Source organism: Gymnoscopelus braueri, assembly GCF_963280865.1.
Source record: "Gymnoscopelus braueri genome assembly, chromosome: 8".
In the NCBI taxonomy this organism is placed as follows: Eukaryota; Metazoa; Chordata; class Actinopteri; order Myctophiformes; family Myctophidae; genus Gymnoscopelus; species Gymnoscopelus braueri.
The window spans coordinates 29424000-29568178 of record NC_137609.1 but is presented as its reverse complement, the minus strand read 5'-3'; the positions used below and the strand labels follow the sequence as shown (position 1 = coordinate 29568178).

General features: G+C 41.1%; 3 protein-coding genes across 8 annotated transcripts; 2 read left to right on the top strand and 1 right to left on the bottom strand.

Moving 5' to 3' along the window:
- Window positions 1-1122: 1122 nt before the first annotated feature.
- irf1b (interferon regulatory factor 1b) lies at window positions 1123-7496 on the top strand. 3 transcript variants are annotated; one of them, XM_080435537.1, is made up of 10 exons: window positions 1123-1290; window positions 2717-2809; window positions 2939-3038; window positions 3433-3603; window positions 3782-3825; window positions 4403-4523; window positions 5149-5265; window positions 5679-5707; window positions 5877-6009; window positions 6636-7496. In XM_080435537.1, the coding sequence occupies exons 2-10, from the start codon at window positions 2723-2725 to the stop codon at window positions 6755-6757; spliced, it is 924 nt and encodes a 307-aa protein (XP_080291663.1). In that variant the 5' UTR covers window positions 1123-1290; window positions 2717-2722; the 3' UTR covers window positions 6758-7496. The 3 variants fall into 3 exon arrangements, with proteins under 3 accessions (XP_080291663.1, XP_080291664.1, XP_080291662.1); XM_080435536.1 differs by having other exon boundaries at window positions 1124-1290; window positions 4400-4523; XM_080435538.1 differs by lacking the exon at window positions 5877-6009 and having other exon boundaries at window positions 4400-4523.
- A 48286-nt stretch (window positions 7497-55782) lies between these two features.
- faxdc2 (fatty acid hydroxylase domain containing 2) lies at window positions 55783-73018 on the top strand. Of its 2 annotated transcripts, XM_080435255.1 has the most exons (9): window positions 55783-55899; window positions 58945-58982; window positions 60043-60140; window positions 61993-62096; window positions 65188-65309; window positions 68576-68781; window positions 70522-70627; window positions 71069-71235; window positions 71689-73018. In XM_080435255.1, the coding sequence occupies exons 1-9, from the start codon at window positions 55875-55877 to the stop codon at window positions 71843-71845; spliced, it is 1023 nt and encodes a 340-aa protein (XP_080291381.1). In that variant the 5' UTR covers window positions 55783-55874; the 3' UTR covers window positions 71846-73018. The 2 variants fall into 2 exon arrangements, with proteins under 2 accessions (XP_080291381.1, XP_080291380.1); XM_080435254.1 differs by lacking the exons at window positions 55783-55899; window positions 58945-58982 and adding an exon at window positions 59694-59800.
- A 529-nt stretch (window positions 73019-73547) lies between these two features.
- On the bottom strand, window positions 73548-135843 carry larp1 (La ribonucleoprotein 1, translational regulator). 3 transcript variants are annotated; one of them, XM_080435608.1, is made up of 21 exons: window positions 135091-135843; window positions 111127-111191; window positions 108900-108965; window positions 102888-102959; window positions 99123-99276; window positions 96947-97081; window positions 95294-95446; window positions 91869-92031; window positions 91408-91552; window positions 90284-90464; window positions 85394-85554; window positions 84803-84895; window positions 83746-84072; window positions 81641-81764; window positions 81160-81365; window positions 80297-80403; window positions 80024-80181; window positions 79711-79855; window positions 79187-79296; window positions 78953-79080; window positions 73548-77761 (listed from the first exon to the last, which is right to left on the bottom strand). In XM_080435608.1, exons 1-21 carry the CDS (start codon window positions 135548-135550, stop codon window positions 77549-77551), a joined length of 3366 nt encoding a protein of 1121 aa, XP_080291734.1. In that variant the 5' UTR covers window positions 135551-135843; the 3' UTR covers window positions 73548-77548. The 3 variants fall into 3 exon arrangements, with proteins under 3 accessions (XP_080291734.1, XP_080291735.1, XP_080291733.1); XM_080435607.1 differs by having other exon boundaries at window positions 73549-77761; window positions 84803-84898; XM_080435609.1 differs by lacking the exon at window positions 102888-102959 and having other exon boundaries at window positions 84803-84898.
- Window positions 135844-144179: the final 8336 nt, after the last annotated feature.

The following is a 144179-nucleotide window of genomic DNA, read 5'->3' as shown; positions in this document are numbered from 1 at the left end:
ACAGCAGCCTGCCCTGCAGCAAAGCGCTGTCACCATTGAAGCAGCTGCCTTTCATATCTGTGTGAGCGTGTGTGTGTGTGTGTGTGTGTGTGTGTGTGTGGGGGGGGGGGCACTGGAGCTGTGTCATGGTCCCCGGGCCAAGCACAGCAAGCAGGTTGATTAAAGACAGCTTTGGACTCCCCCTATCGGACGCTGGTAGGCTACTACAGCATTTCTTGTAAACGCCAGGGTTCTCTGTTGGGTTGCAGTTTATTCTAAAAGGCTTGTCTCGTGTGTCTCACGCACACACACATGATGTCATCATCACCACCACCACCACACAGTGCCAGGACGGACTTTGGCTTTTCTGGAAGAGATGTTTGTTCAGATTAGTATCAGGGTCAAATATGCACAATGTTTTATTATTAAAAAAATTAAAATAAAATTATACAGGCTATTACAACAAATTATTTAATTCATGCACTGCTGTCTAATGAACGTCAACGTCAACTTCAAGTTTATTTTTTATTCTCATACGTTTAAAGGTGTATAGGAGTGGAGTGGGTGAAACTATTTTCTGTACAAGCTATACCCATGAATCGCAATTACATGGATAATAGATAGGCCTAATAAGAATATAGAAAATACAAATATCAAATAAATGATCATGTAGGCAACTGCAATGTGGCCGGCTATTTCATTAGTAAAAACACTCTTGTCTGTCGAATTTTGCACAAGTATGGCATTTGCAAGAGTGGCCTACAGAGTACAATAGGCTATGTGGTGGGGAGATAAAAAAAAGTTTGCAAAAGGTTAACTGTACCTATACCTACCATGTGATAAGACTTTACAGTAAATTGCAGCAGACTGAACCCAACCTTTCTACTACGTGCAAGCAGGTTGGACCTGCATGCATGCCATATGGTTTATTATTATTGTTGCAGCCACTTCCTCCTCCAGCCTCTCTTCTACTAGGTCGTGTGATTTCGGGGAAATGAGACGACCGAACGAGTGTGTGAGCGCCAACTGGCCACACGCGCCGCTGTTCTGCGCTTCACATCTGCATTGACTGGTGTCTGGCTGTAGAAGAGCAGGGCTGGGGAAAACCCGCCACCTGAATTTCCTATATAAAGCACTCTGCCTGCTGTCTGACTACAGTCTTCTGGACAGCTCTCACTGGATACAATCAATCAGACATCGCAACAACAGCATCTTCTTGAACATACTAAGAAGAGACGGAATACCTATCATTTCTTTTTTTTTTTAACCCTTGGGCATATTGGAATATAAGCGGACCACCACACTGCAACTGTAAGTTTCTGATCACTATTTCTAAAGTTGCATATGCGATGCAAATGTTTGCAACCCTCAAGCCTTTTTGGCACTGCTATAGACCCGGTGCACACACGCTATCTATACTAATGCACTAGGCTACTATTTATTTACCAGGCGGAGAACATGTGTTTTGCATTTCACGTGTTTAAACAGATACCGTGTTATAAGTGTGACTGACTGAGTGCAGTGGTGTAAACTAACTAAGTCCATTTATTCAAGTACTGTACTTAAGTTAAAAAAATTGGTAATTCTTTACTTTTTTTTTTTTTATTTCCAATGTTCTATACTTCTACTTCTACTCCACTTAGGTGCATCTCAGAGGCAAATGTTGTGTTTTTACTCCACTACAATTATTTGACAGCTTTAGTTACTGGTTACTTTGCAGATTTAGATTATTATCACAAAACATACATTAACAACTTCAGTCCAGTATATTTCGGCCATTTGAAAAAAGCCGATCGATCTACAAGCTCACAATGCCTTGCTGCATTGTGAGCTTGTAGATCTGATATTTTACATTTTGATACCAATACTTTTTTACTTTTACTCAAGTAAATTTTGAATTCCGGACCTTTACTTGTAACAGAGAGTATTTCTATATTGCAGTATTGATACTTTTACTTAAAAAAAGAAAAGAGTACTTTTTCCACCACTGCATAGGATACCATGTTAGTGATACTGAGTGACAGGTGTGGCTGGTGTGCCTCTCTCCATCGCTCGACCGCATCGCGTGCCGACAAGAAGTGATCTGCAAGACGTCTGTCAGCTTGACGATCTGTACTTGTCGGCAAGCGACGCCGTCATGCATGTGACGGGGGAAACAAACAAACAAACAAATAAACAACAAACACAAAAAAAACTTCTTGGGACAGTTGCTCTCCCCAAATGCTCTGGAAAGGTTTTTTGATTGTGGTATTTTCTATTTTATTGAAAAGAAAATGTTTTTAGTCAGTGCTATAAGTTTTGAAAGCCATATTTCTAAAGTTACATGTTACTACAACTGTAGCCTCCTTTTCAAAACATTTTAACCATGCTGTTGTAAAATGAGCCTTGGTTGCAATGGTTGCAATCAGAGACGTTTCCTCCCCACTACAAATTAACCATTTAAACTCCAAGGCTCAATACTAGTGTCTTTTCTGTTTTCTGTTATTGTGGGCAAAGCTTTCGTGTTGTGAGCTTGTCGATCTGCTATTTTCAGCGAAAGCTTTCCCCACAATACCGATGCTGGGGTTTAAGTGGCTCTTCTCAAGGACATGAACTCCTTACTGGGTGGGCGGCTGGCATACAAAATAAATCTAAACACATAAATGATGAAGGCGTCGCCCTTGAAAGTGTTTTACATTCCTCGTGTATATTAGATGCCATTACATATGTCTAATGTGTGTTTAATGTGCCCCTGTAGGAAACCATGCCTGTGTCAAGAATGAGGATGAGGCCCTGGCTGGAGAACATGATCGACGCTAACATTGTCTCTGGTCTGATGTGGGTTGATAAGGTGAGAGATGGTCTTCCTTTGCTGTTCTGATTCAGTCGAGTGGCGCCTTGCCTCAGTCTCTACTGTAACTGTTTGAATGTATATTTTTTGCAACATTGATTTTGACAAAGCATTTGCTTATGGTTTCAGGACAAGCGAATGTTCTCTATTCCCTGGAAGCATGCTGCACGCCACGGTTGGGAGGTGGACAAGGACGCCTGCCTCTTCAAGCTGTGGGCCGTCCATACAGGTGGGTTGGTGACATGCATTTACAAGTGCACTCACACACACACACGCACGTGCACTCACACTCACACACAGACAGACACACACACACACACACACACACACACACACACACACACACACACACACACACACACACACACACACACACACACACACACACACACACACACACACACACACACACACCCCCACCCACCACACACACACACACACACACACACACACACACACACACACACACACACACACACACACACACACACACACACACACACACACACACACACACACACACACACACACACACACACACACACACACACACAAGAGGGAGACACAAGGCCTACACGGCAGCCTGGGCTAAATTAGTCATATTCAACTTTACTATTCCACAGGGAAATACACAGAGGGCCACAGCTCTCCTGACCCCAAGACATGGAAAGCCAACTTCCGCTGTGCAATGAACTCTCTGCCTGACATCGAGGAGGTAAAAGACAAGAGCGTCAATAAAGGCCACCAGGCGGTACGTGTCTACAGGATGCTGGCAGCCACCACAAAATCTAAAGGTGAGATATCTAACAGGAAGTAGACATGCACAACATGCAAAGTCTTAAATGTCAATTGTGTGCCTTCTTTCATTCTATATGAACCAGTACCGTATGGTAGCATGTGACTAACAGTAAACTGAACAAATTAAGTGTAGTGTAATAATGCAACTTTTTTTTCTCCACCCCATCTGCGCAGATCGTTGCAAGGCGCGGGAAGCCACTGCCAGACGAAAGAACAAGGTAAATAGATGTTTTATGACCTCAGCATTGTACCGTGTGCCTTTTCAGAGCACCTGGAACATTTTACAATCTACATACAGTACTGTAATCATATTTAGACACAAAGCCTAGTTTAAGCCTAGTTTATACTGTATAAGACAGGCTATGGCTTATGGCTCATATCTCTGGGAATTTATCCCCAATACATTGGCTCACTGACAACTGTCCTGTGTCCATGGCTTACAGCCTGTGAGATGTTTGAAATTACGTCCATGACCCCAAAAATCTGGCTCACAGGGGTCTTGAATCAAAACCATTTTAGAGTCAAGTTACAGTAAATCTGCAGAAATGTGTCTTGGTGCAGAAACCACCTAAACAATTTATATAGTAACAATATAACTGACAAACATGCTACAGAGACCAGATAATAAAGTGCAAAGGGACAGTGCAAAAGATTAGACACACTTACTCTACAGACATGGTTTCAGCTTTCAATGAGTAGAACGAAGCATCTTTCTTGTAATAACGCTTTTTGTTGTTTTACTTATCAGTGTAAACTAATTGCATGTCCCTTTTTGCTGTTTCCTCTTGATAGAAGATCAAGACAGAGGAAGTGGAGGATTGCAGTCCCGTCCAGTCTCCTTCTCCTCGCTATACACAGATGCATGAGGACTCTTCCTCCACACAGGAGAACACGGTGGACAGCACAGAGCACCAAGGTAAGAAAGATATATACTGCAATAAAGCACGCTATACTGTATAACATTGGTTCTCAAACCTTTTCATGTCAAGGACCCCCAAATGATATGTATTTGGCTGCGGATCCCCATTTGAAAATATATATATATATATTCAAAGGATTTCACAAATTTGAAAGATTTTCAAAAATAGCAGATGTACAATCTCATAGCACGTCACAATATGAGCTTGTATATCTGCTATTTTTGAAAAGCCAAAGTATAAAATATGGTTAAAGTGGTTAAAATGATTGTGATGCAAATTTAGCTGGGGACCCCCTGGTACACCCTCAAGGACCCTTGGGGTCCCCAGCCCCCACTTTGAGAACCAATGGTATATACCACACCAAAATGATTTTTTTTAAGAATCAGTGTCAAGTTATACCAAACAGTTTTAAAGTATTGTTTACTTACTGTACAGCACCTTCAAAAGACAAAGATGATCTTTCTTCAGCATGCGTTTGAGTTGTATTAATGAAAGAGTAGTCTTTTTCTGTTCTTAAAAAAATAAACTAGATTAAAGCAAAAGCAATTTTATTCATTAAAGTGTGCTTCTGTGGAGAAAGTTGGAGCCACCATGCTAATTGAATGTTTATCTGCCTCATAGATCAAGTCAAATACTTGGAGTCTGAGATTGAGTGGGCGACGTCAGTGGAGATCGGTCCAGATAGCACGAATGACATGTACCACCGACGGTTCGAAGTGTCACCAGAACACAGCCCCGGTAAGATTATAGTACAACCTTACTGTGATACCACACATTATAACAGTTGGTTTTGGCAGAGGCTTTACTTCCACCTTAACCTAGCCAGATGTGTGTTTTATTTTACCCATAAAGAGTGCTTTGGATAAACCTCAAATTATATATTTACTGTTTTGTCACTGGAGGTGTTTTCAGAGTCACACAGTATCTTGTGCTTAGCTTGGATGGTTAGCATGCTAGTGTTGTAACCAGTAGGGATACTTAAGTTGTACAACAAAATGGAAATTTAATTTAAGGTCAGCACAAACAAAAAAGTGTGCAGTCATGAAGCTCCAGGTACTTGGAGATCTAACACCATTTGAAAACTGTATCATCATAAACGTGCCATACTCATGTATTTGTTTGTCTCTCCTTCTCCCCCTCCGATCTTCCAGAATACGATGACACCGACGAAATTATTAAGGTAGGTTTGGCTTTTATTCTCCTTCCTGGTTACTAGCATGCTTTTGTCGTTGTCAGGAATGCCCATGTTGGCCTAATATTCTGCTTTTTCACATTGTTTTACTAATCCAAAACATTGGTCAATTCCCAACCAAAATGCAACCATACTGACTCCAGCATTGCTCTTTCAGCTTTGCCAGCAATTGGAACAAGAGCAGTGGCCAAGCAGTTTAGACGACAAGGGGTTCCTGAGCAATGAAGCATGCATAGATCCATATTCCTACTCAAGCCCTGGGAGCCAAGGGAGCAGTGACACTTCCTCAGGTAAATAATGCTGCTAGATGATTGGTCGGAGGTGCAGTGATCTGAGGCAAAAGTCTCTTTCACAATTGGACAATTAGATAGGACAATTATACATACTTACAGTAACCAACGAAACCCTAGTGTCCGTATTGTATTATTCATGTGGGTGAAAATAGCCGATCTACAAGCTCACGATGCGCTGTGAGGTTGTAGATCTACTATTTTCGAGGAAGAGATTTGGTGTCGTACGACAAATAGTTTAAAATACCTGATCTACAAGCTCACAGCGTGTTTTATTTTTTGACATGTGATCTTGCAGACCTGCTATTTTTTTTTTCATTGAAACTTTTGGCCTACATAATGACTTGGCCTAAACAGGGACACCAGGTTGAAAGTGGTTAATTAGCGGTTTGTGATTGGTTACATCACACACATGTTTTGTAGGACTGCTTGACGTCAGAGATTTGCCTACAAAGGCTAATTTGTTAGTCAAAGTAACTAACCCGAGCACAAAGATCAAGCTCCTGTGAGCAAAACGAGTGTGAAGCATCTGCAGGGCTGATAATGAGATCTGTGATCTCCATGATATCAAAAAGTGTCCGTTGATTTTGTGTGCAATCCTGACCGCGTTCTTCTGCTTTGTTTAGTTTCAGACGAACTAGACCTGCCCATGTACACAGACCTGGGGGTCCCGCTATCGGCAACGCCGGACGATTTCTGGAGCATCCACAACAGCTTTTATCAACAGATACAGAGCTGTTCAATCTGACGACCACAGGACAGGACCTTACTTTGTACATAGACACCAAAAAGACCTCAAAGCTCCTCATGCACCTTTCCTGATTTCTACGAGGACTATTCCAAGGACTTCACCCACCACCGTCCACACCACGCCAATGCCGATGCCAATGCCATACTGTCTTGCGTTTGCTGTTGGAGCCTCTCGTCAGCAGGCCGATGGCATCACTTTTTTCCGAAGTCACCAGTGTCTTCATCATTAAGCTCAGGTGTTTTTGCCAGTTCCCAGGTTTTATTTTACTGTGAATTATAACAGGATTACAATTCCGTTTTTGCCATGCTCAATCATGCTATAACATTTTGATTCATAAATGTGTTTTTGCAGTGCACAATAACAACCTTACATGTAATAGTTTCATATGTAATTACTTTGATCAACACACATATTAAGGTGAGAATGGTCAAACATAGTTTCTGGTTTTCATTGCTTTTGGTTCGTTAGCCATCAGTTAATACAGCAGAAGCTCCAATGATTGTGAGAAGAATAAACTGTTCCGTTAATTGTTCATCTCAGTTCGAAAACTCTGAATAATGTATCATAGCAACAACGCCTGACTATCAAGAACTTAACTGCTTTGTTTCAGGTTGAAGTTCCTCTTATGACCTTTTGTCATGGGTTTGTAAAAAGTTCTATTGTATATAATGTTCCAGTTTGTGATTGTTTTCATCTTGTTTTGCTACAAAATAAAAAAGTGAGTTGTAAGAAAAAACTATGAGTTTTGTATAAACCATTATATTATACTATTTTATATACAGTATATTTATTGTAAACTTAAAATTAAACTGAGAAGTGCCCATGGTTACCAACTGAATGCTACAAAATAGAGGTTTTAGAAGGTTCTTCTAAAACCAGAAGTGTTAATAATATTAAGGACTGTAGGGTTATCTTAAGAAATCTTAATACATTGCATTTTATATTTTGAGAAATATAGCCAACAGTTCCGCATATCCACAGTAATTTTACAGTGAGACAGTAGAACAAGCAGTAATGCATTCCCCTGAAGTCCTTTAAGTGTCCAGGCTTGCAGAGAACCACAACAAAGTGTTGGTTTCACGGAGATGCTATCTCCTCTAGACATGAATATGCTATGATGAATGAGACATGCTACTATCATCGCAGAACATTATTTCTGCAGTAGCATTGTAGCGGGAAGGAAATTGGCAGCTGCTGAATGGCACTGAAGACGCCTGTTCCACAGTGGTGGAAAAAGTACTGACATCTTTTACTTAAGTAAAAGTATCAATACCACAATGTAGAAGTAAAAGGCCTGTTCAAAATGTTACTTGAGTAAAAGTACAAAGGTATTGGCATCAAAATATACTTAAAGTACCAAAAGTAAAAGTACTAAAATGTTTGAAAATAGCAGATCTACAAGCTCACAACGCGTCGCGATTTTCAAATAGCCTATGCATAAAATAGGGCTAAAGTGGTTAATGTGTGTTTTATTATATAATAATTTATATATGCAAAGTAACTAGCAAAAAAAGTTTTCAAATAATTGTAGTGGAGTAAAAGTACAATATGTCTCTGAGATGTAGTGGAGTAGAAGTAAAAGTATTGAAAATAGTAAATACTCCAGTAAAGTAAATATTCCTCAAAAGTGTATTTAAGTACAGTACTTGAGTAAATGTACTCAGCTACTCTACTACCACTGCTGTTCCATTGAGCGACGGCTTCGCCAAAAAAGAACTGATCTCAACAGTACAAGGTGAAAACGTGTGATCGTTCTTGTTATCGGCACACTGCCGTACTACGAAGTATAATTAGGCTTTTCTGGTCTGAAAGACGTGCTTAAAAAGGATTGAAGAACCATACGATATGTGGGATGATTACACATCTCCACATAATGATTCATGTAATTAAAGCTCTAAGCACTGACTGGTCATAAATTAGTTTCTGTACTGGAGTGGTTAACTATCCAAAACATCCACAGACACATTCTTCCACTAAATAGTTTATAGTACGTGTATTCTCACTCAAATGTGACTTAGGATTCCAGAAATCCATGGTTACACGTTACATTAAGGGTTTGGTCATGAGGTGACACGGGCCACGGCATAGTAAGTCACCATAAGCTCTCATGATCAGATCATTCTGTAGTTATATTGCAAAATAGGTCAAAATACATTATATTGTATTATGAATGAAGCATGCCATGAGGCTGTTATCTTATATTGATGCAATAACAATGGCTTCTATTTCAGTACGTTAAATTCCCAGGAAGAGAAAGACTGTAGTTTCTATTAGCTTGGAATCCCCATCGATGAGGTCATTGGTAGGCAGGTTTCTGAACTGTCTAGAGCCCAAAAATGAGATGCAGAGTGAGTAGACAGAAATTCTATAAAGAGCATTAGTGAGGACCATAAAGATAATGTTGAAAATGGGTGAAGTGCTCCTTTAAGCATTATGATATAGTAACAAGAAGAGCCAAGAGTTCATGCAGTATATCGCTGTAATACCACTTATGACAAGTTATAAACAAAATAAATACAGTGCTGACTTTTTTTTTATGGTTTAGGTATTGCCCAAATAAAACACAATTGCAAACACCTTTTTTCACCATTTATTTCATAGTTTACATAGTAGGCAACATAAAAATAAATATATTTTTAAAACATCATGCTGCATGCCTGTATGGAAGAGAAACAAAACCAGGAAAGGGGACCACAAACAGTAAATAATACATAATTTCTATATCAAGTATTATTAACTCACTAGGCAGTGTAATGAAACATTCCTGAGTCAGTTTCACTCATAATGAAATAAAGTCTTTCTAACACAGGGCAGCCCCCACAGAATTCAATTCTCTATTTTTTATGCTGACTGTGCAGTATGTGCACTGCACTTGTGCAATTCCCACAATAATTGGTCTCCTTAGCAAGTTTCAGCCAGATAAAGTAGTTCCTCTATACAGACTGATCAAACACATTTTTGATGTATTTAGTTTTTAAGATTAATGTATTTTTTGGCACTTATTTTTTTATTTAGATAGGAGAGTGTCGAGTGAAAGGAAAGAGAGAAGGGAGACATGCAAGACATTAAGGAGCATGTTGGAACTGGTCAAACCACCCCTTCTTTTGTATATACTGTATATAATATGTTCTATGAAACTATACGAAGTTGTTTCTTCCTCTGCAAGGCGTCACACGTGAAGAAGACATCTCCAGGTGGGGTATCATGAACACAAAACAGGTCATCACGGGTTGCGGTCCTCTGCTGAGTGAAACCCTGTCAGACAAAGAGACAAACACAACTTTAACCACGTGAACCCTAGTGTCCATATTCTGGGGGTGTACATTTGGCCCCAAAAAAATGCAGATTTGCTAAATCTGGGCAAATAGAAAACATAGTCTAATGTACTGTATATTATATATACATTAAAATATATAATATTATTGCTGCCTCCGTTATTGCATAGTGACCGATGATATTCTGATCTAAATGCATGAGTCATGACCTCATGACTTCAAACGGGCTGTTTGAGAGGTGTTTTTAATTATCTCGGCTGACTCAAGCCACAAACACGAACACACCAATTCCAAGTTTGAGCTCAAAGACGACATCTCCTGATGCTCTGGGCTTTTATTGTCATGGTCTGGGCTCCATTATGTTAACGATGCGTAGCTGGCGAGCTAGTTCAGGTAGATACGGTACACTCATGTGGGTCACATGCACGCGCACCCGTATGCGGGTTATGTAACTGTGACAATTTGGCAGTTTATTTAAGTTCATCTCATTCCGCTGTTGCTTCTATGGCCGTCACAGACCGTGGGTGGCAGCTTGGTACGTGCTTCTTTGCACCCTCGGTGCCACCCGTAGGCTCTGTTTAGGGGTTGTTCTCCCCTTGGGGGCAATATACTGTATCTCGCTGCTAATTGGTTGTCTTCTAATTGTTCTGAGCAGGGAGTATACTGTACATAGTAGAGCCTGAACCCCAGGATCAAATATAACATATAATACACCTATAAGTTATCTGACTTGAGATGTGCTTAAGTCATGGTGCTCAAGCATTATGAAAAAACATGCTTTGTATTTCCACACAACCTGTTCAAGCGGAGCTTTTACAATATGCGACTTAAATGACTTTGAGAAAAACAACAAAAAAACAGGTTTGCTTTCCAATATGTATATTCAGTTCACTCAGTTCATTAATGTAGCGAGTCAGTGCACAATCCATTATGGTGCTGCAGCCTGTAGAAGCTATGTGATAGAGGGAAGCTAAGGTTTGGACAACGGCCAAATCATGATTCATCACAGCTGTGGAATTCACTCTGGTTCTTGTCACGACATCTTATTTACTAACAGGTCATTCAGCTAAATCCTTGAACTACAGTATCCTCTGGAATATCTCTTCTAGTGTTCTTTTTTTAATTCTTTATGTTCGGTTTTGTTTGGTTCTCTGTTGAAAGTCTGAAAAAAGTCCAAAGAAAGCTGACAGGGGAAAAACATCCCACTGTGTGTGAGACGATGACGTCACTGGTTGCTTTCCTCTGGGTGGCGTGTTAAGTGTGGGGCGAAAAGCAGGAAATACTTTGTGGGACTCCAGAAGGAGAGCAGGTTAGGACATGCGCCTGCGCACACACACACACACACACACACACACACACACACACACACACACACACACACACACACACACACACACACACACACACACACACACACACACACACACACACACACACACACACACACACACACAGTTTAACAATGTATTTATGTCCACACACAGGGAAAGCATACAGGGACACAAATATTTTAGGTGCAGTAAAGGTTACATTCACAAACTCATGGATATGTCCTCATGATACAACACGCATGTCACTCAGCACTCCATGTACCGGCGGCTCCGTCACATATGGCGGCAGAGACAGCACAATACTTTGCCACACACACACACACACACACACACACACACACACACACACACACACACACACACACACACACACACACACACACACACACACACACACACACACACACACACACACACACACACACACACACACACACACACACACACACACACACACACACACACACACACACACCAATCCATCCACAGTAGCCTGAAGCACAAAAACTGAACTGAGATTGCTTTCATAGACGTGAAATATGTAGTTATGAATCACCACCCTAAAACTTGTGTGACACACGCACACACGCACGCACGCACACACGCACTCACACACAAAGAAGTTTATTGGGTCCGCACCCCAGTCCTCAAGTAACCCCTAACTGCCCCTCCCCTCCACCCCCAAGCACTCGTCATTATGCATCATTCTCCATTTAAGCACTAAGAAGCCATCAGCTGGGTGAAGCTGAAACTGAATTTTCCCTGTGGCCTGGGATTAATCAAGGTCTACAAACCCACACACAGACACGCACGCACGCACGCACGCACGCACGCACACACGCACTCCACTTGGATTTAACACCATTGTAGAGAAATGCTAGCCTGACACTCAGCCTGAATTTTCATTTCGTTTCACTCCATTATTCAGTCTGAAAGCCCTCTCAGTGCAGCCGTTTTCTGAGATGGGGGTGTGGCCAAAGTGGGACTCTTTGAAGATTGGTTCATACTGGATTATCTCGATATCAATTGGGCCAGGCCGCCGGTTAGATTTTCAACCGAGAAAACCCCGCCTTCGACAGCGTCACCAGGCGTCACCAGGCTCCTTTCTCTCAAGTTCAGTCCATTCTGTTTCTATGGCTTGATGCATATATTGCATTTTCCACATTTCCTGTTGCATTCCTTGGCCCCTGTTGCAAAAAAAAATCTTGTCTGCCCAATTAGAAACCAAACAGCCGGAGGGAAAAGATAGAAGAAGCCTATACTGGTGCCAAAGACATGAAGATCGAAGTGAAGTCAAACCAGTGTTTCTCAAACCTTTTCATGTCAAGGACAGCCAAATGAATATGCATTTGGCTGCGGACCCCAATCTTAAAAGATTTTACTGACCCTCATAAGATTTGTGTTAAAATGTTTCAAAAATATTCCTTTTTTTTTTCACCTTTTTCCAAGGCTTGTAAAAAAATTGCAGCTCAACAAGCCCACAACACATCGCATCACATTGCGACGCATTATATGGTTAAAGTGGTTAAAGAGACTTGACTTGACTTTAACCACTGTGTTATACTGTGCAGATGCATGTTGGTTATACTTGTTCACATATGTTCACATATGTATGATACATACTGTTTGCTTGACCACAAATGCTAAGAATATAGCATGTTTAGACCAATGGTTCTCAAAGTGGAGAACCATTGGTTCTCCACTTAATACTAGATATGTGCCTGTTGGGCACCAGCCTACTTCGGAACGATGCAAGTTGGGAGAAATGGGACAAAATCCTCCTTAGGTAGTGTGTAGCACCAAACCCGTTTCACGAAAGCCTTCTGAGCCTACGTAGTACTTTTGTGGTTTCTCAAGAGCACGGCGTTACGTGCTACTTAACTGCCTTCAGAAAACGCTACTTCTGGAAGAAGTAACTTAGAAGCAAACGCGTTTCCCGAAAGCCATCTGAGCCTAAGTAGTACTGTCGTAAGTAGCAGTTTGAAGAAGGGCCCTGGAGCGTTCTAGACACCCGTAGCGAATATATACAGTGTACAGTATGATAGATATATAGACATATAGATAGAGAAATACATAAATAGATCGATAAAAAGACACACACACACACACACACACACACACACACACACACACACACACACACACACACACATACACACACACACACACACACACACACACACACACACACACACACACACACACACACACACACACACACACAGCGTCATAGCGTTTCGACAACTTATAGATCTTTTTGGTACATAAACAATGCGCGACGGAGACAACAGCGCAACATGACCCGAAAATGTACTATCACAGATGATCTGATCATCTTATAAAAATAGTAAGCATATGCAAAGTTACCAGTGTCACCAGGTAAGTTGGCAAATAAATTACACCTCTGCACCAAGACTAAGTCCTCTACATTTATTGCTTTTAGTGAAAAAAGTCATTTTGAAAACAGATGAATTGCATGTGGGTATACATGCCAAGCAAGACACAGGTGGCAGGCCCAAGATTCCCGTTTCACAGACACCCTGTCCCTTCCATGTTCTAGATCCATGCATTCAGCAACACACACACGGTACCACACACGCACGCACGGGCACGCACACGCGCACCCTGTCCCTTCCATGTTCTAGAGCCAGCTATGCACACAGTAACTGCCAACTTGGTTAATAGACATACAAACACGTGTGAGTGCGCACGTGTTTGTACACACACACACACACACACACACACACACACACACACACACACACACACACACACACACACACACACACACACACACACACACACACACACACACACACACACACACACACACACACACACACACACACACACACACACACACACCTAGCCACATGATATCTTGGCACAGTGAACTTTACCAGCTTACTTTGAACTGCAATTATCTTCACACAAATATATCACCACTCACTGTGTTTGTACCAGGCTTAGGGTCCCATATCTCTCCAAGAGTTACAGCCATAGTTTATGTAACATTTACCTTTAGAGAATTGTAAGGCTAGATTTGAACAAATTCAATGGAAAATCACCAATCATGTTCATAATATAAGCATAACCACTTTGACCCTGGCATCCCTATTTTGGTCATGTCATCATAAAAATGTTCAACTTTTACATTTTTGTTAAAAATGCCACACATTTCAATCGAAGATTTGAGAAAAAAGGGCTTAAATAGTTAACATCGAAGGCTTGCTGGGGTCAAAGAACTGGTGCACTCACAGTACATCTTTATGAAACATCACGGAGATGGATGACACATCTCTTTGGCCTACATACTATAGTGTGACTAATGGATGGTCATTTCACCTATCATGCTGTTAGGAGGAATTGGTGTACACTTCAAGTTAGGGCTGGGCCATACGGACAAAATCAAATATTGTTGAGCAAATAATGTGCGTCAATACGTATTGTGGGGTTTGACTTTGTGAGCTAGAACAATTAGTCAAGATAACATTTGTGAAATGACATAACTGTACGGCAATGGAGTCTGTAAAAACAGGCAACACTTATGCCATATCACAATATTATGATACCCAAAATCCCAGATGATATCTTGTCTCATATCACAATATGCTTTATCTTGCCCAGCCCCTTTTCAAGTGAGCCTAGATCCACAATAATAATTGATCTACTAAAACAACAACAAAAACATTAAGAATATTTTTTAATTTGTGTACTATATTGATATCCTGGGTTAACCACCCTATTCAGAAATGCATCACAATGTGATGCGTTGTGAGCTTGTAGGTCGGCTATTTTTTTAAAAAAAAGTACATTTTTGATACAATTTTATATTCAACTTTTATATGCAACACACCATCTGGGAGGTCAGAAGACAAAGCAGTGTATCGCCCACAGGTAGACATTCAGTGTGTTGCTCAAAGATACCCATCAGAACAGGCATTCCTGTTACAAGATGGTCTCAATCACTAAAACAGATTAAGTAAAACAGTGCAACTGACTGAAGAAAAGAATAAATGTCAAGAGAATGAGAACAGCGGGGAGGTTGGTTTGAGGAAATAAGCGCAGTGAGAAGGGTGCGAGAACAACCCATGTGGTGAGTAACCACAGCATGACACTTGACAAGAGATCATTTTGGTGCTTTCCACCCACAGACAGACTGCAGCATTTCCCAGATTGCAGTATTTGATCACTTTGGCAGTAGTACTATAGTATTCTATTTACTGACTCTACGGCAACCCCATCAGTCCCACTGGGATTCCCCAACAAAATTAAGAATCGATATGTTTCACTGATTTCACAAGTTATCACAACGTTTCTCAAGTTATAGCAGGATGATTAGAAATGTAAGAGCACTAGTGAAGGGTTTTAGTCATCCCAGTGACAGTTGTGAAAAACCAAACCCAAACTCAAACTCACAACCAATGACAGATGTCTGTATCCTGCCTCTTTTACCGTTTTTTACATGGACGTAGGAAGCACTTAAAATGTGGGTGGGACAATCTAACTGATTCTAACTATTGTACTGCAACTACCTCTATCATCCATGGTTTCATAATCAGTCATGTTTGTAGGACACATCAACAACATTAATCACCATAGGCATGTAACCGGGTTCCCAAGTCAAATAACACAGTTTCAGAGTGCAATGATAATAATACATATACAATTTATATAGCGCTTTTCTAAATACTCAGTCGCTTTACAAAAAACAGAAACAGAACACACACCAAACTAGAAAAAGTGCTCCTCGGAGCACAGGTCTCCGCCAGGTCAGGTAGGTTATTGTGGGCCAGCAATGTTCAGAATTTGCCAATCAGGATGGAATATAAAAAATCGGACGGAACCACCTTGATCACTTGACTACAGAGGTAGTGTGTACTGATTTGCATGATGTTTGGAAAACAATTGTAGGAGTAATATAAAAAAGAAAAATCGGCCTCCTGGTGGCGCTATAATAGGGCAATGTTAAAAGGGTGGCGTTTGTTCTTCAACGTAGTGCAAATGTACGTGCAAAGTTCCACCGCAATCGGACGCTGTGTTCATGATTTGCAGCATTTTCTTCAAAACGGGCCACTCCTGCAAACCTTAGATGTCAATGTTAGCCAATCAGGATGGAATATGAAAAATCTAACGGATCCATCTTGATCACATGACTATAGAGATCATGTGTACCGATTTGCGTGAGATTTGGATAAAATCTGAAGGCTTAATGTCAAAATATGTGTTATACATAAGTCGGCCTCCTGGTGGCGCTATAAAGGCTAATGTGAAAAATGCTGGGCAGGTGTTTTTCCTTGGCCTCTAGGGAGTATGCGTGCAAAGTTTCACGCAGATCGGTGCAGTTACAGTTAAAAACGCAATTTGGCCTTTTATAGCGCCACCATGAGGCTGATTTGAAAATATCCAAGTGGAATTTCTTCCTCAGCCTAGTGGGAATGTGCGTGTGAAATTTCACGGAAATCGCAAGCTGCGCTCATGATTTGAGGCATTTAGTTCAAAATGGACCAATCCTGCAAACTTTGGAAGCCAACCTTAGCCAATCAGGATGGAATATGGATAATCAGACAGATCCGTGTTGATCACATGACTATAGAGATACTGTGTATTGATTTGCGTGATGTTTGGATTCAATCTGTAGGAGTAATATCAAAAAACACATTTTGCACAAATCGGCCTCCTGGTGGCGCTATAACAGGGCCATGTAAAATATTTGGGGCAGAGGTTCTGAATTGGCATCCAGGGAGTGTGTGTGCACAGTTTCGCAGCAACCGGGCCAACGGTTTCGGAGATTAGCCGCTCGCAGACAGATGGACGGACGGACGGACGGACGGACGGACGGACACACGGACGGACGGACGGACGGACGGACGGGGGGTAAAACATACTCTCTCGCCATGCCTTTCGGCCTGGCGGAGACAAAAATAGAAGGTACAAAATGGGGATTTGGATTAGGATTATTTGAGTGTGGTTTTAAACGTGGCAAGGGTGGGGGCAGCTTTGATGTGAGCTGGGAGTGAGTTCCATAGGGTGGGGGCGGAAAATGAGAAAGCCCTGTGACCCAAGGTTCGTTTCTTTGTCCTGGGGATATCAAGGAGATTGGCATCACCAGACTTGAGGGAGCAGGAGGGGGCGTGGCGTTTGAGGAGTTCAGAGAGGTAGAGGGGAGCCTGGTTGTTAAGGGCCTTGTAGGTGGGGGTCCCTGGAACAAAACATTTTGAGATGGGGGTCCGCGGCCATCTAAAAATGTTTTCTAAATCCAAACAGTATGTTGCTATATCAGTAGTGCTCCAACTTTTCCATGTCAAGGACCCCCAAAATCATATGTATTTGGCCGCGGACACCCCCATCTCAAAATATGTTGTTCCAGGACCCCCCCCCCCCCCCACCCAGAAGCACAGATTGGAGTTAAAAATGTTCGCGAAAATTAAGAAAAGCAGCCCATTGAGTAGCACTATACGCAAGATGACGCTCAAGGCTTTGCACAATACAGTATATCACTTCTCAACTACATGAATGATGTTCTGTTATGTTCTGAATCTATTAACAAGATCAAGCGTTTCGAGCTTAAATATCTGCTACTTTTGCTACTTTTGTGTGACGCTGTAGGATTATCAAGTAAGTAGGGCATTCATTTACGGAAAAACACAAAAACTTAAAATATGAAGATACAAGGTTTCTGCCCGACAGCAACAAAATGTGTGTGTGCTCTATAGGCTATACTGCTGTATCCTGTTGCACTGGGTGCAAGAAGATCCTGTTGTCCTTGAACTATCCTATATCCACGGTACTGAGCATGAATGCTCTTTTCCAGCAACGCCCTGCTTCCAACTCTAACAGATCAAGGTTATTATAGAATTGCATTTTTCATTAGCTTTTATTTATGTATTTCTTTTTTCATTTCAAAGTACAATATTGTGTCTGAGATGCATTGGAGTACAAGTTTTTAAGTATCAAAACATTTGCATACTCAAGCAAAATTAAGCACAGTACTTGAGTGAATGTACTTGGTTACTTTCCGCCACTGCCAGACACTCAGGCAGTGCCTATATATCATTTGTCGCTGTCGGGTGGAAATCTCGTATGTACAAAACTGTTAACTCTTCAGGATTCACCTGGGCCAGTCAGTGTCCTTACTCAAGGTCACGTCATCTGTGGGTTGTGAGGGAGGGTGGGTAGTGAGTGTTGCTCAGTCACTTCCTCACGCAGATGGGTTCCTTTCTGACCACAAGCAGACTCCTCTAACCGTTAGTCTATCGCTGCTCCTGAACGATGGCATGTAACAGTGCTGTCCTTATAGTACCTACATCCCCAACTCAAATTTCAGTTCCTTTTTCCGTTTATTGCCAATTAAGTTATTCTGCAAGCATGCAGGCACAATAAAGGTTCATGAATTGGTCATACAGCAGCAACAGTTAGCATAACTGTAGTGTAGTATATACAGACGTATATCGTAAATGGACAAAAGGACCTCATAACAGCATAGTCCAAAACACAATGTTATAGTATATGAATAAATGTATACCTCATGTCAAATACATGTCAGGTAGTTTGCTGTTAACCAAGGCATCCTACAACAATTTTAACTACTTAACCACTATACTCTTTATGCTTTATAAAAAATTGCGGAGATTTGTTAAATAAAAAAAATATATATATTAAAATATTTTTCAATATATATCAAAACTATGTCAATATATCTATCTCAATTTGGGGGTTCTTGACATGACAATGTTTGAGAACCGTCTTATGGATGTGAATCCAGAGAAGGTGGTTTAATTCTTCATGATTTTATATATCAAGGTATTACAATACTTATTCAAATGATTAAATAAACTCCCAAATTCCAACAATCCTCACGATTTCATGCCTAATCTTAACCCTGCCCGAACCTTATTTGGGTGGTGTTATTGTCTGTACAATGTCTGTTTCATTGTCTTGTTCCCACATGAATCCCTTTGTGTAATCTATAATTAATTATAACTTCACTTAGATAAAGCAACACATACCGATCCACAGTAGCCTGAAGCACAACAACTGAACTGGGACTTGTTTTCATAGTTGTGAAATGACATGCGAACACGTTGGGTCACTTCCCTTAAAGTTGCTCACATGCATGCATGTGTGTGCACAAACACACACATGCGCTCGTGCACACACACACACACACACACACACACACACACACACACACACACACACACACACACACACACACACACACACACACACACACACACACACACACACACACACACACACACACACACACACGTAAGGGAAAATCAAGCCAGGTATTTCCCTAGCTTTTGACTCTCATGATACACACAGAGTCAACATAGCAACTGTACAAATTCATGTAGCTTACTGTACCAAGGTGATAGTGTGGGGCGACGCGCGCACACACACACACACACACACACACACACACACACACACACACACACACACACACACACACACACACACACACACACACACACACACACACACACACACACACACACACACACACACACACACACACACACACAATTAGTATGGTGATAACCTTATCTACATTTATCTACATTTACAAGAGGCTCTGCACATAAAATATAAAGTTTTCTTTTAACTCCCTTAGTGTAATTTATTAATTATTGGCACATACACAAGTGACGTTTGGAGCTAATGCTCTTCTTCAGACTTGCAAGTGCAGATCTACAAGCTAAAAGAAAAATATATTTTGAAAAGGTCAACCTATAATGAATGACATGCCCAAAATAGAGATGCAGGTCACAGTGGTTAAGGGAGTTACAGTGTGCTTTCTTTATGCTTTCATTGCTGTCTGTCTTCAGTAGGTCCAGCACCTGCTTTAAACAGTATTCGGAGATGCATGACTAGTGCACTATGCATTGTTTTCAGTTTTAAACAGTATTGTTATACTGTGGTATTGCTACTTTTGCTTAAGTAAAGAAATCAGTAAATTATTAACTGTAATGTTTCTTCTCTGGCAATTGGGTTGGTCAGTTACACAATGCTAGAGCTAAAATTAAAGACTGCATGTAAAGTTTAGAGACGTAGTAGCTAAATTTGTTTTTCAGCAGATATCTCAGTTACAACTAGATTGACCTAACAGTGAAGTTTCTATGAGTGGTATTCACAACAATCTCTATTTGGCTCATTAGCTGTTAAGTTGGCTGGTTGACAACAAGGAGTAGTTAATGTTGTCCCAGTTAGACCCCATGTATTTCCAGGGAAATTGAGATAACACTACTAGTTTTTGTTGTTGTTTTAAAAAAAAAATCATAATATGAATAGATTTTGATAGTTTTATTTTGTAGGTAACTGCTGTATAATCATAAGATTACACTCAAGGATGTGCGTTATCACCCCGGAGAGTAGTACTGCTTAAAGGATTTGCAGATACAGACACAGACATGTTGGACCAGATTTGATACAGTGGCTACAATCTCTGCTCTACCAGTTTTGGAGTTTCATTAAAGGACGACTTCACCCATTTTCAACCTATTCATATACTGTAATTGGTCCTCATTAATGCAATGCTCATGATAAAATGGTAAAAAAATAAATCTACTCGGTCTGTGTCTCATAGGAGGGGTGTTGGACCCGCCTACCAGCATCATCATTATTATAGGCAGTTTCTTTTTTTTTCTCCAAACAAGATTAAAAAAGGGTTAGGGGGGGAGGTGGCGCAGTCGGTAGCGCTGTCGCCTCACAGCTAGAAGGTCCTGGGTTCGATTCCCGCCGGGGACGCTGTGGGCGCTCGGGGCGTGTCTTCTCCTCCGCGTCATAAGCACCCATACCCTAGGTGGGGTTGGCGAAAGGGCCTACTCTGTGTGGAGTTTGCATGTTCTCCCCGTGTCTCCTAGGGTAGTTAATACCCTCACAAAAACATGTAGTAATCCTGGTCACTATACTGCCTCCCCCTGGTCAGCCGGGGCGCCTGATGGAGGGGAAGGGAACTGGTTGGAATAACGTGTTCCTTCCACGCGCTACGTCCATTTCATTTCAGGAGTGAGTCTGGCCTGATCCGCCTGTCTGCAATATTGGCTGTGCTGGAGTTGGGCGGGAGTAATACCGTTGACTGACAACCCCTTCAGCCAATGATAATTTTTCCCCTTCAGCCAATCAGCAGTTCACCAGTCTTAATGTGACGCGACGGGACTTTTGAGACAGCCATACCCAAAATGGGTTGCCTTTTTCGGGTACAATGGTGTCACTGCCCGCCCCTACCGGTTCTCTAATTTTTTTTTTTTAAATAGGCTTTGTCATGATTAATTGACCACATATATGAAGTTAAACAACTACATTCTATCCAAACGATATCTTATAAGTAAATTCCGTGCCTCAAAATAGAAGTTAGAGAGCTTTTTGAAGTAAAAAAATAGCGGAGAATTGGCCGCACAAGAAAAAGATGGCTGCCGTTCGTGTTTTGGGCTCACTCGAACTCGCCACCTGATAAGCCACCTGATCGCCAACGTAAGCTGTCAATCACAGAACAATGAGCGACGACGCTGATAGGCGCGGCCGTTTGGCATACACAGCCAATATTGCAGAGAGGCGGTTCATGCCAGACTCACTCCAGGAATCAAATAGAAATGAGATTTCCGGAGGGAGGGTTTACCAGGCTAGGAGTGTAGTGCCCAGGATCACTTCGCAAATTGGCCCCCGGGTGAAAAAAGGGTTACAAAATCGAGGGATAAAAAAAAAAGGAAAAAAAAGGGTTAGGGTTAGGGAACAATGGCGGGTTTCTGAACTGTCAACAGCCGAGACACAGGCCGAGATGACAAAAATGGTACCATATTATAAAGAGCATTAGTGAGGACCAATTATATGAAGCTAGGTTGAAAATGGGTGAAGTCATCCCAAGTAAAATGCATGTGAAAATGTGTGATTCACATTTTTAAGCAGAGGTATCTCAAGCTTTGCTAATCAAAACACCCTGCGGCTATATTTCAGGTCAGCCTTAATGAGTAAAGTCGGGGACAAAATATTGATGACAGTCAGGAATGTATTCATTAAAAAAAAGAAAATAAATTCTGTTTCTGAATGACTGGGTTGTTTGTTAGGACATGTAAGTCAAGTCAGTTGTATTTGTTTAGAACATTTCATTCAAAATAAACTCAATGTGCTCACACTGGAAGACAAAACACATAACAAAACAAAAATGAGGTAAACTTGCATAGTTGAGCCGCTTCAGCGTCCTCTGGTATATAAATATGCAGACTGGGTCACATGAGTACAGACTAACGGCACAATACAAAGTTTCACAAAGCTTTGTGGCTCAACACCAAAGAAATGCAAACAGATGTGTCAAGTACATTACCCCCCCAAAAAGGCATTTCTACACTCCACCCATCCACATGAAAACATTTATGTCCTCCGGCTCCTACCCATCCCCACAACAACTCACACACACACACAAACACACCCACGTTACAGCAATGCCACTGGGAATGGGAGGACGGAGGGTCTCCAACCTACTCCTCCCGTTCAACAACCCCGCTGACAGGCGCCGCTCCCAGTCTGTGGTCACACATAGCAACATTGCACTTCAAGTTCATGGCATAATCACAGATTTAGCTTAACAAGTCACAATAGCGGACTGGGTACAGCAACACATTACAATACCAAGGCAGCAGCGTCTTCTCCAAATATAGCCTACAGAGACCAAAACCTCTTATTTTTATACAGCCCTGCCAGCTGCAAATGTCTTGCTTCCGGCCTGTGCACATGCACTAGGGCTACCAATAAAGACTGGAAGCCTACAGTACATTGATACCCAAGCTGTGAGACTGCATTCAAGAGAGGTTCATATTTCAGCAGCTTAGTTAACCTCTTTCAACCTGGTGTCCCTATCTTGAACATGCCATATAGGTTAAAACGTTAAAACAAAATAGCGAAAATCATTGGTCTACAAGCTTCACAACGCGTCGCGATGCAAAGCGTTGTGAAGTTTGTAGACGTTGTGAAGTTTGTAGATTGGTTGTTGGTGCATTTTGGAAAAACAAATTAGAGCTTAAGTTGTTAATTAAGCAATATTATAAGAGAGGGAGAGGGGTGTGCGTTATCGTGATTAGAAAATTAAAGTTAAGTATCTGGCGAATTGGCATCATATGTAAATGTTTACATATGATGAATGTACTTTTTTCATAGAAAAGTGATTATAATGCCCTTCATTAACAGATCATGTCATGGTGTGCTACTGTACGTACAGTAAAATAGCAGGTAAAAAGAAAAGCCATGGATGTGTCATGGATTCAGTTATCTGATCTATGGTGAGTTTTCCCTGTACAGTAAACCACTCCAGTGTCATTGTTATCTCCAGCTGCCGAAGGCGGGGCGACATATAATGTTTTCCTGTCTGTCTGCCTGTCTGTCTGTCTGTCTGTCTGTCTGGCTGGCTAATCTGGCAAACCACTGAAACAATCAGTAGCAAAGCTTTTGTGCATGCTGTCATCCCAGGAAGACAATACCTGAATATTCGTCCATTCCGTCAGCAACAAGTATATGTTATTTTTAATAGTTTTGTGAATGCATTAACAGAGATCTACCGTCCCTTCTGACTACAATAGGAAGGAGAGGCCCATGATGTCCCTGTTCAACTGCTTCAATAAGCTACAGTACACTATATACTGTACAGGTCTGTGGTGACGTAATTTACCCTACTTTTAGTTTAGAGTTAGGGATAGGGTTATTTAAGATTACATTCCGGCACCAGTTTTACAATTCTTCAGACAGATATAGACACATACATTCAGTGATAAGCACACACAAAAACCAAGATACACTGAACACAGTTAAAGGGGTAGTTCACTGTAAAACACTTCTGGGGCCAGTGTTTTAAAGTGGAAAAACACCCCTTTAACTATGGCACCCGTGCAAGTGGCCTCGCTAAACAAATAGAGACAGAGAGACTGCAGCACCGCACGGGATGGAACGTTTGTCCTGAGTCCCGCATGAACATAACAATATACTGTATTTCAATGGTCATGAGAGAGAGACAGACTGTAACAGACAGAACTAACCTGGTCTCAACAAAAGCTACATAGGCTCTAAGTGAAGGTGAACTACAACTGCACATGCTAAGAGAATGGCCTAGTCTAGATGCTGCCCATAAATACATGCTCAAGCACTGCATCAAGTAAGGACACAAATTTAATTTACAAGTTTATTTTCAAATCTGCTGGCAGAGATCTAGTTGTGTTCTGTGTACAGTACTGCATGTCCATGAGGGTCCTATGGGCATGTTTGTAGGTATTCACAGCAATAAGTGGCTGTTGCCCTCACTGCGACACATGGGTCAGTTAATGACACTCTCAAGTGGCATACCCTAAACCACGGCTGAACCAGTTTTCCACTGGTTTTCCTCCTGAACTCCACAAAGTAAGGGGGCGATCACACCGAGATGAACCGCTAGAAGCTATTGTTTTCCTATGGTACTATAGCCTGGCGTGCACTCCTCTCTTGCATCACATTTGTCTAGTGGTTTCTTGTGGTTGAACTTTATTTTTTTTATATTTTCAGCTTTTCAGCACGAGGCGCAAAGTCGCACTGCTCCTTCCTGTTTACATGCCGGTAGATGTGGTGGGAACTGAGACAGACAATGGCAAATGCAAACACATTTTTTTTCCCTAATAGATATAAACTCAAGACTCAAAGTGTGCTTGAATCAATTTCTTTCCTGTGATTCATTATTTGATGACACGGTTACGCCCACAGGTCTGCTCCACAGGTAAACCAAGCTATTTTGCCTGATGTGCTTTATTGCCACAAGCAGAACCAACAGTAACATAAAACCATACATATTGGCAGCAATCTTTGTTCATATAGTATTGCAATGACAAAGGCGGAGACCACTGTTTAACAGTGTGCTTACACTCTCGAGTCTGGGTTAAGTTAACACTGAGGATTTTTACTGTGCCGATCGGTACAATGCCTTGCTTTTTTTTTTTATATATTACTTCTACAGATGTTGTCCAAACATCAAGCAAATCGGTACATACCTTTTTACAAAGCTTTTGCTTAGTCTTTACCCCCTTGTCTTTTACTCTATGCCTTAATTAGTTGTTATTCTACCTTTTACCCCAATAAGGGTCTTATGTTGTTCCTGAATGTTTTTTTGTTTTGCCTTTGCTATTTTTATGCTATTGTTTTTAAACCCTGTTGCACTTTGTGATTTGCAAAAATGATTTATTATTATCATTATTATCATTAATTAGCGTACTCTTAAAATGCCTTGAAGCCCTAACATGCTAGTTATTCTATAATAACGCTTCAGAAGACAACCTTTCAAGTATGAGCAGAAGTCAGCTGTCAGGGCTAGTCTCACCCACACCAACCTCTGGCAGTACATCACCCCCACCCTCATCCACTTCCCTTCCAGTTACATTCTGCATCAGTCCTCCTCCTCAGCTACAAATCTCCATGGCCTTGCTTGCCCCCCAGTATGTATCTTATCTCCTCCATCAATTTACTCCATCACGGAACTTGCGGCCCTCAGACAGGGGTTTCCTATCCACCCCCGCATCAGCTTGTGAACTTTTGTCCACAGAGCTTTCAGTGTGCCAGTCTCCACCCTCTGGAACTCTCTCCCGACAGAGATCTGCTAATGCTGCCCAGGCACATTTAAGTCAGCCATGAAAAAGTAAAAAAATGTTTAATTTTTTGGTTTTATTTGAAAATGTGTACTTTTGTTTTTGGTGTCCTTGGGTCTGCTGAAAGGCTCTGTATAAATATAAGGTATAATATTATCATTTTACACATGCTTATTGAGCATATACATTTGTAGCCCTTTGGTTTATTTATTCCTTTACAAGACAGTGCATCTAAGGCAAGGTACGTGAGAACATGTTAATGTCTATCCTGTCGTGTCCCCTCGGCGGTGAGGTTAGGTCACGCTGAAGTATATCAAAGCAAGCGTGATTAAGTAGGAAACTTGTCTTAAGGGCCTGTTTTGACGGTTGTGAGAATTGGGGAGTCAGCCAAGAACTGCTTCAGACAGCTGGAAGTATAAAAACTAGACAATAGGGAGTAGTTTCTGTTAACGGCTTCCCCCTGGTGTCCTTATTTTGGGCATGTCATTTTGGTCATGGTCCCTGTCATGCCCTTGTGTTTGTCTATGTTTTTTCTGCGTATGGGCGTGTATGGCTGTGTGTGTGTGCACAGGCCAGATCGTTGTACATCCTGCTGTGGTAGTAGGCTAACACTTAAACCAGTTTATTGTCTCCGCCAAGCCGAAAGGCATGGCGAGAGAGTATGTTTTACCCCCTGTCCGTCTGTCCGTGTGTCCTGTCCGTCCGTTAGCAGCTAATCTCCGGCACCGTTGGCCCGGCCGCTGCGAAACTGTGCGCACACACTCCCTGGATGCCAATTCAGATTGGCCTGTTATAGCGCCACCAGGAGGCCGATTTGTGCAAAACACATTTATTGATACTACTCCTACAGATTTTGTCCAAACATCACACAAATCGGTACATAGTATCTCTATAGTCATGTGATCAACACAGATTTATCCGATTTCCTATATTCCATCCTGATTGCCTAAGATTGTCTTCCAAAGTTTGCAGGATTGGTCCGTTTTGAGCAAAATGCCTCAAATCATGAACGCAGCTTGCGATTTCCGGGAAATTTCACACGCACATTTAGGCAGAGGAAGAAATGCCACCCTTTTAACATTGTTATAGCGCCACCAGCAGGTTTAATTTTGCAAAACACATTTTTGGAACAAAATGCCTCAAATCATGAATGAAGTGTCCGATTGCAGTGAAAAGCCCTTGAACAAAAGGTACCCTTTGCACATTGGCCTATTATAGCGCCACCAGGAGGCCACAATAACCTACCTGACCTGGCGGTACCCACCTGCTCTGTTGCCTGCCTGCCAGTTACCTTGCCGTGTCTGCTTGCCAGCTATCTCACCACGCCCCCCTCGAGGCCCACAACATTTTGCCCTATTTGCTCCCATGCGTGAATAAAAAAGTCACGTTCTGAGCCTGTAGTAGATATTATATATGTAGGTATTTTTGCTATTCAGGGTACAATTAAGTATGAGCATAAGTAGTTAAACAGCGTTATAGACATGGCCAGAGAGCCAGCAGCATGTCCATCTACAATATTGTGCTAGTAAATACGCTACTTGTGTTTCAAGATTCTAAATGGAAGAAATAATTATTAATAGTATCTTAGTTACTCTACGCTCGGAATTCTCATAATAAAACAGGCATGGTTCAAAATGTTCATTACGTATAATAGATAGAAAAGATTGGCTTAGTCTGTAGATGCATCTCAAATTATTCCTTGTTGTCCAAGCTTTCTGACCCTATTCTGACCACAAATTCCTGTTATTTTCCTCTCTTGAATATTCCCAAAATGTTGCCACACTAATAGCATGTCTAAAAAGTAAACCTAAACTCATAAAATCAATCATCAATCTTGTCCCCAATTAGACATCTCCAATCAACTGGTTTGAACACACACACACACACACACACACACACACACACACACACACACACACACACACACACACACACACACACACACACACACACACACACACACACACACACACACACACACACACACACACACACACACACACACACACACACACACACACACACACACAAGCCACTCAACCAGGACAGGCCTCATGCTGTTCTGCAGTGTCATCATAGAGGTGACAGGGCATGGTCTCGTGCAAGCACACACTAACCCAGTCGTTCTCTAACTTTTTCATGCCAAGGAGTAAGGGTCCCCCAAATTGATATGTATTTGGCCACAGAAACCCTTCAGAATAAATTATTTTGCCAGGGACACTCCATACAAGGTTTGTGTTGTTAAAGTCTTTCAAAAAATATTCCGAAGTTTTCAAGAGTTTTTTTTCTTCGTGGCTTTTTGTGAGCTTGTAGATCGGCTATTTTCAAATAGCCAGTGTATATAGGGTTAAAGTGGTTAAACAGATGTTGAGGCTATATGAACAAATTTGCGGTCGGACCCCGTGGAACCCCCTCAAGGACCCCTGCGGGTCCACAGACCCAACCTTGAGAATCACATGCACTAACCGAAGACCTGAGAAATAAGAATGTCTTAGCACAGTCATAAACATACTAGTCTCACAGCCAGATGATTGGGGCTCTCCGCCAAGAGAAATGTCTTGGAGACATCTAAATTAAATCTAGGACTAGATTAGAACAACGACCATAATGCATAATGCTTTGGAAGCCAATCCTGATATCGTTCCCTCCCAATATGAAGGCCCGTCCTAAAGTATTTGCAATGGTTCTGCTCTGCAGTTATGTTTTTAAATCTCTGAATTGTTTCAGACTGTTCTAGCCCCTACATTAAATTTGAGATGTCACCAAGTTTGGTTAATAACCAGAACATTGTACAACTTATCTCCCCATCCAGCAGACTCACTGAGGCACAATAAAGGCACAAAAACCTTTACATAAAATGTTGCCAAAGATAAGGCAGTGATAAGCACAATGAATAATAAAGGCATAAAACATTGTGTCATCCACAAAAAGGGAATGGGCTTTGAAAATGGCCCAAAACTATGAAAAAACAATAATGAAGCTCCTCGATTCTAATGCAGCAAAACACGTATTAAAGCTATTGAGCTGTGCACAGTTCATCCAGCAGCTTAAAAGTAAGGAACACAAAAAGGTAGAGTTTTTCCTCTGGGAGCTTTTTACACCCTGGCTCCTAGGGGCCGAGCTGTCTGGAAAAGGGTCTGTCTGTGTGTGTGAGTCTGTCTGTGTCACTGGGGCTCCTTTCACAAACCACTGGACAAACCACAAATCCAGCCTGACAGCGTGTCGCGGGTTCGACTCTCGATCCCGACGGCCTTTGCTGTGTGTCACCCCCCTCATCTCTCTCCCCATTTCCTGTCAGCCTACTTTCCTCACAAATAAAGGCAGAAAAAGCTCAAAAAATATATTTAAAAAAAATAAATAATCTTGTGCATGCTGCCAGAGGCCAAGGAAGCAACTCCCCAAATTGTATGTTTACATTCTTCTGTCCTCCACTAGTCCCTGCAGGGTGCTGCTGCTACACCAGAATGTTGTGCAGTACCAAACATCAACCAGAACGAGCATGTTACCGACAACCATCTAAATGGGGGGGATATGAAGGGTGGGTGGGAAGATAGCACCCAGGAGAATGAGGCTGACTGGGTCACTGCCAAAGACACCGGGGGAGCTCCTCCCACCCACCAAACTAGAGCTGTTGGTGGCACTCGAGCCAATTTACACATCTTATACTACTTAGAGAAAAGTCAGCCCTTCCGGTGGTTTTCACTGGTGTCACTGATGTCAGTCCATTGTTTCGGTATCCACACAACAACAACATATCACATGCCACTACAACACTAGCCACAACGTGCGCGCTCCATTTACAACTTGTTTTGTCTACTTTTCATTGCTCACTACACATTTGCCTCTTTGGAGCATAATTATTTTTCGTCCAACACCATTTCGCCACATTAGCAACCACACCGGAAGGGGAAAACCTTTAGCACACCATTTAGCGTTAGCCGAAAGCCTCATAGCACAGTCACGCTAATATGTCCGTCATTTAAGTGCCATGTACAGTACATCCCAAACAAGACATTATCGTCTTGACGTCTATTCTGTGTGACCAAAACTGAGGTTGCCACGCAAGAGAAACGAGCACCCAGGTCTATGAAAAGAATCCCAAAAAAAAGATCCATTCGCCCTTCAAACACATACATTGACTATGAATTGCATACCAAGGACCTCAATGGAAACAACACCGCAAGGACTTTTTGGACAGACCTTTTACACAAAGTATTTCAGATGTAATTGTGATGTTTTAATTTTTTTTGGCTAATAACATAGTCATATTCATATTTGAAAATAGCCGATCTACAAGCTCACAACGCCTCACAATAAGCAACTGCACTACACTGAGATTTCCTACCTCATGGTACTTATTAATTTATTATTGGATGCGCATATGATGCGCAACTCCACTTGCAGGAGTCGCGAGAGACTCCTCATAATAACACATGCACTTCCATGTCCACATTAAGACAAGCGGTCAGTCACATACTCCACTTTCACAGTAACAGCCCTGTTTGGTTTGGATTTAAGCATCAGCTGCAGCAGATTGAATGGGAGTTCCCTACCTGTTGGCTGGGGAAAAAAATCTTATAACAATATTCTTATTGATCATATACATATAATGCAGCATCATATATTTCATTAACATTAAGATCATGATAAAAAATAATAATCCTACAAACCAACATGAAAAAATAATTGTGATACTATCGTGGATCGTCATTCTGCCTCACAAAAAACGTGATTTTGCCATCAGCATGCCCATATATGGGCACATTGGCATATACTCATGACATCAGGGATCTGAAAAATAAGTACTGCCAAATACATAGATCTCCAGAATGGCCTTAAAAGGGACAAGGACTGACAGACACACACATCTCCATATATGCCTATATCTGTCTGGCACGTAGGTGTCGAACTCTAGAGGTTCGGGCCACATTCGGGCCTCGGGTTCAATTACAATTAGCAGATGCATTTAGACGCATTTAGCAGACGCTCTTATCCAGAACGACTTAAGCATAGGCATTCCACACCGATGTGGACGTACTCAAAAAAGATGCAGTGACAGAAGGTACCTCTGAACTTGCCAGATGTATGGAGGATCGAGATGACTGGAAAATGCATTCATGAGAGGATGACCTAGAGATATTCCCTAACCAAAATATGAGTGAACTAACCCTTGACCCTAAGAGAGACAAATTGCAATAGTTTTAACATTTTCAGAACAATCTTGAACGTACCTGACTGTTCTACTGTAGTTGTTCTATGATTTGCCTTTACCCGCTTAGCCAGGATTTATATTGATCAAGGTATTTGGTCAAACATCTTGTCCACATTGCCCAGCTCTAAGTTGTATTTACTGTAACTTGTAGCTTTTAATTTCAGTACTTACTACATGCATTATTTATATACTGTATTTTGACAGTGAGGGACTTGTAGAATAAGCATTTCATCGACAGCAGTAATTAATGCGCTGTTGTACTGTTACTGTGCATTTCAACGTGCAATAAACTTGGATTTGATTTATTTAAATAATTATGCCATAACTTCATAGTTGACTCAAAATACGTGTCTCAGTGTAGACACTTGAGTGTTTCTGCCCAGCAACACATCCTGTGAACCACAATACACCCTTCCTCTTCCCCACCAACAAAACTTTCAGAAGCAATGTTGAGGCTGCGCACTTCATGACAGGAAGTTACATGAGATCACAAGGCTGCATCTTGTTCATACACATGGTCTATGCCCATGGTTTTCAAACTTTTTGCGCCCAAATTCACACCAAAGGGCCAGTCAAAATCTCAAGGCACACCCATGCAGAATACTCTTATCACTCTATAAATGTTAATCTTTCTTTACTAATTCCAAATAAACATTTTAAAATATGTATATTTAAAAATGTAGTACAGCATTTGCCTCTGTATTGGGAAATGAGTGCAGACACTGAAATAGTCAATAAAAAAATATTTCAAAACTTTTTATATAGTTGTGTGGTTGTCACAAAATCCAAGGGCACACCAGGACTTGACACACAGCAAACCATGCAGTGTACCTCTGCACACCGTTTGAGAACAGAGCTGCTCTATGGAACAAAAGTCTCAAATGTCATAGCGCACCAGACTACAACTAGCTACAGTATGTCTTGTTTGAGACGTTGTGGCTGAATGTACTGTATATATTTAGGCTCTGTCGTTTATGACCTTTGCCACAGTAGTTATGCTATACAATTATGGGTTAGAAGAATACAAATGTGTTCATGTGGAGGGTTAAACTATTGTGCCTGAAGGGTAAACAACCAGCACCATATCAACACCTGTACAAACATTAATCATACCCCAAATACCTCCTGTTGTCTGTCACACTCATCTGTGCATAATTACACCCAAGTATTTGATATGACCACAGGGCGTTTCTAGGCAGCCTATAGGCAGTCGCCTGGGGCGCCACCTGCAGAGAGATCTCGCCTAATGAAATGAATAACATGCGGCCAGGAGGGTGACTACAAACGCCACTTGATATGTCAATGCAGAGTGAGAATTAGATATGTCAATGCAGAGTGAGAATTAGATATGTCAATGCAGAGTGAGAATTAAACCCTTCTGGTGAACAATTCAACACCAAACAATGAAGCATAGACTTTCAGGTTTAGAGTAGACCAGGGATATTGTCCATCACTAAATCACCAATTAACCAACGCGCGCGCACGCACACACACACACACACACACACACACACACACACACACACACACACACACACACACACACACACACACACACACACACACACACACACACACACACACACACACACACACACACACACACACACACACACACACACACACACACACACACACACTTCTTCGTCGCGCCTCCTTCCGCGTTCGCAATAACCCTGGCGGACTCCGGGTCAACAAAGTAGATATAGTTATGTTAACCCATTCAATCCGGGAACACATCTGTCATTTTAGATTTGAGCTATAACCATTATTCTATACTTTGGCTATAGCAGATCTACAAGCTCATAGTGCGGAACTCGTGCCGCGCTATGAGCTTGTAGATCTGCCAAAAAAAAGGGTGCAAATCTTTTATATGTATTTTTTAATTTAATTTTTTAAAGCAAACATTTGTAACTCAAATCTTTGCTTCTGGGGGAAGGGGGTGGGGGGGTCCCTGGAAAAACAATATTTTGAGATGGGGGTCCAAAAAGTTTGAGCACCACTGATATAGCAACATAAGTTTCTCAGAAATCTTTTAGGATTTAGAACTTAGAAGACATTTGTAGATGTGTTCCCGGATTGAATAGGTTAATCGTATTCACATTGAACACACCTGACGGTTACAGCCTTGTTCCTGCTCATTTATCAATACACCATCTGTTGTCAACAAGCCATAAACAGTGGGCAGCAGTGGCACTCATGGGAAACTCGAGCTGTGCACAACTGCAGGTCAGAAAACGGGGCGAAGGCAGGTTAAAAATAAAAAGGTAAACCTTTACTAATCCTGCAGGGGAAATTCAGTTTCAGCTTCACTCGGCTGATGGCTGCTCAGATGATGAGCACTCTGGAGGGGGAGCTGCTGGGGGATAAGTGTCTTGCTCAGGGACACTCGGCATGTATACTGGGTGAACGTGTAACCAGAATAAGCTACAGTCGTTCCAAGTATAGTATCATTACGTAGTCAAGCATTTCCCGCCATTTCCCTTTTTTTATTTATTCATTGTTTTACCGTTTTATACATTTAAACACATTACGGCACTACTTCAAGGCTGATGTTTTTTTCTCTCTTTTGCAGGATTGTTAACTGCCTTTATCAGGTTTAATGACTATTTATTTATAAGGTTAGGGTTGTTTTATTCAGAGGTACAGAGCATGTATGATGAGAAGGAAGACATGGACTTGGACTGGTATAACCTGTGTTTGTTTATGTGTGGCTGACGGTTGATAAACAGGTTATACGGATGGGTAGATGTGTGGGCATGTCCGTGTGGGCATGTGTGTGTGTGTGTGTGTGTGTGTGTGTGTGTGTGTGTGTGTGTGTGTGTGTGTGTGTGTGTGTGTGTGTGTGTGTGTGTGTGTGTGTGTGTGTGTGTGTGTGTGTGTGTGTGGGGAGGAGAGAGAGAAAGAGGCACAGAAAGATATAGCCTAGAGAGAAGGGGAGGGAGAGTGTAGCTCAGCTGGTTTACTGGAAATGGTACAGGCATCTCTTGCATGGTGGTGTCACGCAGCAAGAATTGCAGATCTGCAAGCTCACAACGTGTTGCATCGTGACACCTTGTGAGCTTGTAGATCTGCTATTTCCAATGCACGAAATGACGCACAAAGTATAAAGTATGTACTGTCTGGATGTCATTGTTCTTCAGTGAAAAGACAGAAGTAGGTCAACCAAGTTTACAACACATTGTTTAACCCTGTTATACAATACAGTACAGCCAGTGTTTAATCATGTACAGTAATCAATGTTTAATAAACGTGGCATCACTATTTTGGCAATGGCATACTCATTACAGGCAAATATCTTTCCAAACATTTCCAAAACATTCAAACAATTTCTAGATTTTCAGAAAATCCCCCCCCCCCAAAAAAAAAATAACCTCTAAGAATAGTAGATCTACAAGCTCAGAACGCATTGCACCGTGACGCTTTGTGAGCTTCTAGATCAGCTTTTTTCCAAATTTGTTGTACGATAAAGTAAGCTACCCTGGGTAACTGATGCATCTGCCAATGTATTAGCATAAATAAAATGACAGCCAAGGAAATGCTTCAAGCACTGGAGAGCTTCACATGTTGAACAGTTATGCATACTTGCATACTACTATTACTTTTTTTGTCCTAACAAAAAGGTTCCTCGAGCTCTGCAGCTGTCAAGAAATTCCCTGCAGAAGGAAAAAGAGTTATTGTCAGTGTGCTCTACACATGGCCTTGTGCTGTAAGCAACTGTGGTAAATAACCAGCCAAAGAGCACAAAGAACAGAGGGGATAGGCAGGGGATGAGGTCTGTGGGAGGAGGTAAAGTCGATTGATTGAGGGTCTCTGGAAATTAACCGGGGGCTGCTGTACTCCACCAGTCCACTGAAAAAGAACATGCACGATGTTATGTAATGTGGTGTGCGTCAGTGTTGCCAGATTATGCGAGAGAAATAAGCAACCAGATCTATGAAGACAAGCCCAAGAGAAGCGACTAGGCCACTTGAGCACTTTAAACCTATATACTTACAAGATCACAACGCTAGCTCTGCTATTTTCGAAAGAATCGTGGGGGAAAAGTGAAAAAAATACACTTGTCAAAATATTCAAAATCAAAATATTTTCAGATGGGCGTATGCAGAAAAATACATATTAATTTAGGGGTCCTTTCAGAACCACTGGTTTAAACATTTGGAAACAACCCCAAATAACCAGCGTTATCTGAGCAAGCAGATTCCATGTGCACTGAATAGTGTTTTGAGTAGCATTGAAGAGAGCGGCCTCGGCCAAACTGTATGTAACTTTGTTGAGCGGGTGGGATGGAGGGGGATGGTATCTTTGCTGCAGGAAACAACTGACAGGAAATACAATTCGGACGGCAGTTGTCGACAGTGCTGAATACCAGAGGCGCACTTTCATAAAAAAAAACTAGAGGGTGCCAAAAAGACTTAAGCCCTATTTCAAAAATAGCAAAAATAGCTTTTTCTCTTTCTTTTCTTTACGATTTTCGCCTGTAATGACATGCCCAAAATAGGGAGGCCAGTTTGAAAGTGATTCATGAATGTATGGTTGCAGAAAGAAAACTGGTGTCTATAAGTGTCTAAAATCAGATGAATCTGCAAAAAACAAAGGTGGAGGATATAAAATACCTTCATTTTTAGGTTATAAATGCAAAAGCCATTGCCACCCCCTGGAACCCTAAATAAATGACACTCCTGCTGAACACCTCCACTGCTCTGTTACATTGTGGCCATTAGGCTCAATGCTTCAGTACAAAACAAACCCTATCACAAAATCCAAAGGCAATATTGGTGAAAAACATCAATAGCCTTGATAAAATCAAGCCATAGATTTAATTAATCTATAATAAAAGATAGATTTAATCTATCTTTTATTTAGTTTTTTAGGAATTAGCTCATTCCACTAGCTCATTTCACAACCCCTTCTAAACTGTGTGTGAACTTGAGACAAGTCCAATAAAACTGCATAAACACCCCAATAAAAATGCCACAGTGGACTAAAGAGTCATTGTTTATCTCCATGTCACTGGGGTAACTACAGTATGATCTGCATAGCTTCGAATTCTTTGAAACCACGTGACTATAAAGAACATGGCTGCTGTATCTGTCTCTGACCAGCGAGTGGCGCTGCAGAGAGCAGAAGCCAGGGCATTTCCAAGAAACCCTTGTGGATTTAGGAATTCACTCCCTATGGCACTTTCTTATATGAATGTCTTCTCCCAGAGTCCCAGCCAAGCGACCCTGCAAACTGACAGTTTCGTGTGGCTGCAAGCCAGTAACTAACAGCTTGGAAGCTGATGTTGCTAAAATAAACAGCAACTTATGCCAAAGATCATAATCCTTTGTTATCCTTAGACAAACTATTTGTATCCTCACAGGCAACCGAATAATGACCTCCCCAACAGAATGTTTTACTTTTAGGATGACTTATTAAATAAAGGGGAGAGAATCATTCTTTCATAATGCACCGCGTATACATTTATTTTATCATTATTAGACTCGTGTCAGCTACTGTATGACAGGGTTATACATTATGAACATACTGTCATAGCAAGCTACAGCTGGGCTATTCATGTAGCTTGGTCCGAGTAGCTACCTACTGTATGTGTAAGTTGGTATTAAGTACATCTGTACACTGTACATGGCTATAGTCTTAAATGGTTTGAATTGCAGTATATTATGTTTGCTGTTTTGTTTTCAATACCACCGTGCTCTGAACCCGCCTGGTGCGTTATCCTAAACTGTTGAAAATACACTATGAAAACAAATCATTAAAACCAAGGCAAATGATTTATTCTGAGTGCAACCCGCTTTAATTTCATTGCTTTTCTGTTTTACCATTTGAAAAGGAGTTTCAGGCAGATAAATTCTTGCACACCCTCAAGACAGGAAATATACAGTTTAGAGCAAGGTTTCGAAATGAGTCAGTCTTCTCAGTCTGTCTCACACACACACACACACACACACACACACACACACACACACACACACACACACACACACACACACACACACACACACACACACACACACACACACACACACACACACACACACACACACACTCTATAGGCTACCTTGAATACATGTTCAATGCATTCCCTGCCCTGTGAGCAAACATCTCAGGGTATATCACTATGGGAATATAATGATAGCAAGCAAACGTACATCATCTAAAAGTCTACTCATTTGTAAGAAAAAGTAGAAAATTACCAAACCTATGCAAACAGTTCAAACCAAAGGGGTACTTTATTCTGGTCAATATTTGAGTTTTACATTCTCACACAAACGTGTATATATATGTATATAACGTCGTGTATATATATATATATGATATATGATCTTCATTTGTCACTAGGTTAAGTTATTCTTCATCAGTTTTCTTTACAGACAAAAAAGGCACCTTTAATCATGAGAGAACATGGGGGGGGGGAATGGTTGACTGGACTCCGCCTCAGTACAGCTCTATCGTTTAAAGCTCAGACACAGAAAACATAGCCACATAATATTAACAATATTTACGAGTTATACTTATGTATATTCCGTTTCCAAGTGAATGTCCTGTTATTTAATCTGAATTAATCTGTTGTTTAATATGTCTGCCGAATTGTCCTGTTTGTTTTTTATTTGTTTTGTTTTTTCTCCTTGTGTGTTTTGATTTTGATTTTAGTTTATTTGCTGAAAAGAAAATGTATACACTGTGTAATTTCTCTGCAGAATAGCAAATAAACACCTTTGTTCAAACAATATTTACAAAAAAAAGTGGGGGAACATATAATGCAAGGTCGGGGAAACATGAGCACAAGTGTGCAGAACTGCACATGTGTGCATAAGTGTGAATTTCTATGCACATACTTGTGCACCGCAACTGTGATGTCTCTTGTTTTTGCCATCGCTAAACAGCAACACCCTTCATGGGTGTTCATTCAACTCGGTCGGTGTAACCACATGGCCCCTTACAGGTCCGACTCTAGCATTATAGCATTTGTCTCGAGTGTTAAATAAACATCCAGGATGTTACTGTGTAGTTTCATCTAAACAGATGTAGACCTACGTATAGGCTAATTCATGATAGCATCGGTTATTGTCTGATCGGGCAATTGATAATCAATGACATGAAAGCTCATAATCCGACAGAACAGCTTCAGTGACTCAGGACAATGACAATGCTTGCCTTCACACGCCATAAAAGCATGCGCTGGTTGTTACGCAACCCAACAGTGTATGTGGGGCTTAAATGCTCACACGACAACTTGTCACATGGCAAATATTGCAGTTTTATACTTAACCACTTGAACCCTACTGTATATGCTTCGGAGTCCTGCAGGGGTCTATACTGAGCCCCCTTGCTTCCCCCCCCCTCTACACAAAAGCTCTTCACCGATAATAGCTCACGTGTCACAGTGTTATGAGCTTGTAGATCGGCTATTTTCGCCTAACGTTCGCCCCACATTAGGGTTCATGTTCTTAAACTAACCTAGGCTATATCAGTGGTTCTCAAAGTTGGGTCTAGGGACCCCCAGGGGTCCTTGAGGGGGTTCCAGGGGGTCCCAAGCTAAATGATTAATAGTTAGGAACTAAACGGAACCTTTACTTCCATCCACTTGGTTCTATTTGTACACTCTCAGAGTTATGGGCCTGGTCTTTAACCCATTCAATCCGGGAACGCATCTCTGTCATTTTAGATTTCTTTGGCTATTCAAAAATAGCAGATATACAAGCTCATAGCGCGGCACCCAGTGCCGCGCTATGAGCTTGTAGATCTTCTATTTTTGGAAAAAATCGTGTAAATGTGTGCAAATCTTTGAATATATATATACATTTGTAACTCAAATCTTTGCTTCTGGGGGTCCCTGGAACAAAATATTTTTAGATGGGGGGGTCATTTTGGGGGTCCTTGACATGAAAAAGGTTTGAGAACCACTGATATTATAACAACATAGGTTTTTTTAAAAAAAACTGTTAGGATTTAGAAAACATCTAGAAACATGTAGAATCCCCAGAAGCAAAGATTTGAGTTACAAATGCTCGCTTTAAATATCAATATTTAAAGATTTTCAAAAATGTTCACGATTTTCCCAAAAATTGCAGATCTACAAGCTCATAGCACGTGTCAAACTGCTTCACTAGAGTGAGAGATGCCCTCGGGCATAATGCAAGAGGGAGCTCCTCTGACCTTGCCCCCCCCCCTCCCACCAGGGCTTTTTGTGTTATCCTTTTACCATAACTCTTGACTGTACTACATGTACAAATAACAATCTTGTTAATAAAGTATTCAATCAATCAATCAATCAACTGGGGAGATGGGGGTCATTTCCAGGCTCAATAGTGTGCCCTGTAGTGCTGCCTGCCTCGTTATGCAAAGTCAAACTGTAGTAGGCTATGTATCAAAGTAGGTCAAGGACTGCATGCCGCTCTGCTCTAATTAAGAATACCGGTTTCCTGTTTTGATGCAGGCTGATACTCGCACGCTTCTATCACAAGTAAGTCGCGGCTATGCAGTGTCACATAAGGATAGGATAAGGATATAGACATGCATATGACAGAATGTGATCAACATCAAATTATGGTCATCATATTAGGCCTAAATCTTTAAATTGAGAACATGCATGGACCGGGGGGGGGGGGAGAGAGAGAGAGAGAGAGAGAGAGACAAAGAGAGAGAGAGAGAGAGAGAAAGTCAAAATTCCATATATATATATATTCATATGGAATATATAAATAAAGCATGTTTGGCCATTAAGCCTGATTCTGATCACTCATTTGGCTTTTGAAATATTCTATTAGAATCAATGCAAAGGGAACCAGAGTGCAGATCTGCTGCTGTTTCCTTGATTAGGAGTCAGATCAGAGCATAAAGGGATTTAAAGACATGCTCTTGTCGCCATCTAGCGGCTCTATTGTGCCATTATTTCCCCCCCTTTTTTCTTTTTTCAAAACGCCGCTTCTGTACAACACACGCACACGAGAACGAAGATTAAACTATCATTATCAAAGATGCACACTATTCTATCTACAGTTATTGAACCGTATGAGGATGATTTGTTTCATTTGTTTCAAACTTTTTTACAATGAAATGTGTTCAAACCAGGCCTGGAATTTCATAATTCACCAAAGGCCACTTGGCCTAAATAAATGATGGTATCGTATTTACAATATGATCCATGCTCAGCCCTGCACCAATCAAAGTCACTGGATTGGTTTAAAGATGGGGACTCAGGGGAGTTAAGAATTCAGAATCTCAACAGAAGACACTGGTGTCTACATGACAAGAAAGAGACACTGGTGTCTACATGACAAGAAAGAGACACTGGTGTCTACATGACAAGAAAGAGACACTGGTGTCTACATGACAAGAAAGAGACACTGGTGTCTACATATTCACAAGAAAGAGACACTGGTGTCTACATATTCACAAGAAAGAGACACTGGTGTCTACATGACAAGAAAGAGACACTGGTGTACTGTCTACATATTGACAAGAAAGAGACACTGGTGTCTACATATTGACAAGAAAGAGACACTGGTGTCTACATATTGACAAGAAAGAGACACTGGTGTCTACATATTCACAAGAAAGAGCCACTGGTGTCTACATATTGACAAGAAAGAGACAGAGAAGAAAGTGTTAGTCAGCTGGGTCATTAAGGCCACTGTGGCCTCAGGGCAAGCCATTTGTTTGAGGGGCACAAGGCCAAACTGAGGGGCAACGACGGCCATGTTCTTCGTGGCCTCCTTGCAATTCCTGCCCTGGTTCAAACAATAACATCATCAACGTTTTTTTAGGCCCATTTAGCCTACTTTACTGATTCTTCAGTGTAAAAAATGTGGACAAACCACGTGAAGTATGATACTGAACAGTGGTGTAAAGTAACTAAGTACATGTACTCAAGTACTGTACTTAGGTACAGTTTTGAGGTATTTTTTACTTTCTTCAGTATTTACAATTTTGAATACTTTTACTTTTACTCCACTACATCTCAAAGTAAAATATTGTACTTCTACATCACTACAATTATATGAAAACTAAGTTAATAGTTACTTTGTAGATTTTTAATAATGCTCACAATGTAGATCTGCTATTTTCAAAATATTTGTATACATTTTGAGTAGGCTACTTTCTACTTTTGGTACAGTACATTTTGATACCAATACTTTTGTACTTTTACTCAAGTAACTTTGAATTCCGGACCTTTACTTGTAACAGAGTGCAGTATTGATACTTCTAAGTAAAAAGCTTAAAGTACTTTTACCACTACTGTGGGCAATCTAGGTTAGGATAATTCCTTTTAACAGGACATTCATGAAAGTCCTTGCGGGCTTGTTTCCAATGAGGGCCTGTGAGCAATTAGGGGTTAAGAGTCTTGCTCAGGGACAAATTTCATTTCAACGACACATATGCTGGGGTGGCCTGGAATCGTACCTGGGGCAACCAGGGCCTCTGGCTCCCTAGGCGGGCTCACTAACCACTCAGCTATGGCCGCCCCTCAACGCAATAAAACCGTTACGTAAGCTGCCTGCTCGAATGTGTAGGCCTATAGCCGGGCTATGTTTATATGATAATCCAATAAACCAGTCTAGGTCATTCTCATGATAAAAGTAGCCATATAAACGACATAAAGACCATGTAAAAAGTTAAGATACATTTATACCCAGCAAAATGCTAGGTAGGCCTAATATCACTTTGTTGTGCAAATGTACGGCCTATTGGATCCCTTTCACTTTCACTTTGTTATTTTGCAAAATAACAGCATCACTGCAGAAAAGAATATATAAACAATATTCAACATATGCTTATAGACTATTGACTAATACTTTTTCATCAATCAAAGTATTTTACACGGTCAAATAGATTTTCATATTTAATAGGCTATTCTGTTGGATAGAAAATACTATCACTTTCACTTTGACACTGTAATGTATAGCTAGAGAAAATGTCAACAGTCAAATATATGTCCTAATAACTTATGCTATGTAGGAAATCAATGGTTATATTATTATTACATTACTTAAGCTTTGCATTTCACCATGAAATAGGCTACATCCATTATTTACGATCATAAAAAAAAATCCATATTCAGGCATTAATTGACGGTGTAAACTCACCTTAAATGATGTGCAGTCATTATTACATTATGTCACGTACATGTGATGTTCTTCAAATAAAAACATCCACAAATAAAATAAATCCGTTAACGTTGTTCGAATATACTGTTATAAAGAACTAGTTGTCAGCCTCTCTTGTCTCCATGGATGGATGTCTTCTTCTCAGTGTTGCCAGATTGTGCGAGAGAAATAAGCAACCAGGTCTATGAATGCAAGCCCAAAAGAAGCCACATGAGCACTCTAACCCTATATACACTGGCTATTTGAAAATAGCCGATCTGCAAGCTCACAAAGAGACACAAAATATTTTCAGATGGTTGGGTCTACAAATATATATTAATTTTGGGGGTCCTTGACATGGAAATGTTTGAGAACCACTGGTTTAAACAACATTAGGAAACAAGCCCAAACTAGAAAAAGTGCTCCTCGGAGCACAGGTCTCCGCCAGGTCAGGTAGGTTATTCTGGGCCAGCGATGTTCGTAATTCGCCAATCAAGATGGACTATGAATAATCAGAAGGATCTGTCTTGATTACTTGACTATAGAGATAATGTGTACCGATTTGCGTAATGATGGACAACATTTGTAGGAGTAAAAATGTTTAGCAAAAATCTGCCTCATGGTGGCGCTATAATAGGGCAATGTTAAAAGGGTGGCATTTGTTCCTCAACGTAGTGCGAATGTGCGTGCAAAGTTTAACCACAATCGGACGCTGCGTTCATGATTTGCGGCAATTTGGTCAAAACGGGCCACTCGATCCTGCAAACTTTAGATGTCAATCTTAACCAATCAGGATGGAATATGAAAAATCAAACAGATCCGTCTTGATCACATGATTATAGAGATCATGTGTACATATTTGCGTTTTGATTGATTGATTGATTGATTGATTGATTGATTGATTGATGTACTTTCTTTAGTAAGACATGAGAACAACAGTACATGGAAGTACAAATTCACAATACAAGGTCTACTAAACTGGAAGACTCAAGCACTAAGCTTGTTTAAAATGAGATCCCCATGCACACAAATCATGATGACATAAGAGACAGACAGATATACACACTACTATACAGAACGTCATACAATCAGCTTACAGGTTATGGTATGAAGAGTGAAAAATGTGTACAAGAGAAGAAACAATCGGGGAGGGGGGGTTGGGGCGGGGTAGGTTAAGACTTAGACAGGGGCCATTTTCGAATTGCAGCCTCCTGAAGGTGTATCTTTAGGGCAGTTTTGAAAGTGAGTAGGATTTTACACTCCTTTACTCCTTTTGGTAGGGCCTTACACATTTTTGTTGAATAGCATGAGAACGAGTTCACTCCCTTTGTTGAGCCAAATCTGGGTTGAACATGATTCGTGGAGCTGCCTCTGGTGTTATGATCGTGGACTTCATTAACGTTTTGGAAGTATTTTGACAAATACAGGGGGATCCCAATGTTGTGGTGTATCTTGAAGACCAGGCCCATTGCAAGTTGCTGTACTCTGTCCTGTTTTGTGATTTTTGTGATGACTAAATTTGGGGGGGCCTTAAATTTTTGGGGGGCCTTTACAGTTAAGTTACAACAATTTCACATGAAAAATGTATCATCTGATGTTATTGTTATTAGCCTTTGGGGGGCCTTTACAGTTAAGTTACAACAATTTCACGTGAGAAATGTATCATCTGATGTTATTGTTATTAGCCTTTGGGGGGCCTTTACAGTTAAAGGGATATTTCACTTTCAAAAAAGCTTTTGGTCATTTTATCATCTACTCAGGCAGTTTTTAAGTTGCTTGATTAATTATTTAGATATTTGATATTCATTTTATCAGACACGCCCCCTTCCTATACAAACCCATTGTAACTTCAAACTCCATTTTAACCATGTTAGATTCATCAAAAACACCCGTCCTTGGTTCTGGTGACTCACCCTGCCCTCCTAATGCGTGAGGGGGCCGTGTTTTTTCAATTACTTTTTTCATTTATTAAAAAAAAAAAATTAGGAAATGAAAAAAAAAGAATACAATAAAACATTTAAATAAAATAAATGAAATTTATTTTCACATGATAAATGTATCATCTGATGTTATTGTTATTATGAACTTCGTCCCTCCATTAACATAAGACACACAATGTACTACAAAAGAAAACAGTCAGACAATCTCTAGGCCTCTAATGATCATACCATGGGATCCCTATAATCCAAGGTTGGCTTTTAGGTTTGGACTAGAGGGAGACAAACAGTACCACAACAAACTACAGCACTGCAGCAGACAGCAAAATAAATATACAATGGATAAAGCTTTTTTGACAACCAGTAATGCCAAGGTTGTTATTGTTGCAGCTATAAGAAAAGCCATGTCAACTGCTGTTCATGTTATTAAAAGGGTCTAAGTCTGAGGGTACAAAATGGAACAAAGTGTTCTTATAGCCTATCAATAATATCAATCATTTATCTGGCCTCCTCAAGCTCCCCTGGGATGTCCCTGATGACTACCCCAATCCACACGTATGTTGAGAAGAATCAGTGGTGTACAGTAACTAAGTACAGTACTTGTACTCAAGTACTGTACTTAAGTACAATTTTGAGGTATTTTTTTACTTTACTGGAGTATTTACAATTTTCAGTACTTTTACTTCTACTCCACTACATCTCAGAGACAAATATTGTACTTTTACTCCACTACAATTATTAGAAAAGTTTAGTTACGAGTTACTTTGTATATTTTGATTATTATTACAAAACCACTTCAGCCCTGGCCCCATTTCGGTCATTTGAAAATAGCAGATCTGCAAGTTCACATTGTGAGCTTGTAGATCTGCCATTTTCAAAACTTTTTTTTTTTTTTAAACTTGTGAAAATGGGACATTCTGCAAAATTTGTACTTTCTACTTTTGGTTGGTAGTACTTTAAGTACATTTTGATACCAATACATTTGTATTTTTACTCAAGTACATTTTGAATTCTGGACTTTTACTTGTAGAGTACTTTTTTCCACCACTGAGAAGAACCAGTGTTTATAAACTTACTTGTTGTTGCTGGAGCAATGACTGCACGCTGGGGGCTCTGAACATTTCAGTCAGTTTGTAACATTTAGCTCCTTCCTTGGCTCTTTTTGTCTTGTCCCTTTCCACTCCACCTGCCCTCCTTTTCTCTGACTTTGAGGGGATGGGGTTAGGGTTGGGATCCATAATAACGTGACGTTACACTAGTTTATTTATTTATTGTGTCGAATAAATCCATCCAGCTGTTTTTTCTTTCTCCTCCTTAGCTCCGCCTCTCTCCTCTCACAGACCATGCTGCCTTGTGTGTGTCAGCTCAGGGGTGTAGGGGCGGGCCAAAAAGCCAAACAAACCAATCACGTATTGATTCTTTTAAAAAAAACGTTCAGTGCCGTCATTTTTGACCAATCCCTACCCCTCTGGTCACAGAGCAGTGTGAGAGCACGGGGGGGGGGTCCTCTGAGCTGCAGCAACACTGACTGAATTGAATTGAAATTGACTGTGGTTGGCCTGGCCTGAGCTTAGAAGAGATTTTTTTTCTGCTGCAGCACGTAAGCGCTGCGCTGGCTGTGGCCAGGCAGGCCACTAAGGAGGCAGGCCACCGGGAATAGTCCCGGTCCTCCGTCCCGACGGCCAAACCGGGCCTGCAAATAAGCAACTACACTTTAGAAACAAGCCCAAAGTCGCTTATAATAAGCAGACATGGCAACACTTCTTCTCCAGCCAAAAAGTTACAAGTCCCTCCCACCGGTCTGTCCCCTGATGCGGGCACCAGCTATTTTCCTCCGTGGTGGAAAGAAAGTCTGGTGACACGAGGTTGTTAGGCACCAGCTCAAATAGTTTTGGTCTTGAATTGATTTATATATGAGCTGAAAACTGTGGTGGAAGAAGTACTAAGATATGTTACTTAGATCATATGAAACTTTCACCTGACTCTGCCAGATGGGGGCGGTATTGAGTAACTACGTTTCTCAAGAAATAAGCTGAGAAACAAAATGTGTGACGCAAGCTTCTTGGATCTGGAAGCGTCAGGTTAATGAAACTTCCCCTGGTTGAGTACCTGTGAGCATCCCTCACTCTGGGCAGGTAATTAAACAAGTAGCCTATTTGGGAACTGAGGCATCTAGGATCCTGAAGACCAGACACAATGAAAGCTGACCACTCTAGCCATGACAATCAATCTGTCAATTCCAAAAGACTACAGCAACAATACTCCTCAGTTGCTATTCAGCAAATGATTGGATAACTCAAATTGAATGCTTGATGCACTCTGTTCAATCCTCGGAACACATTTGGTTAGAAGTCTTTCGGGAACAAAAGGTATTTTGGTGATTTGGAGGAGAAGTAGAGCATACTTCACTGTACTTCACTGAGAGATACAGTGATTCATACAGGTAAGTAGCAGGTTGGTGCAGGTGTGTCAGTTGTTGTAGTCCAACCCCCAGCCTTTTGACAATTACATTACATTTCTCAGGCAATCACAAAGCTCACAAGGAATGAATGGCTATGATCAATAATGATCATTATGATGCTATTCATTGTGTGGACATTATAAACAGAAATTAAACTTACATTGATCAGGTAGTCTCCACTCTCCAGGGAGTCCAGGTGCTTTTCTGTTTCTGGCTGCCTCCATGTGTGTCAGTGGACAGGTCATGTGTGGTCCTCAGTCAAATAGAGGTCCCTGGTGTCAAACGTTTTGAAGGATGACCTGAATGGACACCACTGCTAGACTGCTGGATCTCCCTCATCAGCTACATGTGGAATGTGGAGACTGAATGACCCCATACATGATAATAATAATGAACTACCAGGTGATCAGATTGTGCATGTTGAGGATGGTGATAAACTGAATTGATCAAAAACAACCATTATTGACCATTATTGATTGATGTGTGTAAAACCTTTCTCCCCAGAATTGATCTAACCCTGTTATGTATTATTCATATTCAATTATTGACTCATTCCTTTTTAGGTTTTATTATTAAATTATTGACTTATTCTGTGCTTCTATGCCCTATATCAAGAAAGACGTTGTCTGGCGCTGGGTGATCACACCAGCCTTGGAAAGCGACTGAGTGATCATTTTATATGATGAATCTGATTATTGTGTAATAACAATATATTAAAAGTACATATCACTTACTGTCTGACTTTTTCTCAATTGGAGAGGAAGACCACGGTGGAGGCTGGTCTGCCCCACTGTAGCTAACAAACCACTATATAATGTAGATCTTCGAGGCCACATTCCATTTTGGCCATGGGGTCTGGTCCCTCCTGATGGGCCTGCTACTGCTCCAGTTGCTCGTCTGAGTTGAGGAAGAGAAGAATGGCAAAAACATGAATGTTAGTATTGTTGTCAATAGCAGTGACTTAAATGGTGCATTTATATAGTGTTTTTATCCAAAGTGCAGTGCATTCACACACATTTTGACACACCAACGGTAGAGGAAACCATGCGAGGCACCAGTACAGTTAGGGGTCAAGTGTCTTGCTCCAGGACTGGGAACCTTTACTCTCTACCTCCGGAGATGAGCAACACTGCTGAAGTTATGTTGCTTTTGTGAGTAAAGAACAGTAAGGAAGATATCTTCCACCATCAGTATAGTATAATTCCTGGACTTCTACTGCTAATCACAGATGGATGCCTGCCCATAGGTAAAAACCATTCCATTGTATCCTCTTTCTGAGCATGTTTGTATACCCAACGCGGTTATACGTACCGTGCTGACATGTGAGAATGTCAACAAACACTACAATCCAGTAGGACACTGGGTGATGATTCATTCCAGAAGTATTTGTTATCCTTCAGGTGTAACTCTGTTGCAGTGACATCATTTCTATTACATGAGGTTCAACCTGAGCTGTGTTTCAAAATGTTAGCAATCATGGCATGGTGGATAATCATTTGCAGTTTGTTTGTTTGATACAAGTAAGTTATTAACATCCTATCATGCTCTGGGGCATGTACAAAAATGCTAAGCAGGCCCAGTTTACCACAATTTTGGATCAAGTTCGCAAAAGAAAAAGATCTAGTGACAATGAAAAAGGGTTAAGTGGCATCCGCATTTCGATCTATGCCATCAGTAAATAAAACTAAATATGGTCATAAATGGTGGTGGAAAGCATACATTTGATGACCATGACTTATTGTATGTGATATGTAAGGATTATGTTTTTAAACTGAAGAGCAACTCTTCCTCGGGTAACTGAGAATGTCAAAGAAGTGATCAGACTATGTCACCAAGAACAGTCTATCAAGAATTGAGGGATGTTAGGTTTATACATACATAATCTCCTCATTACAATAACAAATGCATATTTGAGAGTTCAGTGGTTGAAAAAAAACAAAAAAACATAGGCACATAGCCACAGATGTGGGAAAATGTGTGTTGCTCAGATGAGTCATCCTATTATTCTCCTAAGTGGGTGAATCCATGTTGTAATGCCAGTTGTCAGTTGGTAAATGCAATGCCAAATGGTGCCACATGGTGGTGCTATCTGGCATTGCATTTACCAACTGACTGATGTGTGGCATACACCAGTGGTTCTCAAAGTAGTGTCCTTGAGGAGGTTCCAGGGGGTCTCCAGCACGATTTGTTAGTTTAGCAGCAAAAATAATTATGTTTAACCACTTTGATCTTGTATTTGAAAATAGCCCTACAAGGTGATTATTTTGGTGTTCCATCCCTCCACTCCAGCCTTCCAGAGACTTGTGGAATCTATGCCACGGTGCAGTGAAGCGGTTCTACCTTACTGAGACACTTTATGTTGTTTTTTAATTTAATTTGCCACCCATGAAGCATACTGTATATAGCTAAATACTTGACAGACCACTAGGGGGTTCTGGCAAATAGAAGTTGTTTAATTCTACAACTACTGCTTCATGTTGACTCAGAGTAGTCTACTGCTCTCACCCCTGTTGGAACTGGAACAAAATCTTCTTCCTGTGTGTGTGTGTGTGTGTGTGTGTGTGTGTGTGTGTGTGTGTGTGTGTGTGTGTGTGTGTGTGTGTGTGTGTGTGTGTGTGTGTGCGTGTGCGTGCGCGTGCGTGTGCGTATGTGTCAGTGTGCGTGCATGCGTGCGTGTGTGTGCTATTTTACACAACAGACAGACCTAATAGAACATCTTCGACCCAGCTGTAATGACCCATAGGTTATCTGGGGGTCAAGGACACTCAAGAGAATGCTGAAGGTCTTGAGCATTTTGGTCGTAACAAATCTATATTGCTCACTGGGCCTTATTCTGCCATTAGAACATGGCACACACACACGCTGCCAATGTTGTGGTATCAACTAGCATGGTGGTCACCCAGGCCCAAATATATATTTTTTTGATTGATTGAATACTTTATTAGTCAGAAATGTAAACAGCACGTGGTACAATAAGACATTAAGGCTAAAAGGATAACCCAAAAACTGGACTTGTTTCCATTGTAGTTTCCATTGTGTGCATGCAGTGAACTGCCTATACTGTAGGACTACACAACCCACACTACACAGTACACACCACTTTTATCCTGTGTCTCCATAATGTTTAATTTAAAGCAGAAATATCTAAATCCAACGCAAAAAAACACATACAAATTAAACAAAAACAAAAAGTTTTGTGTGTAGCTTATACAATAACTTTTTAAAGTTTTGAAGGAGGCTATTATTTGTTTAGCTTTATTTAATTGATGCAAACCTTTTCTCTTCCCTGAATATGACAAGAAAACTATAAATAATTATTAGTGCATTCAATTACTGCTTACTTGCAGCATTAACTGAATACAAGCCTAGCTAACAGATATATCAGAAGTAGGCTATTATTGTCTCACCTCAAATGGATTTATAATCAAATATATATGTATTTTCCCCCTTCGAGAACGGGGTAAGATGAGCCAGTGTGTACAAAAGCCCTTGCTGCACACCTGAAGCCAATTCTGATCCAATTAGGATTGGCACACCTGAATGCAATCAAGGCTGTGTCAGACACTAGCAGAGCTTCATTCAGTGTACACTGAGCAGAGCTGCTCTGAGCAACATGCCACAGCACCAGAGCTCTGCCTTGTTCTATGTTTTTGTTTGTGTGCGTGCATGACGCAGATGAGGGACTATATGTTTGAGTTGTAGATTACATTTATTTCTCTAATGTGCCAAAGTGTATGTTCCCTTTACATTTAACACTGCATCATGATGTTTGGTAGCTCCGACGGAACCTCTCCCTCCGCTGTATAGCTCCGAGATGAGGTTCCTCGTTATTTCCTGCCGTTTGCGGTCGACATTGTCGCACATTTTCCACTTTACATGTTTCTTACCCCTTTCTGCACATCGTATCCAAAAAGTAAAGCATTTCCGCCACTCTCTCAGATGTTTTAAGTTCTAGCGCACCATAAAAGCTATCCAACGAGTTGAAGAAAGTATTTAATTTGCCTCGGTTTTCATCCGGTTACATGTTTTTAAGACATTGCGCAAGAGTTGCGCCCGTAGAGATAACATCACTGATTCGCCTACTGGTCAAATGTTGAATTGCATCTTCTAATGCAAAATATTATGGAACGGGATGAAGACCGAGGCAAATTAAATACTTTCTTCAACTCGTTGGATAGCTTTTATGGTCCGTGAAAATTTAAAACATCCGAGAGAGTGGCGGAAATGCTTTACTTTTTGGATACGATGTGCAGAAAGGGGTAAGAAACATGTAAAGTGGAAAATGTGCGACAATGTCGACCGCAAATGGCAGGAAATAACGAGGAACCTCATCTCGGAGCTATACAGCGGAGGGAGAGGTTCCGTAGGGGCTAGATGTTTGGTAAAATGAGTCTGTTATACTAGATGTCAGTGAGTTGAAGTGCTGCTTGAATACATAATGTGACTGTTTACTCATGCTTGTGATGTATGTAATCTACATTAACTTTAGGCTATATATATATATTGTGTAAGATGCAATTTGGTGTTTATTTCATTTGTTTGGTTAATGAGGTAACTGTGCCAGCCAGGTGTTGCCGCTATAGCCGATTAGTGTTCAATTGGCAGGAGGTCATTGTGACCTTGTGTTTTTGACATGATTGTGCCAGGTGTTGAAGATATAGTTAATTAGTGCTCTGTTGGAAGGAGGTCACTGGCTGCGGGTACATGGACAGTTTCATTCGAAATGAATACACTTCTATTCGGAATGAATGAATGGATGAATTCATTCAGAATAGAAATGCTCATGTAAACATGTCAATTGGAATAGAATATTCCATTCCAGTCTGACCGAATGAATTTTCATTCGGGTTTGGAGGGGTGGTATAGACCGTTTGAATCGGGATATATACCAATCGGAATTGACCATATAAACACTTTATTCCGAACGCTCCTCTCTGTTTGGAATACATGCATTCCTTTGCGCATGTCCGTGCTTAGTAGTGCTGTCAGAATTGTCCAAAAATGACCTATCAAATCTCTAATTCGGCCACGGTTGGTGCTGAGAAGCACTCGCTCCTGCGGGATAAAATGAATGATTCTATTCTATAGCGTCATTTAATAAGCCTTTTTCTATACGGGTATTTTAGTCCTCAGTTTTTAAAAAGAATCCCTGGCCACATGACAAAGATTTTTTTTGTTTTATCCATGGTCGCTGGATTTTGACCCAGGGCGATTGTGTTTTAGGGCGACAACCCGCGCATTCAACCCGTGTGCGCTCCGCGCGCTACTCGGCGCAGAAAGAGGGTTTTCGTCACAGTGAATGAGTTACAGCATGTTTCAAAGCTTTTTCATAATAATACAAGAAAAACGTGACACTCGGCATAATGAGTAGCTTATACTTTCTACTTAAGTATATTTTGATGCCAATACTTTTGTACTTTTGCCATAAATGAGCGTGCCTTGTTTCATAGACTGTAGTGTTACCCCAATTTATAAGTCAAAACTGAAGAGAGGAAAGCTGGAGAAGAAAGTAGTTAGAACATGGACAAATGAAAGCAAGGAACAACTAAAAGCATGCCTGGACTGTACAGATTGGGACACTTTTAGAGATGGTTCATTGGACGAAATAACCACAGTTACAAATGATTACATAAATTTTTGTGTACAGCTGGTTGTTCCTACAAAAGAAATTAAAATCTATCCGAACAATAAATCTTATGTGACCAAGGACATAAAGAATGTTATAAATGAAAGGAAAACAGCCTTCATAAACAAAGATTTCGTTGCACTTAAATTGACAGAAAAAAAGCTAAAAACTAAAATGAGGCAGGCAAAATTGGCACATAGACAGCATCTAGAGGATGCGTTTAAAGCCAATAATCACAAAAAGGCGTGGGATACTATGAAATCCATGACAGGAATGTCATCCCCAACCAAACCTATTGTGACAGACAATGAACTTGGCTTTGCCAATGACCTAAATACTTTCTATGCCAGATTCGAATCATTAGGTGCACTGAAATACTGAAGGCTGTAACACCTGCCCCCTCAGACAGAATTATCATCACTGAAGAGGATGTCAGGAGAGTGTTTCGGTGTACTAACACAAGGAAAGCTAATGGGCCGGATGAGTGCAGTGCTTTTCTCCTCAAAAACTTTGCATCTGAGTTGGCTCCTGTGTGGCAACCAATATTTCAAACCTCTGTAGATACACACATAATTCCTCTGTGTTGGAAAACCTCGCACATAAAACCACTACCCAAAATCCGATGTCCAAAAGAACATAAGGATTATAGACCCATAGCTCTGCTTTATAAATTCATTTATTTATTTATGTATTTATATCTAGATACGGCAGCTTTGGCATTCCATACTGTCAGTTTGCTTATAAGAAAGGTTGCGGTACAGAGGACGCGGTTGTCACACTGGTCCACTTCATTACAAAACACCTAGATAAGTCTAACAAGAATCATGCAAGGGTGCTGTTCTTAGACTTCTCTTCAGCCTTCAATACAATACAGTCTGATATTCTGGTGACAAAGATGGTACAGTTGGAACTGGATCCATACTTAATTCACTGGTATGCTTCCTTCCTTACGAACAGAGTACAGAGGGTGAAAGTGAACAAAACCCTCTCCTCAGCATTAACTACTAATGTTGGTGCTCCCCAGGGTTGTGTAAGCTCAGCTGTACTTTTCACCCTTTATACTGACAGCTGTCGTACTGAGGAATGTCTGTCTGAATGTCGCACTGACAAACCAGACCAATACATTCTAAAGTACTCTGATGATACAGTTTTGATTTCTCTTTTGGATAGTTCCAGTGATCCTGGACTGCACCAACACAGAGTAAATAAGGTGGTGGAGTGGAGTGATAACAACGCTCTTATCATTAACACAAAAAAGACAGAGGAGATTGTTTTTGGTGCCCCACTAGAGATACACAGATCCCCCATTACTATTCATAGTGAACAGATCAACCAGGTATGTTCGTATACATACCTAGGAGTAGTAATTGACCACCTTCTGTCATGGAAAGACCAGATTGAATCAGTGGGTAAGAAGACAAAGCAAAGAGTCTATTTCCTTCGCCGCCTGAGATCTTTTGGTGCTAGTAGACAGATTCTTCTTTTGTTTTTCACTTCTGTTATTATGAGTGTTCTGCAGTACTGTAGTACCACCTGGTATGGATGTCTGTCTGTAGCCTTAAAGTCACAACTGCTGCAGCAACTGAACATTTGTTCAAAGATTGTTGGACAACCACTTCAGAGGCTCTATACATCTACGTATAATGACAGTATGATAAGGTTGGCAAGGAATATCACTTCAAACACTAGCCATGCTTTGTATGGAGAATATAGGTTGCTGCCTTCAGGAAGGAGATACAGTGTTCCTACATACAATAAGGTCAAACTGAAGAGGTCCTTTGTCCATCAGACGACATTGAGGCTTAATCAGGAGTTGTAGGCTTGGGGTAGGCTGAGAGGTGGACATTGCTCTTGTCTTTGTATGTCTTTATGTATGTATTTTGTTTTGTTTTGTTTTCTTGTGTCATGTCAAATGTGTGTACTGTTTATTGTTTATTGTTGCATACATGGCTGCTGGGTCGCAAGACAAATTTCAGTGTGAACTGACAATAAAGTATTATCGTATCGTATCGTATTGCCTCCTCCCATGCCCACCAGGGGAAGCTCTGCTCCGGGTAGTGGCCCCTGGTCCATGCCCGGGCGTAGGCGGGAACCACTTTGCGCATGTCAAAAGTTATATTCCGAATGAATGCTTTGGTCATGTAAACGAGGAATACTTTTATTCAGGTCCCATGTAAACAGGTGAGTGGAACGGATTCCTCTACTCGGAATGAGTTCATTCTGAATGAATACATGATGGTCCATGTACCCGCAGCCACTGAGACCTTATATTTGACATGATTGTGAACTGTAATTTGTATTGTTTATTTGCTTTATATTTCTCTGTATTAGAGACCACACACACACATATACGAAACTGCATACCCTGTACACCCTGAGCTTCATCAGTAAAGCCTCCAAAAAGGATTCTCTGACCGGAGTCTATTATTTCATGTGTGATTACTCAAACCACTGTTGCACCGAGGTCCTTTCCTCACACAGTGGATAAGTTGAACCACCCCCTTTATTCATTTTACGATGAATTGAGTACAAAGGACCCCAATGGAAACAAGCCATAGGCTTTCTTGGGTTTCAAATCCTCTTAGAAGACCTTGTACTGTACTTTCCTGTGCCTTTTTCTTGCAAACTTCTAATAAAGTTCAATCAATCAATCAAATTTAGTAAACATCCATCATTTAAACCTGGCTGTGAAGTTGGGAAGCACATGGGGAAAGTAGAAAACATTATTTTACACAAAAAATACACTAAAGTAAGATTTCTACACGTCAGGTAGAATGACTGTTATACAGTATCAAAGCAAATATAACCAGGTCTAAAAATGTATGTGTATATGTATTTTTCCCCCCAATTTTGTCTAAAATGGTGGCTGAGGGGTAAAATGAACCAAATGTCCCAGGGTAAATTGAGCCAATTATCCTATTTTTGAGTTGTGTTCAAGTGAATACATTATTTGTTCAAGTTTAAACTTGAAAAATAAAAATACCATGTGGGTCAATTTACCCTTGACTTGGATCAACTTACCCCTAACCTGGGGCAGTTTGAGCCACATGACCACTTTTTTTTTTTTAATAAATAATATTTTTTTGGTCCTTTGTCATAGATGCTTACTAGATGTTTAGATTGTACTGCCATCTATTTTTGTCTTGCTTCCAGGACAACCTAAGTGAAAAGTGTCTCATTACCCTGTTCTCCCCTATATAACAAAAAGAAAACCGTGGAGAGGTCACTGAGCTGCTTCCACGCTGTTTTTCAACTTTCACCTGAATACATGTGGTGTCTTACAAAACCCACTCTGACACTTAGTACACTCTGACACATAGGGTGCGTTCGGAAATACAGCACTGAGCGCACTGGCCAATACAAACTAATAGGCGAGTGCGCTCCGGTGTGCAATATCCGAACGCACCCTTAGTACCCTTAGAAAAAAACATATAACACGGCACGCTACAGAAGTGGTCAGCTGGTCACTTCTCCACCAATCACAAGTCGCCCTGCGCTGATGTCAACACTGTACATGCTTTTAGATCCATTCACAGTAAAACAATAACAGCAGATCTGAGATCTACCGACTGACACACAATGACGGTCGACACCGGCGATCACAGTGAGTTCATTAATTTATTTACCCTGATCCTATATGTTGACCGTTATTTGCATGTAATGTTGATGGAGGCTGTCTGTCGTGAGGCTTTGCAGCAGCTATTATCACACCGATTGTTACACTGTTACAGACATGAAGTCTGTGTTATTGAAGACAAAGAACATCATATGTAGGACAGATAGATAGTCTAATCTCAATCTGTGCTGTGGCTTTAACCTGGGGTAAACCCGATCTATACTTTGTATTACGGTTTGTCTTTTTTTCGCTCGCCGAAAATAGCCGCGTTACGTAATATTGCTGGTCGTGAGCTTGCTATTTTGAATAAATAAATCAAAATAATAATAATTAAGCATAAGCCTCGGATATATAATTGTCCGTCATCTCTTATTATTGTTTATTATTTTATTTATCTTAAACATGTTAAAATAATCTGAAAAGGTCCATTTCGTCGTCACCGTATAAATGAGCGTAACCTGCCTCTCGAGCATAAATAATTTGGGGAAATACTGCAAAGTGGGAAACAGATTATACCGGGATTATAGCCTGTTATGGTTGATGTGGTATTTAGTCATATTTGTGTCTTGTCGACCTCGCTTGCTCCCAGTGAAATCTATAGTCTACCAGTGGTTCTCAACCAGTGGTTCGGGACCCCCAGAGGGGTGACGGGGGTCACATGATTTTGGGGGGAGTTGGGGGTCCCCAGATGAGTAAAGTGACTTTTAAGACCTTTTTAATACCGAAAAAAACAAAACATAATAATGACCAAATTGTCAACAAATAAAAAAAGGTGCAAAACAAATTAAAATAGCCGATCTGCAAGCTCACGATCTACAAGCTCACAACGCCAATGTGAGCTTGCAGATCAGCTATTTTCACAATATTTATCTGTGGAACCGTGTCAAACTGAACGTAATGCCTCAACTCCTGCAATTCCAAGTGCTTGTCAGGGTGGGGGGTCCCCAGTTCAAATATGATTATTTTGGGGGGTCACGGCCTGAAAAGGTTGAGAACCACTGGATACCCTGTTCCATCACTCATACAACAATAAGCTAGTTCAAGTTCACACTGACAAACTTTATTATTGTTATTGTTTGACAGTGATATGTTGAGAACTAGGAACATTAGTTACTCGAATAGTATTGATTCTACAGTAACAGGATATTAAGCCTACCAGCAGCCTAATTGACTAAAATCCATTATGATTTGCAGGCAAAATTAGTATTTTAATTCTATTGCATCACTTGTTTTTGTTCATATGTATTTGGTCATATTACACAAATATAGGCTATGGATTATTTGCCATTTCTTTCTACATCTATATTTATGGTTTATTAATTTTTTGAGAGAACTGTGTAGGCTACTGATCACTATTCCCATTCAGATAGCTGTACATGTAGGCTGCTGTTGCAGAGTCTGCAATGCTGTATGGCCTAGGCTAGTAATAAACTCATTGAGGTTTGGTGAAGGGGTTACATTATTTAATTTCACTATATTTTCAGATATAAGAAATTCAACGGCCTTGCAGGTAACTGCTGTAAAAATCTACTGCTGTTCACCTGGACAAGCTCAACCAGAAGAGCCACATTTCCCCCCTCGGCCTCCGTCTAATTCAGGGTTTGGTAGCAGGGGAGAGATGACAGCAGGGTTTTGGACAAAAGTTCTCATTTATATTTGGTGTACCAAAGTAACATGACTAGAATACTGTAATACAAATAGTATACTGTCCAGGGACAGTGTTGAGAGCCCCCCCCCCCCCCCCAAATGCAAATATTAAAATAATTGTATCGCCCGATATTTCGAATCTGGGTCTCCCACGTGGGAAGGGACAATAAAGCCAATCTTAACCACTAGCCTAAAGGGGAATTCCCCCTTGGCCGGGGAGATATTAGACTTTTGGTCTTCAAGCAGAGGCTCTGAGCCACTCTGCCACATATATATAAACATAAATACATCAAATATATATATTTAGATATAGGTTAACACTCAAATAATGTGCGGGTCTACAGTATAAGTCCCCTCCTATAGCAGTCTGACTAACAGGACTACCGTCTGACTAACAGAGCTGATCTGACACGTCGTATTTTAAAGATTTGCAAATTAAAAATTGTACATTCTAATAATGGTCATGTAAATACTGTATGTTATACAAGTAAACATGTAAATGGTGTGACACAGAGAACACAGCACCAACCAATTTACAGTTCAGGCAATTAGCAGACACTCTTATCCCGAACAATTTACAAGTGCGAGATCGGAATAAGCAGAGTAAGCATGAACTCTAGTCAATGAACAAGGTAAATAGTCACATACTGTAAGTAGAGTGCAGAGACAACAATGTAGAGGATACCAGGTAATCCGTGAACCTATAGTATCTGTCTAAACAACATGCTAACTAAATAACCTTTTTACCATATGGTAAAGAGAAAACTAATCGAAGATCTGCATACTAGTAAACTAGCATCTATCAAACAAAGTTGACAAGAAAGGATACAAGGAGAGAGAAGTGCTAGCGGGTGAGGTGGAAAATTGGGAGTGATTCTGAAGTTCTGGCTGCAATGGGGAGTTTATTCTACATTTTGGGAGCCTGGAGGGAGAAGAGTCTAGGGCGTGTGGAGCGTTTTCCAGGGTGCTTTAGGGGACAGCATTCCTGTGTTATAGCTGATCTAAGTGAGCGGGACGGGTTGTAGGGTTGGACCATGTCTTGAAGGTATGGTGCCATGCCTTTGGTTGCCTTGTTTGCCAACACCCGTGTTTTGTGGTGCCCTTCGGTTCCCTCAAGCCATTGAAGGGAATGGGACAGGGGGGAGACCTGAACATTTTGGGAGGTAGAAGACCAGGCATAGTACACCACCCTAGGAACATACTAGGACGGTGGGAACATAGGGATGACCCAGTTGTTTTCAATACGAATTTACAGGGAACATTGTGCTCAACTAAAAATATGAAGAAAAACTTCAATCTGATTTTTATCAAAGGTGAAAATGTTTTCTTAAAACGAATAATAGCCTGTTAGAACAAAACTAATAGAAATTGTCTTTTTTTCCCCAGAAATGAATGGTGCAGTTCCCATCAGCAATGACAGACAGGTAAGATCACATACCTGCTCTTCACTCAAAAAAACCTTAATTAATAGGATTCAGTATTACGAAGCCACAAAGAATGTGGTAGTTGCTATGCAAGTAGCACCACCGAAACACAGGCATACAGAAAACAAGATCTCCATTTGACTGCTTTGTTGTGCCTCTGGATGTTGCATGATATATAGAGTATAGTTTATGTAATATAATATTACACAATAGATAGTAAAAAAAATAGGTAGTACTTGTCTGAGCTATCTTGCAAGCTTTGATATTTACAGCTTGTCAGACAAATAGCAATACAATAAAACGTCAACACATTTGCAATAACAGAGTAAGTAGATCTAGATTACAAAAAAGTACACAATAACACAATGAAATAGTATATAGTAGATATATGTTGGCTAACCTTACATTTCAAACAGATACAAAAACAACCATGACCCACTAACAGAAAGACCATTTAATTAGGCCCAATGGCTATTTAAAATGGGTTTGTTTGTATGGACTACTAGACCGAGTCCCTGCTAGCATGTTATTTGTTCCAGCCATATGTGTAAACATGGCAGGTATCTACCTGCCTTGCAGGTAACTGCTGTAAAAATCTACTGCTGTTCACCTGGACAAGCTCAACCAGAAGAGCCACATTTCCCCCCCCCCCAGGCTAGTTCTATGCTCTGTAGACAACTGAGAGAATGGTGAACGATGAATTATTCAAAGGAACGCTTGAAAGGTTTAGAAGAGTTTGGAGTGCATTGATCATGCAGAGTTCTCTGACAGAGAGGCAGATAGTTTGTTTAGTGGTCTCACGGGAGAAACGTGAGAAGGTGAGGGGTACTGCAGGAAGGGGGAGAGAATACAGAGATAGTGAATGTGTGTGCGTGTGCGTGTGCGCGTGCGCGCGTGTGTGTGTGTGTGTGTGTGTGTGTGTGTGTGTGTGTGTGTGTGTGTTGGTAATTTATTCAAATTAACTTTGGGACCATGATCCAGTGTGTTTTTCTATGTTACTGCATTGTGTGTCAAATGATCAGAGTTTCACAGACACATGTTGTGTTTCTCCCACCTCCAGGAGAGTCCAGGAGGACTGTGGGACTCTGTGAAGAGAGCTACCGTCGTCATTGGATCTGGACTCTTATTCCTGGCTGCATTTGGCAACTCACTGACATGGTAGTATTACCATTAACTTGTGATGAAGGGTTAACTATACGTACATCGACAGTGGGTGCTGGGATGAAAACAAACATAGTTTAAGGGTCAGTTGACATGATGAAGATCCACCGAGGATCGACACGTCGTCTGATGTTTTGTTTAAATAAATTAAAAAGTAGCTCTGTGTGCAGGTTATATCCTTAAAGTATTACCATTAATGTATAATTTACTTTGGAGGTCTGTCAGTTAATTTTGTCGAGCAACACAGAGTATTTAGTCCGTACTATGATGCCTTCTACAATATTACAATACAGTACACTATGCGTTAACTATTATATTCACTCAATCCAAGCATTAAAGTTGAACAATGGAACTATGGGACAACTGAATAAAACAGGTCCACCTACAAGTTGTGCGTCACGTGCACAGGCACGAGGATGCAACAACAAGCGCAGGCAGAGGGATGACGTAATATACTATAATAAGATAAGATAAACCTTTATCGATCTCCGGAGGGAAATTCAGCAGCAACTGAAGTAAGAATGAAACACAGAGGCGCAGATAAGAGAAAGTCAAGAATCAAACCAAGATGAATATTGATAAAAAATAAAGCTAAAGTCTAGCTAGAGTCTTTCACTGAGTATACTGTCTGAATGAGTATGGTCAGTCTATCAACAATAAATATATGAATGAATGTATGTAGCCTACAGACTGTCAACAATGAATGCATACAGTAAATGTATTATGTGTACAGTCCATCAACAGTGAATACGAAAATGAATACTGTATCGGTCTGTCAACAGACCTTCAACAGTGAATATCGGGAAGAAAATATGTACAATCTTTCAACAGTCTATCAGTGACAATCTAACAACAGTCTATGACTGAATGAATATAAGTACAGTCTCTCAACAGTTATCCTTAACAGGCATCTCACAAAGTTCTGCAATGTACAGCTTAGTAGTACATGTGCAAGTTTACAGGTCAGTAGGCACTGGCAGATCTTAACCACTTATATAACTTATATATTAACCCTATATGTTGTTGAGCGAGCTCCACCATGTGTCAATAATACTAGGCCCCCTACATGTTTCCCCTAAATCTCCCTAAATCTCTTTGCCGGTTGCAACACTTTGTGAGCTTGTAGATCAGCAATTTTCACATAATATGTGCCATTTTTGTGGAATGTTTGCCCAGAATAGGGACACTAGCGTTCATGTGGTTAAACTAAGTAAAATGGGGATCAATCCTGGTTGTGGAGCCTGGTGGCTACTGGCACATAGGACTGGTCGAGGTGTTTTGTGCTGTGCTGAGGGGGCTGAAGGTGCTGCTCTTCACTACATCATCATAGGGATGGTAGGGGTTCTCCAGGATAGAGTCCAGCTTCCTCCTTAATCCTCGCCTCTGCTAGATTGTTCAATTCAACTCCAGCTACGGAGCTAGCCTTCCTCACCAGCTTGTTCAGTTTGTTGGAACTCCTTGTGTTGATGCGAGGTAGTTTGTAATGCAGGCCACCAAGCCATGGTCCACCTGCAGCAGAACTTCTCAGCTAGCCAAACAGCAAGGCCCCCTCCGCCTTTCTTCTTACCGCCCTGTTCGTGAGCATGAAGCCATCTCTAGACGTACAGTAAGGACACACATTTGGGAACAGGGAGCTCATCTGAAACTTGTCAGTGAAAATGACTGGTTTCATAAAACAATGATTTGCTTGAAAGATATTGCTTAAAATCTGTCAAAGAGTGAAGGCATGTTAGTATTACTGGAACTTCTTAGTGGCCTTGTTACTCTTACAGAAAGTGTTAACATTTGCGCATCTGTGCAGAAACATACAATGCTGTATATTGAACTTGATCTCGGTTACTGATCCTAGGCATCTGCAGAGGTTCTGGGGAGCGTCAGGAGATTTCTGGCAGGACCAGTGGACCAAGATGTATCTGATGTATGAGGGACATGAAGCCTCCTTGTTTTTCTTGGGTAAGAAACAATGCAGTTTTTTTTGTATGTTTATATTAATATAACATGAGAAAATGCAAGCACTACTCTAGGTTCTTGTTAGCCTGGCATGGCCAGACTAACTACTGACTATATCACTGTGTAGATATTAGTCTGGAATCTCTGTCGAATCAGCATTTCCAAGGGGCGAAAAAAAAAAAAGCCTTTGGTGATAAACCCACCCCATATTTGCATACTGGGCCCTGATTGGTCCCATACTACGTCGGAGGGAGTGAAATCCAATCACAACTGAGCGGTGCCAGAGCAAATCTGCCGAGGGCAATCTTTTTTTTGTTGTTGCATTTTGTAATGGCAGATTCGTCTGGTTTCCAGGGTATAGGTTCTTGCAGTAGTTTCTGACCGGGTACATAAAGTCTGTACGTGCAATATCTGTTTTGCCCTAAATGCCCAAAATAGGGAAGCCAGGTTGAAAAAGAGTTGGAAAACAACATGGAAATAATGATGAAAATATGACATTTTGGTATTATATTCAGCCGTTTTTATATCGATGAATGAAAATTATTCTAAGGATTATGCAAAGTAATTGTGATTAGCTTAAATAATTGGTTCAATTGATCAGGCACTTATGTTATAATTGTGACAGGCCTAAGTTGGCCCAGGCAGCACACAGCACGTGTGGATTTTGACACAAAGCCTTCTTCAGCTTTCTTCAGTGTACGCTGAACAAAGCTTTGTGCCAAAAATAGTAGAGTAATCCCTCTGATAGTTTTGACAAACAAGGCTTTGTTTCGAGCCTGACGTTACATGAAAGAAACATGACAAAGCCAACAGAAAGAGGAAGTGGATTGATTACAGTTCATTACATCAGTGGAATAATTTATATTGGGTTAGGGTTGCATGGTGTATTATCTTTCAGTAATACTAAAATACTATCTAGGACATTTTGTAATACATTTTCGAAAATTGCTTCTTCCTTTATGCTGTGTGGCCATGATATTCTATGTCAAGGACTGGCATGTTGTACGGTAAATTTGATTATAGTTAGGAGTCGAGAAAATGTGATCGATTTAGGACATTTTTAAGCACAGGACAAACAGAGAAGGGAGAAACAGAGAAGGGAAATGTAAGATTGAGATAGAATAAAGGGTGCGTCAGGAGATTTCTGGCAGTGGACCTAGCCATGGTTCACATGACGCTTGTATACAAGCGTCATGGTGCCGAGTCCCCCTGGTCTAAAGTTGTGTTCGATTTTTTCACATTGCCATCTCTCACATAAACATAAACGTTCAGATTTCAAATATAAAGTGCTTACCACCGAGCCACGGATGTTACAAGGCGATGCGGACCGCGATGAGTACCCGTATCTCCCGTATTGTTCAATAAAAAGCATTTTAATCCCATCGCCGGCCATTTTCTCCAAATTGTCTCCGATACTTTCAACCATGCGACACTAATGGTTGGGAGGTGTATTGCACTCTGATACATTACAAAAGAAAAAAAAAGAAAAAAAGAAAATGGCCGGCGATGGGATTAAAATGCTTTTTATTGAACAATACGGGAGATACGGGTACTCATCGCGGTCCGCATCGCCTTGTAACATCCGTGGCTCGGTGGTAAGCACTTTATATTTGAAATCTGAACGTTTATGTTTATGTGAGAGATGGCAATGTGAAAAAATCGAACACAACTTTAGACCAGGGGGACTCGGCACCATGACTGTCATGGTATGACAGTCATGTTTCAGGGCTAGCAGTGGACCAAGCTCTACTTGTGGTAGGAGGGACATGGCATATGGCACCTCCTTGTTTTAATTGGGTAAGAAGCAATACCGTTTTCTATTAGTTTTTGTAGAGTAAAAACTTGTTTGCACTCCAAACCTCTCAAAAAAGAGGAATGTGTTTCATTGTCTTGTCCTCCATCAATATATTTGCTGACAATGATTCGGTCTTGTTTCAAGAACAAGAAGCTTCTCTCTGTGTGGAGATGCACATCAAAAAACTGTATGCAACGACAACACAGGTCTCCAGCTGGAATAGAACTACTATTTTAACTACTTAAACTACTTAAATGTTTTTATTTTTTAAAGCTGATCTAAAATACAGCTGGCCCACTGCATTCTTTGTGTTGTCGGTCCTATGGAATAATAATAATAATAATTTAGTCCACACTTCTTTGGAGTATTTTTTGTCACTGTACATTTCGCACATACGTGAAATTTGGAGAAAGTGAGCACTATAAATACAGCAGTATTACTCAGGGACACTTAACTCATATAGTGCCAATGACGTCTTTTGACTCTTTATATACCGGTATATATATTTTTTTATCTCAAAGGAACTAGGAGAAAACAATTTTCAAAAAGTGAATGCTCCATCCACTTCAATGTTAAAATGTAAACGGAGAAAAGAATTTCTCCGTTTGATCCATAATGCCTGTGGCATATGGATCAACAAGCTTGAAATAAGCCTGGCAGTGAATGTACATCGGCTATTTTATGAAAAATCTTGAAAGTGTGTTTGAAAAATCTTCTCTTCTGGGGGTCCCTGGCACGAAACATTTTCAGATGGCGGGTCTGCGGCCAATATATATCATTTTGGGGGTCCTTCACACAAAAAAGTTTGAGAAATACTGATTTAAAAGGCATTTGTAGAATCGGCCTCAGGTCTTAAAGGGGTAGTTCACCCCCAAAATAACTTTTTTTCTATTGATTACTGACCATCTGGAGCCTTGAATTCATAGATATTTTTTTGTTTTTGTCACATTCCTAAGCCAATAATTTGATTATAATAAATGTGTCCCCATTGATTCCGGTAGGAGACACAAATGCATTTGTGTCTCCTACCGGAATCAATGGGGCTAAATTTATTATAATCAAATAATAAAGGAAGGAATGCGACAAAAACAAAAAAATATCCATGAATTCAAGGCTCCATGAGGTGAGTAATCAATAGAAAAATTATTTGGGGGGTGAACTACCCCTTTAATGGGTCAATGTATCCCCAACGCACCCCCAGTAGCCATGTATGCAGCATAAAGGGACAAAATATTGCTTTTGGTACCTCCAGTATTGTTGAGTATTGGATGACACATGGTACACCATTTGTGTTTGTAGGGACGATGTTGGTTCCCTTTCTGGCTTTCTGGATAACAAACGGTCTGCTTCTATTGGTGGACTTCACTGGCAAGCCGTCCTTCATCACGCGCTACCGCATCCAGGTGGACAAAAACACCCCGGTAAGCTACAGTCCCATATAATTAGACATAACAATTGCAACCGTTCCTTTTATTGATTACTTACTGGGAATGGGTATATTTGTGATTGGTTGGGTACTGACAAACAGCTTTTTAACTGATGAAGCTCTGAGGACCCAAACACCCTTCTTCTCTCCAATAAATATTTAGCGCGTCTATACTTATAAGAAGTATAGACAGTTTGGAGTGTCCTTGTTTGTTCTGCATGCATTCAGGTCTCTCCTATACTACTGTCTCTGGGACTAATGTCCCTGTTTCTTTTTATAGGTATTCCAAAGAACATCGTTTAAAAAACAATTATTAGGGCTTGGCATGAGAGAACAGAGTAGACTACAGCAGGCATGAACTTATTTCCACTGCATGAAGAGAACAACACTCAGCTGCTTGATATGTGTATGGGTATAACTGAAAAGTCGCTATCACCACACAGAAATAAGGAGGTACAGGGGAGAGCAGATGCAACATCTTGTCATAACAAAAGTCTCTGTGCGTGTGTAAGGCTGATTTATCCTGTGTGCATCAATTAGCTTGATGGACAACAGGTGTGTTGTCACACCCAGCTCAGAGTCAAATTAGTTTGACTCAGGCTAGGTGTGACTGCTTAAATCAGCCATCACCCACCATACAAATGCTTCATGCAAAACAACAAAGAGCGTTAATGCAAACAGTCCCACATTGCAAACACTTTGTAAATAGACACTCTAGTCAGTCAAGTACATTTGAGAAAGAAAGAAAGAAAGAAAAGAAGAGGTGAAAAAGTGTAACATCATATGTTACACTTTTATTATTTTTCTGTGCATTTTCTGTGCATGGTTTACTTTTAGGGTCATTCTGTGTAGTCATTCACACATTCATAAAGGGTCATTCTGTGTAGTCATTCACACATTCATAATGTCATACTGAATATCACACATTGAGCCTAGAAAAACCTGCCTTTTGAAAGCCTCCTTCCATCCGCCCTGCTGATACAGAATGTCCAAGAGATCAAAACTCCTTTATTGTTAGACCAACACGTTTCACTTTCATCAGGGTCATCATGGTACATTTGTACCATGATGTACCATGATGACCAGGGTCATGGTACAGTACATTTGTACATTGACCCTGGTTATCAGTATAATAACCAGGGTCATGGTCATTTTATTATTTACAGAGTACTTCGTATCAGATTGAAATCTGTAAGCAGGAATGTTGATCAATAAATATAACAATTATGTAACACAGTATAATACACATATACTATACTGTACATCATATCATTAGAGATTCAGACATTGATGTGTATAGTGTTGTTTTGATTAGCTACAATTAACCAAAAATATACAAAAATACAGTATGTATATTATTATATTACGTTAGTAGTAGTATTATAACTTATATTATGTTAGACCTTCGATAAGCAGTTGAAGATGGATGGATATAATCTCTAAAGGCTTTTTATCCTGCCTGTACTTGGATAATCCAACAACTAATTATACATGTTCTCTCAATCTTTCTTTGTCACTAATGTGTGTTTGGAGCTGTAGCAATAATGATTACAGTTACAATACAGATTACTGTTATCCTGGTACTGGACATGTCATATTGCAAATTACAGTTCCAAGTTGTACTGATATCTCTGGCTGGTTGTAACTGTTAGCTGTGTTTGCTGTTGGTTTCATATAATCAGCGAGAAAGGAGATAACATTATGGCCCCTGAAATACTTCAGAAGAATAAGTCTTATCAGTCAGGGACATCATAGTGTATACAGTAGTTTGAATCTCTATAAGAAGTCAACTAATGAGATTACATAGTTCAGTATTTTGAGATTTTATATAGTTTTATATTTGAATGTAATTCTTTTAACCTATGTTTCTGTCCTATGGCGATCACAGGCACATACTGTAAAGACAGTCAGTCTGACTCTGGCATGCACGCAAGCACGTGCGCACTAGGGCATTCACAACTAATGATTTTTACTAGTCGACTCATTTGACCAAGTAGTAGTCGACTAGTCGACTAGTCGAAATTTACATTAAAAAAAAAAAGTACAAAAGGGGGGGGCATTGTTTTAATGCCATCCTACTACTATATTACTATTATTATTATCCTCCTGCCCTTATTTTTATGGCGTTTTAAGGGAAGCGCTTCTGGCATAGCAGCACAGCACCACAGCAGCGTCTCCAAGGATCCCCATTGCCCAATAATAGGCTTCTATAGGGCATACTTTTGACCCGCTTTTGATAAAAAACAAAGTCAGGAGGATAATAATAATAGTAAGATGGGCCATTACTATGGCATTGAAACAAATTACAAGAAAGAAAAAAAACTCGACTAGTCGACTAGTTGGTGACAGCCCTAGTGCGCACACACGCACACGTACGCACACACACACACACACACACGCACAGGGTGATTGCACAGATACACTCATAGAGACAGAGACACACGTACACATGAAAAATATTGTTCACAAGACCTCCTTGTGTGCACCAGTTACTGTAGGTCCAAGGTTCGACTGAGATGAGTCAGGGTAATGGGATGTTAAGTGTTGTTTGCACATAATCTAACCCTCTTTATCTGATACAGAACATCTTCAGTGTTTACTGTATCTGGGTGGCTTGTGTGTAAAAAAAACAAAACAAGAGTCAAATTAAGTTCGAGGAGCTTTGTTTTGTTTATGGTGTCTTTCTGTCTGTATATCTCTTAATTCTCAGTCAATATTTAACCACCAATAGATGTAAAAATAGTTGGAATGTACTGATTGTGAAATTCTGGTCTGATACCGTTGTTTAACCCATTAAGACCTGAGGCCGATTCTACAAATGCCTTCTAAATCAGCAGTTCTCACACTTTCAAGATTTTTCTAAAATGTTAAAAAATAACAGATCTGCAAGCTCGCAGCGTGGCATGAAGTGACATGCTGTGAGCTTGTATATCTGCTATTTTGAACATTTTCTTGAAAACATTTGAATAATTTACATTTTTTTAAACACAAATCTTTTCTTCTGGGGGTCACTGGCACAAAACATTTTCAGATGGGCGGGTCCGTGGCCAAATACATTCCATAAGGTCCTTGGCACGAAAACATTTGAGAACTACTGATTTAGAAAGCATTTGTAGAACCGGCCTCAGGTCTCAATGGGTTAAAATACAAATTCTGCCGGTAGTCGTTACCAACGTTTTTACTGATCCCTCCCCCTCACACACACACTTGTGTTTCCCCTCCAATCTCCCATCATTTCCTTCCATTCCCTGCTCTTTCCAGGTGGACCCGGTGAAGTTCCGCCACGCGCTGAAGACAGTCGTTTTCAACCAGTTTGTGATCTCAGGGCCCATGGTGGTGGGTATCTACTTCCTCATGACCTGGAGGGGGAAGCCCTGTGGTCCAGAGCTGCCCACCTTCCACCAGGCCCTGATTGAGATGGCCATCTTTGCCCTTGTGGAGGAGATCTTGTTCTACTACTCACACAGGTAGGACGAAGGGAAATAGTCATTTGTTCGAGTATTACTAATTCTGCTTTGTTCCATCTAAGCAACATAGCAAGGATTTGTCCTTTTCTGTCATTGGCAGATTACTGTACCTTTTCTCTGACCTACCCTTGAAAACTGCTATGGGTCTTTATTTGGTTCAAAATGCAGAGGCCAGAGTCCTAACCAGAAAATAAGTTTGATCATATAGGACTAAGAGTATCTTTGCACTGCTTACACACCAGAGCTGATCGTAAAGTTCTCCTGCTCACTTATAAACAGTGTTGCATTGGTGATTTTATCTTTGGTGGGACGCTATTTTAAAGACGTAACTTGCACGTTGCTTAACACCTACACTGCAGGATTTAGCAGGTCACATAATGGACCATTGATATGCATCCAGGCTCATTCCTATGATAATTCACGCTGGTGACACTCGGCAAAACTTTGTAAACTTTGTTGAGGTGTGAACTTAAGGGTTGTTTTGATCAATGCATGTGCGTGCGCGTGCTATTGAAAGATCTTTGGGCGGACGCCGTGGTACTGCGTGCAATGAGCAATGCAACACTGCTTATAAAGCCTTAAAAGGATTGACAGCTGAACTTTTGAACCATGCACACTGGTATGTCCTCTATGCTCTCAAGGTACAGGTTATCTGACTGCCTCTAGATTGATTAAATTTTGTCCACCATACTCCCTTCCGTTGGAACGTTCTTGTCAGTTCTCATCATCTCCAGTTGACATCTTAACAGTTAAGATGTCAGTTAAGACCGGGGTGTACTAGAAATAAACTGAACTTGAACATATTTGGATGGATGCCAGGTTGGATGTGTTATTTTGTGTGCTTGTTTTCTTAGCACTAGAATCACATGGCCATTTACTCTGTTGTCTAAAGTTCATGGTGTTTACTCCAACCATGATTGAATTGTGTAATGCACTCTGGATTACTGTCTGTTTAATGCTTGGATTGTAACTGAATCAGTGGGCTGGTAAGGAACAGGTCTGGAAGTCTGAAAGTTGCAGAAAGTTTTAAAACAAAAAGCAGAATAAAATAAACAAAATGTATTTGGTGCTTACTGGTCCAACGGTTTGCAAGATCAGCTACGGACACACACACACACACACACACACACACACACACACACACACACACACACACACACACACACACACACACACACACACACACAGAACCACAGCGTAAAAAACGAAGAAAAATAAACTGTTGCCTAGATATCTCTGTGTAAATGCCATTGCAAGCTGTCTACAGGTTTGCTTGCTAGTTTGACGTCACTTCTGACTGGCTTATCTGACTACAGACTCTCTTATGAAACATTACACCAGAGTGGTTTAACGTGATCATACTAAAATGGCACTTTCCAAACACTAGTCTAGTCTTTTGGTTGGAAAGTGTAATTTATGCCTTATAGTTATAAAACTGTGATTTATTTTTATTTTGACACAAACCCAAGTGTTCCTATTCTGGGCATGTCGTAATAGGCGAGCATTCGGCGAATAGCCATTCTACAAGCTCACAACGCACCACAAATGATCTTGTATCGAATGATCTTGGATCGTTGTGAGCCTGTAGATTTTTGGCAAAGAGATGAAAAAGGGGGGGGGGAACAACTATAGACCTCCTGGTGGGGTATTTCTTTTCTGGAACTGACATAATTGTTCTAGAGATATTTTCAGATTGAGTGGGGATGGAACTGACCAGCCTGTTTGTTCCTCCACTGTCAGGTTGTTCCATCATCCTGCCCTCTACAAGCACTTCCACAAGCAGCACCATGAGTGGACCGCCCCTATCGGCATGGTCTCCATCTACGCACATCCCCTGGAGCATGTGGTACGTCACGCCATCATGGTTTTAATTCAACTCCATCTCTCAATCTTCCATTTCAGTTCCATTTGCTCTCTCCATAACCTATTACACAATTTCTCTTAGGACATGAATACCACAATGTATCTAATTCACAGTGCAATTACCCAATCATTCAATTGCACCTTTAATATTTTATGATTGATGTTAATTTTGGCACATGATTAAGAATGCACCATCCCCAAACCCTGGGTTGGATACATCATGATGCGTCAACCCATCATGCCAATATGAATAGTCAGTGCATTTCTGTATTAATTTTAGAGCATGTACTGAAACAGAAAAACACCACACCTAATATTCCAGATAAGTACTGCTACTCCGCTTACACAACCGTTTAAAATAACTGGTGCTTCTGTTTGAGGAAGAAAACTTATGTTTTAATTTAATCTCTGTTGATTCTGCCAGATGTCTAACATGCTGCCAGCAATAGCCGGACCTCTGATCGTAGGGTCCCACTTGACCACCACCAGCCTCTGGTACGCTCTGGCCTTCATCAGTACCTCCATCTCCCACTGCGGGTACCACCTGCCCCTCCTGCCCTCTCCTGAGTTCCATGACTTCCACCACCTCAAGTGAGTCTACCAGTCATTCACTGAAACAAATGTTAATTGCATGTTGGCTTCATTCAGCAGTGTGTGGAAGGGGGAATGTGGGAGTGAGAGAGTTGGTGAAGTGATATTGTATAAACGGATGGGGCATGCATTTGTAACGTGCATCGTTCCCGACTTGCATCATTTCAGAGTACGCCTGTGACCGTTTATAACTGTGGTAGCGGCAGTTCTCTGGCTACATGTACGGGATGGGGCATGCATAGTTCCTGATTTACAGAGTAAATTTACTCAGAGTAGGCCGGTGCCCGTAGTAACAACTAACGAAACCCTAACGTCCCTATATGTGAACATCCTGAAAAAACAGCATATCTACAAGTTCACAACGCATTGCAACGCGAGGTGCATATTTTGGGTATACGAATGTGAAACACATTTTTTAATACTAACCAGAGTTGTTTCACTTCCTGGTTTCAGGTTCAACCAGTGTTTCGGGGTCCTCGGGGTGTTGGACAGACTCCACGGCACCGATGCCAAGTTCAGGCAGACCAAGCAGTACGAGCGACACGTGCTGCTCACCAGCCTCACACCTCTGATGGAGAGCATCCCAGATGCACCCAAGAAGTTACAGTGATGAGCCACAGCCTTTAACCTCTGTTCCCGGTTTCCCCTTGGTTCTCGGCTCCTGGATTGGGATCAGCTGATTTTGAAAGAAGTGCTAATCACAGTAAAATAGCTAATAGTATGTATTTAATTCTTATCTTTGAAATGGGAAACAAAATGGAAAACAGCTGTTTAGGATGGTAGTGAAGCCAACGTGAAACCCATGCCTGTCAGTGACTGGAGTTGGTTGTACAACTCGCTGCCTGTCTGAGAGATCAAAGACAGTAGAGAATCCATTAGATATACAATCTAATGTTTTGCACTTCAAGGAGACATCATCACATCAATAACCGGTATCCGGAATCAGATTCCCCGGATGTAGTCTTTTTTTTAAAAGAACATCCTCTTTACATAGTAGTCACATTCATCATCTTCTCGTTTAATTACGCATAACCACTTAAACCTCATATATTCAGTTGACCGGGGTCCCTCAGGGCTCTAGACATGGTCCACTGCTTTTTTCCCTCTACATCAAATTTCTTTGCAGAAAATAGCCAATCTACAATGCATGGCAACACAATGCGTTGTAAGCTTGTACATCTGCAATTTCCACGGAAAGTTCACCCCAGAATAGGGACGCTAGCGTTTAAGTGGTTCAAGAGGCCGTGGACTTGATTGAATTTCTAATTGCTATACAGGACACTTAATTGGAATTGGTGTTCTGCACATTTTTTTTTCTTTCTTTCCATTTCATCTTTATGATAATGAGAATGTATTGCAATAGCACTTTGTAGCCATCATTCCGTCCCTATTGTCCACTGTATTCAGTCCCTTAGGGACAGCAGGGGACAAGGACACATCTCAGTAAACCGCTGTTTTTAATTCATTCATGGAGAAGACCACTGCACTTCTATCTCATTCTCTGGCTCTTAGACAACAAATGTTATTTCCTTGAATGATATATAATAGAGGCCTTGGTAATGTGGACGATTGATTTTGTATGAAGAATTAAATGAAAATGTTTTGAATACATGTTGTATGATAAAACCTCTCACTACTCACCCTATCACCCTGCTGTGATTTAATTATGTGTTTCACAATCTTAGATGGCCTCTTGATGGGGACTTTTATCATTTCCAACACCCCTGGATTGAGATTCAGGGGTCAGGTAGATTTTTAGAAATAAAAAGAAACTTTAAGAAAACGTGCTTTGTACTTATTTATCTTCCCAAAATTGTATGTGTCTCTCAAAGAAAAGAAAAAAACATGTGACACACCACTCAGAGTGAATTGTATGGCTTGAAAAAGTCTAAATAATATTGACTTAGAACTTATAACCTATTATACTAAGTCTATACGTCTGTGGGGCACCCTGAGTATGAGTGCACACCATATACAGTAAATAAGGCTGAAGTCCTCAGCTGACCCTGGTTCAAATCTGATCAGAGGCTCTTTGGTGCATGCCATCCCCTCTCTGTCTCTCTGTTCACCGTCCTATCTGATTAAAGCATACAATGTGAAAAAACAAGCAAGTATGGTCATATGTCCATTTACACCTGCTATTAACTTTCAACCTAACTTGCCTATTTTGTCAATGTTAAAAAAATTGCGACAAGAGTCGATGGGAGTGGGAGCTTGTAAATAGTAAATGGACTACATTTATATAGCCTTTCTCCTGTGTTTCACAATGCATTTCACATTCACCCTTTCACACACTAATGGCAGAGTGACTTTTGCCGTATGTTCACCCATCATGACATGCCAAGAATATTGACACAAGGATGGGTTCATGTGGTTAACTTGATCGTATAATGGTTCAATTCCATGTTCAATACAAGGTGTAAAACGAGTGAATGGCAGATTCCCTATAGAAATGTGAATGTAGGAATATTGAGTGTATCGACATGGAAAAGATTCACAACCACCAGAAACTATTACATCAGCTGGTTTCATCACGTAGAATGGTCCATCTAGATTCTCTGTAATTGAAATGTTTACACATAACTGATAATTCCACTGCCTTTGTCTTGCTGGCATATAAATAACCACTCAACAACAGCATGTATTTGAGGTTTTTTTGTCCGTTTTATGTTTTTTTTTTCTTTATTAAGGAAAAGCATAATTACTACAAATTACAAATAACACTAATAGCGAATCACATCAGCCTACAAAGCAGATATTATGAGTATTAAATGTTATAATACAAGATCTCATTCAAGTATTTTACATTTTTCCATTTTATATATTTTTTTTGTTCTGTTTTTCCTCTTTTTAATCTTTTTTTTCCTCGTGACAAGCCTAGGATATTGTAATGGTAATGAACTATTAACATGTTTTAATGGTTCATATACAGCTATTTCTTATTTATATGGCTTTATGGAATTTTGTCCTTTTCTTTTTTCAGTCTCCAGACATCAAGTTTGGCCATAATCCTCTGGGTCAAAACGCCAAACCCGAGATGGTTTCCGTCTCTGTCAGTCTCTCTCTCCTCATCACCCGTGTTCCATCTCTCCAGCATTCGGCCATCAAGCCAAGTCCATTTTTAAACCGCCCGGCACCGTAAACTCAGCCCCCTCCCCCACCCCCTGTTCAGTTCATAAAGGGGGGCCCGGGTTGTCCAGCAAAGACTCTGCCCTTTGCTTAAAGAGAAGACAGATAACACCCCGGAAAAAAAAATCCTCCTTCCACCTGCCGTTCTCCATCCAAATGTAGGGGACGTTGGGGGGTGGGGGTGTGAGAGTGCACGGAGCTGATAATCACATTATGGGGAGGGAAGTGCATGAGCCTAGACAAGAGCACCTCCCAGTGGCCACCTGCGAGTTCTGCAGCCAAACACCAGTTCGCCAATCAAAGCACAGTGGGCATGACGGGACATGTGGAGTTTTTTCCTTTTTTTTGTTTAACCTCCATACACGCATTCTTTTGTGTATTTTAATTCTCAAATAAAATTATTCTTAGGGGGGGAAAGTGATTCATCAATTATAAGTCTCTGGAATCAACCCGAAGCTCCCTGGAGTTAAGCCAAACAGAGACAAGACAAGAAAAGAAAAGCTAAAAAATAAAGTTAATTCTGGGTATCTCTTATAGATTCTTTTTGTTTTCCCCAACAATGACATCTTAATAAAATAAAAAAACTAAAACAAACAACATGAACATGACAATTGGACATCCTAACACAAGGGAACAACCAGCTGATTGCCATTTTGCTGGAAATTGATTTTAACTGCCAAATAAAAAAAAATTATGCAAAAGGATCAATATCCATTAATCATAAGGGGCTGGCAGGTCACAGGGTTCCTTTTTTAACTTTCAAAATTCCATACCTTTTTAGATTTCAGTGAAATCTTTGTTTAATTTATGTGTATCGACACTCCATTTCCAACTTTTTGTGCGCTTCAAATGCTATCGTTTGCCTACTTTCCTAGACTTTTCTGACTTGCATGAAAATTAAGCCCGATTTATACATAGTTACGCGCCAGTGTCATGTGCGCCACATTGTGAGTTTGTCGATCTGCCATTTTCAGCGCGTTTGTGGATCAGTTCATTTAAGCAAGCCACACCATTGTACTACAAAGTATAAATTATGCTAAAGCGGCGGTTGGAATTGACATTCGGTTACCATCTCAGTGACACCATGCAATCTGTAAAAAAAATCTAACAATTTCATTTAGATTCCAACGGGAATTTCTGTTATCTTCTGTTTAGCTAATGCAGATTTTGTTTTTCTTAGGATGAATGCCTGTTAATTTCAATTTTCCCTTTTGTTTTTCTTCTTTTGTACTATGTTCCCATTCCTGAAAGTCCATGGATGTTTCCACAAAAGCATACATTGACAGACACCGAGACAAACCCATCTCCATAGCATAGAAACACAGCAAATTGAAATTAAAAAGCATTAAAAGATAATTATACGAGACATAAAAAAAAAAAAAGGTTAAGAGTACGTACACATGTAAGGCGAATATATAATCTGTTCTATAAACAAGTTGCGGGGAGTTTGTAATAATTTCTCTTCATCTGTCAAATTCACATTTACATTAGTGGAGAAAAAAAATTAAAAAGAAAGAAAATCACTCGTCTATTTGATATCATCATCAGTACTTGTGTTCGGATAAGGATTAAATTATCCTTGCTAGGTTATTAGAGTTTATTTGACTCAACGGTTCACCGACTGGAACTCGGCCCGACTGAACAGAACAAAGTGTATAGCCATCCCAGTCTTATGTTTAGTTGTCCGTTGGTCCTCAAACGGAACAGTTTCCACTCTCTGTGGCAACATACAGAGTTGTGTGTGAGTATGTGGGTTTCCTATTCAGCTTGATGATGTGCGTTGTGTGTGTGTGTGTGTGTTGTTATGTAAATAGGAGAGGTGGCGAGTGTTTCAAGGCCAAAGCTAGGCTGCGCTGCCAACCTTGGGCCTGGTTGAGCAGAACCTCGGCGGAGGTTAAAAAGCCAAAAAGCCCAAGTTCACCGAACATCTCTCCCAGAGCACCTAACAAACATGTCAGCCCCTCCTCTGATAAAACCTTGGTTTCTTCAAGTAATCCGGATTGGTTGATTCCAGTCCTGGTGCCGCGATGGTGGTCAGTTGATGGATGGATGTCCCAACGGATGGATGGATGGATGGATGCAAACTGTCCATAGGGGAGCGTTATAAAGGAGATCAGCGAGGAGGGAGGTCCGAGGAAGAGTGCGAGGGACGCCGTCCCCGTCCCATCCTTTCCTCCCACTGAAGTGTTTTTTTTTTAAGCACGAGAAGCCACAACTTTCAAACACGAAGATGTAGATGTTTGACAGGGTTTGTAACAGACCATACGACACTTGGAAGACTTGGAAAGATATAGGCGACAGAGGGTGGAAAATAGATTTTTGGCAGACAGGGCACAACCTAGTGGCCTCTGCTGGAAGTGGCGTTTGTGATGGCGTGTGATCTGCAAATGTCAATGCTGTACAATCGAGCTTAAGGTGGCGGGCACAACTAAGCAGTAAAACCATTAAAATAAGGCAACTTTCAATGATCCTCAATGTTCATACCGATAGATTAAAGTCTTAACTTTCTTTTTTTATGGTATTCTCTTTTTTTTCTTCTCTCCCTCTCTCATTTGGTTTTTGAAATATTTTCAGCATTTTTTTTCTCTTCATTTTCTTTTTATGTCCAGCCCCAAGAAGAAAAATCAAACGGTCAATTTTTTTCCCAAAAGTACTCACTTCCAAATCATCACTCCCGCCAAGGAAATAACAACCATAAATCTTGAGATCTGAGCGAGGGAATCGCATGCCTTTGAGCCAGGAGAGTAGTGTCAATCTAAAAGAACATGGGGTCCAGTGACACGAAAGGAGGGTCCGCAAGCAGTCAGTCGCTGTCCTGACAACACCAACAACAAAAACAAGACTTCTCCCATGGCAAACAACCAGTGAAGAATGTGTCATGGTTTGCAAAATAAAATAAAAATAAAACATGTCCATCCATTTCTTCAACTTTCGTCTCATCAAGACATATAAGGTCTTTTTTTTTATTCCCCCTCCAAAAACCAAAATGGAAGAATAGTATTACTTTTGCTTCCTTTTTCCTAAATCACAAGTTGTAATAAAGGGGGGGGGGGGGGAGGGTTTTCTGATGCTTGCACAAAGGGCTGGACCCCCCTCCCCCCTCCTGTGGCGCAGAAAGAGTGAGCGACTAGATGGCGTAGTTGTAGGGTTGATCTGTGCGGCCGATGGGGGGCGTTTGCGGGGGTTACTTCAGAGCCTTGGGATCCAATGGGGAGGCCGGGGCCTTGTGGCTGGTGTTTTTGGCATCGTCCCTGGCAGCCTGGGCAGTGAGGGGGGCAGGGCTGGGGCCCGAGGAGCTGGCTTGGCTGTGGGGCCGGCTGGAGGGCAGAGAGGGGTGACGGCGGCGACCGTCGCCGCTCGACGAGTGCCTTCTGCGGCCTCCTTCCTCCATGGGGGCCTAGAACCCAAAGGTGACAGTCATTATCCATTAAGACCTGAGACTGATTCTAAACAATGTCTTGGTGTAAATCCTAACAGTTCTCTTATAAATATATATTGCTGTATCAGTAGTGCTCAAAAACCTTTCATGTCAAGGACCCACAAAATTATATGTATTTGGCCACGGACGCCCATCTCAAAATATTTTGTCTCAGGGACCCCTCAGAAGCAAAGATGTAAGTAAAAAATGTGTATATTCAAAGATTTGCAAATATTTTCATGATAAAAAAAAAAAGGCAGATCTACAGCTCATAGCCCGGCACGAAATTACGCGCTCTGAGCTTGTATATCTGCTATTTTTGAATAACCAAAGTATAAAATATGGTTAAAATCTAAAATGACACAGATGCTTTCCCGGTTTAAATGGGTTAAGCATGGATGAAAGTGAAATAAAATCTCACGACTGAAACTGTTGACCAAATCCTAATGTGCGATTTATGAAACAGTGTGAAAGGAAACCCCCACCCACTAGCGCCGTTTCCTAAACAATTAACACAATATGTATTGTAAAATTATGATGTTTTAGACAGCAATATTGTTCCTGCTGTTCTACGTACTGCCAACCAGGTGAATAAATCAAAGATTGAGGCTTTAACTTTTGCTTTTATATTAAATATCTGAGACTAATAAGATTTTATGGAAGATGCTTCTTAACTCATCGAGTGCCAATGACGTGTTTGACGTGTTTTACCGCAATGGCACAACGTGCCAATGACGTGTTTTTGAAAAATTCAAAAAATATATATATAATTAATAACCGAAAATAGCTCATCTACAAGCTTGTAGATTGGCTATTTTCGCTGAGCAACATGCTTCCATAGAAGACATGCTGGCTTCTATGGAATCCAAATGACTGAAATTATTCGTGGCGACTGAGAACTTTAATCCATGCAGTCATTAAAGGTATCACTAATGGAAGATTGGACTAAAATCACAATTAAATTAGTAACAAAACATGCAAGGCAATCAAATGTAACCAATGAAATAAGGAATGCAGGGTCAATTTGTTGTTGAATTGTGTCTGCCAACTCAACCACATTTAGTTAAAACCTCCACGCCGTGGTTAACTGAACCGACAGTGACTGTACTGAGAGTAACCGAACAGAGAGTTAACTGTAATAAAGGCATTCAACAGAAACGTTCCACTCACATCAATCCTGAAATCCTCCAAACGTTTGAACTTGCTCAGGTACTCCTGCAGCTTGGGATCAATCTCCATGGTCTTGGCTTTGGAGTATTTGAGGAAAGCCCAGAACTTCTCCAGTCCATAAAGCTGGCCTGTGTGAGGAGGAGGCAGAGTCACTTTCAGAACATTTTTCCAATCTGAAAACAACCTCTGTAGTCCATAAATTCTATAACATTTCTTTGTGTGTGTGTATCTCACCAGCTTCGTAGTCCTTAACGGTCTCTTCCTGGAAGTCCTTGAAGATGTCCGGTCTGAACTTCCTCTCCAGGCCGTAGCTGTAGTACCTGAACAGGCACTCCAAACCGTACCTGAACACACGCAAATATATGAGGGATATTGTTTTGTGAGATTGATCTGAATTGAATTTTTAGTTGTTATTTTTAGGCTCTATATATATAAGCAATTAGAATTGTTTCACGTCGATTCATTTCAAATCTATCAAAACAACTTGCTTTTCGATAAATAAATAAAAAGTAGTCTATAGAATAAACACTAGGAAAATAATGGATACTTGCAGTTAATAATCGATAGTTACAGCTCTAACCAGGACTAACCATTTTATAAAACAATGGTTCTTAAAGTGGGGTCCAGGGACCCTCAGGGTTCTAAATAGATCCTTACAGGTCTAACTCTGAAAGTTAAGGGGGTCCTTGAAATGTAAAAGTTAGAGAACCACCTGTTCTAAGAAAACATTATCTAAATGAGCAGGGTGGCTTCCGTACCTGTATCCTTCTTTTCCGTCCTCTACCACTAGCTGTCTGAACTCCTCGTACATCTTCCTGTTGAAGTGATCCCTCAAGAAGAATGACCAGAAGCGGAACAGCGTGTTCATTTCCTGTGATTGGCCGATTCCCAGCCGCTTACGCTCTGTTTGATTGGTAGAGAAGAGGACAAGAGATAAGCAGAGACAGTAAGTCAAAAGCTGGCTACAATAGGCACAAGTTTGTGTGTAAGTAAAAAAACGCCTCAACTCTGGCACCTAGTGGACAAGTTGAGTAACCGTCATGAGGGAAAAGGAACAGTGAGTGTGTGTACCGTTTAAGCAGCGCCGGCGGTACTTGTGGTAAACGTGTTGCGTGAAGCCGTTGTCCTTGAGCAGCTCGTGAGAGGGGTGCTGGAACTTGGGGAGGGACTGGGGCGTGCAGCCGATGTTCCCCAGGGCGGGGGTGCCCTCCGACGGGCTGGCGTTGGAGCTGAGGTGGGGTGAAATATGAGTTAAGTCCTGTCCAACTCAAAGCATGGACTGTGATGAAAGCAAAACCGAAGTGAAGAAATACCAATGACAGGGTTTGAGGATAATGTTCTTACCTGACTGAAGCCGTGCGGGACCTGTGCTCTCTCGAGTCCATCACCCAGCCAACGTGACACTCCGTGGGAGGGTTGGAACTGTGCCGGGTCTTTCTCTTCCTGGGGGTCTTGAGGGGTGGAAAAGGAACACAATCAATACATGTCCATGAGATGGCCAGTAGTCCATATAGTCTAACGCTATGATTTATTGCAGCTACGGCCATCCCCAAGAGATATATTACATCATTATCTATCATTACATTGTATTTGAAGCATGGACAGGAAAAAGCAATACAGCAAAAACTGAACCTATCAAATGAATCAGTAAGTCATTTCAGATCAGAAATGCTCAGCAAGGGCTCTAGGCTAACTTTTCCACTTGTGGCACTGGTGCTGTACTGTCGCTTTAACACAGAGACTCAGCATTGCTTGCAAATGACAATCAATTCTGAGACCTTGCAGATCTACAAGCCAACGTGTCGCAACGACTCGCACGTTAGTTTGCAGAAGATCTGTAGTTTCTATTTGGCACGCGACACCAAATAAAATGTAGCAAACATGTGTGTGGCAATTCAACTGAATTCAAAAACTTAAACTAGTAAATCCATATACGTTTGTCTTGTGTGCACATTTGATATTTTTGCCACATGTACTCCCCATAATAGGGACGCTAGGGTTCATGTGGTTAACCCAGTAAGACCTGAGTCAGATTAAAAAAACACCTGCTAAATCCTAAGTTTTCTGAAAAACTGCTATACTGTACATGGTCTCTGTCGGGTAGAAATCTCATATGTCCAAAACTGTGTCTTTTCAGGATTCAAATAAAAAAAAAAGCAAAAGTGTAACAGGTCCAAATGGGCTTATATATTTCAGGACATTCTTACCTTGGCGTCAACCGGCCGGCTCTCCTTCACCACAGGGTAGAAGCGCGGCGTATCGGTGGGGTCCTTCCGGTGAGGGGTGCGGGGCGTGCGAGGCGTGCGGGCACTGCGGTAGTTGGGCGAGTCAGGCACAGTAGTCGGGAGTGAGCGGGCTATCGTAGAGGGTTCAGAGGCACCGAAGAGTTTGTTTGCCAGAGCATCTGTGGGAACTGAGGAGAAGAGAGACGGAATGTATTCAGTATATATCGAACCAGCGGGTTCCGGGTTCCGGGTTCCTTTTTGCTTATTTTTTGGAGGGAAAATGTTGATATAGGTATGTTGCTGCAGTTCAATTCGGTATACCAATAGGTATACTGTATGTTAATATACTGTATATTTTCATCTGTTCTGTCATTTGTTGTGAAAAACTGTGCCTTTTCTGTTGTCACACAAAAGTCAAAGTCATAATAAAAAAACAAGGTTTATGTTGATGTTGCGTCCTTACTCTGCTGTGGCCGTGGGGGCCCTGGGGGGACCTCCTGGTCGGGGTCCACAGGGGGCTCAGGGGTCAGGCAGTCAAACTGTTCACGGCTTATCAGGTGGACCTTCTTGAAGTTCTCCACCTCTTGCTGTTGAGATGAAAACATCATGGTTTAATAAAGATGACAATCAGGAGAACTAAACGCACACACAAGGTCACTTGGATAGTAATGGCCTTCCCGAGCCAGAGGTATTTGGCTCCTTAAGAAAAATAGCTAATTGAAGTACTAAAAACTTTCAAGATGACTAAAGCGAAGAATCAAAAATAATTTAAATTAGCTGCTTTTAGACAGAAACCGTACCGTCATTTCTAAAGTGGAGAGCATTCTTTTTCATAAAAAAAAAAGTATATATAAAAATGAAGCAACATGAAAATCTAAAGCACATAACGTAATGAATTCGTGAGTGAACTTGAACACACTCAGAGCCGCACTGTGTATATAAATCCAAACGAAAACAAGAAATATGATAATTAAGCCACCGGAAGATGTAATACAGGAGAAGACACCGATGGGAGTTTCACGTGTGTAACAGACCTTTTCTGGAACAGTTTGGAGACCGAGATACAACAGCAGAACACTGCGGCCAGAAAGACCTTTTTAACCTTCATGTTAACCTTCATTAGATACTTCTCTGCAGTGAGTGAGTGGAGCTGGACACTAGCAGCAGGTCTATATGAACAACACAACACCCAAGCAGTCTAAGGGCACCCTGAACATTCCAGCTGCTGGAACCAACTCATCACAACAGCACACACCTCATCACTTAGCTCCACCAGTACTGTCATGTTTTAACCACCTACCGCAGTTACTACCATTATGAATTATGATCATTATGATAACATGACTACAGTAACTACTACCACCTACCTCTAATAAATTACATCAACTAATAATAGTAATTTACTATTACTGTTATTAACATAGAACTACCACCACAACAATGTCAACAGCTGACTGTGCCATCCAGCATCTCCAATAGGGGTGCAATAGTCCAATAATCAATTTAGTAGATTTTAAAATGATATTTTATTATGAATAAAATCACTGACTTTCAAAAATAGCAAGAACAGCAGATCTACAAGCTCACAATTGGTTTCATAACAAGTTGTGAGCTTGTCGAACGGTTATTTTTGCTATTTTGTCAATTATATAAATAAAAAAACATTTTTGGCATTCCAAAAAACGTGCTTCTCGATAATTGTAATCGATAGAATAATTGCAAAGAAAATAATCAATAGCTGCAGCCCTAATCTCCATTCTATCTGCTGAGAACCACTCACGCATTCCTCCATGCTGAACCAAGTGTCCTCGGATCTTCCAGCGTTCATCTTTAGAGCTTTGTTTCCCCCAGAAGACCCGCCTGCTGAACCCCTCAGGCAGGCCGAGGCCTTGCCGGTGGGGGTTTATTTATAAACAAGGCCTTGTGTTTCCACATGTCGCTGGACGTGTGCCTGGCAGCACGTGTGACTCCACAAAGAGTGGCAACAATGCCACAATGGGCAGCGGTGGCCGCAGCACAATCATGTCCCTTCTCTCTCCCTGGACAGGAGCTTTCTGTTCTGTGAGGGTGCCATATCCAGAAACAGTCCTCCAATGAAAGAATAATATATCTGCTCATCATCTAGCCTTGGACAGAAACACCTCCAATGGGAGAATACACATAACATAGAAGCTGTCAGAAGAGTCCACTCGAATACTGGATCTGTGTCGACAGTGTGCCAAGCGTAACCTTGCTTACTTGTTTTCTAGACAAGCCAATGTGACATCAAAACTGTCCACCGAACTACTGATCTATAATGAACTCTTTACTGATGTTGATGTAATAATTTGTGAAGCCATCACAAAGCTAGTTTGGTATTCCCCGATGATCAATAATACAAATGTATTTCTTTTTATCTTGGGTTTGGGTCGGGCCTGGGCAAATGTGTGATCCCAACTCAGGTGGGTCGGTTCGGGCTGGGTTGAAACTTTCAGGCCCATTGGGAACTAAAAATGTCTTAATCTAAATACTGGCTAAGATGTAAAAATCAGCTCTGCTTGGACCAGACGATGATGGACAGGACCTCACCTTGATGGTGGCGTACTCGGGCTCGTAGGTGTCGTCCCACAGGTCCTGTTCGTAGTAGTAGAGCCCGTCGTTGATCACCCTGACCAGCTCGTTGGTCAGCTTGTTACGCGGAACGTGGTGCCCGGTGCGGTCGCCTCCCGGGTGCTTACGCAGGTAGGGCGGCGTCTGAGTCACAATGAGGATCTTGTTGACGTCGTTGTCGTCGATCTCGCAGTCCGAGTCTTCGTCCGACCAGTCGGTGAAGGTGTTGCGCCGGCCGTCCATCTGCGCCATTTCCTCGTCGAACATGAAGTCCAGCTCCTCCGGCTCTTCCTGCTCCGCTCCCACCTGGGGGGGGGGGGGGGTGAGGAGATAGGGGAGGAGAGAAGGAGGAGGAGAAGAGAAAAGAGGTGGCGAGGAAAAAAGAAAACAAAAGAAAAGTGGAGAAGAAAAAGGAGAAAGAAGAGATGAGAAGGAGTAGGAGGTTATAGGTGAGTTTTTCTTGCCGTCAAATTACTTGGTTAAGTACTTAAGTTGATTTAAAGTAAATTGAAGTACAGTGTGTAGAATAAAGACAAACGGCTGCCAGGGGTGGAGGATGTAATAAATGGGACATGGGAGCCACCTGTAAATCACTTATAAGTAAACATTTGAGAAAGTTAACGTGCTAAAACCCACTTTAAGGATGAGAGCCGGTGCATCTCAGACAGGGACCAGCATCAAAAAGGAAATCTTAAAAACTTTTAATAGATGCAAAACAAGATAATTACTGACGTGTCAACACAGTGTCTTCTTCAGAGGGATTTAATTAATATACGTACTGTACTAGAGTATCCACATAGCTCTTCCCAGCTTTTCTTTTACCCTAATACTTATTTGGTAAGTGTGTTTGTTTAGCGGCAGCTCCCTTGCACCGTTTGTTAAATCTTTATCAAAACCAAATCGTTTTGCTATCCTGTATTGACGGTGGCGGACCTTTCTCCATCTGATATGATATCCCTCATGGATGCTATAGACTAAAGAGTATCACTGTAAATATCCAGTTATGTAACCAAGGAAACATGATATAAAGTAGTACCTTAACGACTGGGGTGGCGGAAGGGTCGGGCGAGGAACCTGCCTGGGGAACCGGGGAACGAGCCGGGTCTTCTTTCTCCTTCTGTTGCTGCTGCTGCTACAAAGAAAGATGAGGCAGAAAAGAGAAGGAGGGAGTGTGAAAAAGATAGACGGATCCCATACAAAGAATATAAGATAAGGCCAAAGGAAGTAGAGTAGAATGTACAGCATTAGAGAATGGGTAAAGATTAAAGCAGTGAACCGACATTTGACACTGATCGTGATACTGAGCAGAGAGAGATTTGTTTGTGGCTTTTGTCTGTAATCTGATCTAACAAACACCAACAGATTTACCAAACTCACACAGTGAAAGGCTGAAAAAAATATTCTCGGGGTGCTGGGTTAGTCTAAATAGCTGATCGACAAGCTCACAACGCATTGCAATGTGACAGGTTGTGAGCTTGTAGATCGGCTATTTACGATTTACAAAAAAGTTATCGTTAGAATAATTGTAAGAAGAAGAAGTTTCAGCTCTAAACCCAAACTACAAGCCTACTACTATATAAGAGAACAAAAGAAACACTGTGGTAAAACTAAATAATCTTCCTCTCACCTTGGGTCTGGCTGGAGATGGCCTGGGCCTCTTCTTCACTTCGATCCAGGACTCAGAGTCCAAGTCAGGGAGGCTGGCGGACAGGCCTTTGGGCATGGTCTTCAGGTTGGAGGTGTCCGAGTCCATCTTGGTCTGTTGCGGACCCAGGGTTTTGGAGGAACCTGGACCAGACAAAGGGGGGTTAGGCCAAAACATTTATGCTCTGTTCAGACCAACAAATGTCAAATCACTTAATTCTTTGTGCACCGTCTTCAGTATCGTCTGCATATACTTCCTGGCCTTCACACCAACAGGTTTTTTTGGGGTGTTGTAAATCAGTGTCCTGTTTTATGTTCCTTGACCAAAAACAAATCCTGTTAGTCCATAGGCAAGGCCAAAATTTGGTATCACCTAAGACCGCAATTTTCTTTGTAATAAGTTGTTTTAGGGTCCATATAAATACTTTGAAAAGACTAGCTGTGCTAATGTTTTAGACAATCATTAGTTTTTGACAAGCTTTACAGTATCCACACAGCAGGTTTGTGTGCAGTCTATTATAAGATGTTATGTGCCAAGATGCAATAATAAAGTTTGAATCACACATACATTCATACTGCGCTATGTTGTCAAATAATTGTATAAGTAATATGTTGTCTCACTGTGCTATCGTAAAAAAAAAAGACATGTCATCAAAACAAAATATAATACTGTTCTAATGTTATAAAAAGGGCTGGGACTCAATAATTTTTTAAAATCTAATTAATTAGATGCTTTGTAATTAATTAATCGCAATTAATCGCATATCAATATTTGACCTAAGATTTTTTTTTCAAATGGATTTTGGTATACGAGTGAATCAATGAATAGCGAGTACATAAGCTTAAGAAACAAAACATTGTTCATCTTTTTATCAAGGTGGTACTTACCAACTTACCAAGTACCACCTTGATACTCGGTTAAGTTGCTACAATTTTTGCCATAAAGTGCAGCAACATTAGGATACATTTCAGAGATTCAGGTAGCCTTTATAAATTCAGGGACCTTCTGTAAACTCAACACTTCCAACCTGTTTTTTTTTAAGTAAAACAAAATACTTTTAAGTAAATCAGAACAGTGGAAACCCTGACCATTAGAAAACCTCTCTCTGTTGCTTCAGAGGGCATAGCAGACTTTGTTGATTTACCAACAGCTATATTGATTTAAATCAATTTGAGTCCAACTCTCGGAATAACCTTGGCTAAAATAATGACTGCAGTGGGCAGTCTGTCTCACTGATGGTGGACTCCTTGTACTCGAGTCCGACTACCTTCCACGCTAGCTGTTTCATGTTTACCAAAACGGTCTCATCGACGTCATCATTCATGTTTTCATGCACTGTGCTGACTGCGGTTTGTTGTTGTCTGACGACATGCACGTCGGTTGGTGCACCGGTATGATCGGTACGGCTGAAACGTTCCGCGGTACAAAAATAAGTGCAATTAAAATGCATAAATTATTTTTACGCAATATTTTTTCTGTAATTAATTAAACGGAATTAACGCGATAAAGTCCCGGCCCCAACAATAATACTATGTTAAAATAATGAAACATCATATTATACCATGTCATCACAATAGAAAGACGTATATTATCCTAAAAAATACCATGTCATATTTGTTAATGTTTTATAGGTATGTTTCAGAATATATATAGATAAGGGGGACATCAAATGCCAAATGCTCTGTGTTGCTGAGAACAAGGCTGTTAAACAATACAACGTTACAATAGTACAATGTTAACCAAGAAAAGCTATACTATCGTTTACGCATCATGAACCATCATACTATATACTATGTCGTCAACGTGTTAAAAACATAAGTCACACAAATATTCTGTCATCAAAAATACAAAGTCAAATCACGTCGACAGAAAAGTACTATACTAAGTAATAAAGTCATACAGCATCATCAAAAACGAAAGATTATAGTATATTACATCGTACAAAAGTAAATAAATCAAAATAAATTGTAAGTAAAAAAAAGTCAGTGCTGCTCTACTACCGTACTTGTAGCTGTCAATGTGCATGGATTTGAGGTGACTATTGTGGATCAATTCAATCAACATGGATGATCAATGGCTTATATTAACTTCAAGTCAATATTATGGCCTGACTCTCTCTGGTAAAAGATGAAAATTTGAACTGATTTCAAAAGAGTTAAGAAAACATTCTATACGTACACATAGATTCTCAGTGGTTCATGTTTATTTTTCTACAGCACAATGTAAACATCATTTGAACATCATTCAGTGCACAGTACTTTCTAAAGTCTGTAGGCCCCTGATGATGTCTGTATTGTGTTGACATTTAGCTACATAGTTCAGACAGCACTTGCTTTTTTGTGAGGGTAGGCAGGCAGACACTGATGGGTGTCACCATGCAACCTCTGGGAGGGGCAGATCATCGACTGTCATTTCTTTTGTTGATAGTCTACTGCTGCAGACAGAATAAACATGATTTACATAAATATGATGTTTGCGATGATGATGATGTTGATCGTTTGTTAAATATGTTAATGAGAGAGGCAGAATTCTTCATTTTTTTCTATGCATGACAAGATCTGTTCAAATACAGTGAAATCGTTTGTCATTCTTTGGATCAATTGAAGGTTGATAACTAAATGGCGTATTTCCATATGTAGTTATCACTTTATTTACTCTGCTCTACTCAGTCTATCAAATGTTTCCATTGCACTCTGACCCCTGGCAGAACCCCATCCCCCTAGGGATGCTCCTTCTTTAGTGACGCCCATGACTACTGCTCTCCGTGCTCTAGCTAAGAAGCCTCTAGCTTCCAGTGGACATTTCTTTAAAGATATGTTTTGGGCTTTTCTGCCTTCATTGATAGTACAGTGGCGATTGACAGGAAACAGTGAGAGTCAGGGAGTGACACGCAGCAAAGATCTGTAGGGCTCGGGAATCGAACCCAGGACTCGCTGTCAGGCTGCATCAGAGCAAAAAAGGGCAAACTTACAACTTTGCCTTTTTTTTTGCCGTTTTCAAGTATGTTTTGACACAGAATTAAATGTTGTATGGTCACGATTCACCATGATGCTGGATGGCTTGGTTCCAGGCTTAAAATAATTCATTTAAATATTTTCGGAAATCTCTGTGGGCTGAATGAATGGGCTTTCTATCTGTGGAACCAGAGCCGGTAAACAAAATGGCCGCCACTGCTATGCTCTATATATGGTACACACTAGAGATGCGCGGATGGTTTTTTTTGTCACCCAAATCCGCGTTAACAAGTTCATTATCCATCCGCCATCCACCCGCGGTAATTATATCATCCTATTTATAGATCCGCACCAACCGCACCAAATAATTGTTATTTTCCTGACGTTAGTTTTCTTATAAACAATGTTACTCACCACTGTCGCGATGCAGTGACTGTATACAATCCACAACCATGGTAACAACAAGCGCACGTCTTCATTGAGTTACTTTCGCTTTCAACCACTTTGTTGCCATGTCGGCTTTTTATAAGCTTTTTATAAGCGACTTTTGGGCTTGTTTGGCACTTGTTTTGTTTTGGGCTTGTTTTCATAGACCTGGCTGCTTATTTCTCTCGCAAGTTGTCGCAACCTGGCAACACTGGCTGGCTGCAAAGCAACATGTAGTGAGCGGCTATTTTGTGCCTGGTGTAAAATGACGTAATATTAAAATACTACAAACGCACACACGGTGAAATTTAGTGCTTTTAAAAGCTATTAAAGGCCTATAGATTGATATCATTAATTTAATTCCTGCATTATTTCACCCGCGGTTTATCCAATATTAATTAATAATTATATTTGATTGACCCAAATCCACCCAAACTGCGGTTAACTGCGGCAACCGCGGCTAAAACCGCGATCCGCGCATCTCTAGTACACACCTTAACAACTAGGCCATCGGCGCCCCCCAGTGGTCATTTCTCTCACGGTTTTGAACTGTTTCACAAGTTGAAAGAAAAAAATCTATTCTTTTAACGTTTCACAGCTCAGTACTTATCTATCTGTGCTGCTGTGTTTCAATGCTGAGATCAAAGTTGTGGTAGTTCTCTCCATTGATTTTCAGTCAGAGAAGAGACATGTGAAACTCATCATTTCTACTGCACGTAAAAAAAAGAGGAAAATAAATAGCACACTGCTTTCAGATTGCACACAGTCTTCCTGCAGGGATTTTGCTGTAGATGTTGCACTGTGATTGGGATCTCTGTCATTGCAAAATGGAGAAATGTCTTATTGCTACTGCCATGCATTCATTTCACTGAACAACATTGGTACAGAAACATGCACTGGGTTCTTTCCGTTTTTCTTTCTTGCAATATAGTGCCAAACGATCTCCTGTTCTGTCCAGCCATCTATCCATGCCCGTCTAGATCTATCCATCTGCTTTACTCATCGTGTTTCCTTTGCACTCGGACCCCCTGCGGTACCTCGTCCCCCTGGGGATGCTCATCCTTTAGTGACGCCCATGACTACTGCTCTCCGTGCTCTGTCTACTCTAAACCGCAACTGTCTTAAGCTAAAAATGCTACATCATACTGCCAGTCTTGGGAAAATGTTTTGAGTACCACTCTCACGCGCTTTCGCTCCACATTCTCACAAGCTGCTTCACTTGGACACGTCATTTCAAACTAGCCTCTAGTCTATATCATCAAGTTATCAAACAATAAGTCAGCTTTTTATTCAGTTTTTTTATTTAGGCTTTTCAGCTTTTTATTCAGAGTTTAGATTTTTTGGGCTACGGTGTGTTTTTCACACACCGTAGCCTTAAAGTTATACCTGCGCAATTTGACCAGGAATTGTGTAGTTGCTACGCAAAATGTGTGCATGTTGGTAGGTTTGCTACCTGGAGAACTGGCTGATGAGCTGCGCTTTGAGCGCTTACCTGCGGGCTGATCGGGCATCTGTCTGGGAACGAACTCGGGACAGTTGATGAGCTGGGAGAAGTCCGTCTGGGCGTGGTCGCCGCCGGGCATCATCAAGCCAGGCAGTGGCCATTTCTCTGGCTCCACCTTACGGCGGATCTTCATGTCAATAATCTCCACCTCCTTACTGCCCTTCAACGACTGGAAATGCAGGACAGAGAGACAATAGAATGCACGGGGTTAAAGGAATGGAAATGTCCACACCTGAACTTTTTTTCTCCGTCCTGGGGGAAATGACTACTACTCACTTTCAACATATCGCCCTCTGTATTATTATTTTACATAGTAGAATCCAATAATGTAGCTTAATTAAGTTTTGTAGCAGAATAATAGTGTGTGGATACACGGCTACAAAATCAGCTTGTCATCATCTGATACTGGCTAGCCGATTCCCTTTGGAGCAAAGATAATGGAAATGATAGCATTTTTGTATCAATATTATTGGACATAAAGCTAGCTGATTCCCTCCATTTCCATTGCTGCAATATGCCAACAAGCTTCCAGTGGACATTTCTTAGTAACCGTAGTACCAATTAAAAAACGGTTTTCAAATATTTCACTAGCAAAAAAAGAAATACAAATCTAGCAAATGTGTCTGTGTCAATGCTGAGGTCAGAGTTGTTGTAGTTCTCTCCATTGATTTTCAGTCAGAGAAGAGACATGTGAAACTCATCATTTCTACTGCACATCAGTCTAAACAGTATAATATTTAAAAAAAAATCATTATCTGTACATTGAAACTATACAAACTATAGGATTCCAGGTCAACAAATGAACCTGGCATCAGTCTACATAACATGCATGCATCTAAATTACATTTTAACCTTTGTATAAGCCTGCAAGGTCGTCAAGGCAAGGGCAAGTGCTACGGGCTAAGGTGGATATAGGAAATATAGGAAAAATCGGGACAGCATTTAGATGTTGCGGTATATAATATATAGCAACATACGTTTTTCAGAAGGCGTTTTTGGAATCGGCCTCAGGTATAAGTCTTGTTCGACTAATACCAAAAAAACGACCAATTAATCGAAAAATTTTCAGCTATTTATTGAAAACAAATTATGTGAGGGTGTGGGGTGTTTACCTCCAGGATGAGGGCGACATCGGTGGTGAGGGCCTGGACTCGGTGGAAGCTGGCGACGAGGGAGATGGGCAGGAAGCCCTCCTGGTCCATCTTCCTCCGCAGGAAGAAGTCACGCTCCAGGTTGTCCAGGCTGAAGTAGTACTCACTGCAAGAGGACAGGAAATTGTTATAAATACTATAGTTAGTAGTAGTAGTATTATTATGTTTAAACAAAGTTAAAAGGCTCTGAACAAGAGAAAAGACAGGAGGTAAAGACAGAATACATTTTTTTTAATAAAATGAAAAGCTAAACTTTTTATTAAAGTTGAAATGAACCAAGGAAATGTTGAGTGTAAAAAAAAAAGGTAAAAAATGGGAACAGTATTAAACTGCGCACCCTGTAATAGAACTAAGAACTTAAAATATATTTTGTCAGTTGCTGCAAATGAAAATCATTTTTTGGGGGGAAACGGTGAACATACATCTGTCTCTTGATGTAGTCTTTCAGGTGGTCCTGGTCCACAGAGAACAGGTCATTGCTGCTCAGGTTATCATAGTAGTAGGTCACTGTGCTGTTGAACTTGCTGCCGTGAGCACCATCTTTCCCCTCGTAGGGCTTGTAGCCGTAGTGGTACTCATAGTGACCTGGAAGGAGAAATGACCAGCCAGACGAGAGTCGTCAGTTAGGTGAACAGACAGACAGAGGCACTAGTAGGACAAATGGATTATTTTTTAAACGATTATTCCATCGATTACTTTTTCAGTGAATTGAGTAATCGAGAAGCGTGTCGACTATATCAACAATCTTGGATTAAAATTAATCAAAACCCCATTTATCCTTCATTGTACAACAGTGTTCCAATCTACAAGCTCAATGTGTCACAATGCGACGCGTTGAGATATTATAAATCGCTGATTTTCACTAGTTTTGCAAATCAATTTTGTCGATTGATTATGTTTCATAATTGATTAGTTCGATTTACTGCTGTGTCCCTAAATCTGAGTCAGATGAACGAAAATAAACAGCTAAAAAGATTAGGGCAGACGACCAACAGATATATACGTACAGGCAGAGAAAGAGACTCACTATACTATAGATGCGCTCCCATGAATCAATGCTGCACCACACGGATGGGACAACACATGTGACACATTTACAGCACAGTTTACACCCGCTTAAAGTGTGGTGTGCTTCTTCAACACTGTGAATGAGTGTGTGTGTGTGTGTGTGTGTGTGTGTGTGTGTGTGTGTGTGTGTGTGTGTGTGTGTGTGTGTGTGTGTGTGTGTGTGTGTGTGTGTATACAGGATGAAGTATGCATAGGAGACAGAAAAGACAGAAAGTCTGTGTTTAAAGTTAATTTGTGGAGCGTTATATTGTTCCCCTGGGGCACATTCCTACCGTACGCGTCTCACCACCACACAGTGTGGTGGAGGAGAGAAGAGAAGAGCCTCTTAACTCTCAGCTGCAGTTATCACTCTTACAGGCCTCTCCCTCTCTTATTCTATCACTGGTCTCCCCGAGTTTCTCCCGTTTCACTTTCTCTCTCTCTCTCTCTCTCATATATCGTATACACTTCATGGCCTCATGTAATGTGTTCTTATGTCCTATGTTGTGTCTGTATGAGTATTTATGATTTAGGGTTAGGATTATACAAGAGTTGAATGTCAAAAACAACTGTAGAAAACAAAACGTCCCTTTAGTCTCATCTCATGACTAAAGGGAAGTTACTTCAAGTTAGACAGAAAAGAACGAGAAATGGACGGCATGCCAAAGCTAACAAGACTCTCTCTCTCCCCCTCTCTCCTCTCGGCTCCAAGGCCCATGGGACCCAAAGTTCTCCTCATAACACCACCGCTACAGGGTTTATTTCACTGCTTATGTTTTTACTGTGGTTATTGCCTCAGCAGGGGTCCAGATCAGGGCGAGAACATACACAATCACAACCATGCAGTGGTGGAAAAACTACTCGCATGTTTTACTTAAGTAAAAGTATCAATACTGTATCAATACTGCAATATAGAATACTTGCGTAAAAGTACAAAAGTATTGGCATCAAAATGTACTTTTAAGTACCAAAAGTAAAAGCACTCATTGTGCAGAATGTCCCATTTCAAGTTTTCAAATGTATAAAAAGCTTTTAAAAATAGCCGACCTACAAGCTCACAGATGCGACGCATTGTGAGCTTGTAGATCGGCTATTTTTAAATTGCCGAAATGTAACTAGTAACTAAAGTTTGCAAATAAATGTAGTGGAGTAAAAGTACAATATTTGGATCCGAGATGTAGTGGAGTAGAAGTAAGTAAGTATCGGAAATTGGAACTACTCAAGTAAAGTACAAATACCGCAAAATTGTTCTTAAAGGGGAAGACCACCCATTTTCAATATTTAACTATGTCATTAATATAGCATAAAGGAGTTGTGTGGAAATAAGAAAATTTTTAAATGTTAAAAATTTTAAATGTTAAACCCAAATTGATTTTGGGTTTAACATTGCAAATTACACCGTGATGACTCATCATGGTGTAATTTGCAATGTTAAACCCAAAATCAATTTGGGTTTAACATTTAAAATTTTTAACATTTAAAAATTTTCTTATTTCCACACAACTCCTTTATGCTATATTAATGACATAGTTAAATATTGAAAATGGGTGGTCTTCCCCTTTAAGTACAGTACTTAACTAAATGTACTTAGTTACTTTCCACCACTGCAACCATGGCTAGAGGGTACAGAAGAAATATATGAGAGATATACTGGATCTATACAGCACAAAGAAGGCTTATCTCCTCCAAAAACAAGTCTTCAGTGTTCTGGGTGAATGTGTATGATCCTCCTAATGACGATAAACCTCCATTTATTATTGCCTTATAGCTAGCAGAATATTCTATGGGGAAGGATTTCATTGCTGGTCGCTTAAATACTTACTGCACAGCCGCAGTATCTAACTCCTCAATGTCGACGGGTGTGAACCACTTAGATCCTATACCCCAGATATCTCTACCGTGACTCTTTGGGATACAGTGAAAGCTACTGTTGGGCCAATTTATGCTGTATAATTGTCCTACTTTATTTAAATTTTCTGTTAAAAAGAAAGGCTGCTTGGGAATTGGTTCAAAACAGAAACCTGTGTTTACGCAGGGAGAACATTATTGTCCTTCTCACGTTTGATTCCAACCAAATGTCTGTCCAAAGATAAGATATTTTTCTTGACTGAATTCATATAAGTTTTTATTCTGCCATCTTTAGTCTCAATATGAACATTACAGCAAAGTCCAAATGTCAGGCATGTGTGCTGCTGTGTTTCAATGCTGAGATCAGAGATGTTGTAGTTCTCTCCATTGGTTGGTCAGAGAAGAGACATGTGAAACTCATCATTTCTACAGCATTCAGTCTACTAATGGCTACGGTCTTTTAACGCTGGGATTAAATAATAATAAGTATAATATGCAATTATGCACCAACTATACACATATACTGTATACGTGTAACTTTAGAATAGAACCTGTTGCACTATAAGCTACTGTTAGCTGTCAATATGCATGACGCCACAACTCCAATTCCTATGTATTTATTTTACTCTCTTGACCAATTTGGCCTTTTAAATCTGATCGTCTTTTTTCTCTTTTCTCGATTAGGTTTTCAAAAACATGAATGCCGGAACGTTTACATGGGCGAGTGTTGTCTACAAGAGGAAACGTTTGAAGCACTTAAAGAATACAGAATAATAAATTGAATAAAAATAATAAGAAAACAAATTCCTTTGTTGTTTTTTTGTTTTCTGCCAGGGACTGAAAACAACTGGTAAGATTGTAATACTGACTAAGTCTCCGTAAGAGAGAGAGAGAGAGAGAGAGTGTGAGTGAGTGAGTGAGTGAGTGAGTGAGTGAGTGTGCAAAGACATACCTCGGCCACCTCGGCCGCCACGCCCCCGGCCCCTCCCTCTTCCGCGGCCACGACCTCTGAACCCACCACGGAATGGCGCTCCCTCGCTCTTCACGCTCGACACCTCGTCGTGGTCGTCGCGCCACTCGCGCTCGTACTTCTGACTGTGCCAGTCTGGAAAACAACCCAACGATGTGTTAAAACCTTAAAACAAACCACCTCAAGACAAGCTACCAAAAGCTCATGAGAACTACGCCTAGAAAAACTAAGTCCAAGTGTTGGAGCATGACAAAATGTTCTTTGTGCATGTACATGCATGCAGCCAGTTCTCCATAAGCATCAGACAACTTGGACTGTTTGCACTGTACACACACCTGAAGTGGAGGCAGACAGACATGACACAGAGATTAACCTCTTAAGCCCTATATACTTTGTTGTACAAAGTATATCTAAGATCTACAAGCTAAAACAGTAGTAGTACAAATGTAGTACATTGTACAAATGTATGTAAATAAAGTATTCTATATGCATAATGTAGATACATGGTTTATAACACTTAGCACAACTGTTCATGAAGGTTTTGCCAATGTATAACATTACAAAACCCTGCACTTTTATTTATTCAAATAAATGTCAACTTGATATTGATTTTACTATTGGAAGATCTGAATCTGGATCTTCATAATTCAAATAATAAAATCAAAAGGGAGATTACCTTTTTACACTTATGATTTGTAATGCTATACATTGACAGATTGTTTGCATTCATTTGTGTGCCAAACAAACGTCTACTTTGAGACCTGTTTCACCGTGCAATGCAAGTCAATGGGGAAAATATTTTGGATTATCGATTTTCAAATCAACAGAGCTATTGAAGATATCTCTCCAATATTTGTTACATTATGGCAACACATCCCAAACCTCTACCAAAGTGTCATCTTGCCTTTAAGTCCAATAGTTCTAAATCCCCCATTGAAGGAGAATTCCGGACTACCCTTTTCTTACCTTATATATGATATTATATCCTAGGACGAGTGGTACAGTAGAAAAACATTCATAACTCCATCCCGAGTCCACCACAGCTAAAAACCTGAGCTTACAGTCCATGCGCTAGATCGTGGCGTATCTTATCTTCTTTTTTTTTTGTGAGATCTGACGTTCATGTCGACAGAAACCTCGCCACAGTGTTTATGTAATGTCATATAAAAAGGTAAGAAATAGGTGGTCCAGAATTCTCCTTTAAGAGCTGGCCGAATAGCAGCTGGACGTACTTATAACCATAGATGTCATACTCATGTTTCTGTTGTTATAGTTTTCTTTTACACTGGAAATTGTGTGTTTGGGAGAACACATGATTTGTATACCGGACTGTTTATGACCAACACTGATTGTATGAATGTGTTTCAGTAATAATTGTCTCTGCTGTGTGCTGCTGCTGAGATCAGAGTTGTTGTAGTTCTCTCCATTGATATTCAGTCAGAGAAGAGACATGTGAAACTCATCACTTCCCACTGCAGGCCCACTCCAGAAGCATTTAGCAGGCATACTGTATATAGCATAATACATTATGCTATATATTATGCTAGTTCATGTAACTGCCACCCAAACTGCAGCCATGGCTCAGGGTGTTGACAGGTCACCCAAAGCGAGGTGCTCATGACATGGTGCACTCACCTCGGAGGTCATTCCTGGCGTTGGGTGGCATGCGGGGGGGCTCATTCTGCCGGCTGTTGTTCCTCGAAGCAGAGCGCTCCCTGGGGCCCTCAGACTTCACCTCGATCATTAAGGGAACCCACTTGTGCTTGTTGCCTGTTGGGAGGTGATTCCACAGAAGCAACTGTGTTAGAAGTGTGTTAGGCGCTAAAGGTAGTGACCTCTAGGCAAGCAACGTGCTTGATGATTGGTAGTACATTGTTTGAATTAATTCAACGTTCTTCTGCCACCTCCCGCAAAAAAATATTTTTCCTTCACTACCATTTTGATGGCATCTCTTATTGTTGTGTGTTGTGTGACTCAAATGTCTTATAAACTCCTTATGCCCTATATAATCTGTTATCTACAAATTCACTAAGCTCGCCCCAGAATAGGAACTCTACGTTTCATGTGGTTTACCTTACTGCACATTCTTATGTGGAAAACAGTGCCAGCCAGTCTATTTAGACTGCTGCAATTCCTTTACTGGCCAGCAGGTTGCATCAGCAGTCTGCTGAAGGAACCTGCACTTGTGTCTGTGTGTGGGAGCGAGTGAGACAGCATGTTGGGACAGCGGAAGAGGCTTGGAGTTAAAGTGACGTGGCCCTGTGCGTATCAGCTGACTGGGTAGGTACAAGGACAGAGTGAATGATTGGGGGATTGCAGCAAATGATAAAGGAGGGAGATGGGAAGTGGGGAATGAAAGGGAAAAATAAATTAGAACCGGAAAGGCAGGGGAAGTCAGTTTCTCTTTCTTCGTTTCCCTTCTCATTGAGGACAATCTCTTACTCTGAAGGTCAGAAAAAACATTCGGTGGCTGGTTGGTTGACTGACTGACTGACTGGCGAGTTGGTTTGCTAGCTGACAGAATGACTTACTGGCTGGCTGGCTGACTAGTGGAATTTAAACCCTTCATTGCTGCCAAAACAGCTCAGCTATCAGGGTCTCCTGGTTGTTGCTATGCTGTAAACTCAAGTTTAAAAGGTGTCTGTGTTCAATGTCAAGTGCAGAGTGACGCCTTGGCAATACAGTCACTCATATGCTGTCATCCACTAATTGTCTGAAATATTTCTCTGCATCGTTAACTCGATAATTTCACTGAGAATTGACATGATTTGATTAACTGAACCACTACAATAGAACACGTTTAACCCAAACACCGCATGTGTATTGCAAAATGAAAAATATCTATGAATGATAACTGCAAAAAAAAAAGATCTGAGAAATTGCAGCTGGTATACCTTACCTGTGCCGTGTACTTTGAGACTTCTACAGATGTATCACAGACACTTGATGGAAATGATTGGACATTCTCTGACCAAAATATAATGTGGGAAAACCCAGACGGATACGATGATGCCTGCACCAGGAAAACCCCATGGCCATGCCATCAGCAATGTGGTGTCCAGTGAAAGCAGAACACAGAGGTTTCAGGAGATTTGATCAATCTCAACCGGTCTTCTTTAATTATGTTAGGCAGTAGTTCTTAATGCTTGGTCTTTGGGGGGGGGGGGTTCCAGGGGGTTCCCCAGCAAAATGGCAACATTTCAAAAGTGCTTTAAAACATGATCAATTACGGAGACCTTGAAATGAAAATGTTTGAGAAACACTGTAATAATGTATGGAGAGCAGTGCAGGTCCAGCCACGGTACAGAGAGTGGTCTGGAGCGTTGCGTCGTCCTTGCTGCTGTGCGGTGTGGTTTAAACCAGAGATCTATAGGTTGTAGAAACTGGCTCTGAACACACCAGAGGATTTCTTAAGCGAGGGGCATGATGTTTCAACCTGTAGCCTCGTGCATCACACTAACGCAATTTAAAACAAATACACAACGCTTCATTAAAAGTCAGTACAGAGGTGGACTCGATTTCTTTTCATTACAGGTTCTGATGGAATACTTCATAGTCAGTTGATGAGGATGCTGAACATGAATGTTAATATTTTTGTGGTCAAGGGAAGGGGGATACTGAAATACGTGAATGCCTTATATACACGTATGTATTTTTGGAGATTAACTGTGGCTATGACGGCATGCTGGGTGTTATGAGTGACAAAGAGAGAGTATGTTGAACTTGTATTTGTGTTTGGGGATGAAGGGGTGGGTTAATGGAAACAGTTAAAAAGCGTTTTAATGATGGATATAAAAACCATAATATTCACCTTTCTTCTTCTGTCCGTTCTTCTGGGAGTCTTCATCGCCGTTCTTCTCCTCCCCCGAGTCATCTGATTTGGTGGCCTTCAGGTTCTCCTTGCTCTCCTCATTACTCTCTCTCTTCTCCTTGGTCTCCTTCTTGACTGAGGACCTCTTAGGGGCCTGGGGAAAGGGAGGGTGGGGGGGTCGCACATAGACAATACAATTTTTCACAAATGCCAGCATAGACTTAAACGCAGCGGGGGCCTAATCGCTGGAGTGCTGGTGGAGAATGCATTGCATACACTCAACTACACTCATGTTAACCCATTCAAACCGGGAACGCATCTGTGTAGCCACTTTATCCATATTTTATACTTTGGCTATTCAAAAATAGCAGATATACAAGTTCAAGATCGACAAGTTCATCTATGAACTTGTAGATCTGCTATTTTTTAAAAATCGTGAACATAATTTGATAAACGTAATTTGAGAACCACTGACAAAAAACTGTTAGGATTTAGAAGACATTAGTAGAATATATATTCAAAGATTTGCACAATTTGTTTTTATCTACAAGCGAATAGCGCACTTTTTGAATAGCCAAAGAAATCTGAAAATGACACAGATGCGTTCCCGGTCTTAATGGGTTAAGAAGAACAATGCTCCTTTGACATTCACATGGTGGCCATTTTGCTCTTACATCATACCTCACCCACCGTGTAAGCTAGAAGAGCTAAATACCCACCGTGTGAATGTGGTTAATGCTACGGTAGCCAACACTTACTGTAGATTTAGAGCTCAGAATTTACACCAATAGTTGAGAAAATAATGTTATGTGTTTTTATCGGTGTGTCACCAGTTTGTGGCAACTCCATGTGACCATTCACTTTATATTCCTATCTGTGCAAGCCTGACACTGGGTATTGGCTCATACTAGAACTGCTCTCGCAATATTATCGGCTGTGAAACAAATAAAAAGGCGTCCATAAATCTATAGGGGACAGAAATAGATGGAATGAAAGGGGACACTACTTTAGATGAGGCCAACTTTGATGGAATCTTTCCCCGGCATGAGCTAAGCCTGATACATACTTCATCGTACACCCTGTGTTGCTCTAGGAAAATAGCCGATCTCTAAGCTCACGAAGCCCAAATGTCAGGCATGTGTGCTGCTGTGTTTCAATGCTTAGATCAGAGTTGTTGTAGTTCTCTCCATTGGTTTGCAGTCAGAGAAGAGACATGTGAAACTCATCACTTCTACAGCGGGTCTGCCTAATAATGGCTAATATCTTTAACGCATGCCACGGTGATCAAATCTGATTGTGTTTTTATCTCTGTTCTTGTTTAGGTTATCAAAATGTGAATGCTAGAATATTTACATGTGACCGTGTTGCCTACAAGAGGAAAGGTTTGAAGCGCTACTTGAATACATAACAAAAAATATAATAAAATACTGTGATGTGTAGTGAGCTTGTAGATTCCTTATTTTCGGTGAGCAACATCATCAAGCAACATCGTTGTACAACAGAGTATAAATTAAGCATTACAGGTATGTAGCCTACATATCCTGAGGGGTGGGTGGGTATGACACAATGACTGATGGGGACCAATATAGATTTAACAGGTGGTTATCACTTTCATCAAGATTCTCTTTGATTCAGTTTCATTAATGTGACCGACTGCAGCACAGAGGCCACACAGGAAAATTCAAGAAACTGTCTACAAACAAGCCTAAAAATACACATGCACAATAGCGCACAGAGGAGCACCCTGTGCATGGTAAAGTGGCTTTTTGATCATTCTTGTTCCCAGTGCTAATATTTGAGTTTAGTTTGGTCAAACACCATTCAGCCTCTTCTGCATGTTACTGAAGGGTTGGCTATCAGCGTACACACATATCTGCAAGGTTTCAGTTCTTTGCACAATAGAGTCATGCAAAGTAGCAGGCTGGAGACAAAGTTAGCGTAGTGTAATGCACATGTTCATTTACAATTCTCACACACACACACACACACACACACACACACACACACACACACACACACACAGCATAACCACTTAAGCCCTATGTACAAATTAGCCTGTCCACATCCACAAGCTCACAATGCATGGCGACTTGTAGATCTGCTATTTTTGAACATTCAGAATTTTTCAAAAAATGTGTCCCACATAGGGACACCAGGGTTAATGTGGTTAATCCAACAACACTCATTTCACTTAGTAGACTCACTCCAAGCGTGCACAGCCGTTATTCACACCGACTCTTCCCAATTCACCCAAAAACAACGCAAGTACAAGCAATGTTTCTGTGCTTGAGGCCCTAGTTCACAACCTGTCACACATTTGAGGTGGAGAGAACGCGTTTCTGGAAAACACATGAACAAACACGGCCGTTGAAAGCTTTAAAAATCATGAATAAACTCTCTGGGGCTATAGCGCTAACACTACAAATGGACATTTTGTCGTGTCCACGGGAGGCCACGTGTCACATGGTAAAATTTCACGACAGCTACACCAATGCTGGGCATTCGGGTTTAGGAACACCCAGCGGAAAAAATGCATGACAGTAATCTCCCATTAGAAATGCAGGGGTGGAGGTCATGTGCCAAAGGTCCTCAATAACATTCCTCATCAAAACCCTCAACAGTCAGCTTATCAATCAGCCTGCCTACATCTGCAGCTTTAACTCGACGCCTGAGGGTGCTGATTAAGACCAATTCCATCCATTCAGTCCTGTTCAGTGTCTTGACATTCTGGATTAAAGTCTTGTTCCAACAAGCACTTCACATAATGGGGAAGAACACATGTCATTGGCACAGTGATAATTCAATAACACGACAAACAGCTTGTTAGTATTGTTAATGGCGCTCACAAAAAAAACAATGAGTGAGCAACTGCAAGCCAACTGGCTAGCATGCAACTAACAATACCTGCTGTGCTCAACAATGGACTCTGATAGGTGGTGACTAGTAAATATACCATTAGGAGAAATGTTTTTGATCTAGTGATTGCACAACGAAGAAAACTGACTGAAGGCAAAAGTAACAGGAGATCAGAGGAAGCAGAACTGAGCTCAACTAGATCAGTATCCTAGACAACTTCCCCCTTTCACCTGCAGAGCTTGTCTACATAATCAATCTTTTCGTATATTGTATAATATGTAAGTGCATCAGGAATGCGCAGGCTAGCAGCATCACCCTGGCAGTGATCTCAACACACTGTGACACGTACGTCAGTAATTCAGGCTAGCATGTGACACGTACATCAGTAATTCGGACTAGCATGTGCTGCACCTAGTATGTCTTTCCCCTGGGCTTGTATTTGTATCAAGCACTGCATCTAATGCAAACAATACATACTGAAAATGCTGACTAGTTGGTATTTAACCACTTAAACCCAATATACTTAGTTGACTGGGGTCCCACAGGGCTCTATAGTAGGTCCTCTAGTATTTCCCTCAACACCAAGTGTCTTCGCCAACGTGTCAAGTTGCGACGTGTTGTGAGCTTGTATACCAACCAAATGTTTATGTTGGCTTTCAAGGGGTTTTAAGTCCTAATACTTCATTGCACAATGAATAGCAGAAATAGGTGATCTACAAGCTCACAACGCGTCACATCACGACAGGTTTAATGCAACAACATGCCACTACGATGCAACGCGTCGCATCGCGACAGGGTTAATGTGGTTAATGAGCTTTTAGGTAGACCGCGGTGGGGTCGTCCAAAGGTCGGAGGTTTGGGTCAGCATTCGCCCACCACCACCACCCCGTGGCTGCCAGGTAAACTTACGGGGAATCTCCGTGAGTCTCTGACCTGCCTGACAGTCGCCGGGCAGGCCACGGTCTGCGTCTCTACCTCCATCTGAGAGGAGGAAGGCAAGGAGGCAGGGAGAGAGGGGAGGGAGGGAGAGAGAGAGGGGAAGGATGAGATGGTATGGGAAGGAGGGAAGTTTAGACAGAACAGGGAGATGGATGGACACGAGCACTTGCACTCACACAATACTGTACACACACACATGTTGGTATTTATTACACTTTTGAGGAGAGCAATGTTTTAGGATGGCTATATTTCATCACAAATGCCAGTTTCACCTTTTTGAGGGGTTTGTTACCCTAAATCTAACCCTAAACCTATCCCCTAAATGCCAAATTCTACACATGTATGCACACGCACAAATACCCACTTTGGCTAATATGGGTTCTCCCATCAGGGAAGTGTGGATCTTCCTGTTGCAATAAAATCATGTTGACAATCAAGTTGTAAGCTATCAATTCAATCATGTTGAAATTCCTAAGTGGATGCTGGCCAGGTTTATGGATGGGTAATGAACATTCGTTCTCGTTACTCCTTCTCCTGAGTTTCCATCTGGGAATAATAGAGAGGATCTCATCTAATCTACATGGCTGATCCTGCATCGTTACACAAAATGGTCGCAAATTAGTTTTCTTGCCCCACGCCAGTTCTGGGCTGAGGAGAACAGGAGTCAATTATTTTCAGCGAGGACATAGATAGGAGCAGGGTTCGATTTGTTTAACAAAAGGAGGGAGTAGAGTAGGCACAAAACTAGCCCATTTACAAGTTCATAACACGTCGCAATGCGACACGTTGTGAGCTTGTAGATTGGCTATTTGAAAAGAATTTGAGGTAAAAAAAACTAAAAGAGTAGGGACGGCAGGGTTAATGTGTTTAACTTACATTTTTTATTAAATTGTTGAATTATGATATTATCAAACCTAAATATATCAGACATTTGATACATTTCCCAAAATAAAATGCATCAGTCTGACCAGAAACAGAGATAAAACATATCCCCACCGGCCAAAAAAGACTGAATAACCAGAGGGGGATATCAAAAGGCATGGATCTACCCCAAACCCACCCAGCAAATCGAACCCTGGATATGAGTGATATGATGGAGTGTGACAGTGTCGGTGGATGATGGCGCTCACACAGCCTGGTATTGTGGATCAATAATGACCATGGAGCATCAGGCTGTGTAAATAATGATATCAGAATGCTGAATCATTCTACCAGATGTGTCACCGTTCACACAGTAGTAAATGGGATGGGACCTCCATCAGGAATGAATGGGAGGTGTACTGAAGATTTTATACTGAGCAGCAACACCACAATTTAGGTAGACTCTAAGTAATGTAGGTATACTCTATTACAAGTAAAAGTCCTGCGTTCAAAACTGTAAACTGAGTAAAAGTGCAAAAGTATATCAAAATACACTTACAGTGCCAAACATAAAAGTACTCATTATGCAGAATGGCACATTTATAATAATAATAATAATAATAATAAAAAATAAAATGACAATTTTCACAATCATATAATTGTATTGTAATTATTAATGCATTAATGTGTTCATCACTTTAATGCTGCAGCTGCTAACTATCTAGTAACTAAAGCTGTCAAATAGTGGAGTAAAAAAATACAATATTTGCCTAAAAGTGCCTCAAAATTGTAATTAAGTACAGTACTAGTAGTAAACGTGTTTGCCACCTAATCCCCTAAAAACAAATCGTCCCTGGTTGGTAGGACATTTAACAGTGGATTTACTCTTCACGGTGTGCCAACATTCTCTGGGGCAGACCACATTTGAAGAGAACTTGTATCAGTGGACGGTGATGATAGCTAAGGTGGGGCCCACAGCTTGTCGGCTCCACCCTGAACACAGGGGACACAAACAAGTGTAGCCAACACAGCTACAGTACACAGGAAATCAGACACCACCTTACAAACATACATAAGTCATACTTATGGGATTAGCATTGTGGTTGAGGTCCATTCACTTCAATTGAATTAGGGAAGCAGAGTTGCTTTTATATTCACAGGGTGGTAAATCATGAGTCATGAAAGAGTTCTTAAGCACTTAAGCCCTATTTTATACTTCGGCTATTCAAAAATAGCAGATCTACAAGCACAACAATTTCTTTTTATCTAGGATGTCTTGTAAATCCAACGTATAAAGAAGTGGAGAATGTAGGCTCTATCATTTAGTACATGTTGAGGGAGGGGGGACTAGAGTCTAGAAATATTATATTCTGGCAATTCATTTTTGTGATCACCAATCATAAGTTATAAAGTATACTGAGTAGACTTGACTTGAAGTAAGCACAACAACCTGACCACGAACTAAAAACAGATTCCCAATTCTAATTCTTGATATCCACTTCTACAGTTATAGAAACCAAAAGAGTCGACTGGAGACAAAAGTATGTCTCTGTGTCTGAAAACCTCACATTTGTCTTCACCACATTCTGCACACTACCCTCTCAACACCCCCTCGTCCCCAACCCCCCCCGAATACGTCATACTAGTTCTACACTGAAGTATCAAGAATGCATAATTTGTGCAATTACATAAGTGATTTAGAGCGTTAAAATGTTACGTGGGGCCACAATGTACACTGACCGGCCATAAACCCTAAGAATAGCATCAGCCAGAGATCCAGGGACGCTTTTATCATAGGGGATCCCTAAAAGGACATCCCTTCCCAGGCCTTGCTCTTGTACCCTCTCTGGCCCAGGCCGTGCGGGTTATTTCTGGCTCTGATGACGTGACACACATTTTCTGACCCTCTGAACCCCCCCAACACTTCCCCGCCCCCCCAACGGGTGGTCGGCAGATGCGTTCCGCTACACGTCCTCTCCGCTGCACCTTGCTCAGCCCCGTCTGTCTAAAAAGGGGTCATTCTGCCAGTGACAACCTATCAACCTATCGTGCAGCCTGCCCCAGCAAGCCCAGTTTAGAAATAGAAATGGCCACCTGCCCGGCTCCACTCCAATCCGCTCCACAGGGGGGGAGAGAAGACATACCGCTGCCGCTACTGTGAGGCACGACAAAATGAGACACATGGTGGAGAGGTGTGTCTGTGTGTGTGTGTAGAGAACTGCTGATTAACACCTGTGGAAAGTAGAGGATAGGAGGAGAGAACCGCATACCGGGTGCGATGTTGGCTCACTGACTCGTGGGATAAACTACAAGCCGGAGGGAACAGTGTTCAATTATGACGGCAGCAGGCAAACACAGACACACGCGCTCGCCATGCATGTGCATGGTCAGTACGGTACATAGGGGGTACATTCTGGAATGCTTTCCCTCCAATTGTTAGAGAAGCTGGACTCTGTGGACATTTTGTAATCTATTAAAACTCATCTTTTCCCCTTGCATTACGGTTCCCCTTAGCTTTATTGATTTTATTGTTGTGTCCACCTCTTCTTACCTTATGGTTTTAGTACTTTGTACTAGATTTACAGTTGTGCACTGCCGGCTGCCGCATATTGATTGTTTGATCACACGTGCAGGCACATTTACACTGTATTCTTTGTTTATTGTGTTTTGTGTTGAATGATTTGTTGTGAAGTGTACAAAGAACCCTTGTGTTGTTGCACACATTTTTTTATAAAAACTGAACTGAAACTGAACTGATGTGTAGTGCGTACTGTAGTACTACACCACATCAGTTCCATTTTCTTACCTACTACCTTAGATGTTTTACTTTACATCATTAAAATAAAGTAAATAATTGCACACAAATTTCTTGTGTAATGACATGGCCAAAATAGGGACTTCAGATTGAAAGCGGTTAAACATAAATTAGGCTTAATCCTATGTTGTCAGTCATGATTCTTTCTTCTACTATATATCTATCATCATTTGAATTCTCACTGCCCACTCTCCTTTTCTGGCTTTCATTTTCATCTTATTTTATTCATTTATTTTTTAAATTTCACTAGAGGATAAGCCCCTTGGCATGCAGCATCTCGTTTCCACTATCTTAGTAGACAATACCCAAGCTCTGTAACCAGTCACACACCGGTGCATGCTTCACATACGGAGCTAGTTTCTTTGTTTAGCAGGTATTTCTAGGGTCTAGTCATTTTAACAGTCGGTTCTCTCCAGAAAAAGACAAGAACTCCCAGTTGGTTGTGTTCTACTTTTCAGACTCTGTTTAGAGGTCAGACACCCTCCCACATACTCCAACAGAATCTGCCAAAGAGGTCAGAGTGGACTAACCCCTCACAAAAAGGACAGAAAAAGCAGTCTTAGGGACATAACACCACCACACGTCAACTGCTCTGTCTGGGTGTACTGTGTAGCTGTATTGCGTGCTGCTGTTGCCACTGTGTAATTAGCCCTCTCAACCACTAAAATACCTATTGTAGCTCGCTATTCATCCCTTACGGCGAAGTCAAACAGGAAGGGAAAAATTATCCGTCACTTTGTCCAATCATATTTTCTTCCTCACCGATGTGGTGCTTCTCATTGGGCTGGTTTGGATTCAAACTAAATCCAATGGTAAACATTAATGGACAGATAAGTCTCTCTAATCTCAAATATGAATACAGTGGATTCATACATTTATATACAAGCCCAAAAAGCATTGCATCCGCAAAACATTGTGAGTTTGTAGGTCATCACGTCTCCGTCATGCAACGAAAGAAAGAATCCTGCTAAACTGTTTAGGTTTAACCACTTGAACCATCACCAGAAAGGTTCAAGTGGCTATTTGTGGCCATCTGGCTATTTCACCAGAAATAGCTGATCTTGAAGCTCACAACGCGTCACAACACTACGCAATGTGAACTTAGATCAGATATTTCTGGCGAAGATATTCGGTGTAGAAGGAAACAAGAGCAGACCAGGTACAGTTGCAACTCAGGTCCGTTTCACTAACAATAGAGGGTTTAAGCTACCAGTCACATACAGTAGCAACAGTGTGCATCACAGCCAACAGTTGCAGAGTATCTGTTGAACACTGTGCTAGCTAAGAAAAGCACTGCTCAGTGGGGCATCTGCTGAACAATTATAGTCTAAAACATCTCTTTATTCATGTCAAGGCCAGGGAGGATGGTTGGAATGATATATATAAACACAACACACCATCTCTCTGATCTAAAATGTAATGTACTGAACAATGCTCTGTGATAAAGGTCACTGCAATCATTCTGTGGACTGCACCGCTGGCCGTGGGTTAAGTGGGTTAAGTGTGTGTGTCTGTGTGTGTATGCGCGGATGAAGGTAAAGTTAAAAACTGGCCAGTAATAAGACAGCACAGGATAAGATTGACATAATCTCAAACTGGAACACCAGTTAAAACTCGTCAGGGACACAGGTGTGCAAAATGCTTATTTTCTGTTTCAGTACAACTATGTGTGTGTGTTGAGTGGGAGGTATTCCGGGAATTGTGCTTTTTATCAGCTGGGTCACAGGACAGGACACTACAGTAAAACAGTTTGGACAGTTTGGATTCTGTGGTTCTTTTCTTTTTACATATACGTGTGAATTTTAACATGTAAATATCAGCCAAACAACATATTAAGCAGGAAGGTTCCTTATATTTAGATGATTTCATTAGGCTGCTTAAACAAGGTTCAGAGGTACGAATGCATAATTGCACGCAGTGTAACGTCTACAACGGAGTTCATGTTCCCTGCCTTGCTCATCAGTGTTGTGGAAATGACAAATCGTTGCTGTTGGGCAGAAACCTCTTATCTCTATATTCTAACTTGTTGTGTTTTTTCGTAAATTAACGCCCTCCATGATCATACTACAGCGTCACATAAAAGCATCAAAAGTAGCAGTTCCACAAGCTCGAACTTGTGATCTGCTACATTTGCCATTTTGAATTTCAAACCTGAAAAGTAACACTTTTGGACATATGGGGTTTCCACCCGACAGCGACGAAATAGAGCTTGGAATACAAAATGCATTCAACAAGCATCTTGTCATATGACATGTCAGACATTTCTCATATACTGAAAAGGGACACAAACTAAAACTAACACCCACCTGCATGTCTTTAGTAGCGATCTCTCCTGGGGTCGGCCAGTTGTTGGCATCACCAAAATCTCCGACCTGAACAAAACACATGCATAAACACAGGGAATAATTAGACAATATCAGTACGGTAGGTTTTGTGTCAGGGTAGGATCCGATGATTGAAGCCTTTCTGAAATCACAAATCAACAATTCATAGCAATGAAAGGTATTCTGTTGGAACGCACAAAATACAGAAAATGTGTTTGCATGACACCGTGGGGTCCAAATATCCACTGTCACAGAGAAACGCTTCAGTTGTCCTGAATTGGTGTAACAGAGGAGGAAATGATAAACAATTTGAAAGTTCAAAAAGAAAATGCAAATAATAAAGTTCATCTACAATTATAATTTACATTATTACAATAATCTGTGTCTGTCTATGTCTAGCGTCCATACGATCATATGACGTCATGCAGCACAGTAGTGTGTGGTTCCAGATCAGTACTACTACGGCCAAATATGAGCAACAAAAGTGTCTGAAAATTAAAATGAAATATGCTTCGGGGGGAGTTTGTCAAGCTTTGAAGCTTGACGAACTCCCCCTCGAAGCAGTTTTACTCCACACAAACATTTCCACTGCTCTGGCTCTCCAGGATTTGGAATATGCATACCAGGAAGCAAATTCTACTTCTGCACACACCCCCGAGCATGACTGAAATGATGCTTGGTGCAGTCAGATCACATGGTGTCGTTGAGAAAGTGAAGGGGACAGACAGAGAAAGGGGGGAGATTTCTTTTCCCATCTGGAATGATTCCAAATTGCTACATGATCAAAATCCCAGCTAATAATGAAATCGAAACTAGGGTAAATCCTTTGAGATCAAAAACGGGGAGCCTGAGGACTACAGCAGTGGGAAGGAGCATGTCGGCAGTGTGGACTTCCACGGCCATGATGTAGAGGACAGAAATGTCTGAAACAATCGTGCAGGTATACGCATAGACAACGATGTTGGAGATAGGCTGACTTTGCAAAATATTAGGGCCATTTGAACTTTGGTTGAGTTCTATGAACTCATTGGTTTCAGCCGTTTAAATTGCTTCAGTCATAAAGGGGAGGCACAGATTAAGATGACAGCTTAAAAGAGCAACTGTTAAACCTGTGAAATGTAAAGGTAATCCCAATATCATGCACTCTCGTTGTATTTGTGATTATTTTACTCTGCCTTACATTTAAACATGTCCCCGCGCTCCAAAATAGAGAGGGGACTAGAGAACCAGAATTGTTAGATAATCTGAATTGTTAACTCTGAAATTGACATTGTATGCCTCCGAGCTGATCCCTTTTATCGATGCGAACCCATTTTTCTTAAAATTGTTAATTGCAAAACAATAAAACCATGTGTCTGCGCTGCTGAAAAGAAACTTTAACAATTAAAATTAAAATGTTATTAGACAGAAATTCTACTGCTTCTATTGAGTTCAGACTCACAGATAATAAAACAGTTGAAAACCTGCGTATGCCTACTTTTTTTTCCACACTGGAAATCGAACAGGAATCAGAAAGATAATTAACCCATTTAGACCTGCTGTCACCTATACGTTGTTATACCTTTGAATCCGGGAGCCACCTCTGTGTCTCATTAGTTGTTGCTATACATATAGCAACATAATTTTGTATTCATTTTTTTAGTAAGAATTTGGACGTTTTCAGAAAACTTAGGTTAGGTTTTAGAAGACATTTTTCGAATCGGCCTCAGGTCTCAATGGGTTAATAAAGAAATCGGTCCGATAAGCAGAATCACTAACAGCATTGTTGATATCAGTAAAATCCTATCAATTCCCATCCCATCCTTGGCACGCAAACACATACAGAATGGCAGTGGTTCTCAAACTTTTTAATGTCAAGGACCCCCAAATTAATATGCATTTGGCTGCGGACCTTCATCTAAAAAAAATGTTGTGCCAGTGACCCCAAGAAGAGAAAACAAAATCTAAATTATTCAACATTTGATATTTTTCAAGGGTTTTAAAAACATTTTTTAAAGCCAACATATAAAAGGATAAAGTGGTTAAAAAAAATCTGATGCTACATTAACTACTTTTGCTGGGGACGCCTGGAACCCCCCCCCCAGGGATCCCTGGGGGTCCCCGGAACCCACTTTGAGAACCACTGCACTATGGCAAACAGTACACGCACTCACATACGTACATACTAACAAACAAACACACACACACATGATGAAGATTACCACATTACCTTTCCTCCTCGTCTGGCTCTGGGTGGGTTCCCTGCTTTCACCACCTTGGCAGGACCCGTGGACTCTGTGGAGGCACAACAAACAGGGTTCAATTTATGAAAGAAAAACAGAGGGGGGACCATTTTCTTACAACTTAAGCCATGTATAGGTCTTTGACAAATAGTGAAAATAGCTGATTTGCATTGCAAGCTTGTAGATCTGCTATTTATTTATTTTTTTGACAAATGTCCCCAAAAGTAGGGATGGCGGGTTAATCTTACATGTTCTATAAAATTTCAAAATTATGATATTATCAAACATATACAGTATCAAACATATCAGACAGCCTATATTTCCCCAAATGGAAATACATATTATTTAATTCAGACTGACCAGCAGCAGGGATAAACGTATCCCCACCAGCCATGAAAAACAATGACCAGAGGGCGGTATATCAAAAGCAGGGGCTTTGATATCCCCTCCAACAAATCCAACCCTGATAACAAAGATGGCCGACATCACAGGAGGCTCTGAACACTCAGACATGCAACTGGGCAGAGGAAAGAATGATGAAGAGACAGAAACACAAAGAAGTCAAGAGGCGAGAACACAGAACAGATGAAGCTTTCAGTTTGCTGATATCCATCTCCAATACAGAGGTCCATGAGGAGCGTCTTGGGTCAAGAGAACCGAGGTGAATGTTGGACTATTTTATCACACTGTTGTTTCAGTTCACTCTTTATTTGAACTTCCTCTATTTCCTCAATCTTTATTTCCTTTCCTCATTATTATTTTACTGTTCTGTCTGTTCAAATGAAGCAAACTAATGCTGTACTCAAATAGGCAGCTTGCTCAGCAACGTCAAGGAAGCATGCATCGTCATTGTCACCACCATAATTGTACCAAGCCACAGATGGAGCTATTCATAACGACTTTCAACCTGGTGTCTCTATTTTGTCATGTCATTATAGGCAAAACATTTATTGTTTTACTTTTTTTTTTAAACAGTGGGATGAAAAATCAAATCTAAAATATCTACAGCCTTACAACATGACAAGTTGTGAGATATGCTATTGACTCTTTGAGTAAACGGACTCTAGTGATGGTTTGTTTATGACAAGTTCACAAGTTCACAGGCCTGCCGGCGGCAATGTCAGGAAACGAACCGAGAATGAGATTAATGTCACGTTCAGGGAGAGGATTAGACAGATGACCAGTCACCAGACACACTTGAGCTGTGCCAACTTGGAGACAAAACTAGTGGTCTAACTTAGAGAAAGTGATCAGTCTGGTCAGTCATTGTAAAGAGGCTGAAGGCCAGAGAGGACAGAATGAAGAGGAAGGAGGGAGGTAGGACTGGACAATATGGACAAAACTATGATATTTTTGACCCCATACTTTGATGTCGCTATTGTGACAATAATTCCGTAAAGTCGTGATGATATTATTTCTTCCAGCAAAAACTGCATCGCAAAGCGTTCGTTGTTGCTATTTTTGAACGTTGACCATTTTTCCCACGTAAAAATAAGGCTTAAGCGGAAAAAATAGGACATTACCACTGCCATTTCATGATCCAAGACGATATGTAGTCTCCTATCACGATATCAACATAGTATCGCTATATTGCCTAGCCCTACAGGCAGACCACCCCCTGCACAGGCCAGGCTCCCTCACCAAGCCGTTGACAACACGCTCACATCTTGGTAATCTCCTTAGAGGACTGATCATAACAAGGGACAAAGCCACAGACACACAGGGAGTGAGGGCCGGGATAAAGAAGCCCTAATGGACTAAGACCATTTGGGTGCTCTTGCTCTTTAACACAGACATGTGCACATGCATGTACATGTACACGTACACAGAAACTAAGTAGGCTTTGCTAAATGCAAGGAAGGCGCACCTCTAGTGCACATAGTTGTAGTAATACTGAATATAAGTGTGTATTTGTACAGCAGTAAGCATAATCTACACTCTAGTCTGTCCGTGTCTTGCAGTAAAACCCATTAAGTTGTCAATATGGCCTACTGTATCTCTGCACTGCTGTCACCAAGACAAATAACTGTGCCTAATTTGCAATTAAAGTGGTGCCGATAAGGACACACACACACACACACACACGTATAGCTTTATAAAAACTGGAGCAGAACATGGCCACTTATACTCAAACGTCACAATTTCTTCAGCAGCTTATGTCGTGGTACAATTCTTTACATTCCTGACGCTTTCCATCATTCCTGATGAGGATGATGAAAAGTTCAGTTGCATTTAATCTCTCTGTGAAACGTAGACTGAAATGAATGCTGATTCTAAGTGCAGATTCTTGAACAAAAATTACTGCATGTTAAATGACAGTGTGATGTAAAAGTCTGTTTTTCCACACGTCCATGACAAATACAAAAACATTCTCAAGTCACTGTCCCTATTGACCAGTTAAGCACTTAAAGGGCAAGACCACTTTGGTAGAGGTTTGGGTTGTGTAGTTACCGTGCCATGATGCAAGTCCAAAGGTGGACAAGAAATACAAAATAATTGCTCCATTGATTAGAAATTGATGATTGAAAACATGCTTCTCATTGACTTACATTGTACAGTGAAACAGCTCTCAAAGTCACTCTTTTAGCACGTAAACTCACGTAAACAAAGCTGATTCAGACAACATATAACATCATCAAACCCAGTACTGTTTGTTCTTTTAATAAAAATGTTACTTTCTGTTGATTTTGCTATTTTTATTAAGAGGAAAACCCGGACTGGATCCACGGATCCGGATATTCAAAGAGTAAAATCAGCATGACGTTGACATTTTTATTAAAAAAATAAACAGTACTTGGTTTTGGTGATGTTCTATATTGTCTGAATCAGCTGTGTTTGTGTTTGTTTACGTGCTAAAAGAGTGACTTTGAGAGCTGTTTTACCGTACAATGTAGGTCAATGAGGAGAATATTTTGAATTATCAATTTCTAATCAATGGAGTGGACTTTGGAGTTGCACTATGGCAAGGTAACTACACAACCCAAACCTCTACTAAAGTGGTCTTGCCCTTTAAGCCATATTTTATAATTCATTGTACCATGTTGTCACGTGAAAATAGTAAACAATAGCCATTCTATAAGCTAACATGTTGCATCACAACACTTTGTGAGCTTGTAGAGCTGCTATTTTTGAACATTGTCTTTCTATGACATGCCCAAAATGGGGACGCCACATCGAAAGTGTTTTAAGACGCATAAATGAACCTCTCTTTCAGCTCAGCTATGACTGGCTACCTGCCAAGGACACTGGTAGAGCAGATATCAGCCACTCCCAAAACCAACCATTATTGGGTTAAGTAGCTGCTGGTGGCAATTACCCGCTAACGGACGCAGCGTAACCCTAAGCAGACCAATAAGGGGCAGTGTAGAATGTCAGAATACTGTACAGCACATGTGGGATTTGAAGTTACTTTATTACAAGCCTTTAAGTGACAAATCCACCCCCTCGTTTGGCCTAGCAGTTGGTGGTGACCGACCGCTGTTGACACAGTTGAATTAGCACTGCCATGAATGTCGGTGTCATACGAGTATAAAAGCTGAACCCATTAAGACCGGTAAAGCGTCTGTCATTTCAGATTTTAACCACTTAAACCATTATTTTATACTTTGGCTCTTCAAAAATAGCAGATGTACAAGCTCATAGCATGGCACCAAGTGCCGCGCTATGAGCTTGTAGATCTGCTATTTTTGAGAAAACATGAAACTTTGCACACATTTTTGAATATATATATATTTTTAAAGCGAACATTTGTAATTCAAATCTTTGCTTCTGAGGGTCCCTGGAACTAAATATTTTCAGATGGGGGTCCGCGACCAAATACATATAATTTTGGGGATCCTTGACATGAAAAAGTTTGAGAATCACTGATATTATAGCAACATAAGTGTTTCAGAAAACTGTTAGGATTTAGAAGACATTCTTAGAATCGGCCTCAGGTCTTAATTGGTTAATGAATTTGGTTAAACAAAACCAAACACAACTCAGCATCCCATTTCCCAAGGCATCAGCTCTGATGACCAGTGGTTTGGCTCTTTATGCTCTTGTAGTCTGGCTCATGGGAGAAAGCTGATGCTCAATAGACCAGCCAGTATCACAGGAATAACATATGCAAATTGGCTGAGGCTGAGTTTTCAGGCAAGAACTGAGTTGCAGTGAGACACAGGGCCCTCGTTCACCCCATGGATTAGGAAACAAAACATACCTATCTAGTAAAGATGCAGCAGCTAATCAAAAGAATACAGAATACATCAGAATACATCAAGATTATAGATCGATTTAGCATAAATGTACCATCTCGAAAACGAGATGGTACATCTCAAGGGGTTATTTCCAATAAAGAATTTCTATAATAAAATAGGGCTTGTGTGTTTAATCAGAAATCGATTTAGTCAATTATTAAAATAATCTACTGGGATTTTTCCACAGTGTTTTAATATAATTTTTTTCAAACATGCGTAAAGATTAGTTGATTAATCGAAAAAGTGAATGATAAAATATCAGCAAGAAAATAATTGATAGTTGTAGGCAGCCCTACCTTCTACTGTGTGAGGTAGTCGGTTGTGCAGAATGTAGGCTAACCATTAAAGCATCGATCATTGCAGCAAAGTGCTTCAAAACACTTTGCTTCAAGAACCACAAAACATTTCTGCTTATAGAGTGTAGTACTATGGGTTCTATCATCAGTTTCTAGAGAAGAACAAGAGCATTAGCAGCCACATGCTCCCTCAGATTAGCAGACGTTCACAGACTATTCTGAAAAAGAAAGACTCCCACGTGTAGAAATACCTGTCAAATTAAAAGTATGCAAAACCAGACCAAATTACAGTAGCAAATTCCAGCAGCTAAAGGCTAGTGGAAACCATCAGAAGTGGTTCAACTTCTGTGTACATTGCACGTAGAATGTTGCAATAAACTTTTACAAGAACGAACTTGCCTTGGTCACTCACAGTATTGTGCAGAAATAGGAAAAGCATACATGTAAAACTACACATACTTACATTCTGTTGCTCTGTATGTTGGGAGAATTTGTATCCAACGCCTGTCCATACTGCTACTACTGAAATGTTTCCTGCTTAACTTATTCACTTGCATGGGTTTTGCTGCTACAAGTAAGCCTCTTAAAACACTGGTGGTTAGAACTGATGATGATAGCAGTTATGGTAATTCAACAACTTTACATGATACAATACTGCTAATCCTAATCAAGACCGATACTGAATTACTGATCGATCTCTCAGCCAAGAATAACTTCAAATAGGGTTTGAAGCAAAAGCCAAAATATTTAATAGCAGTCAAGAGTCAATCTCTTGGAACAATTTGCAGTTTCAAATAGTTTCAATAAGTGAAAATCAAAAATGCCTTTTTTGACACTTGATGTCTGGGAGCTCTTGAGTAAAAAGATATGTGTGCTAGAAGAGTTTCCTCTTTGCAAAATTGGGAGGAGTTTTTTTGTTCTGTGATTCTCACACCATAAATATGAATAATCATCTGTACCCTAAGTGTGGAAGACAAAGGTATTATGATGGCAGATATCAAAGCTACATTATGCACACTCAGTGTGGAATTTTACTTTTTGTTCTAGTAAAATGATCAGAAGTGCTTAGCTTACAGATAGTTCAGTTTATATAAGCGAGATCAGACATGCTCTTGTACTCCCGAGAAGTATAAGGGTGCTTCTAGCCACAGGTAAAATACCAAAAGTCAAAAGAGTTAATGGCTAGCACTCACTTGCAGTTTTGATTTGATTTAAACAACAGTCTGTCTGTTGCTTAAATAGATAACAATCACCAAGTTGTCCTCAGAATGCTTTTCATTAACAAAAACTCCAACAAGCATTCACAAATGCTTAGAAGTGATTCCACACATCATATACCGTAGATAGACCTCCAAAATGCACAATCTTATGAAGAAAAGAGAAGCAATAGTAAGTCAAGCAACACAGGAAAAAACGCTTCAGATAGCATGAGACACTTAACCACCTTCAACCTGGCTTCCCTATTTGGACATGCAGTTATATGGCACTTAATATCATCACGGATCTAAACACAAGTCAAAATATTTATTACATTATGTTGATTGTTATTATTTTTGTCTATGTTTGAACGGTGTTGCTAACAGTGAACGTTTGATGGAATGCACAGCACCCCATATACTGTATGTGCCTTTCATCAGTGGTTATTCTGTTACAACACAGGATGTTGTGCCCCTGCCTTGCTCAAGGGCTCGCTGGCAGAGGCGGTGGGCACACAAATCCCTGTTGCTTGCAATCAATCAACATAACACATTTTCTCTAAAGTCAAGAGATGTGGCATATACTTCATTTATAATTATATACTCTGAACTCAACTGTCTGTCATTTAGTAATAAACACACACACAGTCACACACACACAGAATCTTATCACATGGAAAAGGCGTGGCTATAATGTAGATCTCAGACTTCATGTAGCCAGCTGTGATGTCAGTCATCTATGACTTCCCGTCAGTGATCTATGACGTCAGTGACATACTACTATGATGATGTAAGACTAAACATTTGGTTAAGGTTTCAGCTCAATCTGAGACCCTCTATCACTATAAAGTGAAAGTTAAATAATTTAAAATATGTAAAGCATATGTGTAGGTATTTAGTTGGCCTACTGGCATTGTGCACTGCGCTGGACAAACACACACACACACACACCCCTCTTACAGCCTCCTGCAGAGCCACGCTGAAAAAAAAAGAGTATGGATGCATTAATTTTCACAACTTCTTTCTGCACATGGGTTAAGATTTAACACCAATTAAGCAATCAAGCTAAATTTAGAAAGATCTAACATCCAAATCTCTCTCAAAGGTTCTCTCTATAGACTGCTGGATGGCAGCTTTGTGCTCAAGTAGTTAAGCCAAGGAATCAATAAGAATTCTTTGTACCGTATTTATTCACTCTTAACAGCTTAGTATAAATACTTAAGCATGAACAAAACAAATGCCCAAACTGTTCACCTACAAATAGCCTATACAATGCTACTTATGGTCCATGACGTGGCATGTTTCAAAACGGTGTTGAATTGTTCAACCTCAAGTTAAAGAACAATCCAGCCAAGAGTTGTCCAAATATCTTGTTTGGAAGTAAAGTGGTGGACAGACAGGCCAGGAAGGAATCCCAAGTTCATGTGGGTTACTATGACCCAATAAAAGTAACAAACAAACAACACTTTTGCACGCACATCGCTTTTGATGATTGGTCAATGCAATGCAATACAGTACAGAGCAAAACACATGAAGTGATGATGTTTGTTAACTTACAGTAGCCTCTGCCAAGACCTTTCAACCTAGTCTTGCATTAGTCAGACCATCAGAGGTCTCTGCCTACTGATATGATACATCTAGGGAAATCTGAATTCAGTGTAGGGGCTAGAAAAACATAGAGAACGGCCCCTGGCAAACCCACCCCCAATGCTTTGAAAACAAATCATATCACCGTCCCAACATGACGGACCATCCTAAAGTCTTAAGGACTGCAAAGTCTGCCATAGTCTTTTGTCTCTATAGGCAAAGATTTTCAAAACATTTGAACAAAGTTTCAGCGGAAATAAGCCATCTGTAAGTGTCGCATCGCACTGCGTTGTGAGCGTGTAGATCTGCTATTTTGAAATCTGCTATCTGTTGTATGAAGTATATAGTGCTTAAGTGGTTAAAACGGACAAACTTGGCAGCAAAATAAGAAAGAACAAACAGTGAAAGCAGAACCACAGGTGCAAATGTGCGCATGCAGGTGTGGCAGTGTGTGCAACGTATGCCAATGGCTGTCAGTGTTCCTCACAAAATGACCTCTTGACCTTTCCGTCAGAGCGTAGGATTGCCCTTATATATTGTCCGTCACAGAAGTTGAATGTGAACACATCTTGACATTATCAATGTGGGGGACAGCTGGCGACAGTGCCAACGTTCCAAATTCCGTCCGTGTAACTTGTGAGCCCCTATTGGTGGACGTGAACAGCCTACCGACGCCTCACTCTTCTGTCATCTCGCCGAACAAGTTGGAAAATAAAAAAATATATAGAAAAACATTGACTTTGTTTGAAATGATACGATATCGTACAAAAATATGTAGTCTCTAGTAACCGATTCATAGCTTTATTCTGTCAGGTGTTTATAATTAATAATCTATACACATTAAGATTAACTACAGTAAAACAAAGGCGAAACACCAAAAATTGTTTGTGTACGTATGGTGACAATGCTATGACACTGTGGACTGAGCATTGTGATAAAACTGCATCGGAAGCACTCTTTGTTGGGAACTCAACTATATTTCAAAAGTTTCAAAACAATTGTCTTGTTTTAACACAAACCTTTCCCAGCAAGATGCACATTGTTAGTGGGAGACTCTGCTGTTCGACAGAGTCATCCTTCTGACGCTGTACATTATGTGCTCCACTACTGGAAAACAGCTTACACATTAACTACCAAGACAAATACCTCCAAATCTTCAAACGTGCCAAAAATAGTGTACTATCAGCGGCGCTGATTATGAACTCTACGTGTTCTAAAAAGACCTTCAGAGTACAGTTAGAGGAACATTTGGACATCAGCATCAAGACTGGTCTAAGACCGAACAGGGGTCACACTCACACAGTCGAGAGACAACGATGGACTTGTGTCTAAATGAAAGCAAAAATGTGGTACCAGCACATCGGCAGCGATTTACTGTCACACTGAGTGTTGCACGTTTGAACAATGAGGAGTGTGTCAAACAATTATTCCGTCAGTAACATTAAATATTCTAGGCCGGCCTCTGGCTTTGGCGAAAATATAGCAAAAGCTCAGCAAAAATTGGGCAACGTGAATAAGGTTCATGTTGCCAAATCACCACACTATAAAATCAAAAGGATCTGTCATTTTCATTACATCTGTCTGTGTCTCTAATCTGAAACGACTAACTTCAAGAGTATAACTTCAACAAGCTACAACAAGAGTGCAAACTTTAACCACTTAAACCCTCCATACTTGGTAAATTAACACTCAGTTGACCGAAGTCAGCTCTGTACTTGGACCGCTTTTTCTCCCTTCTATGACAAATCTCTTTGCTGAAAACAGCCGATCTACAATCTCAACGTGTGTCGACGAGTTGTGAGATTGCCGCTACTCTTGCCGTTTGCTGTTGAACTGGGTGAAGTTGTAAAAGCAACTTCCCCTCCCCTGCCGGGGGACCAGAAAATACTCTTGGTCTTGTCAGACTTTTGAGTCCGTCATCACAGTGGCCAAGCATGGCCTGAATGTTTCCTGCCCTGGACACACAGCATTGAAGTGGACAGCGATGGCTTTGGTTAGGATGTCAGCACTCGGCTGACAGCTGCTGTGCATGACCCATCAGCATGGGCAGTGCTTCACTATGAGCTCCTCTGCCTCAGGCCTGTCTTGTCGTGACTCAAAGTGCTCATGGCGTTGGTCAGTGCAAGTCAGATGACTGTTTAAAAGGCCAGCTGAGAGAGGCCCGGAACCGTCCACACTTGTCAAACTGCAAGCTGTTGCTGGCCAGGCAGTGAAGCCAAGTCAATAGGCCTCAGTGCAGTGCAGAATAATAAGGCTTTGGCAGCCATTGGCTGTCGTAATGTGCAGCACATTTAGACAACCAATGGCTCAGGAAAACTGTAGCCAGAAATAATGATAATAATTAATAATGAGCCATTTGGAGGTTTTCCTACGCTTAACTTCCAAGTGAATTTCTTTGTATGGGATTACTACTATTATTACAACTATAATGCTATTACTACTGTACTTCTTATCCCACTGATTGGCTCAAATACAACAGGAGTGGTTGCCAGAAATCAGTCCATAGGTTGCCATTTCTAAGAATGCTAAAGCAATGGGAGTTCTAATTTATTATTGGACCTTACAGTGAATCTATCAATATAAATAACAGCATTTAAGAGATTATCTTAACAAGAGATCTAAATACGGGTTTATCATTTGATTTATATTGAGCATACATTATATTAAATCTTTCTGCCAGACATGAACCCATTTTGATTTTCTTAACATAGCTCAGTATTTCAAAACGCCTCCGACAATGAAAAGTGATTAACTACTGATTGTTCCGTAGAAGTAATGTATCAAATCCACGGTCTGAATTGGATGATACATGAAAGGCATGGAATGAATCCGTAAACAGTTTTGTTTTGTGAAATGGTATTGTGAAATCCTACATATACACCTACAATTCTAGACATTGGCCTCCCAAGTAGCAAGTAGCTTTTCCGACAATTATCCACTTCCTCAGAGTGAATTGTCTGCCGGGACAGGTAAAAGTGACAGGCCAGGCATTAACTAAGCCTGCTTGTATGGGAACACTGAGTGATAGGATTGTTACCTTCTCATAAACTCAAGTAGAGGTCAGGTGGGCGTGTGTGTGCATGTGTCCAAAGTGGAAGGCTTATATGGCGAGTGAGTGAGTGTTTTTGGTCAATCAAAATTTACTGTAGGGGCTTCAACAGCAGCGAGAACCAACGTTTACAATACTACGCCTACTGCTTTGAATTCAATTCCTATCACCTTTCCCATATCAAAGCCTGGCCTAAAGTCTTTGCATTGGTTCCGCAATGCAGTTTGTTTGTACATTTCCGAATTGTTTCAACCCAGTTTTAGCCCATTCGCTGAAATTAGATGTCACCAGTATCAGTACACTAGACAGAGATCTCTGATCCTCCGTCTTTCTGCTGTCTGTCTGATTATAGTCTTGCATAGCCAGACAGAAGGGACTTTGAGAGATACAGAAAGAAGATAAGAAGAAAGGGAGAGAGAGTTCGAAGAATGCGAGTAAGAGAGAGCATAATTGAGAACAAGTGTCTTCTGCATTTTACAACTAGCAGAGATAAACTCTGAACCACGAGGTACAAGGGGTGTCAGCACGCTGGTTGGTCCCCTGGGCAGTGACACTTCTTGGGGAATGGGATGTGTCTGCCCAGCTGCTTGTTCCCTCATGCTAACATTCTAACCTAATCACTAACCACACCCACCCATCTTGATCAATTTGTAATTCAGTACTGTGACTAGTGATCCTTCTCTCATGATAATCTCTCATCCACTCAAGCACCCCTCCCCCCCCCCCATCTAAACATATTTCCCATTCCCTCCCTACCTCCCAGCAGTCAGTCAGTTGTTGAAGCTTGCCGGCTGCCTGAGGCTACCATTAGCCAACAAGGCGCACCGCCCCCAGCCTTCCAGCCAATCCACATTAACCACAGACTAGATCTCCCTCTCTATATTCAATTTAAGTTTATTTATTGGCATCTCGCCAACATGTCTTTGTGGGAAATTGTAAATTGCGCAAAGCATATACACAATCTCAATCTGGCTCATCGGACTGACTCAAGCTCTCTACTCTAATGTCTCACTCACACACACACACACACACACACACACACACACACACACACACACACACACCCCCCCCTCAGGTGCAGTTCAGAAGCAAATTCCCATGGGTGTTCCAGTGTTTCTCTGAAAGACCTGTTCAAAACAGAGGGTTTGGGCTATAAATAAACCTTGTGCCACGTAGGCACAAGGTCTTAAATAAACACCATGTTAAAGCTATGAAACTACCATCTCCCATTCCGTGGTGAATTTTGACTGCGTCTGGCTGTTTTTCCTACACGCCAGTCACTTATACCAGTTAATCCCCAAATGATCTAAAATCTAGCTGTTTGGTGAGTCAGTTAGTGGCTGCTGAAACTGGAAATCATGAGCCACTGTGGTCAATGTACCCTTAAGTCCATTTCCTGTCCCGCACCATGGTTCATCAAAATGTCCCTCATTAGAAAATGTTCATGCCAACTTTCATATTTGCTTTCTTTCCAATTGTCTGAGTAGTTAGTGTTTAATGTAACTTTAGAACCATGCAGGTAAAATGTCAGCGTTACAACTCCCTGAAGCAAGCATTATTGTGGCTGTTTTGGACTGAGATGTAAGTCAAATTCTTGCAGCGACAGAAAGAAAGCTAAATGAACCAAAACATCACTGAAAACCAAATTTACATCATGTATAATTGCAAAAATAATTAATAATAATAAATAGAACAAGAACAAATGAAGTAATGTCATTGTGCATGAATCCTTTCCGACGCGCTTTTATTTGTAAATCTGTGTATATATAACATATATCCCCAATCGAATCTCTTAATTACACCAACATTGTTCATTTGAAGCAGTTAGTTTATGCTTATTTATTGAAATGATAAAAATCGATATCGTCATTTCGATATTTCTATTGACTGAAACGTTGCCTAAATAAAGTTGTCAATGTGTAGACTGTAGACTGTGTGCGGGTCATTTTATTGTATTCTATTCGTCTGATCCCTGCCTATGAACCCGTCTCTGAGCTGATCAGGTGTGCAAAAGACTTTGTTGTTTCCTGTAATAGACGTTCTATAAAATGTAAATCATAAAAAACACACTTCTCAATTATTTGATAAATCAAAATACTAATCGATAGAATAATCGCTAAGAAAATAATTTAGTCACAGCCCTTCTTCCAAGCTGACAGTCGAGAGACTTCGATCATCTCAGAAACACAGCAGCACAGTCTGCTAGAACCAAATATGGAGGAAATGCTAGTCAGAGAGCACATGCCGGCAGACTGCCCCCCCCACCCCCGCCCCACACACACACCCCTCCAAGTGTCTGACTGGAGTCACATGACTGGTCTAGTGACATCACCTCATGTCGAGGCACAAACAGCAGGGTCCAGGCCAGCAAGGGAGAGGGAGGTGTCCCTGTGCATAGTCTGAGCCTCCACACACACACACGTCCCCCTATTTTGGGCATGTCATAATTAGGCGAAAAAGTGAAGTAAAAAATATGAAGAATAGCAGATTTACAAGGTCCCAAAGCGGCGCATTGTAACATGTTGTGAGCTTGTAGATCAGCCATTTTCCCTGCAGAACATTGTCGTACGACCAGGGGCGGAACTACGGAATTGACCAATTTAATCTAGGCCCACCTAGATTTACAGCTTTCCCCTATCCTCACCCTATGAGGCACGGTAGCCTCGCGCCTGGTGAAGAACAGATCCCCTCAGTCCGAAAGTCAATAAAACTAAAAAAAAACAATAATTCTGTAGTCTGACAAAAGCTGCCGAGTGGCACTGCGTGACTTAACATAGGAATGGCGCTGGCCTGGCTAAATATCCATGTTCCAGTTTGTGACCTGTTACTACTAGGCTACTTTTAAAGTTCAATTGATGCCAAGAGACAGTAAATGTGACCACTGCAGCTTCATGCGTGTCACATTCTCGCCAAACATAAGAAATAATTTCGGGATGGGGACATATTAGAGGCATAGCTTCAGACTTTCTGAAGCAGTCCAACCACGCAGGACATTAAAGTTTGGATGACACTCAGGCTGATTGAGACACATACATATATCTCTTTTTTTTACCCCTTTTCTCCCCAATTTTGTCGTTGCGCCAATTGATGTGCCATTGTCCTCCCCCACACACATTTCTGTGTGTTGTCACTGCTGTTGAATCCTACTGGCTCACCTGCCAGTGAAAAGCCCCCAAAGGGAGGATGTAGCACCTCCGTTGTACTCCTCCCGCCCAACACTCCCCGCTGACAGGTGCCGCCCCAGCCCGTAAGAGTGGAGTGACAAATTTTACCCTGCCCACCCTCCCCGAACACAAGCCAATTGTGTCCGTATAGGTGCTCGACAAAACCGGATGCACCACGGTGGATTCGAACCCCTAGACTCAGTGGTGGTGGGAAGATACTTAACCACTGCGCCACCCGAGCGCCAGATGGATTAATTTATTAATGCACTGAATTTACAGCTGCAAGTTAAATGGATTATTACTTTGTACTATACAAACAGCACAAAACTACAAGATATCCACATATGCAACTGATGCAGGTATATTACAGAGAATAAAATTATATATATTACAACATTTATTTCAATTGCTGATGGTCACCCACCCATATTTGTCCAGGCCCAGCCATTAGACAAGTTCTGTATACGCCACTGTGTACAATGAAATATAAAACAGTGCTTAAGTGGTTAAATTTGGAGCAACTGACAAATATACAGTGAAACTTTACAAAAGGTTTTCTTGGCAATGCTTTCCTGTGGTGCAGTCAAAGAGATACATTTCCCCTCACCAGAATGGTCAGCTCTTTTTACTGCATTCCAGGACCAGGTGAGCATTGCAGTGTTCTGTTCTAGGACAGGTACACTCGTTTCAAGGCATAGTAAGTTCTTTAATTACCAGCAGGCCATTCTGCTGCATCAGTGTTGAAATACAAACAATTTACATTAAAGCACACCCATCGCCAGATTTTCATTGGGACTCGTCAGCTGTATAATGTCGCCAAAAAAGTCAAATGATGACCGATATATAGGTCTGGCTCCAATTTACATTTACAGTTCCATTACAGATGCTCAGACACTGAACATGCTCACTTATTTATCCAAAACTCGCCCACGTGAATGCTTAACCAAACAAGACGTGCCAACTGTGTCTAGCAGTTGGAATTGCCTTACTGAAACATTGGCTTTAAAAACACTATATTGTAATATGCTGTGGGCGGTCTACAATGAATCCAAACACTCTGGCAGACAACCCACTATGACTTGGATTGTCTTTTCTATTCTGCATAACATGGAATCAGCCAGTCAGTTAGATTTGTACACTATTGTCCTGCCCCATACAGAATGTTTGTTGCAATTAGTGAATGTTTAAATCATCCTGTTCTCATTTCAAACTCTCTGTATAACCTTTCAAATCATCCAGCATTCAGTCCAAATGCAAATGTATATACAAATCTAAACAAAAATCTACTGTTATCTAATCTTATAGGTATGAAGTATCACATGAGCAATGGATAAATCTCTGCATAAAATGACATTTGTGACTTAGTTATACAGTGATTGCGTATAACTTGCTGGTGCTGTCGGTGTGTGTTAAAACTTGTTTAAAGTCTTGGGACATATGATGGTGATGTATGTACCGGTATATATATTACTACTGTGGAGACTTTAATTAATCAATCTGTATTTATATCATGGACAAAAAGGAATGAACCAGTCAACGGGACCCACCAACTGTGCCTTCCTTCGCCAAACACTCCACAGCAAAGCCAAGCCACTTATTGGCTCGCCTTTTTCATTCACTTCAAATCCAAGTGCACTTCTTATCAATGATTTTGGGGCGTTGTTGGTGCTGCCATCTCATGTATAAACGAGACAGGAAAGCTGTCCACTCTTTCCACACAATTAGACAGAGCTCCGCTGTCTGCACTGATTCTCTGTCACATGGACTGTGGCTAATACAAACTCTGGGTTGTTTCCTGGTACGTCACTAACACAACGTCACAGCTGTCAGCGCTGTTCTTAAAGCGACAGATCCTTGTTGACTAGATCACAGTCATTTGCTTAACTAGTGAGGTAGCCCTTCAGGAGGACGTGGCCACCGTTTTGAATGTGTGGCTGGTCGAAGTGGGCCAGTTCTGGAGATCCAATCGACTTCACAAGCCAGAGCCACACACATATATCGGCCATTATTTGACTTTTTTACATCGTAATTATGCAGCTAATGTTATCAACAACATCATGACATTTTCAAAAAGAACTACAAGTTCAAAACCCGTTGAGCTTGTTTTTTTCAAAGTTTTAGAGCGGAGGGTGCGGGGGGCAATTAGGGCTTAAGTGCCTTGCTCAGGGACAGCTTAACACATTGTTGGGCCCGGGACTCGAACGCGAGACCTTCTGCTTCCAAGAGGGGGGCTCTCTACCCATTCAGCTATGGCCACCCTTCAATGTCCTTTGTTGCACTTCAAATCCACCAGGCGCTAAAGCATAAGAGCACGGACGATTCATGTTAATGAATGCTGTCATTTTCATTGGTCACGCGCGGACGCTCTGCTCACACACGTCTACATTTTATCTTTTCCCCCGCTCTGGGCATGGGACGTCTGGGTAACCACACGTCCCACTGTAGCGTGTGTGCGGATGCTTTTTTGGTGTGCTTGGTGCGTTACACTGAGTGACTGACGGAGTCCCTCGCACTGCGGTAACTTCTGGTAGCTTGCAAATGTCCCACATTTTCTGCAGCGTTTGGGTCACACTCAGTCCTTCGTCGCATTAGATCAAAATTCGGAAGTTTGCAAGCTACGGCAGTTAGCGGAACTCTTTCCCTTTCCAACATGTTAAATTTTTGTTCTTGGACATCAGTCAACAACTAATTATTTTCAGGTGTGCAAAAGTTCCTTATTTATTGTACTGTAAACAAAAGTTCCATTTGACAAGACAGATTACTGGGGAGGATGCACAATACACAACACACGCCCTCTGCACTTGCCTACACTCCCCTCTAAGGAGCCGAGTCTTCGTAAGCATGCTTCCATATCACAGAGTCCAGACACGACTCTTCAACAGATAAAGCAGCTACAGACCCACCTAAAACGCTGGGTCTGTGTGGGTAATGATGGGTGTGTTATATGTGGGTCAGGGAGAGAGGGGCAGGGGAGGACAGGCCACTTTTGTGTCACTGAGTCCATCTTGGATAGACCACTTTCAAAACCAACCCCCCAAAAGCATGAAAGGCCATTATTATATGCACGCCCACATGCGCAATTTTGCCTTTCTTTGTTGTATGTATTTCTGCATGAAACAGAAGCAGAGCAGGCTTTGATGTTATTGGCATAACGAAATATGACATACACACATGGATACACACAAGAAAAATAAGTATTCAACTCATTAAAACATTTTTTTTTTAAATGTACACAAATGCTGTGCAAAAACGGAAGGTCTCCTCAAGCCAAACACTGAGAAATGGAGGGACTGGGAGCACAAACACATGAACACTGTATCATTTAAAAGGACTCAATTAACTTTGTGGGTCAAAAAACAAGTAGAACAGAAGCACTCTCAGCTCCAAAACATCACCACTGCTTCTATTCACCCTCACAGCTCTGAGAGATGAGCTCATTTAAAACAGACCGACAGAAGATTCTGGCAAGTAATAATGACTCACCACCACCAATATAATCTCCACTCTATCTCACAGTTGTTTTCCTTTCAGGCTGTGGCTCGGGAGGTAGAGTGGGTCTCCCCACTAACCGCAGGGTTGGTGGTTCAATTCCCCGGCTCTTCCTGCCCATGATGAGCAGGTCAGCGCCTTGCATAGCAGCTCTGCTGCGAAGAATGGATAAATGAGAGGCACAAATTGTGAAGCTCTCTGTCTGATTAGCAGAGAGCTATCAGCGAAGTCACACCTTTGAGCTATCAAAAGTGTGACTTCAGAAAATAATAAATGTATTGTTAATAAATGAGTATATTGTTTAATTATATATTTAAATGACAATATAGGCATACATGTAATAATGATGTTTGGTCCATAAATATTGTAATATCTCGAAGTTGATGTTTTTCTTATTCTTTTTTTCTTAGATGTAGAATGATCAAAAAAGCATCTTGTTAATCTAGTTCTGGCTGGATTCACACAAGTCTATGGACTCACTGAGGTAATCTTGCAATGCAAGAGTGATCCCACTTTAGTCTTTCACACATTAGCACTCCTAGGTCTGTGACCCCTATGGGGTCCTGACACCTCGTAGAAAATCTTGGTAGGCAGTCATTGTCTCCAGTCCCGCTCAACAGGGGACATTGCTCCACACAAATAACAAAAGGAGAAACCGACACAGGTTTGAGGATGAATGCTGACTCTGAAAAGAGAGACACAAACAGGTGTTTATGCCAACATTGAGACTACCCCTGCTCTGTGAATCCCAACCTACATAAGTGAATGCGGTCAGGCCGCTCCAAAACTACAAATAGTTAAGTGCGTACATCCATAGTTTTATCATAGTACAGAGATGTATGCAATTCTTTAATTAACCACTTGAGCTCTAAGGAGAGGGCCATGGATAGACCCATGGGGGCCCCGCTCAACGTATATTAGGGCTTAAAAAGGTAATTTTAAGCCTGGTGCTAATCATTTCCATAATTATATTCTACATTTATATGCGTCTTCTGTGTGAGTAATTTGTCAGAGCCTAGCACTCCTAAAACAACAGAAATCACTTCAGGAAAAAGCTAGTTTTGTTTTTTAATTCCTGATAAAAAACAAACTACTACATTTTGGAAACACAATGTTATCTCTCAAAGAACATGAATATGTCCCTCTCTCGCTTTGTATCTAAAGTCATTTGAAATTGCAAAGGTTCAATTTACACCCTTTTGTGAACGGCGGCCCCCAGGCACTGAGAATGCTGACGTGTTACCTGACCAACCTGACCTGGTCACAAGTCAGATGCAATGTTCAGTTACTCAGTTAACATTCTCCTCCAAGATCTGCAAACAACCTACTGCTTTCCAATGGATCCAGTGGATTGAAAACAGGCTACAGACAATGCAACTCAACACCCCGGTCAACAAAGTGTTGACAACAATGGGTTTAAGTGTTTAACACATTTTGGAGACATTCTTGTAACAAGTGACTGTTACATCATTGCCAGTACAACACTGACAATGACTTCAGTAGTGATAACTGTCGCCGGTTGTTTGTGTGTCTATGTTGCAATGGCTAGAACTGAAAATGAGAAATTTGATTGGGTTCTTGGGATCAGTACAAGCAGCACGCATGGAAACCGCAGGGATTGACAAGAAGTTTAGCTTCTTGTGTTTTCAACACTAAAATATGTCGTCACAACGGAACGTCACAAGACAAAATCTTACCAATTCTCACTAGACGATGGTGACAATCTAAAGTACCTGTAATAGATTAGGCCGTCTCCATTTAAATGGTAAATATTTTGGAGTCTATTGTCTAGTAAGTTTGTCTAAGCTATTGGCTACTGTCATGTGGTTAGAAAACACCATTCCAGGCATAGTGGTATAGAGTTATTTCTATAGGCCTATGCTATGTGCAAAGTGGAACATCCGGTTCCACTTTGTATGTATTGTAGTTCTACTGAGCATACTGGACTCCACGTGGCACCATTTCCTCAGAAAAACGATTCCATTCATGCGTTTGTGGCCGCTACAGAGTAAGTAACAGTAAACTTTATTTGCTCCATTGTGTGTAAACCATCAAACGTGGCTTGTTTTCCAGCCTATGATAAATTACAAACGAAGGTCTGTTGCTACCTTAGTTTGCTTTAAAGGAAATGTCTTGGCCGGAACCTAAAACTGGGTTTACTAGTTTATCTACAAATGACATTTGGCTGGTAAAATAATAACACTGGCTAGTGTTTTGTAATACTATTCATATAACAAAGGGCTAATGTCTAGGAAACATTGTAAGAATATGATTGCAGATTTCTTGTCCATAACACCCTATAAGACATTAAGTTGTACATTTATCAGATATTTCACCATATCTCCTGTGACGAGACTGCTTCCTACGTTTCAATAGAAAGCTTTGGGGCCTTTGTTTAAAAAAAAACCTTGCAGGCTGAGGCTCTCACATAGTCCAATTGTTTAGACCGCTGACCAAGTGACCATCACATCACCAGCTCAACTACAGAGGTGTTTATTGAAGTGTGCCTTCTAAGCGGAGAGTACATTATTCCAGAAATACAAGTCCAAACACTTCTTAAACTGTTAACAGGAACCTGTCACCTTTCAACTCACTGGAAATTTGATTTGAGACTCATCCATTGTATTGAATTGATCCAGAATCTGTCCTTATACTACAGGTACGGTCAAACACCTGCCCCTAGATCAACTATTCTCTACACTACAAGGTCCTGGTCAGAAAGCAAATTGGACAGAAATGAATTACACTCATAATATTGAATATAACACTGCCATTTGAAAATAAAGGGAAAGCAAACTTGGCAGGGGTTTTCCAAGATGCTGTTTTGTTCATTCCAGGATTCTACTGTAGAAGTAAAATTGCAGCTACATCTAAGAAAATACTTTTCCAAGACTGAAGTGAAGGAAAACACTGTAAAGTTACTTCCACCTGACACAGTTTACATGTCCCTTAATATTTTCTTTCTATCCGCCTTCATCCATGTAAGTAGCCATGACATTTTAGACAATAGTCTGTCAGAGAGCAATGACAAAATACATAATGTAAGTCAGTCAGATCGGAAACAATGGATGATTGCGTAATGGCAAAGGCTTCTTTAATATCTTCACCTGCAAACCTTAGCAACAATATCCATAAACATGGAATGACAGATCAAGATGTAAAAATTATAATAAAGAAATATATATATTTTTTTATTGCTTTGTTAAATGAGTACACTTTTTCACGCCTAGCTACTCTGGCTGGTGTCCGGAAAAAAAAGTAATTGTGTTGACTTGACAGGGCTTCTACTTGGCTTAAGACACCCTGCCGCACAGCATGTCACTTTGCATCTAGCATACTCCCTCTGAATTATGCCTGCTATACATTACATGCGTGCCTATTCAACATTTTATAGCATTTCCCATTAATAAGGTATCTCCCAAACCAGCCTTTCTAACAGCCTTCTCATCCTACAAGATATACCTGACTACCATATAAAATGTTCACTTGTCTGGAGTGTCTGTTTTTAATGGTGCAACTACAGCTCAACATCCTCTGACATTAAAACAATGATAGGTGATCTACTCTTCAGCAGGAGTGTCTGTCCAGCCTGGCGTTATCAGGATGCAACAATGACATTTAAGCAGAATTAAATAAATCTTTGGTGTAAAGGACGGCGGGAGAAAAACATACCGGTAATTACATGTCGCACAACACCGTTTCTCATAGTCATATATTGTGAAATGCCTTATATCAGGCAGAGGGTCTTTCAAACAATGTTAAGATATGTGCAATTGGAGGTATGCTCACACATCCATTTCAGTAATTCATGAAATAAACAATATGAGCCAACTTTTATGAGTTTTATGTCAGTTTTTCTTTTTCACTGAAACAAAAAAGTAGGCTGATTTAATAGTCTATTAAGTCTTAATTCCCAGAACATTAAATATAGGCTTAAATGTGTCCCGGTCATGTTGTTATATCTGCTCTTTACAAGTGTCTGATCAAATTTTGAAAAAGGTAACCTACTTATGTTATTGTGGACTTGTGAAAACACGTGAAATACTGTAGCTATTAAAAGTATGCATCTAATCAGAATAATTTAAATGCCACACTAACATGTAAAGCTCTTAACTGCTCAGCACAAGCTCAAAGGTGCCAAGTCTTTGTGTACTAGTTAGCGCGCCTTGAGCCTTTCCTTACCATGGGACTGAAGAGCAGATACAGTCACTTGTCAGTACTGATACAGGACAGGCAAGCATCGGTACTTGCAACTTAAAAAGATAAATAAATGTAGGTAAAGTTGTAAAAACTCTGCACAGTGCACACATTGGCCTGCGAGGAGCAACAGTCCAGTGCTTCTGAGATGAAGGACAAGCCAATGTAAATGGCAAAAAAAAGTTCTGGAGCACACAAATGTAACGAGGTATATTATTTGTACAAATAAATGATGCATGTCAAAAATTGGCTTTGTCAGTCATGAAATATAAACTGGTAAAACTTCACATTGTGATCTTATGTTAACACTCCTCTGCACATGGTATATATTTAAAACATATGAAAAAAAACATAGAACCGATAGGCCACAAACTCGATGACTTTAGATCCCAATCCGCCGAACCTTTGGCCCAGCCCTATGGGTGTTACATGACAGTAACGACACAAGGCAAGTTCTGGCAGGAATAACTGTACCTACACAGAAAAACAGGTAGACTTAGCTGTAATTAATTCCCACAAAACTGCAGATGCAACTATGTTACACTCGGATAATGCCCAACACAAGGGAACAATGACAAGTCAGTGCGAAAATGTGACCTGCAAACAAGATTACAAAGCCTCGACAGAACAGCATACCATTATATTCTGTCATCAGGAAAACATGATCGAATTACACATGCTTTGAGCCGTGCCATGCAAGTGAAATAGCAAAGAACTAACTTTAAAATAACATTAATACAAAAATCCAATTAAAGACTATCCGTTTTTGCTGCATACTTGTAACAACAACCTGTGGCTATTGTCCAGCTTGCCTGCTGAATGATGCAGACAGCACTGTGAGGGAGGGAGGGGGTATACAATATATGCATGCACCCATACATCCACCCATCCAGACTATAGAGTACACACTGTGCTGCATGTGTGTGGGGGGAAGGGGTCGTCAGCATTCACAGAACGACAGAAGCCCCGAAGCAGCGTTGTTTACCCATGTCTCTCTGTCAGCCCAATGCAGCAGCACAACACCTGGCTTAACAAAAACACAGCCAAATCATGTGTGGCCGGTTAAAATGACACGCCAACACACAGGACGGAACAAATGCCGATGTGTCAGCGTTTGCACGGTCACACTGGGTGATAAACACATGGCTGAGAGACAAGGGACCACGTTGCCTTGACACACAAGAGGAGAGAGGAACCCTGGGAGCTGCAGCAGCCAGGTCTCCTCCCTGTGAACAAACATCCATATATTCATGTCCATACGGAGTGGCTTTCTGTCTTTTTGGCATCTGACCTTCCCGTGACACGACACATTAACATTGATATTTGCAAGTGAATAGTAGTTCTGAACATACATCCTGGAATAGCTGGAAGCTAACATCCATTAGTAGCATTATCATGCGGCGGCTGAAGCCATTATGCACACATGATCTCTCTCTCTCACACACACACACACACACACACACACACACACACACAGGCTTGGCTAGCGTTAGCGAGCTAGCTCCCTAGCTAACCGCTAGCTAGGCTGTGTCCTGGGCTAACAATCATTACACTGCGTGTTGTTGACAGTCATGGATCAAAGACTCGCTTGTTTTCCTGCTATTTAGGAAACACTCGCCGACATAAGATCACCAGTGGCAGAACATTTTGATCACATCAATGTTCACATTAAGCAGCTGGCTCAAGGGGAACACGTGGAGAGAACACGTGACGACCCACAACAAAATGTGCTGGGGATTTAAGACTTCAAATAGGGACAAATGCTGATCGATAACTCCTGGGTTTTATGCGATTATTCGACACTGGGAGACATCACACCATTCTCACCAGCCCTTAAAAGTGGAGGACTGTGGAGTTTGGCTCTTTACAGTGGGAATCGCCCTGAAACCTGATGGCAGTCTGGTCCTGCTAAAGCTAAAGGGCTTCACATCTGACTAGGCCCAGACAGGGACATGGTGGTAGACCTGTGTCTGAATGCAATAATGCATTCAATTAATTCTATATGCATCGCATGCCATGGTAGTCAATTCATCTCCGCCGATCTTCAAACACATCGACGATGTGCACTTAAAGAAAACGTGGACCCAGCTGCACATTATGTACAGAACTCACTGGCTGAGTTTAAACCCCCCCAGAATGACCACTGCACGCCACGGTGACTTGGCTTAAAACACCCCGACCATCAACACAAATCATCACATCTGTTCTGTGACATATCTTCTTTAACAACATGGTGTAAAAAAAAACTTTACTAAAAAAATACCAGGTCCACGAGTAACCAAATCTTGTCCAGCCCTGACAGACCACAATTTAAAAAAACCAAGGCACGAATCCCGAGTTCAGACTGAACCCCAAATACATACAACTTGTGTGTTATAACACAATTATAGACACACAAAAATTATATCATAACATTTTGCATACAGTGTAAAAACGTTTTGCATGGCAACTCCACTTCCACGGGGACATTCAGCCCCATGTTGGCAGTCAGTCCACAGTCAGTGAGATGAACCAGGAATAGCAAGGGGCCCTTTACTCTAAATATAAACCAACACACTACTAGCCCCCCTACAGCAATACATGGAGAGACAACAAGACAGTAGTAGTAACAGTACTGCTGGGTGTCGCTCGCCGAAAAAACAGATCGGATCTGTAAGATGACAATGTCAGTTTGCAGATCTTGCTCTTTTTTTCGGCGAGCGACGGCGTCGTGCTTTGACGATGGGGGTACAAACCATGATGTGTCGCTTGTCCGTTCACGCTGACCACGGTGGGCACCACCGCGTTGTTGTTCATCTTCTTCGTCCACGGGTTCACCTTGGGCGGGGGGGCCTCGGTAAATTCCTTTTTGTTATTATTGGTAGTAGTGCCACTTTTATCCTCCGACGTCTCCTTCTTGTTGTTGTTGTTCTTGTTGTTGGAAGAACCACCGCCAGAACCTCCTTGCTGGTCCAGGCTGTCCTTGTTGTTCTTCGCCTGGTTGTTGCTCTCCTCCTTCGCCTGTTTTGTTCCACCACCACCCAGGTTGTCGGCGGTGTTGTCTCCTTCCTTGGCGTCGACACTAGCGGCACCCATCTGCTGCTTCTTCGTTGTCGGCCCTTTATTATTACTATCCAAGCGCTCCTCTTCACCGCCACCACCTCCGTGGATCGTCTTGGAGATCAGGAGAGGAGCCTGCTCCACCTGAGTGGCCATTTCCCCCTTTTTTGCTCCTTCAACGAGACACACGGTCGTCCACCCCCCCAAATTCTAGGCAATTCGATACCTAATTCGATGGAAGTGTGTTTCCGCGGAATAAAAGTCGTCCCTGTCGCTTCTCCACTCCACCCCTAGACCAAAAGAGCTTCAGTCTAAGATGCAGAGTGGGAGAAATGCCGAGTTAAAACATATAAAAACGAGCGTTGCGAGACGAGCTTCTCTGTCCAAAATTACAACCTTAGCTTCACACACCACCACCGCTACCAGGCAGCAACATGGATGATCCCCACCACGCGATACGAAGGGGTCGGGAGCGCGCACGTACGGTGGTAAAGGGGGGGAGTGACCACGTTAAGGGCCGGGGACGCGCAAAACAAACAGAGACGTAGTGGTCAGGGTTGCCATGTCCGCTTATTATAAACGACTTTGGGCTTGTTTGTCTGTGCAGTCGCTTGTAAGTATGGGTTTGTTTGATTGAATACTTTATTAGCAGTTTGCAAAAAAAGGCACAGAAAAGTACAGTTCAAGCACTGTACTTTCCTGTGCATTTTATTTTGCAAACTGCTAATAAAGTATTCAATCAATCAATCAATCAATCAATCCATTGGGGTCCTGCTGTGTACTGAGAAGGGTAGCTGCGGGTTGGGTGCATTTTTTTGGGCTAGTTTGTAAAGTGTAGTTGCTTATTTGGGCTTGTTAACTAATGTTGTTTAAGCCAGTGGCTCTCAAACATTTTCATGTCAAGGACCCCCAAATTATGTATTTGTAGACCCAACCTTCTGAAAACATTTTGTGCCAGAGACCCACATACAAGATTTTGTGGATTTGAAAATATTCCTACATTTTCACATTTTTTCAAGATTTTTCCTTTGAAAATAGCAGATCTACAAGACCACAACGTGTTGCATCGCAATGCGATGTGAGCTTGTAGATTTGCTATTTTCAAATAGCTAAGTCGCTTCTTTGGGCTTGTTTTCATTTCTCTAGCACAATCTGGCAACGCTGGTAGTGGCGCTGAGAGAAACGGCCTCGCCCCTCTGAAGGGAAGAAACGCGTTGGGTTTGTAAAAAATCCACCATTCCAAAAGTCAAACACGTGTCCATGATGGGGCTACACGTGTGTCCCAATGCTCGAAATGCACTTTAATGGGCCATTTTAAATATATATATATATTTGACACATCATTAGTAGAACATCAAGTGTGTGTGTGTGTGTGTGTGTGTGTGTGTGTGTGTGTGTGTGTGTGTGTGTGTGTGTGTGTGTGTGTGAGAGATGATAGCCAACATGTCATTCAGATGTTAAGGATACAGTATTTTCATGTGGCTGATTATATAACAGATTGTTCAGGTCAAAGTTAGAAATGTGTGCCACTTGAGAATTGAGAGAAAGTAAGCCTTGTGTGTGACTGTGAGTGTGAGAGAGAAGAGAGAGAGAGAGAGAGGGGGGGGAGGGCGCATGTGTGTGGTGGGGGCGTTGTCTGCTGGAGGAAGCTGGTGGTAAATGAAAGGTCATAGTTGTAGCAGTTCGACTCTTGTAACACATTTTTTTACAGGAGGAGCACAAGAGGTTCATAGTTGAAATACACTACTTTAAAAATAATAATTTTAATGTTTTTGTTCTTCAAATGTCAAATGTTCAAATGTCAAATGTTATAAAATGGTAGACTATTTAGGCATAGAACTTATAGCATACTGATTTCAAATTCCAGGCTATAAATGGCAGACTCAGCTGTATGACTCCACACATAAGTGGTCTGACATGCAGCATACAAATGTCCTTTAAACTGGCCTGATAAAGAACACATTACAGCTGCTGTTTATAACCGACTGAACATTAGACTTGGGCAATGTTTCGATCATTGGGATCTTATTCATACAGACGTTTATTCTTTTTACAGTAAAATTAAGCTTTTTATGTTCAGCATGTGAATGAGTTGGGTGTGCACATTCTATCCTCAGATCTATAGAGTACAGAAGTCCTGACGTCACTCGTTCATCCCCTGGTCCGTAAAGTAATTTCTCTATGGAGAATAACATTGGGTCATCTTAGAATCGTCTCATATAAGAATTGTGTTCCAAAAATAAACAAACTGTCTCGGCGATATTGTCAGGGAGGTGGCTCTGTATCGTTTATGATAGTCAGTCACTTATATTTGATACAGTCTGTTCCTGGCGAAAATTTTGTGTGTGTGTGTTTGTTTAGTTTTTCCTCAAAAAATGCTTTAATTGCAAGTATAAACACTGTTTCTTTGTTTTGATTATAGGACAGGGATCTAATCATGAGAACACCCTGTCTTACATTCCTATGTGAGTCTTGCATAGCTATTTATACATATAAGGAAGTCAACAAATCACAGTTTTTTTTTATCATATCCATTAATCAACTATAATATATCTACAAATAGACAACATGGGGACATGCAGGATACAAAAGAGTGTATGCACCTCGACTGGGATGCTATATTCATATATGCTGTCAGATGAAATCTTGCCATTTCACAGTCAACCTTTCTGGAAGCACATTTTTACTTTTTTTAATTTGATTTATAAACATGCATTTGTGAATATACAGTAAGTAATGGGTTTTGAATGAGTTTCACAGGCCCATGATTTATTACATTTGTGAAATTCATAAAGAAGCATGCAGAAACACTGTGTTCTTAAAGAGGTTGTGCTACAACACGTCATCCATAGGAGAACAAGTTGTTATTGTTGATAATAATATATTTTTATATTTGCCAAGGATATTTGGGATATTTGCCAAGTGTATTTGCACACCTGGAACTCTCTGCATTTACCCATCGTAACTAGGAACAGCGGGTGCTATTTTTAACAGTGCTCACCGTCTACCCGGTGAATATCTTGGAAGTCTCTGAAGTGTCTTGCTCAGGGACACTTCGACACGAAGCCTGGAGGAGCAGAGGGTCGAACCGGCAACCTTCCAATGCCCAGAAGGCCTCTTTATCCCCTGAGCTACGTCTACCCCACTCTTTAACATATGTTAACTTGTGTCAATATTTGTTGGTGTTATATCACTTGCAACGGTTAGTTTTCCTAAACTAGATACATAATTATTATTTAACCATATATACTCAGTTGACCAGTGTACCCAAGGCGATAATTGTTTGCGTAGGAGGCGAGACGCGGCTTGTGATGGGCTGAAACGGGGTAGGGAGCGCTCCGCTGTGTTCACTTGGACAGCGTGCGAGGCGATGTAGACATGTCGGAGGTACCAAAAGTAGGGGGACGAGGATTTACGATTCTGTCCTTATCGGAACATAACTCGGGCGGCGCTGAGTTGGCTGAAGCAGGCTTCGCAAAGTTCGGCACGCGACTCGCTCGCTTTAGCTCGCTCGGCGGTGCCTCTCGTGGCTCAAGTCTGCTTCAGACGGCGCGCCTCCGTCACCTCCGCCGAAAACAAGCGCTCCCTTACGTCTCGCCTCCTACGGAAATAATAATAGCGTACCCCAGGGGTCTATAGTTGCCCTGCTTTTATCCCTCTACACTAAATATCGTTGCAGAAAATAGCAAGTCTACAAGCTCACAACATATCGTGCTGCAATACATCGAGAGCTTGTAGATCGGCAATTTTCGACAAATGTTTGCCCCAGATTAGGGAAGCTAGGGTTCAAGTGGTTACGACTGGGGAGTTACAATAATTTTCAAATGACAACAAATGCCAATTTCCTATTCCTTATGCTTCCTATCTAGAGTATACATATAGAGCCCATCAGGAGTTACGTAATCAGGCAATAATCCTCCAGATGCATTACCACAAGATAACCTACTTTGTCATTAATTCACTGTCATTATACAGTATGATTCTATAATACATTTTATTATAGAATCTCAAAAAGACAATATTAGCACTGCAGAACAGGAGACTATAAGAATAATCGACTTTAGCTCCCCGTGATTAAAGAAAATAGTCCTCTGTCCTAAGCAGGCACGCCGATTTATGTGCACGGCCGTGGGGGCTCAACTCGAGCCGCAATAGCCCCGCCCCCCCGCCGCGAGCCGTTTCTCTGTCTGGGCTATTGTTCTAGGTGTCAACGGCGCGTTAACACCTATCTGCGCCCCGCTATAGTAATGGTAATAGTAATGGTACTGTAAGTTTGAGCCTGACATCTGAGATTCATGAGGGGGCTGACCAATTGAGTGTGGGGGCGCTGGACCCGACGCCCCCACGTCATCGGCGCCCCTGGTCCTAAGGAACATCACATGACCTGCCTACATCTCCAAGACCAGCCAATTAGTTCATGCTGTGGCCTCGGCATAATTCACTGTCAGTTGCCCATAGCCGAGCGGATGCCCTGAATGCTTATGACTATACAGAAATAACAGAATTATTCCTTCATCGATTTGTCATCACAAGTCGTTTGTCAAGACATACTATAAAAGTCTGGGGCGTAGCATCATAAACATAATCTGTGTTTGAATGAAAGGGTTGTGTAGTCCTTGTGTAAACATGGTGCAGTACGGTCAGTGTAATGTGAAATGTGTGAGTGTATGTATGAGAAAGAAACAAAAAAAGAAATAAATAGTAATCATCAGGCATCATATAAAAAATATAAAGGAGACAAATGTAGTGATTGCTATGCCTGATTTAGACTTAGTTTTGCCTGTGTCAAGCACCAACAATCTACAAGCTCACAACATGCCGCAGTGCAACACGTTGTGAGCTTGTAGATCGGCTATTTTTGGTGGGTGACACCAGTGCACAACTAAGTATAACTCATGCTTTTACAATAAGTATAGGAGAAAGACGGTCACAAGAAAGCGAGAGCTGACACTGGAGCTGACCTTGGCATTCCTCTGACACGTGGCCATGGAACTCTCTTTACTGTACTTCCTGTTTAACATGCACACACCCACATGTACTGCACACACCCCCTACAACCCTTCCACATACCTGTGCAGAGGTGTAAAGGGTGGAGCTGTCATTACTGCTGCATAGAAGGCTGACAGGCTAAGATGAAGTATTAGAGCCCACATGTTTCTACAGTTACCCCATGCAGTCTATTACTTGTACTACTTAAAGCGTATAGAGTAGGCAGAATCAGACAGTGTATTTTTAAACCTGCTGGGTTTATGGTTTCAAATACAATGTGTACAATTGGACTAAAGGGTTTAGTGCTAACAAAATGGTTCTCCAAATGTAAAAAGGCCCTCCTCTTTCTTTAGGTTGTTAATATGGAACTGTCAACCGCCTATTATAGTGGGATAGCTTAACAAGATAATCGAAACGAAGCGGATAAAAGCGCCACATTTTTTATGAGGCTTCTTTAGGACCTACTGATGGATTCTAGCCTTGGGTGCCAAACTTTATTTTGAAAAGTATCCATACAATTATCCATATCAATATTCATAAAAAAAAACAGGCCGATTCACTTTTTGGCCTATAACTCTTGAACCGTAGGTCATAGCATCAAAAATATTTTTTCCCTGGACTCCTTGGATCATGACGCAACTTCCCATATAGGCCCTTTTCCGATTTCACGCAATTTTTCGTTATCTTCAAAACACATATTTTGCTATTACTCTTACAAATTAAATCCAAAATTCACACAAATCGGCACACACTGTGTCTTTGGTCATGTGATGTAGATGTATCAGTCCGATTTCTCATATTCCCGTCAGATTGGCTACGATTGGCTTCTAAAATTTGTGGGAGGGTCCGTTTGGCAAAAAATGGCACAAATCATGAACACGGCCTCCTATCTTAGCCTGGTATCCAGCCTGCTTCGCTACGTTCGGCGGACTTTATTTTCTCTCTTCGCTTCTCAGTCTGGAAAGCCTCCTATCTCCAAGGGAGGCTGGACATGGCATAAGGTAGGAATCAAACCGTGCCTTCTGATTGGTCTGTGGTGTGGGGTGGGACAAAAAAAACAGTGTGATCGTTGTGATTCGTCATTCGTTTGAACAACATCCAATCAGCAACGACGTTGCCCAACGTAACATATGTAGTTCCAGTGTAGTTCTGCAAAACGAGTCAATAGGGTGCTCTCCAGACTGAGAAGCGAAGAGAGAAAAAAAAGTCAGCCGAACGTAGCGAAGCAGGCTGGATCCCAGGCTACTCCTATCTGCCCAAATTCGTATCATTGATGGGCCACTAATAAACACAGAGCCAATGCTATTTCACTTCCACCCATAGGGGGCGCAACTAATTCTACAAATATCACTGTTTTTGCACCAAATTAAGTACAAATTGTCTTGTGAGTCAAACATTTGCAATTGCAAAGTGGTGAACAGTCCAAATTTGATTTGCCACATTTGCAGGTGGAACAGTCCCCTTTACAAGAGCATTTGATCAGCTCTCTGCATGCTCTGGAGACTTCTGGAATTGTCATCCAAACTGGCACCCATGCCTCCGATTCCTTGGTCCATCCATATTCATGTGGGGAAGGAATAACTTGTTCTGTTTGTAGGCTGGTCGCCCAGATACCTGCTTGATAAACTGCCCACTTAACATGCTGAAGTAGTGCATCTTGGGTGGGTGGCAGTTTCTCCATCGACCTATTCCCATGACAGAAGAGATCTTTTCTAGTCTGGTTGATGGAGATCAAAGGACTGGATTTGTCATACAGGATAACTGTCAGTCTCTCAAGCTTCTGGAACTGCTGACTGTCAACATTCAGCAGCTGGAAGGGATGTTTGGCCAGACTGACAAGTATCTCTGTGACATCATCATAGGCTTGCCAGGCATGCCAAGCTGACTTTTTGCCCTTACTGTGGAAAGCAGATGTTGTGTCACAACCTGAGAATGCATGGAACATAGGCAGAGCACAAGATTTTGGCTCCCCCAGAGATTTACACATGATGTTGATGTGGTAAAATCTGTATTTTTTTGCCCATACCAAAAGCCACCCAGATGTCAGCCAAAGATTGAATCGAAACTAAATCATGGAACAAGCCTGCAAGGATCACTATGACATCAGTGTCCACAGTACGCACTAGGATCGTTTTTGCTCCTTGCTCCAGTGCATGCCGTACATGAACTAGAATCCTGGTGTCTGCCTCTTCATGATTGCAACAGGTCATGGTACTACTGGAACCAAAAGACGACACAGCTTGCCCTGATGTGAGATACACAGCTTTGGATGGTGGCCAGTTGAACTTTTCAGTTCTGGAAGTCAAAAAGGCAAACAGCTCCCTCTTATTTGTTGGGTCACGAAGAAAATCCATCCAATTGCCTGGTAGCTTTGTCTGACCTGACACTTTCCTGCAAACACCTTGTCCTCTCTTTTCGCAGATGGACTCCTTCAAACTATCTGGGATATATGTGTCCCATACAACATCCAACCGCTTGGTTTCCTACAGCTGCTTCAGCATATAAAAGGAATGAAAACGTCATCTGCATACTCATCAAATGCTTTTTCTTTGAAGCCAATTACAGGCAAACAGTATGGAATATCAAAAGCCTGTTGGACGGTCATTGTCACATGACTCACAAGACCATTTGTATTTAATTTGGTGCAAAAACAGTGAAATTTGTAGAATTTGTGGCGCCCCCTATGGGTGGAAGTGAAATCGCATTGGATCTGCGTTTATTAGTGGCCCCTCAATGATAAACATTTGGGACAGATAGGATGCTGTGTTCATGATTTATGCCATTTTTGCCAAACGGATACTCCCACAAATTGCAGAAGCCAATCGTAGCCAATCCGAAGGGAATATGAAAAATCTGACTGATAAATCTTGATCACATGCCCAAAGACAAAGAGTGTGTGCCTATTTGTGTGAGTTTTGGACCAAATTTGTAGGAGTAATAGCAAAATATGTGTTTTGAAGATAACGCAAAATGGCGGAAAATCTTGAAATCGGAAATGGGCGGGACCTATATGGGAAGTTGCGTCATGATCCAAGGAGTCCAGGGAAAAAAAGAGTTTTGATCATAGACATATAAAGGTAGACGCCTCCTCTGGCTCTGAAGCGTCGGCATCTCGGACGCACTTCCGCTTCCTCTATGCTTCCGGCAGGAAGCTGGAAACTTCCGTGTGCGTCACAGAAGGGGGCGTTCGGTAGGCCATTCAGAGGCAGGTGGGGTGGGTCTTTTCTTAAGAGGCAGCCGCGCAGCAACTAGTCAGTTAGACGCGCTGTGATTGGCCAGTAGTTAACGTGATGTGATTGGTCTGCCCCCCGGAAGAGCCTTGTATTGAGAGACCAGTCGTTACAATGAACTGCAGAGGCCAATGAGGTATCTAGGTTTCTATATCTATGGTTTTGATGCTATGATATGGTTCAAGAGTTATAGGCCAAAAAGTGAATCGGCCTGTTTTTTGTATGGATATTGATATGGATAATTGTATGGATACTTTTCAAAATAAAGTTTGGTACCCAAGGCTAGAATCCATCAGTAGGTCCTAAAGAAGCCTCATAAAAAATGTGGCACTTTTATCCGCTTCGTTTCAATAATGTAAAAAAATGGGGTTAAGCTTCTAGTGTTGCCAGATTCTGGAAACAAGCATCCAGTGTTAACTCGTTCGCCATTGACGGTGGCCTCGCAGGAAATTTCAACGCACGTTTGACTATCATGAGACTCCACAATGACTAGGAGTAGAGAGAAAAACAACTTTGCCTCGGTTATAATAGACGAATCTCCCTGACCCACGCGCTCCCATTCTGAC

What these genes read in the sequence shown, in the direction of transcription:
- faxdc2 (XM_080435254.1), top strand. Translation starts at nt 59,735, where the DNA reads ATGCAGAGTTCTCTGACAGAGAGGCAGATAGTTTGTTTAGTGGTCTCA. An exon ending in AGCCTCCTTGTTTTTCTTGG is followed by an intron (nt 62,097 to 65,187) that starts GTAAGAAACAAT and finishes TTGTGTTTGTAG; the next exon opens with GGACGATGTTGGTTCCCTTT. An exon ending in TTGTTCTACTACTCACACAG is followed by an intron (nt 68,782 to 70,521) that starts GTAGGACGAAGG and finishes CTCCACTGTCAG; the next exon opens with GTTGTTCCATCATCCTGCCC.
- irf1b (XM_080435536.1), top strand. Translation starts at nt 2,723, where the DNA reads ATGCCTGTGTCAAGAATGAGGATGAGGCCCTGGCTGGAGAACATGATC. An exon ending in GCTGTGGGCCGTCCATACAG is followed by an intron (nt 3,039 to 3,432) that starts GTGGGTTGGTGA and finishes ACTATTCCACAG; the next exon opens with GGAAATACACAGAGGGCCAC. An exon ending in ACACCGACGAAATTATTAAG is followed by an intron (nt 5,708 to 5,876) that starts GTAGGTTTGGCT and finishes TTGCTCTTTCAG; the next exon opens with CTTTGCCAGCAATTGGAACA.
- larp1 (XM_080435607.1), bottom strand. Translation starts at nt 135,550, where the DNA reads ATGGCCACTCAGGTGGAGCAGGCTCCTCTCCTGATCTCCAAGACGATC. An exon ending in GAGCCAGACGAGGAGGAAAG is followed by an intron (nt 108,966 to 111,126) that starts GTAATGTGGTAA and finishes TGTTTTGTTCAG; the next exon opens with GTCGGAGATTTTGGTGATGC. An exon ending in GAACGGACAGAAGAAGAAAG is followed by an intron (nt 97,082 to 99,122) that starts GTGAATATTATG and finishes ACCTCCCAACAG; the next exon opens with GCAACAAGCACAAGTGGGTT.